This window comes from Ochotona princeps, chromosome 3 (assembly GCF_030435755.1).
Source record: "Ochotona princeps isolate mOchPri1 chromosome 3, mOchPri1.hap1, whole genome shotgun sequence".
Classification (NCBI taxonomy): domain Eukaryota; kingdom Metazoa; phylum Chordata; class Mammalia; order Lagomorpha; family Ochotonidae; genus Ochotona; species Ochotona princeps.
Genome location: NC_080834.1, coordinates 31,280,884 through 31,423,580, shown reverse-complemented (window position 1 = coordinate 31,423,580; position 142,697 = coordinate 31,280,884). Strand labels below are relative to the sequence as shown.

The 142,697-nt window shown below is 51.3% G+C and overlaps 1 protein-coding gene across 2 annotated transcripts; it reads right to left on the bottom strand.

Annotated features, from left to right (window-relative positions):
• Positions 1-30,548: 30,548 nt before the first annotated feature.
• Positions 30,549-117,194, bottom strand: CLDN14 (claudin 14). 2 transcript variants are annotated; one of them, XM_058661644.1, is made up of 3 exons: positions 116,891-117,194; positions 62,682-62,819; positions 30,549-31,459 (listed from the first exon to the last, which is right to left on the bottom strand). In XM_058661644.1, the coding sequence occupies exon 3, from the start codon at positions 31,366-31,368 to the stop codon at positions 30,658-30,660; it is 711 nt and encodes a 236-aa protein (XP_058517627.1). In that variant the 5' UTR covers positions 31,369-31,459; positions 62,682-62,819; positions 116,891-117,194; the 3' UTR covers positions 30,549-30,657. The 2 variants fall into 2 exon arrangements, with proteins under 2 accessions (XP_058517627.1, XP_058517628.1); XM_058661645.1 differs by lacking the exon at positions 116,891-117,194 and adding an exon at positions 102,232-102,312.
• Positions 117,195-142,697: the final 25,503 nt, after the last annotated feature.

Below are 142,697 nucleotides of genomic sequence, written 5' to 3'. Positions count from 1 at the left end.
TGAACCAGTGGATACGACCTCTCTGTTAGTCTCTGCTACCCCCCAAAATAAAAATATTTTTAAAAGCAACAACAACAACAAAAAAGCAGGCTGGAGGTGGAAAGTACCTGTAACCTTACCCTTAGAAACGACCCCGTTAAGGAATGGGTAATGTGTGGCTGGGCCATGACACTGAGCAGCATGTGAGTGAATCAGGACTGGAGACAGGATTTGTGGGGGCTTGTGGGTGCTCACTGCTGTGGAACAACAATCTCCATTGCCACATGCAAGAGCTGTGGCTGGGAACAGGCCTGGTTTGGGAGCTAAGGGGACATCCCAGCTGGGCTGGGGTTACCACTGGTGAGTGTGAGCATGGGGGCAGTGGTCTTGGCTGGACATGGCTGCAGTGTCCCTCAGCATGGGTGGGGACTAGGTCTGGGGAGCACCAGACTGGGCTAGACTCCAGCACCAGTGGTAGGCATGAGAGCCAGTGTGGGTGTAGAATGGGCTGGGCTAGGTCTCAGCTCCTGCTGAACCATGTGAAAGCTGTCTGGTGTGGATCAGGGATCTGTTAGCTGTAACACCCAACAGTGGGAACCAGAATGGGTGTGGGCTGGTTGGGTAAGGCCACTGTTCCTGCCAGGGCAAGAGGTGGACAAAGTCAACCTGGGCCCGCAACACACCAGTGTGTGCAACATCTGCCACTGGGAGGAGACCTGGTAGAGGAGCTTAGGAAACTCCTTTGCCAGAACGCAGTCCTTGCACATGAGTGCAAGAACCAGGGCAAGGAACAGTCTAGACCAGGCCACATTACAATACCCACCAGCATACATGTGGGTCAGGTCTGGGGGCTGGGCCAGGCTGGGCCAGTTGATAACATCCACTGGCAAATTTGAGAACCAGGATGGGGTGCAGAAGGGGCTGCACTGGACCGTAACACTAGCCAATTCATATTAGGGCTAGGACTAGGGGCTGTCTGGGCCAGGTCAGGCTGTATCACCCACCAGCATGAGCTGGACTTGGGGGCAGGCTGGACTGAGCCAGGCTGCAGCACCTGCTGGTGGATGCCGAAGTGAGGTGAGCTGTGACATGAGGAGTTGGGTGCTGGATCTGTGAGCCCCAGGGGTGGGGAGTCTGGCAGGGCCCCGGTCACCTGGCCCGGGTTTTTGGTCCATCTGCTAGAACCAGTCCTCCTCAGTGAAAAAGATGGAGTAGTGGACAGCTGGCCCAGATCCACACGGAGGATATGGCAGCTATTGAGCCCTGCAGGGGACATCTACCATCCCAGAGGAAGGAGGACGGAACAAATTGGACAACTACTCCAGCCAAACGATGACAGCAATAACTGGGTGAATGGAGACTCTGAGGTCGACTGTGTCAGCCAGTGGACATCAAAAGGGTTCCCTCATCTTTAGATTGGCAAGAATGACAGCATTCCAGAACCACCTGGGCAGAACCCTTGGATTGTGTGCCACACTGGGACCCTAGGTTGATATTGGGTGACCATTCCCCATCCCTGAGCACTGCTGGTTGGGAGACTGGGTGTGACTTCCCCCATCCCTGCTGCCTCTGCCCTCCCCCGAGACAGGAAGGAGAATCAGAAAAATTGGAAACAATGATCACACCCACTTTTCCCTGACCGTTGATCCATCCCACTCTGATCAACTATATTAACATTAACTAAAATTAAAAAGTAAAATAATAAAATTAAAAATACCCTGTTAATGCACCTAATTTCCTTTTTAGCATTTTTATAGGCTTTTTTTTCTCTCAGAGAATTGAAAATTTCAAATATAATTTATGGTTAAATAAGTGACATTTGAGCTTGTTTTTGTCAAGGAGCTGCGTTTCTGTCTTTGCTCTCCCTGAGTCTGAGGGTGGCCAAGTGAGAGCACACAGAGGTGGGGCTCGAGGCTGGCACACGTGGAACCTTCCAGCTCAGGACACAGTGGCTGGTGTCACTGAGGGTCGGCAGTGTCCCATGGTAGCAGGGCTGACCCCCCATTGAGAGGCTGGCACCACTGCCTACCCTCCAGGGCAGTCTCCATGGTTGTGATCCATGGTGCACCATGGTCATCTCTGACCATGACACCGTGATGCCGGTGTGCCAGGGAGGGCTGAGCAGATCAGAGGGTGAGGAGGTTGAGGGTCTGCCGTCAAGTCCACTCCGGCTGACGGGTGGAAGAATGTACTCTGCGGTGACGGTTGGCAGAAATGGATCAGCAACAGTTCAACACATTGCTTAGCCCTCAACCTGCAAACCCAGAGAGTGCCCCTCAGACAAGAGGAGGGCAAAGTAGGGCTAACTGAACTGGCAAGGCCGTGCATCGAGAGCCAGAGGTGTTAACACCTGCAGTGATGCGGCACATTCGGAGTGGGAAGGCTTTGAAGTGGCATTTGTCTCAACCACAGTTCTCAAATGGCTATGCGCTGGAATTCCTGCAGGAGCTGCCGAAGGCCCCCGTGCCGTGTGGGTCTGGCCTACTTGGCCTGGGTGTAGTTTCTGAAGTTCTCCGTAGCCACTGCTGAGAGAGCGTAAGAGAAAAACTATCTTTTATTTGAAAGAGTGACAGGGAGCGAAATATTCCATCTGCTGGTTCACTTCCCAAATGGTCACAAAATCTGTGGCTAAGTGAGGCTCGGTCCAAGAACCAGAAACTATCCAGGTGTCCCAGGTACTGGAGCCACCAGCTGCCACCTTTCCAGATGTGTGTGTGTGTGAAGCTGGATCAGAAGCCGGTGTGCTGACATGGGAGGCAGGCGTCCCAAACGGGCTTGACCACTGTGCAGTGCATTGCCTGAACGCCTTGCCTGGCTGTGCTCCTTCACTGACTCGTCAGAAGCCTGCTGCCCACTGCCCACCCCCAGGATGATATGCAGGAACCTGTCAACTCTTTTTTTTTTTTTTTAAAGATTTATTTTATTTTCATTACAAAGTCAGATATACAGAGAGGAGGAGAGAGGGTGGGGAGCGGGGTGCTAAAGCTGCTCCTGGGATTGGTAGGGGCCGTTGCAAGATGGCGGCTGGCCCAGGGCCAGGAGGTGGAGTTGGTCTCACCAGCAGGTAAACAGGAAGCCACAGGGATAGGCTAATGCCCTCGCTGTGATTATTGGCCTATTACATAGCGTCAAGTGGACCCATGGGGAGAAGTGATTGGTGGAGAATGATATGAAAGTAGCCGGTAAAAGAGGTGGGGACGGACGGACGATGACGGACAATGACAAGAACGACGGGATGACAGATGGACAGACAGACGGCGGATGGAGGAAGACAGGACGAGGGAGAAGAAGGCGGGCGGGAGGAAGGGTGCCGGAGAGAAGAAGCGGGAGGAAAGCTTAGACCAACGGGGACTGGAGCAGCGGAGATAAGGAGTTAAACGCAGCCGCTTTTGGCAGTGAAGGGTCTGGTTGCAGTTCCGGCTTTTCCCACACCCTCAGAGTATGCCTCGACATTTTAGTGTCGCTGCTGGGTGGCGGCAAGAGAGGAAGATCTTCCGTCCGATGATTCACTCCCCGAGTGGGCACAATGGCCAGTGCTGCACCAATCCGAAGCCAGGAGCCAGGAACTTCTAGGTCTCCCATACGGGTGCAGGGTCCCAAGGCTTTGGGCCGTCCTCGACTGTTTTCCCAGGCCACAAGCAGGGAGCTGGATGAAAAGTGGAGCCGCTGGGACTAGAACCGGTATCCATATGGGTCCCCAGCATGTTCAAAGCAAGTACTCTAGTCGCTAGGCCACGGTGCTGGGCCTGAACCTGTCAACTCTTGCAAACATAGGCCTGCTCATTACAGCACTGGCCTGGGGTACAGACAGAGGGTCATGAGTTCCCCACAAGTGGCTGCTTCCTGGCTGCACCCCAGGATGGGTGGGCAGCATGAAGGGTCACCAATCTGCCTCTGGATAGCGATAACAGGAGTGTTGGCAGTGGGAATGACTTGCGCCCCTGGGCGTGGACCATCATCCTCAGACACAAATAGCGAAAACGCCAGGGGATGCCACCTGAACCTCATGGTCTAAAACCACCTGCTTCCATCTGGGTCGTTTACTGGGGTGGCTTTTGCTAACAAGCCTCGCCTGAAGCCCTGGCAGCGTCACCGTGTGGGACATCATCTGTGTTTGGATCTGCCCTTGTATGTGTGTGTGTAGCCACACTCCCAGAGTGACAAGTCTCCAGCAGCCTGCTGTTCAGGACTGGCAGAGTAGGGGGCTCTGAGAGGCTGCTTGGACACCTGACATGTCCTGTGGAAGCTGGGCCTGTCCCTCACCCGGATGTTGGCAGGATGGAAGCTGGCGGCATTGGCCGGCCAGCAGTGAGGGAGGGACAGCAGAGGGTCAAGTCCTGGTCACAGCCTGGGGTATGGGCAGTGGTTGGGCTAGGATGCACGGTACCTTCTGGAGGCCAGAGGGAGGAGCTCTGCTCCCCCAGGTCACCACCCCCAGCAGAGGGAGAAAGGATGTGCCTTGGGGGCCAGGGACCCCTGTGGCCACTTGGGGTTAGACTTTGTTCCCACGTGTGTGCCCATGCCCTAGGCCCTTATTATCACTGACGTGGCACATGGGGAAGATGGAGGACGGGCTGGTCCATCTCTCGGCTCAGTCCGGTGACCCTCAGTGCACCCACGCCACCTCGTGTTACTGGACAGTCTCGGCTCCCTCTTGCATAGCTGACTTCGCTGGTCTGTATTTCTGTATCTCCACCTCAGGAGGTCTCTACAGCTCTAAAACCTCGGCCTTGGCCTTTTCCTTCTGGAGGGGAGCAGGGAAGGAAACGCGTCAGCCAGCCGTGCTTGCAGGATTGAGACGTGAAATCAGAACAGCTGGAAAGTGAAGTTCAGCCCTCTTGTGTGTCCAAGTGCAGATCCCTGGCGGCCACTGGAGGTCACTGTGCTCCCAGTGCAAGCGAGGCCTCCAGGCTGGCTTCAGCCGCAGGTGGCTCAGCAGGTAGGCCATGAAGCATCAAGATCATTCCAGAATGCTCATCTCTTCCCTCACTGTTTCCTGTTTTCATGCCACCTTCATTCACGCAATGTCATCAAATCATGCGAGTACCTAAGGCCACAAGACGAGCCAAACAGAGCCCACTCTGTCCCGTGGAACAGCTGTGCTGGTTGGGGAGCCAGCAAAGGACCAAGACGATACACAATAGCAGGCTACCTGGGCTGGCAGGGAGGAGAGTGTACTGCAGTGGGGACAGTCAGACCTGGCAGCCTGGATTCCCCTGGTGGGGAGGAGGAGGAGGGAAGGCATGCTTGCCTTCTCAGGCCTCAGGGCAGGCTCAGTGAGCTGAGGTCCCCTTGACCCGAGCCTCCCTCAGTGAGAGGGAGCCTGTAGGGGCCTGCCCAGCATCCTCACATTCACCCCAGGGTCAGCTGACAGTGCCTGTGCACTCTCTGTCATGTGACTGGGTGACAGCTGTTGTTAGGTCACCGGGGCAGGGAGAGCACCCCGAGGCACTGCAATAGGAGTGCGGGTCAGCCCTCTCACTCCAAACCGCGTGTCTCTGTTCCCACCTTGGAGCAGACTCAGGACGGGGGTCCATCAACTTGGTTGTCAGAAGTGGTGGTCGGGCAGGACCCCGCTTCAGCATGTCACCTGTACCTGCTGCCCCACCTTGGATGGAGAGAATGAAGAACCTCAGTATCAAATCCCAAGCATTTGTTCATGGCTCATTGCTACTAAGAAACTGTATGAGCTTACAGGCCAAAAGGTCTGTGTGACCTTTAGCACTGATGGGTCCCAATTCTTCTGAATCAAGGCCCACCTAAGTCTGGTTATCTCACAGGTGGCTCCAAGTAACTAAGTGGGTGCTTCCCTTAGTTGCTGCAGGCGTGGGCTGTCCAGCCGAGATGGGTAGGGAGTGTGTGGTATTTCCCCTCACCTTGCAGACTATTGTGAACTACCCCTTTTTTTTTTTTTTTATAATCCATTTTATTGTATTGTTGTTGACAATCTTTACATAGTTAACTATAGTTGAAGGAAAATCAAGAAAGAGAAGAGAAAAAAAAAAAAAGGTTCAGGGGGATAGGGAGGTGGGCAATGCTATTATGTCCATATTGTTTCCATCATGTATCTGAGGTAAAAGGGGATATTGAGGGAGAAGCCCCACCCGGTTTCCCGCCCACCCCAAGTCCCGGATGTGGGGCATGCTCTGAGATATGTGCTCAAGTGGAGTTAATAGTTCTCCAGTTATGAGTCACTGCCAGTTTCGCTCGATGAGGTGGTCCACTGATTGATATGGTCCATCATGAAGTCTCCATTTGTCCCATATTTCGCTGCCAACATGTAGCTGAGATGAATGATTGTCCTATTCTGTCTTCTGTCTTTTCTTGGTTAGAATTCTGAGTCCAGCAGTTCAAGTGGGGAGATCTCCAAAGATACTTTGAGGTATTCCCAGACCAGATTCTTGTATGTTCTAGCAAGCACAGGGCCCGGCACAGTCCATCACCCTGATCAGCTGGTGGTTGCAATTGCTGTGTTGGTTCTGTTTTCAGTCCCGAGTTGCACTGGAACCAATGGGTGTTGCAGTCCAGTCTGGTTCGGCCCTTACATCAACCAGTGGGAGCTGTAGCCTAGTTGGGGCGACCCACAATAACCCCCACCAGACCGCCCCCTACCCTGGTTTGCCAGTATGTGTAGCAGAAGACCAATCTATCCCCCATCCCATTTGGCTCTGGTACTTGTCAATGGGTATTAAAGCTTGGTTTTATCTAACCAACTCAACCATCCAGCCCTCACAGATATTGTTGAGTACCTCTCTATCTAGCCATCCCAGCCCCCGTCCTAGTTTTCATGCCCTCCCACGGGAATAGTGACCCAAGAAGGGGGAACCCACTTTTTCCCTCCCAGGTCTCTCTGTCCCGGTTTATGCACTCTTTAGGTGGTCCTGTGATTTGACTCGACAGAATTAGTCCCCAGTGCCAGCTTCTGCCAGCTGATGCTGTGGCCCTGATCTTGTCCACATGCAGCGCACAGGTGTTGTAGCCTTGCTTAGTCGTGTCTGTCTCTATCCCAGCCAACACTCTCCAGTGGGAGTGGTTGTCCAGCGAGGGGACCAGCCCCTTAACCCCCCGCCAGCTCTGCCCCTCCCTTCCTGGATCTTACGTGTTGAACTACCCCTTTTCAACCTATAGTGGCCTGTCCCTATAAAAACCCTATGAATGAGCTGTTTGAGCCACACTCCCAGTAACGGGTGTCGGTCAGCCAGCTGCCCGCTCTCAACCAACAACCCAGGCTCAAATGTGCTGAGCTTCAATAAACCATCCTTGTGTACTTGGATCAACTTTAGACTCCTGGTGATTTCTGGGGATCTCAAAATCTGGGCACAACAGGAACAGTTTCCTGGGTCTGGGTCCCCACACAGGGCCCTGCTTTCTTCCCGTTGAAGCCTCAGTAGTTACGCTTGCATGGACTAAACACTCAGCCCTAATAATGGGAGGACTGCACTCTGTTCTCTCTTTTTAAAGGTTTCAGTTTGTTGGAGAGGCAGATCTCATACCTGCTGGTTCACTCCCCCAGGTATCTGTAATACCTGGAACTGCACCAAGAACCTAGAAGTCAAGGCAGTCCCCTGTATGAGTGGCAGGGGCCCACGTGTGAGCCATCACTGCCGCCTCCCGGGTGTGCAGTGGCAAGAAGACGAACTGGAAGCAGAGACTCCAGAAGGCAGGCACTCCAGATGTGGGCGTCCCTAACAGGCTTAGCTGCTGCCCCAAATGCCCCTCCACTGTTTTCTTCTCAGTACCCAGGAAGGACTTAGTGCCCCCTAAGTAAGAGCGCTGCCTGTTGAGGGGGTGTTGAGTGTAGTGGCAAGCTCAGCAGTAGCTCCAGGTCTCTCCGCCCCCACCTTCTGCCCCCAGCCCCACGTCAGGGCCCATGGCAGGGCTGAGGAGCAGCAGGTGCTGGGGTGGCGTGAGTGCTGGCTGCAGCCCCGTCCCCAGGGGTCTCCCTGTCTCCTCTGGCCCACCAGACACAGGGACTGGAGGCATCAGTGGGTCCCGTCCTGACTGTGCTCAGACACACAGACAAAATAAAAGCAGCTCAGAGCCATGCACGTGCTGTCTCCTCCTCAGGTTCTGTGAACCAGGGACAAGGCTCTGGCCCTCCGGGTGTTCGAAAGGACCTGGGGAGACATGTGTGCCTCTCCCGCTTGGGCTACAGGCTGTTTTCTCACTGGAGACGCTTGGTGTTTCCTGAAGCAGTGTCTGACCAGGGCATGTGAGTACTTCAGAGCAGCAGAGCCAGTGGGCCCAGGTAGGGGTGTGTGTGTGTGTGTGTGTGTGTACAGAGACTGGCTGCAAGGAACTGGCCTGTGCATCGCAAGAGCCCAGGTGTGCCGTGTGAGCGGGCAGGCTGCTAGCTCAGGAGGGCAAACGAGCCTACTGCATTAGTGGCATTCCCCCTTGTATGGTGGAGGCTGGCCTTTAACTGATGGGGTGAGGCCCACCCATGCTGTGCCCACTCACACTCCTCCAAGGTCACTGACTTAAATGTGAATTTTACCCAAAAACACCCTCTAAGCTGATACACACAATTAACCTTCTCCACTCCCAACTGTACCAGCTACTGGTCCTGAGAATATACAAAGTCTGGCAGGTAGACTGACACAGCCTTGGGCCTCGGCTCCTACTTCATGGCTGTTTGGGCCTCCCCGCTCCAGCTGCAGTTTGCTTGCCACTACACAAACTGGGACTAACCTCGAAAAGTACAAATTGGGAACCGCCGAGACAGCATTAAACAGCTGCTTTGCTGTGGGTACTGAGTTCAGCGTGAGCCCGGGTCGCATGTAGCCTGCCAGGAAGATGGTGTGAATTCACTCCCAGAGTCTGACCATCCACAGGCCAAAGCACACCTGGGATTGCCGGCTGCGCCAGGGAGGCCTGGACAGATGCCCACCCTCAGACAGCCGCCGGAGGGAACCGCTGCGGACACCTTCTGATTCCCAGATCTCAGAAGGCCATCACAGCTCCACATTCAGCTTTGCAAGAAGGAAGGCACAGACTTGAGTTGGTGTGCCTGTGCACCCCAGAGTGCCACTGAGCCCCAGTGCGGTGGTGTGGAACGTGTCTCGCAGTTCCCAGACCATCTGCATGGCTTCTCGCACTCATGCTGGGATCCCCAGCCCGCCGCGGGTGGAACCTGCTGTGTGTACTTGGAGTGACCACTGGCATTCTGGTGCAGATGGAAGCCCCAGTCTTGCAGGGCCTCACTGGCAGCGTCTAGCCAGGACGGTTGCATGGGAGGCAGAACTGGTCTGCTTGCTCCACCCTGCGTGGGCTCGGAAGCAGCCTTGGAACTCCTTGCACAACCCTAGACCTGAGCTGTTTCTGTTTCCTGTGCAGGAACAGGGGCACTGCAACATCTCATGTCCAGAGAAGCCACAGGGTGGGGACAACAGGCATCAGCCGGCACTGTCCCAAGCCCACGGCAACGTCAGTTCCCTGGGCCACAGTGGCCTTTGTGCCTGCACGCCCAGCAATGTCCCAGCACAGGGTCTTTGCATGGAACAGATCGCCTCCTGTGCTCAGACACCCCTTTGCTAGTCCTTCTGCTGTTGGGCTCCTTCCTAGCCCTTGGCCTTTGGCTTCTCCTGAAGTCTCCCCACCCCCCAGATGAGACACCCACTCCATCCTTGTTCCTTCGTGGCACTGGCCACCACTAGCAGGTACAAAGGCTTTTTTGTTTGTTTGTTTTAAAAGGCATTGTTACAGAGAGAGACAGAGAGAGAGAGAGAGAGAGAGAGAGAGAGAGAGAGAGAGAGAGAAAGATATCTTCCATCCACTGGTTCACTCCCCAAATGGCTGTGGTGGCCAAAGCTGAGTTGATCCAAAGCCAGAAGCCAGGAGCTTCTTCCAGGTCTCCAACGTGGGTGAATAGGCCCAAGGATAAGGATTGTTGTTGACTGCTTTCCCAGGCCACGAGCAGGGAGCTGGATGGGAAGTGGAGCAGCTGGAGCTGGAACTAGCGTCCATACTGGTTGCTGGTGCCACCGGTTGAACCTATTAAACCATGGTGTCTGACTTCAAAATTCCATTTTGTGTGTACATTTTGTCGACTGGCTTTCGGAGGACGAGTGTTTGTTAGGAAATAGACTCAGTACACTGCCTGGTGCCTGTCAAAAGGAGTCACAGCCCGTGGAAAGAATGAATGATGCATGAAGGGAAGACATGTGCTGTGCTCCCTGTGACAGCTGGGGACTGATGGCAGGTGGCTGAGGACACGCATCCTGTCGTGATGGTCAGGAGCAGCTGTCTCACACTGTGCTGCACCCAGAGGTTTCATCAGAGTCAGGGGACTTCTCTCCAAAAGCTACTGCGAACTAGCTGCTTACCACAGAGTCACTCGCTGTTCCTCCCACCTGTCCTCCACCTGTCCCTGCAATCCCCCAAGCTGTAGAGCTGGGGTGTTGCCACACGACCCCTGCAGGGCTGGAATGGTGATCAGCGGGAGCAGCAGGCAGCCAGCCTGCTTAGGGCAGGTCTGCCTGGGCAGTGGCCTGAGGTGCAGGTGGTGAGGACACAGAACCCAGGGGTGACACACCTGGGATGCGCTTACAGACCTTGGGGCATGGGAACTGCAGGGGCAGCTAGGAGATTGGCGAGGAAGACACAGGGCCTTCAGGTTTGATCATTCTAGATAGACGCCTGTGGGTCTGCCTGCAGACCCCATCTGCCACCCTTGGCATCCAAAAGGGCCTGGCTGCCTCCCTCTGCTCCGGCCCCACCCTTGTCACAGAGCAGGACATCGGGCATTGGAGGCAGCAGGTAGTGCGAGTTGGTGGGGATGTCAGAGCTGGCCTGGGAAGTCTCTCTGATTCAGAAGAGAAAATTGGAGCCCAAGTGACTTAGTGTTCACTGGAGCCAGCACCCAACCCCAGACTCTGCCAGAAGAGAGAAAGAGAGAGAGGGATAGCAAGCGCTGGGTCCCCCAGCATCCTGTTTTCCTGCTGGGCCCATGTCTTGTGTGAGAGACTCCGCCTGTTCTCCTACTGCAAACCTATACCTCCATGAGAGGCAACTTTCTCAACTCCCTGGTGAGCTCATGGCCCACCCTTGCTGCCCCCTGACCCTGTGGCTCCTTGGAGAACTCCCTTCTCCCCTTCTGCAGGTTGAGGACTTGGGGTGAGAGGACCCTGTTGCTGGCATGGGCTTGGGCCTGGAGCTCTCATAGCTCTGCCGGTGCCCTACTTGCCTTGGAGAGAACAGTTAAATCTTAGCCAATGTCTTTCCCAGTTGCACCTGTCCTAGCCCTTTGAGAGGTGTTGGGGCCAGAGACAGGCTGGCCTAGCAGCCCTTCCCAGATTCAGAGCCAGAACGAGTGATGGAAAAACAGAGTTCTGCTGTCTCTTGATCCTCCCTGACTTCCACATCCCTCGAGTCAGTGTATCCCCGCGTGGCCTGAGCCGGAGCCAGGCACACTCAGTATGGCTGGGGGTGGCCTGCTGCATGACCCCCCAGCCATGAACTGGTGTGGTCCCTGCACAGCACCAGACATGTCCCTGGGAAGCAGGAGAATGCAGGAGCAGGCTTACCGTGGTGCAAGATTGTACGAGACCCTGAAGTGGGGTTTGGGTGCACTGGGGACATTAACTGCCCAAGAAGTGGCTTTGAAACAGTCGGGCAGCTGCTTGGAGAATGCCACTTGGCTTTCAACCTCACTTCTGACATACAGATTGAAGATTGAATCTTAAAAAGAAGCTACATGGGCCAGCACGGTGGCAGCGTGAGGTTCCCAATCCGACAGCACCCAACAGCCAGTGTACCTTGTGCCTCTCTGTTCTCCTTCATGTCTGGGACCACCCCCTCCCCGCCGGCTACTCTCATGTGTTACTTCTTAGAGATGAATTAGAAATAAATAATTGTTTCTCAAGTTCCTTGCCTCCCCAGAGTCAAAACTTTGATAGATGGTGTTGGGTTTATAGGTCGGTCTCAGGCAACATATCAAGTGTGCTGAGTCACCCCAGTGGAACACAGGAGGTCACTCTCCACTTCCTCCAGGCTTTGTTCATTTCTCTCGGGAGAGTCCAAAAGCTCCCGTATGCATCCTGCTCATTTCTTAAGTTTATTCCTTGAGCCTTTGGAAAAGTGAATAGCGTTTACAGGTTTACAGAGAAGCTGAGCAAAGCTCCCAGGCCTTCCTCACGGACCGCCTCTCAGTCCCACTGTCCTCTTCATTGTTTACTTTTAAGATTTAGTTATTTGTGGCCGGCATCATGGCACAGCATGCTAATCCTCTGACTGCAGCACCGGCATCCCATATGGATGCCAGTTTGATTCCTGGCTGACCCACTTCCCATCTGGCTCTCTGCTCATGGCCTGGGAGAGCAGTGAAAGATGGCCCAGGTGCTTGTGTTCCTGCACCCACATGGGAGACCTGGACAAGCTCCTGACTCTCCGCTTTGGACCAGCCCAACGCCAACCATGTGGCTGCCTGAGGAAGTGAACCAGTGGGTGCAAGGTTTTCTCTGTCTCTGTGTCTTTCCTTCTCTCTCTAACTCAATAAATCTTTTTAAAATTTATTTATCTGATAAAGGAAAGAGAGTGTGTGCTCTTATCCACTGGATTGTTCCCCAAGTGCCTGCCACACGATGGCCAGGGCCAGCCAGACTGAAGCTGGCTCCCCATGGGATGGCAGGGCCAGCCCAGCGGAGCTATCACTGCTGCCTCCCACGGTGAGCAGTCATAGGTGATGTGAGTCAGGAGCCGGAACCCAGGAATCCACCTTACAGTGTCGCATACAATAGCTTCCCCGTCCTACAGTGGAGCCCCCTATATGCTGTCTATTCACCTCCCCACCTCTGGGATCCTGGGAACCCCCCCAAGATCCCCCCGCATTTCTTTCCTGTTCCCAGGATGACGCAGAGGCGAACTCACACAGCATGTGGCCTTAAAAGCTGCCTGATCTCACCGTCGGGGTGCAGTTGCTCCCCGGGTCTTCATGGCTTGCCAGCTCACCTCTTCCTCTTCTTCTTTCTCCTCCTCCTCCTTCCCTACATGGCTGCAGAAGCCAGGAGCCTGGAGCTTCTTCTGGGTCTCCCACGTAGGTGCAGGGTCCAAGCATTTGGGCCATCTTCCATTAGCTTCCCAGACATATTAGCAGGGAGCTGGATTGGAAGTGGAGCAACCAGGACTAGAACCAGCACCCATATGGGATGCTGGCCCTGCATGCAACAGCTTAACCCACTGTACCCTAATTCCAGCCCCATCAGTTTCCAGAGACACTTTATGGCAGCGTAAGCAATAAGAGTTCTCCCCTGACCTCTTTGTTATGTTCCTCCAATTAGAAAAGGCGGTGGAAGTTTATCAAGTGTGATGACTCTATTGCTACCCCCTCTAACTGGCTGAAATCTGCCTGTGATAAATCGTGAGTGATGCTGTCTTTAACTTGATGCAGACTCTTGATCACTGTGGCTGGCCCTGCTGACACCGTCTGTGGTGCGTTAGTTCGGGTCCACCCAGTAAAACTGAAGTCCTTTTAGGTGCAACTTGATGGACTTGAAGGATGGACAGGGGACTTTACAGAGAACAGAGCTGGTGACTTCAGGAAGCTGCCTCCTCCTGGAAAGCCGGAGAGCTGAGAGGGAAACCCAGAAGCTCGAGGCCCACAGAGTGAGGGCCAAGCTCTCGGAGGACACTGCTGGCCATTGCTGGGGTCTGCTGAGCTGTGACACAGCTGGTATGCGGCGTGCTGTGGATGGCATCCAGGTTGACTATAGCCACTGAGGCTCAGTGTCTGCCTCCTGCTGGAAGCAGGGCCAGCCACCAGCGCCCAGTCCCAGGGTCTAGCTGAGCCCAAGGGGTTGTTTGAAACCAACAGATGCCAAGTCAATGCAAGCATCAGGAAGCTCTACTGCTTTCTCCTTGTTCCTGTGTTCTTCAGGCAGCATAGCAAGTGGCTGCTCTGTGGACCAGCGCTGTGGCACAGTAGGCTAGTGCTCCGCCTATGGTGCTGGCATCCCATATGGAGATGGGTTCAAGTCCAAGCTGCTCCAGTTTTGATCAAACTCCTGCTAATGCACCTGGGAAAGCAGTGGAGGATGGCTCTCTAGTTCTTCAGTCCATGCACCTGGAAGAAACTCATGGCTCCTGGCTGTGGATCAGGTGAGCTCTGGTCAACTATTTGGAGAGTGAGCCAGCGGATGGAAAATCTCTCTCCTTCGCTCTGTCATTCTGCCTTTCCAATAAAAATAAATCTTTTCAGAACAAAAGAAAGTATCTGCCTGCTGCAGGTGGTCGACAGCTTTCCAGTTGTTCCTGGACCTGCAGTCCCCGCCTTCTCATCTCACGCACCATGCGAGAAAGCCGCAGGTTTCTGGAGCTTTAAGAAGCAGTTATCTAGCGCCTGTCCTGGTCGGTTCCCAGGCTCTCAGCATCCTCAGCCACCTGCCTTGCCAGCTTTAAGAAGCAGTTATCTAGCGCCTGTCCTGGTCGGTTCCCAGGCTCTCAGCATCCTCAGCCACCTGCCTTGCCAGCTTTAAGAAGCAGTTATCTAGCGCCTGTCCTGGTCGGTTCCCAGGCTCTCAGCATCCTCAGCCACCTGCCTTGCCAGCTTTAAGAAGCAGTTATCTAGCGCCTGTCCTGGTCGGTTCCCAGGCTCTCAGCATCCTCAGCCACCTGCCTTGCCAGCTTTAAGAAGCAGTTATCTAGCGCCTGTCCTGGTCGGTTCCCAGGCTCTCAGCATCCTCAGCCACCTGCCTTGCCAGCTTTAAGAAGCAGTTATCTAGCGCCTGTCCTGGTCGGTTCCCAGGCTCTCAGCATCCTCAGCCACCTGCCTTGCCAGCTTTAAGAAGCAGTTATCTAGCGCCTGTCCTGGTCGGTTCCCAGGCTCTCAGCATCCTCAGCCACCTGCCTTGCCAGCGTTCTCCTGTGTTTTTCAAAAGGAACGAAATCTTGAGCTCATTCTTCCATCGCTCTCCTCCTTCTGCTTTTTTTCAAGGTTCTATTAATTTTTTGAAGTCCTCCCTCCCCCTCCAGAAAACTTGACTCACTTTTATAACCCACACAGCGTTTAAGGATATGATTTTTCCTCTGCTCTGATTCAATCCCATGGGCTTTCGCTATAAAATCTCCTCATTTCTTGTAATTTCCTAGATAGGCTGCAGTTATGGTTTGATTTCCTCTTTAAAGCTAGGAAAAATAAGACTTTTTTTTAGATTTCCTATAGGTTGAGTATCCATCTTGTTTTGCCTCAACTTTATTATTTTGAGTCTTCTTGCTAGTTGAGAAGGAGGATTCTGTTTCATGCCGGGGAGGTTATGGGGTTTCCTTTGAGATCCGATCCGTCGGAGTTACGGGAAGTCCTTCCCTGTTCCTCCAAGGCGGTTACTGTGTTCTCGTTCTTTTCAGGACACAGAATTGCACATCAGTGTCAAGGTGAGCCTTGTTTTCCCTGTCATTTGGAGTCTCGATATTTGTTTTATTTTTCTGGCTTGATGATAGGGACTGAAAGTGACTTAAATACCTTTCTCTTAGTGTTTTTCTGTCATTTTCCCCCAGGTGGTAAGCAGTAGCTTGTCACTGTGGGTTATAAAATTTTCTGGAAATTCCACTTTCTCTAGCAAGAACATTGTATACTGTTCTGTTGTTTCTTTTAATCTTTTTATCATTATTATTTTATTTAGTTCAGTTGGAGGGATCCCCAAAGAAACTTCGTCCGAAGTGATGCCAGACCTGATTCTTGTGTGTGCATGCCAGTACAGGGTCTGGCAGTCTGTTGCCCTAATCAGCTTATGCATATGCTGATGGTTGCAATTGCTGGGTCAGTTCTGTTTCCAGCCGTGTCTTCTACACGAACCAATGGGTATTGGAGGCCATCCCAATCCTGCTCAGCACACACTTGGCCATGTAAACCAATGGGAGCTGCATCCTAGTTGGGGTGACTCCCAATAACCCCCACAGGCCCACCCCCTGCCCTGGTTCCCATGCTTGCCAGTATGTACAGCAGACTGGTCCAGTCTCTTTTTAATTTCTTGTACCATTGAATTCACCTGTCATTTTGCTAATAATTGGATTTTCAGTTTTTCTAATTTTAGTATATGTGCTGCCGAAGCGAGCATAATTTTCAGTTTTTCTGAGTCACTGTGTTACTCTACCAGCCCACATTTAGTGAGATTTTGTTTTGGTAATCTAATATGAAAAATTTCGCATTTTGTTGTTTGACTGTAAAATAATTGGTTGCTTTTAAGAAGACTTAGCTATATTTGAAAGGTAGAGTTATAGAGGGAGGATGAGAGAAAAATAGCGATCTTCCATTCACTGATTCACTATTTAATTGGCCACAAATGCCAGGCTGGGCCAAACTGAAGCCAAGAGCCAGGAACTTCATCTGGGTCTCCGACATGAGTCTCAGGGGTCCAAGCACGGGGGCCGTTTTCTTCTGCTTTCCCATTTGCATTAGCAGGAAGATGAATGGAAAACAACACAGTCAGGGCTCAAACTGGCCTCCTGAGAAGGGATGCTGTCGGTGCAAGAAGTAGCTTAACATTCTCTGCCGCAACATGAGCCCCAAGATACTTTAATTGTAATCCACACTTGATCTTAGCCACACTTGATTAATCCACACTTGATCTTAGCCAAAAGGCTGAGAAGTGATACTTTGATTAATCCAAAAGAAAACTGCGCATTGCTTAAGCATTCACTCCCTCGTGTTCTCCTCCCAGCTCCTGACCAACACTAATCTGACCAAGCAAATACAGCAAGGGACACACAGCACCTGGGCAGTGTCCGGGTGACAGATGAGCTCACATATGCGTGCACCATGGCCAGGACTTGAGGATGTCGTGTTTAATCATTATTCATTTGAGAGTGGGAGAGCGAGCGAGCAAGGCAATGAGAGGGCAAGAAACTGGAGAGAGCTGGCATCTGCTGGCTCCCTTCCCAAATGCCCACCATGGCCAGGGGTGGGCTGGCCTGAAGCTGGTGGCTGGAGCTCAGTGTAGGTCTCCCATGTGGCTGACAGGAGCACAGCACTTGAGCCCTCACGGCTGCCCCCCAAGGTCCACATTGGCAGGAAGTAGGAGTCAGGAGCCAGAGGCAGGAATTAAAACTCAGGCACTCAGTAAGTTGTAGATGCCTTAACTGCTAAGTGCCAGCCCTTTCTGAAGCAATCTGGCTGAATGCCATCCTGCAAGATGTGGCCTGTGTGTCTTGCTGCTCTCTCTCAGTGTAGTGGAGCAGTGAACACATGGCAGTAGGTTTCAGACTACGGGAAGCAATCATTCTGTTCCATTGCCAAGGGTGAATATGGTGAGAGTGTGCCCACCGTGTGTTCTCTGTGTGGTGCTGGGAGGTGGGGTAACTGCTGACAGTCGCCCAGTGGGGTGGCAGGAACCGATGCACAAACAAGTGCTCGAACAGAATGCTGGTGGCAAATGGCAACTTCATCAGCTGGGTCACAATGCCAAGTCCCCATTATACATCTAAAAATTAGTGGCCTGGTGCGGTAGCTCAGCGGCTGAAGTCCTTGCTTTGCATGCTTCGGGATCCCATATGGCACTGGTTCTAATCCCAGTGGTCCTACTTTCTATCTAGCTCCCTGCTTGTGCTTGGGAAAGCGGTCGAGAATGGCCCAAGGCTTTGGGACCCTGCACCTGCGTGGGAGACCTGGAGGAGGCTCCAGGCTCCTAACTTCGGATCCATGCAGCTCCAGCCATTGCGGCCACTTAAGGAGTGATTCATTGGATGGAAGATCTTCCTCTCTGTCTCTCCTCCTCTTTGCACATCTGACTTTGAAATAAAAATAAATAAATCTTTAAAAAATTAGTATCAACATTGTATGTTTTTCTATACTGTTATATTTAACTTAGTTTTTGGTTGTTTTTAGGAATTTCTATGTAGATTGTAGGCAGGGTGTAGAAGGATTTGCTTTTCCATCCATTTGATAATATCTGTCTTTGGCTTGCTGGATTTGGAATCTTTCCATTTAATGTGATTATTGACATGATTAGGTTGGATCAGGAGACAGCAAAGTTCTTCAGTACGTGAGGCAGGGATGGGGGGAAGACTCAGATGCCCAGGGCTTGGGTATCACATCCGAGTCTTCCATGGGTGGCAAGGACCCAAGTCCTCCGTGGCACATTAGCAGGGAGCTGGATTGGAAGTGGAGCAGCCAGACCTGGACTGGCACTCCAACATGAGATGCAGGTATCCAAGAGGTGGCTCCACCTGCTGTGCCACGACCCTGGCCCAGTGCCAGGGTGTCTTCCAGCTCCTTGCTAATGTGAATGTTGGCAGGCAGCAGCTGATGGCTCAGGGATACCTGGACTGAGTTCTTGTTCACTGATGTGGGGCTCGCGCAGTTCTGGACATTGTAGATAACTGAGAAATGAGCCAGCGGGTGGGAACTCTCTCTCCTTGCCTGTCTGCCTATGTGTCTCTCTCTTCCTCTACAAAAGCCAAAACATTTTAAACAGGGGCCAGCGTAGGCATAATAGGCTAAACCTTAGCTTGCTGGCACTGGCATTCCTGGGGATACCAGTTCATGATCTGGTTGTTACACTTCCAATCCAGCTCCATGTGTATGGCCTGGGAAAGCAGCAGAGGATGGGCCAAGTCCTTGGGACCCGTGTGGGAGACCTGGAAGACGCTCCTAGTTCCTGGCTTTGCATTGGCTCAGCTCCAGCTGTTGTGGCCATTTAGAGTGAACCAGCAGATGGAAGATCTCTCTCTGTCTCTCCTCTCTGTAACTACCTTTCAAATTGAAATAAACCTGAAAATTTTAAATAAAAAGAAATAACATTTTAAAAAGATTCTGCAGAAAAAAAAAATCTATGAAGGCACAATTTGCAGAACTTCAGGAGAGAGCCCCAAATTAGATGTCTATACACTTCTCTCAATAATGGATAGAAAAGTAAGATGAACGGAAAAGATGTGAACACTACAGAACAGAATATGTGACTAAGGAGGCAGTTTGGAGAAGGTCACAGGGACCGGGACCCTGCTTTGTGGGCAAGACTGGCTTACACAGGAGCGGGAAGGAAGGAAGCGGGGAAAATGGGCGTGGGTGGGGGGAAGCCTGAGGCTGGGAGGGGACATGGAGGAAGCGCATTTTCTTGTGATATGAGCAGAAGGGCTTTGCTGTCGTGTAGAAAGGCCACATGGTGTCCATGCTCTGGAGAACCTAGAATCAGACTTGAGAGCTTCTCCCAAAAGACCCTGATTTACCAGGACCCTAAACCCGTCAGGCCTGTTGGAGGAATTGGCTGGCTCTGTGGTCCGTTTTTGCCTCTCCTGGTAAGATAAGGTTTAGCCTCCATTTATAAACAGGGATGGCTGCTTGGTCAGGGTATAAAAGGCGTCAATTTCAGTGGTTTTATAAGCCATGTCTCTCCACATGCTGTGATCCTTAGAAAGTCTGTGTAAACGGATTTTTAAATTAAGCAAAGTCGAAGACCAGTGTAGTGGCACTGCTTTGTTCAAATTCCAGCTGCTCCATTTCCTACCCGGCTCTCTACTGTGGCTTGGGAAAGCAGTGGAAGATGGCCCAAAGCCTTGGGAGCCTGCACCCACATGGGAGACCTGGAAGAAGCTCTTGGCTTCCAGCTTCAGACCAGCCCAGATCTGGCTAATGCTGTCATTTGGGGAGTGAACTACCAGACAGAACATCTCTCTCTCTCTCCTCTCTTTTTCTCTCTGCAACTCTGACTTTCAAGTAAAACAAATAATTTCCAATAAATAAATATAGTTGGATATGAACTGCACTCAGGGGAGCTGCGTGTCTAAAGCAATGCATTCAGCAGCAGTATTCTGTGGTAAATCACTCAGCTGTGCCTGCAACCGTGAGTATCACTTAGCAGCGATGATGTGCAAGCTGTTTGCGTTTCGCTGTGATGATCCTTGTGAATCCAAGGAAATTGCTATTTCTATAATGACTAATGGCACTAGGCCTTGCTGGGCTTCTTGTAGCACAAGACAGGTCAAAGGCAACCAGCTGGCTGACAATAAGGGAACCTTCTGAATTTCGAGCCTTTCCCTGCCAAGGTTGACATCTGGAAGCTAAGACCATACACCTTCTGGGTCAACATGTACTAGTGTCCCCAGTTGGCCATTCGAGGGGCCTGTGGCTGTGACTCCACGCCCTGTAAGAACTCACTTGGGAACAGCCCCAGTGGCCGGAGGAGGCCGTGTTGGGGTGTGAGTTCCTTTTCCTCCTGTGGAGAGTGTGGTGGCATCTTTCATGGGGTGAGGTTTTCCTCCGTGGAGGGCCTGGGTTTGCTGCCGGTGCTTTGCCTCTGAGTAATTGTGTCTCCGTGATCTTAGCCTATCCTGTGGCTTACTCCTTGTGCTTGTGCTTTGATCCTAGGAAGTGCCTCACGTGGCTTGTCATCTCATTCGGGAGGAAGACCTGCCGCCTGTTGGAGAGTGTCAGACCCTTGCAGTTCAAATTGTCACCAGGTATTGCAGAAACCTGGTCAGCCTGGCTGGACCCAGTGTGACAAGGGCAGTGGGAGTCAGCAGGTGACAGGGACAGCATGGTCCATTTTCTAGCAAACAGGTTGAGCTGGAAGTGTGGACCTGGACGAGTGCTTGCGGATTGAACACACCTGTGTGATTCCTGCCGCCCCTGCCCGGGTCCACAGAGGGAAACTTGCCAGCACCCAGATGCCCCAAGCCACAGCCCCATGCTCCCTCCAATCACCAGAAAAACGGCCCCAGTGCCTACCCCCCTTCCACAGCGTGCACTGTGGGCTCCACCTTTTTGTCCACACTTGATACTGTCAATCTTCGACATTTCCATCATTCTAGTGGCTCTGTGGTGCTATCTTGTTTTGGTTTTCATCAGAATAAGATTCGATTTGGGAAAGATAAAGGCAGGTGATGTTCTCATGCCTGGGCAGTTTTTGTGCGTGTGTGTGTGGGGTGGGGTGTAAGATTTATTTTATTTGGCAGCATATAGTAACAGAGAGAGAGAGAGAGAGAGAGAGAGAGAGAGAGAGAGAGATCTTCTACCCACTGGTTCACTCCCCAGATGGCTGCAAGGGCGGGGGTTGGGACAGACCAAAGCCAGGAGCTGAAGCCCCAGCTGGGTCTCCACATGGGTACAGGAGCCCAAGCAGTTGGGCCATCTTCCACTGTTTTCCCAGGTGTACTAGCAGGAAGCTGCATTGCAAGTGGAGCAGCCAGGACACAAACTGGTGCCTTGTATCAGGGTGCAATGGAGCAATTCATAAGTATTATGGAGGTGGGTGCTGAGTGTCATAGCAGAAGCATCTATGGAGTTATATGTGGGAAGAGGATACCCTGGAATGCCACCTGTGTGTGTGGTCAGGAGGGACTGGGAGTCATGTCCCCGCCAGGGCCAAGAATTCACAAGTGAGGCCCGGGTTTCATGTTTTCACCATGTCTTCACCAGGCACCCCCTTCTCCAGCTCCTGATTAGCAGGATCGCAGTGAGCTCCTCTAAAGGCCGCCATCTCCTTTTCCAGGTACCCATTAAAACCACAGGACAGAAGCTCGCCTTCGTTTTCCTGGCTGGTAAGTGCCACTCGCTTATGCTAGAGGGGGGAAACCTATGCAAATGCTCATTTTGGAAAATCTCTCCCTCTGAACCTTCCAAGGAGGCAGCCGAGGCTTGCAGCGGGATGGAAGGGCCTGGAAGCTACTCATTTCCCCGGCAAAGCTGGGAAGGTGGCAGTTCCAGCACAAGGCACTTGGCAGAAAGGAATCACCAAGCCTGTCTAGAGGCAGGGGCCTCGCTGCCAGGGCCCTTGGGGTGACCTCCGCTGGCCTTGGCCAGGCAGGAAAGGGGCTGCTTACTCCTGCTGTCCCTTGCGACAGACGCCTGAGAAAGCCATGGTAGTGTTCTGAAAGGATTCATTCACCAGAAGTCTCTGTGCTTTCCTTTAGACAGTCGGCCAACATTGGGTTTGGTGCTTTTTTTTTTCATTCCAAAAGGGACTTAAAATGAGCAGAACCTCTGATTTCAATATTCCCCCTTCTCTCTCTCTCTTTCTCTCTCTCTCGTGCACACACACACACACACACACACACACACTCGTGACTTGGAGAAGCAGGTAAGGCTCCTAGGGGAGATGTGGGGTAGCTTTGTCCGCAGCATTCCCGGCTTGATTAGTGTGTTCAGGGTGCTGTCCCGTCCTCCAGGATCTCAGCTTTCTGCCTCTCCCCACAGGGATGGGTCAGCTCGGGGCACTGCTGGTTCTAAGCTCATCTGTCTCAGACTGGTGCTCCTGGTGGAAGAAATGTGCTATCAGCTTCCATTGGTGCTTTCTCTCACTCTCAAAAATTTATTTAGTTTTATTGCAAAGCAGTTACAGAGAGAGAAGGTGAGAGAGATCTTCCATCTGTTGGTTCACTTTTCAAATGGTCACAATGGCCAGAGGTGGGCTAGTTAAAAGCCAGATCCCCTACACGGGTGCAAAGGCCCAAGTACTTGGGCCATCCTCTGCTGCTTTCCCACGTCATTAGCATGGAGCCTATCGGAAGTGGGGCTGCCTGGTCTGTGAAACTTGAGACAGCCAGTGGCATGTGGCCTGGCACTATGACTGGGTGTTTTTGGGGTGCACATCCTTGGCTCCATCTGCATTTCTTCCAGTCAAGTACTGATGACAATTATAGTTTTGAATATGCTGTGCTTCCTTAATTTTTTTTTAAAGATTTACTTTATTTTTATTTGAAAGTCAAAGTCACAGACAGAAGGAGAGACAGAAAAATTTGTCATCCATTGGATCTCTCCCCAAAAGGCCATAATGGCTAGAGTTAAGCCAATCTGAAGCTAGGAACCTCTCCAGGTCTCCCACCTGGATGCAGGGTCCCAAGGACTTGAGCCATCCTCTGCTGCTTTCCCAGGCCACAATCAGGGAGCTGGACTGGAAGTGGGGCAGTTGGGACATTGACCAGTGCCCATATGGGATTCTGGTGCCACAGGTAGAGGCATAGCCTGTTATATCATGGTGCCAGCCCCGTGAATGTTCTTTTCAAAATAGTAGCAGAGATTGGACAGAAAAAGAGAATCAAGATGGTGGAATATGGTAAGGACACACTCAAACAGATGGAGAAACATTCACCAGTGTGAAGCAGAGAGGACACATTTCAGGTAATAGGAGAGGACAGAACAACAGCAGAGGAGCACCTGGAGAATGACAGACACAGAAAAGCAGCAGACACAACGGTGTGGCATTGCAGTGACTGATATCCAATTAGCATTCAGTGAGCAGCCATCTGAACTCCACCAGCAACAAGGTGGGGAGAGGTATTCACTGGGAGCTCAGGAGATGAACTCAGACAAAAACTGCCTGTCCTGCTGGTCAGTTTGATTTGACCAGGATCAGAGACAGATGGGCTGTGAAGCAACAGGGTAGATTTCACAGCCCAGTCCACCCTCTACAGCTGAATGGGGCACCATTTTGCATAGGGAGGCAAAAGCTACGGACGGTACTGTGCAAGCACTAAGCTGAGAGTGAACTCATTTCTGGCTCAGTGAACTGCAACAACATGGCATCCTACCAGTTCCATCCAAGATAGGTCTGAATAGCCCTCAGACCTGATGGCCAGCAGATCAAGAACTCTAGTAGCGGCACATCAGGCACCATTTTGTACAGTGTAGAAAAAGGTATTAAGACTACAACGACAGGTCCAGCGCTGTGGCCTAGTGGCTAAAGTCCTTGCCATGAACACACTGGGATGCCATATGGGCGCTGGTTCTAATCCCAGCAGCCCCGCTTCCCATCCAGCTCTCTGCTAATGACCTGGGAAAGCAGTCGAGGACAGCCCAAAACCTTGGGACTCTGCACCCGTGTGGGAGACCTGGAAGAAGCTCCTGGCACCTGGGTTCAGATCCGCTCAGCTCCGGCCATTGTGGCCGCTTGCGGAGTGAATCATTGGATGGAAGATCTTCCTCTCTCTCTTTCTCTCTGTATATCTGATTTTACAATAGAAATAAAATAAATCTTACAAAAAAAAAAAAAGATTACAGGGACAACAGTGAACTGTGCATGTGCTGAGCTTGGAGCGAACTCACTGAGCTCCGTGCATCACACAGAAAAAAATACTGACTTTGGCATCATATGGGTCAAGATAGGTCCACAAGGCCTCAGACCTGACAGTCAGCAAGAACTCAAATAAAGGCACAGTGTGGAGCCATTGTTTACAGTGTGGAGAAACTTTAACACTGCAGGGACAACAGTGAGCTGCGCATGTGCTGAGCTGGGAGCAAATTCACTGAGCTCAGTGCACTGCACTGGTCTCACAGGAAAACAATACTGACTACTGCATTGTATGGGTCCATGTGGCCCTCAGACCTAACGGCCAACAGGTCCCAGCGAGACTAGCACCACCAACAATCTAGTTATATAGGACACCTTGTGTCTCCCTAATCCTGGAAATTGCTCTAACAGGAAGCAGGAGAAAGACTGTACAGACAACAGTGCAACCTCAGTACGGTATCACAGGAGGTGGAGACTGGTAAGCCAGGAGCTGGGGCTACAGAGACCATGGTGGAAATCTAACGTAAGAACCCAGACCTGGAACTTGCTGGAGGGAGTGGCACAAGTGACTGCAAACAAAGAGCTGTGTACCAACCACAATAAGTAAAATCTAATTGTAGACCTGTGGGTGACAGAGCTTAGAAACCTGCCCCAAGGAGAAGAATCTGATAACCAGAAGTACAATCACCAAGAACAAAAGAGTAGACAAAGGCACAATGAATATTATTGAAGACTCTCCTGCAAAGGAGCAAAAGCCTTTGCCAACCTCAGAGTTAACTGAGGAAGACATCGAGAAAATGGAGGATACAGAATTCAAAACACTTGTTAAAAACTTCTTATCAACAATAAGAAGCATATAAAGCATGCATTCAAGGAATTTAAGAAATATGTTACACAGGAAATGAATCAAATGAAAGCTGATGTATAAGAAGTTAAGAATACAGTGGAGCAAATTAAAAGTACAGTGGAGAGTCTCCAAAATAGAATGAAGGAGGCAGAAGAAAGAATCTCAAAATTGGAAGATATTTCCTGTCACCAGAGGGAAACAAGAGCTAGAAATAGAGCTGGGTCAAGTTAAAAAAAAAAGTATTCAAGAACTGAAAGACATTCTTAAAAGGCCAAATGTAAGAGTTATGGGAGTCCCAAAAGGTGCAGAAAGAGAAATTGGGATTAAAGGTGTATTCAATGAAATAATAAGGGAAAATTTCTCTAATCTAGAGAAAGAATTGGGAAACAACATCCAGGAGGGGCACAGAACTCCCAATAAGGTTGACCAAAAAGCAATCTTCACCATAACACATGATAATCCAGCTCTCTTCAATTGAACATAAGGAAAAGATCCTTAAATATGCATGTGAAAAAAAATCAATTGATATATAAAGAAATACCAATTAAATTCACAGGAGACCTCTCACAGGAAACCCTACAGGCAAGAGGAGAATGGAGTGACATATTCCAGATTCTAAAAGCAAGGAATTGTCGGCCCAGGATAACATACCCAGCAAAACTTTCCTATGCCTTTGAAAATAAAATAAAATTCTTCCACAGTAAAGAAAAGTCGAAAGAATATGCCTCTTCCAAACCTGCCCTGCAAAAGATACAGATGTCCTCTTGACAGAGAAGAGGAATAGCACCCACCAAAACTAAAGGCAAACGTGAAGAACATCCCAGTAAAATAACAACAGAAGACTAAATCAATGAACAACCCATTGCTAAAATGACAGGACCAAATTATCACCCATACATATTAACCCTGAATGTAAATAGCTTAAACTCATCCATCAAACGTCATAGATTAGTACACTGGATTAAAAAAAAACATTTATTTGTTTATTTGTTTCCTACAAAAGACATATTTCACCAACAAAGATAAGCGGTAACTGTATCTCATGGATTTGAAATTTTTTTAAATTTAGTTTCACCTCTTGAAAACACTTTCTTCTCATTAAATTCTTCAATGACTCACAGCTCATACAGTAACAAAATTTTCTTCAAGAAGCTTTTTGATTTTCATTTCTTCAGTGACACATTAATCATTCAGAGCATGTTATTTAACTTCATGGCATTTTTAATGTCTTCTTGTTGATTTTGGTTTGTGGCTTTTCATTTAAGGAGATGTACAGTAACTGTGTAATGAAGACTATCACATCCAGTAGCATGTTATTTAACTTCGTGGTGTTGAAAATTTCTATTTTTCTTCCTGTTGTTGACTTTGTATTTTGGCTTTTTGTTTAAGGGATGTATAGTAACTGTGTGATGGAGACTATCGTATCCAGATGTGAGGATACAATACAGTACGCAGCTCTGCTTCCAGATCAAAAATTAAACTGTTCACTCTATCTTGACAGTAGGATGCTGGACTCTCTGCCATTGTCCCTGCCAGTAATGATGGACATATGACTGTGTATGAAGAACTATACTATAGTAATAATATAGGGAACCTCAGTGTGGGGCAGAAGGGGACTTGGGGAGGGGGTAAGGGAAATCCCAGGGCTTATGGAACTGTATCATACAATGATAATAATAATAAGGCCCAGTGCGGTGGCCTAGCAGCTAAAGTCCTCCTATATGGGCACCGGTTCTAATCCCAGCAGCCCTGCTTCTTATCCCGCTCCCTGCTTGTGGCCTGGGAAAGGAGTCGAGAATGGCTTAAAACCCTGGGACCCTGCACCCGTGTGGGAGATCTGGAGGAAGTTCCTGGTACCTGGATCCGTGCAGCACTGGCCCGTTGTGGTCACTTGGGGAGTGAACCGTCAGACGGATGATCTTCCTCTCTGTCTCTCCTTCTCTCTCCATATATGATTTTGCAATAACAATAAATGAATCTTTAAAAAATGATAATGATAATAAAAATATATTTTTTTAAAGATTTATTTTATTGTCATTACAAAGTCAGATATACTGAGAGGAGGAGAGTTAGAGAGGAAGTGGAGCTGCCGGGATTAGAACCAGCGGCCATATGGCATCAAGGCGAGGACCTTAGCCACTAGGCCACGCCGCCAAGCCCAATAATAAAAAAATATTAAAAAATACTAGCAGAGATTGGTTGGAATACAGGTTCCTGTCCATGCAAGAAAGAACTGAGGCATGAGACAGACAAGCAATGTAGCAAGGTCTGATGGGCCTTGTCAGAATGGACAGGCACCTCTCCAGATGGGATGTGGACAGGGTGAGCAAGGCTTCAAGTTATAATAGACAAAATGCACCGAATGGGCTGGGTGGGCACCTCGGCACAGAGCTGGGAGCTGAGCAAGCTGAGGGCAGTTCACAGGGAGCAGGTGGCAGCTCAGGCAAGGGCTGAGAATACACACACACACAGGCTCATTTCTGGCTTGCTACCTAACACAAGTATTTCTATTCCAGGCCATGATAAGAGTAAAATCCTCTGGGAGATTGCAGAGGCCTTGCAAGTCAGAAGACTCAACCCACAGTGCATTTAGGATGTGAAGCCCAACATGCAGAGAGGTCAGGTGCAATGAGCACCTGTGTCAGGAACAGGCTTCCCAGAGGCTCACACGGCAAATCTGCTTTAACAAGTGGACAGTTCCAGTACAGGTGTACTGCTGGGCTGTAAAGCCACAAGGGCCTGGAAGCTGCAGGTGAGCAGGGAGTCCCCAGGGACCGGAGACTGGCCCAGCAGCCCTTCCCAGACTAGGACCTTCATCCATGCAGGGGAAGGGGAAGCTGGCTTTAGGCTTTCCTGCTTCTGAGGCCAGCTCGCTTGGATCCTAAGCAACCAAGACATGTCACCTTTCTTAGCCTCAAGGGTCCTGTCCGCGACATTCATGCCTGTGACAACAGCTTCCCTGCAAACAACAGGGTTTGACTCAGGGTTCCTTTGCCTTCTGAAATCGGAGGTTACATGCTGTACCTCCCCAAGATGACTCTATGAAAGTAACCTTGGTGAAGAACTCCTAGTCCTGGAGGAGATTTGGGCAGAAACAGGCATCGACTTGATGGCCTTGTTTGTCATGTGACAAAAGCCAGGCTCCAAGGACTCCAGGAATGAGGAAGCAGGCAAGAGGAAAAGCGGGCAGTGCACTCCTACAAACTGTAGCCCAAGGGAGGGAAGCCTGGCCTCACTGGCCTCACCTTCCTGTGCTCTCTGGCCAGCAGGTAGGAGCGAGGCACCAGAGTGCCCCTTCCTGGGCTCACTGGCTGGGGGGTCACTCCCTGTTTCCAATGGGGATTCAGATTGCACCTCTGGCTGTGACATCATCTTTCATTCAACCCAGTAAGGATTCCTGTGGAGTGATGATTCTAGAAAGAATCAACCCATTTAGATGCACACTGTTATACATGTGAGTGGATCGCAGGTCACGCTCCCACTTGACTAACATGCCTGCCCCTGCCCACCTGTCTGGGTGGGAATCCTGGACTGCTAACCTACTAGCTCTGTGATCCAGGCAAGGAACATTATCTTTCTTGTGCTTTAATTGTCCCCTCTATGGAATGGGGTTAAGAATAGTATTTGTTTCACTGGGCTGCCATTGACCTCAGTGGATTAAATTAGTAGATGAAAAGTATGCCTGGAATATAGTTAGTTCTCAGTAAATTGTAATATTGGTTGTATCAGGGAACTTTAAAATGTTTATGGAGAATGCATACCATCTTCCAATTCCATTTTCATAACCAATTTGAAGTGCCTTTCATTTTACTACTGACAGAATTCAGAGATTTTGAAAAAGTTATTATTTCTTAAAAGAAACCTTCCATCACTCCCAAGACGGCTGTAACAACCAAGGCTGGGCCAGGTTGAAGCCAGGAGCCAGGAACTCCATCTAGGCCTCTGGCCATCTTTCGCTGCTTTCCCAGGGGCAATAGCAGAGAGCTGGGCAGGAAGCAGAGCAGCTGGGACTTGGATCAGTGCTCTCATGCGGGATGCTGGCATGGCCAGAAGTTGCTTCACCTGCTGCCCCACAATGCTGGGCTCCTTAAGTTTATTTTCATTTATTTGAAAGGTCCCCTCCCCAAATGTCCACAACAGGAGAGGCTGGGCTGGGTCCAAGCCAGGAGGCCACTGTCACTTACTGCCTCCTGGGGTGTGCATTCGCAGGAAACTGGAATTTGAATCAGGACCGGGATTTGACTTCTGGCCCTGGAAAAGGAGAGTGTGTGTGTCCTAAGGGACCTGTTACCTGCTGTGCTCAATGCCCATCCCAAAAGGGTTACTTTTCTTTCCTCTGGAATCAGTCCATTATCTGCAACAAGTTGGCTGTACAGAGTCTAGATTGTGACTGTTTTGACTTCTTTGTGGTCAAGTGCAGGCTGATAGGTGTAGTACCTGCTCCGTCTTGGGACCCACAGTTCTGCATGGGACAGGAAGGGCATGCACATGTTTGTGTATGCGTGTGTGTGATTGTTCCCTAACTCCCCTGCTTTCCCATCCTGCTGGAAGACTTCAGTGAGATGTCCTGGGCAGGGGAGGGTGGAGGAGCGATCAGAGAAGCCTGGAGGATTCAGCTGTGGGGGCTGTGGACTCCTGGTCCTGGGGAGAGCGTCTGCGAGCAGAGAAGCAGGTGGCTGCTGGACTCCCCATGAGAGTGGCAGCAGGCTCGGCTCCCTGACAGAGGCTGTGGCCTCAGGGCAGCTGCAGGAACAGCCGGTCCTGGCTAGTCCCCGCTTCCTTGGCCACCCCAGGAAGGAAGCCATCCAAGACCCTCCTGGGTGCCTGGGGGAAAGCTTTGCTCCCCCAGCTGGCATCTTAGCAGCAACCAGAGAGCCGGGTGCCCAGGCGTGCTTCGCTTTGTCCTTCTGCCTTTTGCTCATAAGTAGATGACCTTGTCCTTGTCTTGTGGTTGGTGACAACGACCTTGTCCCAAGGAGGCACCTTCCTCCCTCCCTGTGCTTAGAGACCCTGTGTGTGTATGTGTGAGTGTGTATGCACATGTGGGTGTATAAGTAAGTATGTATGCATGTGTGTGTGCACACACATGCATAGCTCATGGACCAACATAAACCCATTCTTCCCTCAGTCCCATCATCATGCCTCAGCAGTGGTCACTCCCAGGGCCAGCTCTCAGTGGTGCTTGTGGTCAGCACGCATGGCCGTGACCCTGAGCCCCACCACAGGCTCCAACTCTGAGTACCAGCACCTTAGCAGAAGGTTCCAGGAACTGAAACTAATTCTATCTGCTTTCCAATAGAACCAGTCTTGCATCCCAAACAAAACCCCTGAGTCAGACTCCCAGATTTTATTGCGCTGTTATGTAAACCACCCACATAAATACACTGAATAAATACAAAACCAGAAGGGAACATTTTTGGAAATCTTTGGTCTGCGGAGTCCCCTCCTCCCCTTCCCTGTGTCCCAGCACACTGCCACCTGGCTCACACCACTTCTTCGCATTCAGAAGCAGCTGTGCTGAGACCACTCACCCATCAGGGTCTTTGCTGGCCAGCGGCCCTGGGTGAGAGCCGAGTGGGGAGACCCCTCGAGGTGGTGCCACCTGCACCTGCTTGCATCAGCCGAGTGTCACTCCTGAGGGTCAGTGTGGCAGGCAGTGACCCTGACCCTAGGCCTGACAGGTTCTGATTGTGACGATCAGCACCTTGGTAGAACAGTCTGGAAGCATAAACACTGTCCACTGCCCACACAGGCAGTCCTGCAGCCCTACTCTATAGGCATTCCCCCCAACCCCCAGCTTCTTGCTAGGAGACGCGCATAAGGTTATGCAGCCTGCACCTGCCTGGGGAACTCCCACGTGGTTGTGCAGCCTGCACCTGCTGGGTAAGGCCCCTGGACTCACACATAGTCGTTCAGTCTGTACCCGCTGTGCGTCGTTGAGGTCACCGAAGGGGCACGGTTGTCTTTGTAGGCAGCCGGAGGCCGATAGGTGGGCGCAGACACCGTGGTGGGCCTGGGCTGAGCCTGGGAGAGCCGGTAGGGAGCCTCGTCCTGGCAGGAGAGGCAGAGCAGGGTGCCTCCGATGAGCGACAGGGACGACGAGATGAAACCCAGGTAGAGCGCCTGACCGAGCTCAAACTTCATGCTGCTAGGCAGCAGCGGGTTGTAGAAGTTCTGCACCACGTCGTTGGTGGTCCAGGACACGGCCACCATGCACAGCAAGCCGGAGAACAGGAACAGGACGCCGCCCAGCACGGCCATGACCGCCTTTGCAGGCGTGCCCTTGGCGCAGCGCGTGCACTTCATGCCCACGACAGCGCAGGCGCAAGCCATACCCGCCAGCAGGCAGGAGATGACCATGAGCGCGCGCGCCGCCTGCAGGTCACGCGGTAGCGCCAGCAGCGAGCGGTAGATCTGGCACTGGTAGATGCCGGTGCTGTGCCACACGCACTCCATCCACAGCCCCTTCAGGTAGGACACGGCCGTCAGGATGTTGGTGCCCACGTGCGCCGTGCGCCGCCAGTGCGGGAGGATGGTGGTGATGAGTGTGCCCAGCAGGCCCAGGAGGCTGAGCAGGAAGCCCAGGAGCTGCACAGCCGTGCTAGCCATGGCCGAGGCCGTGGCGCCCTCGGGGTCCCGCCGGCGAGCAGCCCAGGGACCCTCAGGTGGCGGCGGGCAGCTTCAAGAGCCGGTAGGCGCTCTAATGAAGTCAGGGAGGGAGGCGGGGAGAGAAAGGAGAGCAGTTAAAGATTACCTCAATGCTTTTGCTTCCAAGGCAGCAGGTGTGACAATTAGCATTTTCTAGAAAATAGCTCCTGGGGGTTCACAGGCTGCAAGCACAGGGCAGATGGGGAAGGGAGGGGACCATGTCAGGAGCCCTACTTTGTGCTGCCTGCAGAGCTTGGAGCAGAGGTGAGGTGGTGGTGGCAGGTGGAGCTCCATGCCCATGCTGACGGGTTACCCAGATTACCCTAAAGCAGCGCCACCTGTGACCTCAGTGCTAGGCTTGACCTGGCTAGAGCTGTTTGTTCTAGGTTTTATTTCTCTTTTCATTGCTGTCTACTGGACCAGAGTTCGTGTATGGATATGTGTGTGTGTGTGTGTGTGAGAGAGAGAGAGATCATAAACAGATTTGGAGGACTCCAGGCACCTCCCCAGAGGTGTCCCAGAGCATCGGTTTGGGTCACCAAGGTGCCTAACCTTCCTGCTTGGCTGGGAGGTGGTCTTGGGACAGTCCTTAGCGGCTCTGGACTACAGCTCCCTGACCTAAGGCTTCTGAGCTCAGCCCTGCTGCCCAGTGCCTGTGGGCAGAGGCTGCACAGGCTGTTCCTGGCTCTATGTTCTGCGCCTTCTCATAGCTCTTAGCTGGTCAAGGTCAACCATTGGTTGCTGATTCTGAAGAATGGTGGCAGAGTGGAGCGGGGTCTGCTGCACCCTGCAGGGGCAAGTCGGCCACAAATTCCTTGAAGTCTCAGTATCTATGGAGAGCACGGACGGCTGCTAATTTTAGAAACCATTAGGGTGCTATTTTTAAACCCGTGCCACAAGCATCTGCTCGTTTATGAGGGTGGTGTTCATGTTCTGGTGGGACTAACTGCCTTCCCAGTAGGCGCTGGTTCACGTTGGGGCCATTCCATGGACGAACAGCTCTAAGTGAAGCATGCCCCTGGAGATGGCATAGAACACCTCTCTGACACTGTGGCAGTGTGTGTCCTGCAGGCAGGAGCTGATCCATGCCCGGCCTTCCGCAGGGAGCAGCAAACACAGCACAGAGTCCCTGTGTGACAGCCTGTGTCAAGTTCCAGAAAGACCCTGGCAGGCTGGGTGGGTGGGCCTGGAGCTAAGGAAATGATACATCCTGAAGTTGGTGCTGGAGCTCGTCCTTGGCCTGGCTCTATGTCAAGGCAGGGGTTCTACAGAGAAGCCCCGTTGGCCACACTGCATTGCAAGTCATCCTGTGTTGGGACATGTGTGCATGGCAAGAATGTTTGGGAAGAGCTGGCACCCAGAGGACTTCTGGTAGTTTATCACATGTGCCGATTGTGGCACTCCCAGGGAAGGGATCTTGGTGACATCTCCGAAAGTTACTTGGCCTGACCTCCCACCCCATTTTCCAAAGAAGAAATTGAGGTTAAAAACCACTGTGGTCAAATCACTCGACTTGGAGTCCCTTTCAAGTTTAAAGGAAACAATAGTGAAGTGGGAAAAGAGAGCATTGGAGTTTTAGGGGATTGGGGTCCTGCTGATGAGCACCGGCACCAAGGAGCCAGGGTTTGCCTTGTTCTCCCAAGAAGACTTCTACGTATTCTCTTCTTCTGGTGTCCGACAGCTACATGGCTTTGTTGGCTTTTTCAACATTTATTTATTTTTATTTGAAAGAGAGAGAAGAACAGACAGACATAGAAAGAGAAGTCTTTCATCTGCTGGTTCACTCCCCGAACAGCTGCAGCCACCAGAGCTGAGCTAATCCAAAGCCAGGAGTTTTGTTAGGGTCGCCCACACAGGTGCCGAGACCCAAGGCCTCAGGCCATCCTCTGCTGCTTTCCCAGAGAGCTGAATTGGAAGTGGAGCAGCTGGGACATGAACCAGTGACCCTATGGGATGCTGGCACTGCAGGCAGAGGATTAGCCTGACATACCACTGTGCTAAGAAACCCTCCCCCTTTTAAGGAAAGAGTAAAGTCCCTATGGCACCCAGTGGGGTTCTCTCCTCTTTCTGACCTGCCAGCCTGCCCGGACCCCAGTGCGGTCGACTGAAGTTCACCACCACAGGAAGCATCATTTCCACAGCAGTGGCCAGTGTGACAGCTCAGCCAGGACTGGGGCAGATGCACTGTCAGATGATGCTCCTACTATCTGTAAAACTAATTTATTTGAAAGGCAGAGAGTGAGCGTGAGAGAGTGAGAGAGAGAGAGAGAGAGAGAGAGAGAGAGAGAGAGAGAGAGAGAGATTGAGATTTGCCATCCCGCTGGTTCACTCCTCAAATGTTCACACAGCCAGGATGGGGCTAGACCAAAGCCAGGAAATGAGGCACTCAGGCCACACAGGGCTGTCGTGTGCGTGGCAGGGACCCAGCCGTGAAGCTGTCACCTGCTGTCTCCCAGGGAGCCCAGTAGCAGGAAGCCGTGGTTAGAAGTAGAGCCAGGACTTGCACCCCGACACTGCTGTCTGTGCTGTGTGCAGGTGCCCTGTGCTGGGTCTTGTTGCTAGGACAATGGCAGGCATTGTATTATCTAAAAAGCGTACACTTCTAACAACGTGGATATTTTTACAGCACAGTGTTTGATGCTTCTGGTAGAAAATATGCTGCCAAACTCAGACAGCTTTACAAAATCCTTCAGATACTCGGTATGTGCTCGAGTAGATGAGGGTAAGCTGAAATGTTCACTGTGGAATGAATGTGGATGTCACTGTGGCTGGAAACACAGATGAGAGCAGTGAATTGATTCCCAGTGTGCCATCGTGGGGCGCCCTGGATCTAATAGACATACCAACACTTTTGTCTTTTTTTGATAGCTGGCACTGTAATTATTGGTGGGATTTTGGTTTTCTTTTTTTAAAGATTTAGTTTTTATTTGATTGCAAAGTCAGATGCACAGAGAGAAGGAGAGACACAGGAAGATCTTCCATTCTGTCCTTTGATTCGCTTCCTAATTGGCCACAATGGCGGGAGCTAAGCTGATCTGAAGCCAGGAGCCTCTTCTGGGTCTCCCATGCGGGTTCAGAATCCCAAGGCCTTGGGCTGTCCTTGATTACTTTCCCAGGCCACAAGCAGGGAGCTGAGTGGGAAGTGGGGCCGCCGGAGTTAGAACTGGTGCCCATATGGGATCCCGGTGTGTGTAAGGTGAGAATTTTAGCTTCTAGGCTATTGCGCTGGGCCTGAAATTTTGGTTTCCTTGTAAGACCCTGGTGAAATCTTGAAAGTGTACATGTGTACCTGTGTGTACTAGTTTTTAAAATCATATGTGCAGATATAATAGACCCCGTCTTACGGTGTTAGAAAGGAAGTGAATTTGGACCCTCCACAACCTTCTTGTTTAGGGTGAAGCCAAGGACTGCTTTTCTGGTCCCAATTTCCAACCTGAGTCAACCATAACTAAGATGAAATCTAACATCACAGCAGGAAGCTAAGAGGTTCTGCAAATGTGATCTCAAACAAAGGCTTCGGGTAAACACAAGCCGCCTGGGGGGCTGGCACTATGGCCCATAGCCTAGGCTTCTGCCTGCTGTGCTGGTATCTCATGTGGGCACAGGTTAGAGTCCTGGATGCTCCACTTCCCATTCAGCTCCCTGCTTACGGCTTAGGAAAGCAGCAGAGGATGGCTCAAATGTTTGAAGCCCTGTTACAGCCATTTGGGTGAGTGAACTAACCTCTAGTCTCTCTTTCTCTCCAATTCTACCTTTCAAATAAAAATAAACCAAATCTTTTAAAAAAGGTCACTCCTAATAGGTTGTGCTTCGTGCCATTAACAGCAAAGAGACAGCAAAAATAAGATCTATTTTAAATTCTCAAGCTTCATTTTTTTTCTTCTTTTGCCCTAAATTAAAAAACTGAGTACACAAATGGTATAAATTCTAATGTGGAGAATGAAAGTATAGATGCAAACACATTTTTTTTTCTCTCCTATTATCAAATAGAACCTCATCTGAGAAGCACGGGTTCACTGGGATGGTGAGTTGGATTTCTTGCCTGGCACCTGCTTCTGTGGACCTGCTTAGGAGCCCAGCTAACAAATGCTAACAATTGTATATATGATTAAAGCTAAAATTCGCTCATCATTAGGAGCTGGCCCATGAAAAGCAGCTTAGAAGTGGTTTATTCTGGTTGTGTTCTACAGAATTTCCACGTCACACACACACGTACTGCGGGAACTGGAACATGAAGGAGCAAGTGAAGCAACAGAGCTTTTCCGCGTGGCCTGAGACAGTCCGAGTGCCGCCTGCTTGTACACATCGCGCACAGGCTCAGGGGGTCAGTTCGCTGCCAGGAGGCCAGCAGACTGTCCAGGTTCTCTTCACTGTTCAGCTGCCTTTGCCAAAGTGCAGAAAACACAGGAATCAACTCAGCAGTGAATGTCTGAAGCCCAACCCAGTCCAACTCCGATCAAGATCTTTCTTGTCTGTTACCACGAACATCCCAGTTACTTCCATCTGTCTTAAGAAATTATTTGCAAAGTGAAGACATTTAATGACACCTTATTAATTTCCTCAAAAGCAGGAAAAAATATGTATCATTCAGCATACAATAGCGTACAATTCCAAAGTTCCCATATAACTTAAAAAAAGATTTATTTATTTGTTTTTATCAGAAAGGCAGATGTACAGAGAGGAGGAGGAGAGAGAGAAATATCTTCTGTCCAATGGCTCACTCCCCAAGTGGCTGCAACGGCTGGAGCTGAGCCTATCTGAAGCCAGGAGCCCGGAGCCTCTTCCAGGTCTCCCATGCAGGTATAGGGTCCCAAAGTTTTGGGCCTTCCTTGACTGCTTTCCCAGGCCACAGGCAGGGAGCTGGATGGGAAGCAGGGCCGCCGGGATTAGAACTGGTGCCCATATAGAATCCCAGCACATGCAAGATGAGGACTTTAGCCACTGGGCTACCACATCAGGTCCCCATATAACTTCCTTAAATGGCCCACTCCTTAAATGTACATTTGGTCATCCTTAACTTGGAACATGTACCAAAGTTTTCATGTAAGTGGAGGTCTACACAAGTTACTCTCTAAGTTCACTCTCCGCTGTCCCTGGGCATATTGTCCCATCCGTGACTACTGTGCGCGCGTGTGTATGTGTGTGAGAGTGTGTGCTCACCTAAGCCCTGGTACTGTTCAGGCTTCTGCAGACCTGGCGCTGGGAGGATTTTGATTCCCACACCCTCCAGGTGCCTTGGAGGTCTGACACTTGGCTATGCGTCACCTCATTCCTACAAGATCATCCCTTGTGGATAGACATCACTGTTGCTTGGGCAGGTGATGGCAGCTCTGGGCAGGAGCGAGCCATGCTTGGGGCATGTGAGAAGCTGCTTTGCCCAGAGCCACCTTTGCAGCACCCGGGCAGCTGGGGCACGCAGGCTTTGGTTCAGTGTGGGACTGCCCTGTAGACAGAGCAATTTCCTGCTGATTGGAGACGGGCCGCCACTTTCTCTCTCTCTCTCTTTCTCTCTCTCTCTCTCTCTCTCTCTCTCTCACACACACACACACACACACACACACACACACACACACACGACTGTGCCTGGATGCTCCCACTGCAGTGTTGGGGCCTTATGGAAGTCAATTCACTCCCTGTAGTTTTACTGAGGAAAAATGAAGAGTCACCTGTGAATCGGCGCGACCTCTGGCCCTTGAAAGAGTGGCCACTCCGTGGAGGGTCAGCGACTGAAGCTAAGGGTACACACTCCCTTTATGCCAGCCACGCCACTGCTTTACAGTTGGAAGGTTCGTGGGTTCCCAAGAAGTTTAAAGCAGAGTTGAAATCACACATTAGCAAAGCTACGCAGTGGGAGAGAAGATGGTGACTTGGTGCCCTGTCACAAGGAGATAGCCTGCTGTTAAGTGTTCAGTTAGTTATTAAGGGGGACACTTAGTTCCTTAATCATGGACGCCGTGGCTTGCTGCTGGAGACATGGCCACGCTTGGAGGTGCTACCTTAGCACATCCTCCTGTACACATGTGAGTTGAGAGAAAGTGATCCGGTCATCTTGGAATACCAACTTCGCGTCCGTGTGGGCTGGCCCGACCTGCAGACTTTTGGTTCTGCCAGGAAATTTCCTCCCCTATTCTTCGAACTTTCTTGGGCTTAGTTTTCAGAGTGGCAGGCGTGTGTATTTCAAGCTTATGAGGACATTCTACGCCGGCCCATGTGGTCTTTGATACCAGTCTTTCCATGAGAGGTGGGCACAAGGTCATTACAAGACTGGAAATCATTAGACCATGATAATGCTTGCTATTGCCATGTGTGAAAACCAACGGAAACGCTTGCCCAAATGGTATAGAAATGGCGACTCACAGATTAAACTCACTCCTCGAACTGTTTTGGGGTGAAGCTTATAGGAATATAGATGAAAACCACAGTATGCGATTAAATGCTTTCAACTCATGGCAACTAAACAAGTTGATTTATTGGAAACGACAAACTTCAGTCACCATGACCACAAAAAACCTGACCCCTTCCCCAGGAGGCACACTCTGAGCTCAGCTCACCAGGTTTCATTAGAATCCATTAAAAATGCAGTAGATCTGTGTTTCAGAATGAAATCATCTTGTTTCGTTTAATAAAACACATGATTGCCTTTTAATAGCTGCTTTATGTCTAATCAGACAGTTGGGAAAGTTTGTTGGGTTGCGATTTTTCATCTCTCAAGGAACAGAAGGCCAAAACCCGCCAAATAAGGCAAAAAATACACAAGGAAAATAGTAGAAAAGTGAAAACTCTTATATGTATAGGTGCACTGAGGGCAGTGTTGTGTGAGCAGCCTCACCTATGGATTGAACAGTGTCCCCCAAAAGAGAAAAGCTGGACACCTACCCCCCCCCAGCTCCTGTTCGTGTCCTGGCTGCCCTTCTTCCCACCCGGCTCCCTACTGATGTCCATGGCAAGGCAACAGAAGATGGCCCAAGTAGTTGGGTCCCTGTCTCCCCTAGGGGAGACAAGGATAAGGTTCTAGGCTCATGACTTTGGCCTGGACCAGCCATAGCCACTGTGACCATTTGGACCGTGAAACAGAGGATGGAAGATCGCTCTGTTTGTCATTCTGCCTTTTAAACGGATATATTTTTTTTTTTAAAGTATGGGGGCAGACATTAAGAGAACGGGAGGGATGGGAGGGAGTCAGGCACAAGCTAAGGGGTGCCAAGGATTGTTAGTCCCGCCGGGAGCTAGAGAAGCAGCTGGGATGGAATGCCCCTCGCTGCCCTCAGAAGGAGCCAGCCTTCTAGGCCCCAGGAGTCAGAATGAGTTTCCATTGGGCATCCAGCTTGGCTGCGGCCCCAAGAAAAGAATGAACACTGACTGACTGTGGGGCGGGGGGGGGGGGCTCTAAAAAAATCCACTCCCTTTTGACTGTGGGAGGGGAGGCTTGAAAAGAGCATGATCTGGGGGTGAAAGTCAAGCAGCACCCCAAGTGTGTGGAGAGGTGGGTGGCGGAGGGGCAGAATCCAAAGAGAAAAAGGAATAATCCAGAAGGCCTTTTGGGGGCTCTGAAAATGCAAGAGCAAAGCCCACTCCAGGGGGTGACCAGTTCAGCGGTCAAGTGACTCCGCTGCTATGGCCTCCAGGGTTTTAGGGGGGAGGTCTCAGGTTTGCCACTTGTTTGCCTGCCACTAATTGTGCTGCACCCAAGCCTGGATGGCTGGCCGACCTTTTCATGCTGGGTGCCTGGTTTTCTTACACCCACAAGTCTTGGTTTTGTAGACCATTGCAACCCAAGTTTGGGGTGCAGGCCAAACTTAAATAAAGTCACTCAAAAGGCTGCCTGGTTTTGACTTGAAAACCTAGCCCAGCTCTGTGGGGGCCTCCCACTGGCTGGGATGCACTTCCAACCAGAGAAAGTGTCCCAGACCCCAGGAATAGGTTACTGTCACAGCTGGGCTGGAATAAGACAGCTCTTCTGTGACTTTTCTGAGCTTCTGACATTTACTTATTTAAGCATTGAACTGGAAATATATTGCAGTGGTTAAAGCCATGGCGTCAAATGAGAACAAGACTAAGATTTACCAATGCTAAGTAAAACACCGTGTGGCATGAGGTTTAAGGCTCATGCCCTGTGCGGGCAGTGTTTGGAGCTCAGGTGCTCCAAAGCTGGTATTAATGGGGAGAGAAAAAACACGCTTGGCCAAACTTACCAAATGTTGACTGTCTGATGTGCGGGTGCCTCCATGGGCAGGTAATTAATTCTTTAAGAAGTTATCAATGTGCACATTGTTGTTCTCATTTACAGACAGGGAAACTGAGGCAGAGAGGACTCTCCCGGGCTGAATCAGGGAGACCAGGTAGGAGGCTATGGCAGCCATCTGGGTGAGGTGCTGGGAGACAGGGCCTTGAGGGGATACTGAGAGCAAGCTCAGCTTCTGGAAGGGGAGGCTGCAAGGAGGCACTGTGGGCTGTGAGGACACGTGTCAAGCATGGCTCTAAGGTTCCTTTCTCAGGCAACTGGAAGAGAGGAGCATGGATTCCATGAGGGGGTGAAGAGGGTGGAGGTGGTGAGTGGTGGGAGGCGAGCTTGGGTGAGCCTGTGTTCGGAGGGTGTGGTGGTGAGCTGTATGTGTCGGTGTGGCAGGGCCGCAGGGACCCCAGAGAGTTCCTCACATGTGACCCTGTGGCCGGGTGAGGGTATTTTGGATGAAATGATCATGTAAATCCGTAGACTTCGAGTCAGGCAGAGGGCTCTCGCTACTCAAGGGGGCAGGGCAGGAGGAGCCTTGTCCAAGCAGTTGAAAGTCTGAATAAAGCAAAAAGTGTGTGTGTGTGTGTGTGTGTGTGTGTGTGCGTGCGTGTGTGTACGCACCTGTATGAGCTCCATCCACCTGTTCACTCGACTGCCTGTGATGCCCAGGGCTGGGTGAGGCTGCAGCCAGCAGCCAGGAGCTTTGTCCTCGTCTACACCACATGGGTGGCTGGAACCCAGCTACTTGAGTGTGCAGCTGCCACCTTGCAGTGTCTGTGTGAGCAGGAAGCCGGATTTGGAGCTGAATCCTGGCACAGCTACAAGGGACATGGGCAGTTCAGCTGATCAGTTTGAGTGCCCAGCCTGAACCAGCACCACTGTCAGGAGGAGCTGCAGGACAGCCTCCCATGAGCACCACGGAGGCTGCTTGGCTCAAGCCACAGTCACAGAGGCCGGGAAGGTCAAGGCTGTGGCAATGGTTGGTGGTGTGGATGCTTCCTTGGTGCTCATGGGCCCTCTCCCCTGTGTGCAGGTCCAGGAACCCATCTTGCTTCTTTCCATCGCGAGAGCCCCGATGCTCTTGACTGCATCCAACCTGAATCACCTCCCAAAGGCCCCTGCTCCAAATACGATCATGTTGTGGGAGAGGCTTCACAGGAGGCACTGAAACTAAACAGCCAACAAAGAAAGACTTCTAGAAGGTTCCAGAACTTTCTAGACAGAGTCTCAGCAGCTGTCCTGGTCCCTGTGGCACATTGCTTTTCCCCATGGAGAGCCAGCTCTGGCTCTCCAGCCTGCCAACCCACCTTAAAGATCCAGGTCTTGGGGACAAGCACTGTGATGTAGCAGGTAAAACCACTGCCTGCGATGCCAGCATCCCATATGAGCTACATCCAAGCATTATGGTTTCTGCAGGAGACACACACTCACATGCCACACCAGGGCCAGCGGGGATTTAGTTCCAGATGCACCTGGATGCGGTTCCTAGCTTCTGGCCTCATCTTGGCCCAGCCCTGGCCAATGAGGCCTTTTGGGGGAGTAAACCAGCAGATGGAAGATCTCTCTCTCTCCTTTCTCTGAGCTCTGCTTTTCAATCCTTAAAAATTAATTAAGAATTTCAAGCTAACTGCTGTGGTGTATTCAGCTCAGTGTGGTCCCTTTGCCTAACTCTACAGGTGACTCGTCCATGAACTTGGCTCTTCCTGCATATGGTCACGCTCTGAAGGCAGACATGAGAAACCACAGTCTTGCGGGTTTATTTTGCTCTCGCTGGAGCGCAGCTGTGAGGCCTGTGAACCTGCCAAGGAGGAACCTTGGAAAACAAAGCGGTCGCTGGTCTCCTGTGCTTCGGCGCCATTGGCAGCCACAACAGAGCTGCAAGCCTCCATGGCCTGGCGGGCACTCCCCAGCCCAGCAGCACACAGCCACCTCCAGACTCCACTCCCAGCCGTCTCCCTCCGTTGCAGGGACCCCAGCCTCCCTACAGTGGAGTGGGCGAGGCCAGTGAAGGTGGCCCAGGGCGTGTCCTGGGAGACTGTTGGCTGCCTGGTTGCCACTGCAGTGCAATGGAGGACTGTTGGCTTTCTTGGACACCCAAGTGGACACATGACCTGAGGTTTAGAAGAGTTTAGTGGGGGCACAGCCCATTGTGAGTTTAGGAGCATCTATAGTCAACTGTATTGATTTTTCTTTAAAAAACAAGTAGAATGGGTTTGGCACTGTGGTGCAGTGGGTTAAGCTTGTGTCTGTGACACAGTAGTCATTCAGTAGCATGCTATTTCACTTCATAGTGTTGCTAATTTCTTTTTTTTTTCTTCCTATTGTTGATTTTGTATTGTGGCTTTTTGTTTAAGGGGATGTATAATAACTGTGTAGTGGAGACTATCATATCCAGATGTGAGGATACAATGCAGTATGCATCTCTACTTCCAGATCAAAGATGGACTCCCAATGAAACTGTTTACTATATCTTGACAATAGGATGCTGGACTCTCTGCCATTGTCCATGCCTGCAATGATGGACATATGACTGTGTATGAAGAACTATACTATAGTAATGATATAGGGGAACTCAGCGGGGTGAGGGGGAGGCGTAAGGGAGGGTTATGGGAAATTCCATGGCCTATGGAACTGTATCATAAATGATAGTAATAAAAAGAAGTAAAACAAAAAGTAAAAAAAAAAAAAAGCTTGTACGTGGTGTCAGTACACCATATGGGCGCTGGTTCTTGTCCTGGCTGCTCCACTTCCGATCCAGCTCCCTGCTAATGCCTCTGGGAAAGCAGCAGAGGATAACCCTGTCCTTGGGCCCCTGCACCCACCGGGGAGACCTGGAAATAACTCCTAACTTCAGATCAGGTCAGCTCTGGCTGTTGCAGCTATTTGGGGAGTAAACCAGTGTATGGAAGATATCTCTCTCTCTCTCTCTCTCTCTCTCTGCCTCTCCTTATCTCTTTCTGCCTTTCAAATGTAAATAAATAAATCTTAACAAAAACAGGTAGCAGACAGAGAAAATATTCATGGCAACATTTTCACAGTCACAAAGGAAACATCTGGGTTTCTTTTGTTCAGTTGCCCTGGAGATGCCTTTAGAAGTGTGGACCCATTCTACGGATGGCTCTGTCCAACCCAGGGAGCTTGAGTTGGAAAGTGGACAGAGCTGGATGAAGATGCCGGCTGGTGCTGCTTTCCAGTCTGACTAACCCACACCCACGACTCCACACGACCAGCCACTTGACAGAGTTGTCCAAAGATGCTTAATTACCATCCGCAGAAGTCTGACGGCCCGGCAGAGCCAGACACAGGCAAGGATAACAGGTGTGTCCCCTCCCCTGGGTCAGGGTCCGGTGTCCCTGGATTCGACTGGTGTCCCTGCAGTGGAAGACGACTTACCCACCGGGCATGGCGGTGGAAATAGGGAAGTCACGTCCCAGGAAACAGCTGGCTTCTTTTGGAGTTCCCTAGAGGGTTAGGAGATTGTGTGGGAAGCCAGGAGAGCATGTGAGGATGCTGAGGGCATCAGGTGTGCTGGGCACGCCTCCTGCCCCTCCATGTGTGCTGCTGGTGAATGTGGAATGCAAATTTCCTAGTCCACATCTAGAACCCTTCTTTGCTCAGTTCCACAGGGGAGTTTTCAAGGTTAGGGACTCAGGTTCCCATGTGTCTGCGTAGCACCTGTTTATCTGCCAGGCCCTGGCTACAGGGGGCAGGTGCTGGACCCCATGATTAAGATGCCTGTGTCGTGGGACCAGCACAATGGCTCTATTGGCTAATCCTCTGCTTTCAAGCACTGGCATGCCATCTGGGTGCTGGTTCATGTCCCGGCTGTTCCACTTCCAATCTAGCTTCATGCTGATGTGCCTTAAAAAGTAATGGAACATGGGCCTGGCGGCGTGGCCTAGTGGCTAAAGTCCTCGCCTTGAATGCGCCTTGATCCCATATGGGCGCCGGTTCTAATCCCGGCAGCTCCACTTCCCATCCAGCTCTCTGCTTGTGGCCTGGGAAAGCAGTCGAGGACGGCCCAATGCATTGGGACACTGCACCCACGAGGGAGACCTGGAAGAGGTTCCTGGTTCCCGGCTTCGGATCGGCACGCAACGGCCCGTTGCGGCTCACTTGGGGAGTGAATCATCAGACGAAAGATCTTCCTCTCTGTCTCTCCTCCTCTCTCTGTATATCTGACTTTGCAATAAAAATAAATCTTTAAAAAAAAAAAGTAATGGAACATGGCCCAAGTGTTTAATCCCCTGTGCCCACGTGGGAGACCCGGATGGGCTTCAGCCTGGCTCTGTCCTGGCTGTCGTGGCCATTCGAGGAGTGAACCAGAGCATGAAAGACACCCCCACCCTTTGTGTGTGTCTGTCCTTTCCCCTTTTTTCCATAAATGAATTAAATAAGTGAATAAATCTTTTTTTAATAGACAGGAATTGAAGTGAAATTGTGAAAGGAATAAACTGATATGGACATAGAATACTTGCTTCTGCTAATCGTATTTTGGGAGTCCTGGGTCTGTGATGGATACCAGCACGTGTAGTAAAATGTATCATGTTGTTTATCATTTTCTGCTAGAAACTTTTCAGCTGGTATTTTTGCCTTCGGGACTATTTGGCTCTGATGAATGCATTTGATTGGCAAATGGCTTTGCTCTGCTGTGTTCACTCTTGGGAAATTCCACAGAGAGCAAATGTAAACTCCAACTTGAGAACATTATGAACATGTGGGCATCCTGCCTTCAACCAGGAAGAGGTGGCTGTGGGCATCCTGTTCAACCTTTGCTAGTCTTGCTTTTCTCGGGGAGAAGTTGGCCCCAGTTCCTGGGCCTGTGAAGGGTGGGTGCAGCCTTTCCCGGGGCTAAGGGCAAGGCCACGAGGACATCACAGTTCAGCCTAAGAACAAATATATTGATTTGGTTTCCAGTTGTCAGTCACCAAAGGCCAGCCTGGGCGAGGGAGAGGGCCTATCTTATGGCATGGAAGTCCCAGACCCTCATGGACCAGGAGGGAGAGGGGGAAGGGACATCAGCCTGAATGCTCAAGGCCTGGGCCCCAGCGTGCTTTTGGGAGGGAGTGAGCCCGTGGGGATGGCGCCCTGTGGGAAGCCCTCAGGTGGCAAGAGCCTGCCTGAAGGAGGTGGATGTCATGTTCTAGAAGCCCACTTCTGAGCCCAGTCCCTCTCTCTGTTTCCTGGCTCACACATTATCCTTTCTCCGCACCTGCCTGCTACTCACTGCTTTCACCACCTCACCGAAACAGTGGGGTCATCCTTATATTGGACTTGAACATCCAGAATTATGAGCTAAACAAGCATCTTCGCTTTACCAAGTCAATGACCTCGGGTGTTCATTTCAGTTCCCAGAGGCTGCCCAATACAGGGGTTTCGTGCGTTTCCCTAACACCTGCAAACTCATTGCACTGGGTGAGGGCTCTCTCTGCATTACAGGATGATGGAAATCCATGGGCTTTTCAGAATAGATGGATAGGAAGGCAGATGATTGTGTGGGTGGCCGGATGGATTGGCAGATGGAGAGAATGAAGGAAGGAAAATGGGTAGATGGGTGGGTCCTGATCTTCACTGGTCACTCCCCAAGTGGCTGCAACGGCTGGAACTGAGCCAATCTGAAGCCAGGAACTTTTACTGGGTCTCCCACGCGGGTGCAGGGTTCCAAGGCTTTGGGCCATGCTTGACTGCTTTCTCAGGCCACAAGCAGGGAGCTGGAAGGGAAGCAGGGCAGCTGGGACATGAACTGGCTGCCTGTATGGGATTCTGGTGCATGCAGGATGAGGATTTAGCCACCGGGCCATCGTGCCACGCCCTTGTCTCGCTTCTGAAGCTGATCCTTCGGGTACCTCGCGATGCCCTCACATCCTGAGACAAGGGACCACAAAAGCAAACCAAGTGGCTGCCCAGAGCACACACAGTGACTGCAGAGGACTCTTCATTTCCCTCAAAGTGGAAAGGCATTTATTTCCCCATGTCTCAAAATGGCCCTTCATAAATAACTAGGGCTCCCTAAAGCCCTGTGCTGTGGCACAGCAGGTTAAGCTGCTGCCTACAAGGCTGGCATGCCATATGGGATGCCAGTTCCAGTCCTGGCTGCTCAACTCCCTGCCACCCATGTGTGAGAACCAGGTGGAGCTCTCGGCTCCTGACCCAGGCCTGGACCAGCACCAGCTGTTGCAGGCGTTTGGGAAGTGAAGCAGTAGATGGAAGATGGATCTCTCTCTTTCTCTGTCACTCTGCCTTTCAAACTGCAAATAAAAAAATTTTTTTTTAAAATATGGCTCTGTAATTTATTTAGAGAGTTTTGTTTGGTAAGGAAATCTCCCGAGGAGAGAAAGGGTTGACAGTAAATGTCTTTACTAGGAAAGGCTGGGGGAACTAGAGGAGACAGAAGCCCGTTTCTACTCTAACTCTCGAAGGCTGGGCTTGTTGCAGCTCAGGCTGCAGCTTCTCTGGGTGTCGTGTTGACTGATGTTGGTCAGATGGCACGGTGGGGAATGTTCCTGAAATTCAAACCCCACAACGTCCCCTCTGAGTGCCTGGTGCCCATAGCGTGGCTGGCAGCAGTCTACGCAGTGGTGGCATGGGGACACTGCCCTGGGTTTGCTAATTGCCATGTTGTGTCCTGGATGAGACACACCCCTAGGGACCACCTGACAGGAAGCGACATCTGAAAAACGATGTCTGAACATAGAGAGAGGATGGTAGGCGTGAGGATGGGGTGCGGCAGGCTGGGCAGCTGCGTGGGAGGCCCACAACCTGTGCTGGAATGGCTGGTTCAAATCTTGCCTCCTTTTCTGATCTAACTGATCTGACAAATGCACCTGGTGGGCGGCAGATGGTGGCCCGGGCACGTGGGGACCTGCCACTCCTGTTGTCCACTCCGGAGGGCTGCTGGCTCCTGGGTTCAGTCCACCTCAGCCCTGGCTGTTGTTGGTGTTTGGGAAGTAAAGCAGCAGAAGGAAGATCTCTGTCTGTTTCTCCATAAGTAATATGAAACTAAATTTAAAATATGTAAGGAGACAAAAAAATTGAAAACGGGGACTTAAGCAACTTTCGGCTTACTCAAGTTTACAGCAGCTTTATTCCTGATAACCCAAAGTGGAAGTGACCCAAATGTGCATAGGTCAATGCTTAGGTAAACAACACTGGGTCAATGTGCACACACACACTCGTGAGCACACACACACACACACACACACACGGTAGAGCATTCCGGAACCCTGGAAATGCCTTTTTGCATGAAGTGAGCCCATCACAAAAAGGTTGCACTGATGTGAGCTCATTCACAGGGACCCAGAGCAGAATTGGGGTGCAGGGACCTGAGGGAGCGGGATGGGGAATCAGAGATTACTGGGTTTGAGGTCTCTGGAAGCCTGGCACAGTTCTGGGGGTGTGTGACAATGAAGAGGGCAGATACACTTCATGCCAAGAAATGTAAAACTCGCAAAACTCGGGGCTTCCTGCAGCAGCATCGGTTTCTCGGGGACACGCTGTGGTGGGGGAGGGGGAATGCCTCAACTCTGGGGTGCGGGGACACCAGGTTGCACAGGACAAGCTGTGCCCATGAGGGCCTGGCTGGTAATAGGTTGGGTGGGCTGGGGAAGACTGCCCAGTCATCGACCTGCCATTTTGGGCAAAGCCAAACCCATCTTGGATGCTGCCTGGTTGCTGCCCTGCTCACACGCAGGTCCATCACCACAGCTGCCTGCCACACCTCCTGAGCTCCTCGACCCTGCCCTTTCCCCAGCCCAGCGTATGTCTGTCTAATCTGCCCTTGGCTCTGTTGACGTGGGTGGCAACTGCTGTCCTCTCTGGGCATCCCACCTACCATCACACTGGTCACCAGCCCCAAGACCATCCCTGCCCCGGTGGCCAGCCCTGCCGAGAGCGGCCAGAAAGAGTGGTTGCTAGGAGTACTGGGATCTGCTTGGACACAAGCGGCCAGCAGGCTCCCCAGAGTGGACAGGCATGGTATTGGAGGGTCTCCATGTGCAGTCCCCTCTAGGCGCCATCTCAGCTCAGGAAACAGGACAACTTTCCTCGCCTGGAATACCTTCCCAGGCTTTCCAGCTGCCACACATTGGAAAGTACAAGGCTGAGGAGGGCCCTGGAGGGGATTCCTTGGACATTCTGTCACACGTGTGGGGAATCGGGGCCCTGTCCCGCCCCATGCACACTCAGGAACTCACACACAGGTGTGAGTACAGGAGCACATGTGGGCATACATACACGTAGGCACCCAGGTGTGCATGTGGGCGTCCCGAGACGGCTCTTGGCAGTAGCCAAGCCCCAGGAGTATCTGTAGGGAGATAAAACGGGCACAGCTTCCAAGGCCAGCAACAACCTTCCTTTGCATTTTGGATAAATCGTGAGACCACAGGTGCTTCACCATTTTCAGTGCAAAGTGTTGGTTGGTGCCTTCCCCAAGCCCTTATCTGGGAGTGCCCTCGGTCACATGATCATGTGAGGGTCCCAGGTCCCTCGTGAGCCTCACTCACTGTCTTTTCTTTCTCTCTCTCTCTTTCTCTTTCTTTCTTTCTTTCTTGCTTGCTTTTATTTGAAATGCAGAATTATAGAGAGTGGGAGAAACAGGGAGAAAGAGAGACAGAGAGAGAGGGAGAGATTTTCCACTCATTGGTTCACTCCCCAAATGACTGCAGTGGCTGAAGCTAGGCCATTCTGAAGCCAGGAGCTTCTGCCCGGTCTCTCACAGGGGTGCAGGGGCACAGGGGCACAGGGGCACAAGCCATCCTCCTCTGCCATTCCAGGCCACAAGCAGGGAGCTGGATTGGAAGTGGAGCAGCTGGGACTTGAACCATATGGGATGCTGGTGCAGCTGGTGGAAGCTTGGTTTGCTGTGCTATGATGCTGGCTCCATCTCTGCTCTTTGCTCCAACCCTCACTCATTATCTTCAGCTCTGCTGGAGTAGAAGTCCCCTTCTCAGCCAGAAGCCCTTTCCAGAAAGAAGCGGTGGGGGACGACCAAGCGCATTGCAGTGAGGTGATGGGAGCGCGAAGGGGAGCCTTAACCCGATCCTGCTAATTTCCCCAGTGCTGTGGGCCTTTTCATGTTGGCCTCATGGAAGTTCACATTTGCTGGGTGTATTTGTATTTGCTACAGGACGCCACTGTGTTCCCTTGGCCTCATAATAAAAAGCAGCTGCCCGAAACCCTTTTTGGAACAAGAAGGGGCAGAAACAAATAAGCAAATGATCATAAAAGATCAGAGAAAGGAACAGGGCTGCTCTGGGAAGCGGGTGTGAGCAAGCTCAGAGAACACGCTGTGGGCCCATGTGGGCAGGGGGCTGGCGACTTTGGAAAGTCACGTGGGGCTCTGCTAAGGATATGCCGACATCCTGCCACCCAATGTGGCGTGTGTATGTGCAGGAGTTGGGTGACGCTGGGCTCTCCTCCTGGACGTGGGATTTCACTCCTGGAGTGGACACAGCAGTAGGCAGTGCTGCCGAGGGGATGCTGGTGTGGACTGCAAAGTGCCTCTGCCAGCACTTGATTCCAGAACCTTGGATTTCCCAACCTTGGTAGGAAGTCGAGTCCTCGTGGAGGTGACTGAGTGAGATGAGGTCCCTATGTGTGAGGAGCGACCCATGGCTGTGGGTTCTGAGAGAGGAGGGGACACATGGGGAGGGGGAAGTCCTGAGAAAACCGAGGTGGAGGCTGTGATGGTGCAGTCATGGGGCAGGGAGCCCCAAGGAGAGAGAGGCGGCGAGAGCTCCTCAGAACTTTCCAGAGAGCACTGCCCTATGGACAACTTGATTTTCAACTTGGGGCCTAGTGGGGTGCTCCCAGGAAGTTACATCTTGTAGGCAGCAGGGGGCGTCTTTGAGCAAGAACCTGCTTGGTCCCATTCTCTACCTGGGAGTTAAGTCCCAGGAGAGGCCTGGAACCCACTGTTTCCCTGCCTTTGGGGAGACCGTGGGGCTTGAGGGAGGAGGAGGAAGCCTGCAAGAGGGGTTTCCATTTTTGTCCTGGGCGCCTTCAGGGATCAGCTCCGCAGAGGGGGTGTGGGTGTGGGGGTCCTCACTGGGACTGCCCTGGGGCCAGCTCTGTGAGCGGAGAGGATATGGAGGGCAGGCAGGACCGGGTTCCTGTTCTCAGCACTGTGCTCTTGTCAGCTGGGCACGGGCCAGTGGGGAGTGCCAACATTCCTGGAGCTCTGGTTACCACATAAAGACCCAGGCCTAGCAGTTGGATCTTTGAGGGTCTTATGATCGGAGAATTCAGGATATGCCATGAACATCTCCACTCCAATAGGGGAGCTTGGTTCTTCCAGTCCTGGGGCCTGGGGAGTGGGAGAGGGCCGGGTCACACACACACGCCCCAGTCTCCCCCAGACTAACATCTTTGAGGGAGAGCCTGCTAGGGTTTGATAGAGTTTGTGCCCCAAGTTCAGGCAAGAGTTTAGTCCTCAAAGTCTAAGGTTGCTTTGAAAAAGAGTCATTAGTCTGGCACCTTGGTATAGCAAGCTAAGCCTCAGTTTATACCGCCAGCATCCCATATAGCTGCCAGTTCAAATCCTGATTGTTCCATTTCCTGTCCAGCTCGCTGGTAATGGTCTGGGAAAGCAGCAGAGGATGGCGCAAGTCCCTAGGCCCCTGCACTCATGTGGGAGACCTGGAACAAGTTCCTGGTTCTTGGTTTCAGATAAGCTCAGCTCCAGTTATTGTGGCCATTTGGGAAGTGAAATAGCAGATGGAAGACTCTCTGTGTCTTTCTCCTTTCTATCACTGCCTTTCATATAAAAATAAGTTTTTAAAATAAAAAAAGATTCATTAGAAAGAAAAAAATGACACACAGAGAGAAAGAGAGAGACAGATCTTCCACTAGTGGTTCACCCCCAATGGCCACAGCAGCCAAGGTTGGCCCAGGCAGAAGCCTGGAACTCCACCCAGGCCTCCCATATGGCTGTCAGGAGCTCAGATCCTTGAAGCATCATGTGTAATCTCCCAGGCACATTAGTGGGAAGGTGGATTGGAAGCAGAGCAGCGAGGACTTGAAGCACTATGCCGCTATGTGATGCCAGTGCCAAATACAGAGGCTTAACCAGCTGCACTGAGACACTGCCTGTCTGGAACTCCTGTGTTAGAAGGGTGGGAAAGTAAGCTGACTGTGGTGGCTGGGGGCAGGGTCTGTGGGAAGTGACTGGATTGGACTATGCGGCCCTGGGATTGAATCCTGGCTGCTTTAGAGGGAAGGACTACACAGGCTCTTGACATGCCCCGTCTCTGCCACGGGATGCCGTGTGCCACTTCGGGACCATGCTACCCACAGGGACCCCACGTCCTGAAGGGGAACTGGAAAGGGACCAAGTCGGCTAAGCTGGCCTCACTGAGCTTGGTTGCACGGTCTGGGTGAAGAACGCCACCATGGACCTGCTGGGAATTCCTGGTCCCCTTCACCTGGCGCAGAGTGGCTGGATGGAAGAACTGTCCACCTCTCCCTCGCCCACGGCCCCTCCCCTTCGTCGTTCTGCCTGCCAAAGGAACAAATACACAATCCTTAACAGAAAGAAAGAAAAGTTTGAAAGACAGTGTTGTACGAAAATGGGGGCTTCAGAAGGAAGCCTTTCTCCTGGGACAGGTTCCTTGAGTGTGTGACTAGGCAGGGGGTTTAGGGTGCAGGAGGCTCCCCTTGGTTTCAGCCCCTCCCCGCCCTGGCCCTGGCAGCCACAGGTGGGCCGCGAGCCCAGGGGCCTGCGCGAGCCGGGAAGGTAGCCAGCTTCAAAGCTTTCACCAGGCCATGGTCAAAGCCGACCCTAAGCCCAAGAGAGGCGGAAGGGGGCTGTGCCACCACTCCCTAGCTCATGGCCACTTAGCTGAGACCTTGTTTCCCTGCGCAGGCGACCTTGTTTCCCTGCGCAGGCCGCCTTGTGACCCCCCCAGTGGCCTTGAGACGCCTGCAGGACTCCCAAAAGGGGTGGTTCTTATGGTGTGGAGGGGGAGGCTTTCATGAGGCTGGGGTCAAGTTCCTTTGCTGTTCCCAGCAGCAGAGATGACAAAGAGTGAAATGTGACCCCAATAGTGCCTTCGCTCTGACTTGGACGGTCTGTATGGAATTCTACAGGATGTCTTTTATCTGAGATTGGCTCTTAGCCATTGGGTGGACAGAGGAGGTGGCCGGTTGGTTAGGCAGAGGTGTCCTATCTCAGGCTGGACACAGGCACTGACGGGCAGCAGAGCTGGCCTGAGGAGCTGAGCGCTGTCATAGGTGGCGTGGACATGAACATGGCTGAGACTGCAGCCCCAGGGGGAGCTGCCATAGCACACGAAGGAGAGACCACGGCACAGACAGAGGGACAGCTGGCTGCCCTCGCCCTGCGCAAAGGTGACAGCTGAGATTCAGCCCCAGGGCTCGGCTGGGCAAATCAGGGTCCCCACCCTGGGGCCCCGGGGCCTGTTTTTTTGTGGCTCATTTTGCAGGGGCCCCCTTCTTTTGTTTAAAGACTTATTTGTTTATTTGAAGGTCAGAGTTAGGGAGAGAAAAATAAAGACCTACCCACTGGTTCTGAACCCAGATGGCTATAGTGGCCAGGGCTGGGCCAGGCTGAAGCCAGGAGCCAGGGGCTAGGACCCAAGAGCTTCTTCTAGGTCTCCCACAGGAGTGCAGGGGCCCATGCACTTGGGCCGTCCTCCACTGCTTTTCCAGGTACATTAGCAGGGAGCTGGATCTGAAGTGGAGCAGCCAGGACTTGAACTGGTGCCCAAATGGGAAGCTAGCAATGCAGGTGGGAGCCTGCCACACCACAGTGCCGGGCCTGGGGCACTTCTAACCTGACTCCCAGATGAGGTGTGTGTTTGCTTCTTTTTCTCTGGGTTGCACACAAGTATCCCTCATGCGACAGATGCACAGGTCTGGGGAAGTGTCACTGTGGGTAGAGAGTGGGGGTGTGAATGAGAAGCTGCTGGCATACCTCAGAATGGGGAGGCCGGTGACCCCACCACTCACTAGGGCCTTGCCTTTTGAGGCCTTGTGGGAAGGGGGCACCTGCAGCCCCCTGCCGCTGAGTTTCTAGGGGAAGCCAGGACTAGGCGGGCTCTCTCCTGCTTCAAGCAAGCAAGGCCCACTTCCAGCCATGGCGCGCCTGTGCATTCCAGAGTGGAACAAACCCTTTCATTTCTGCAGGAGGCTGAGGGCCCTGGCCACAGATGGGGCTCCTGCGATAGCAGTCCAGGAGGGGAGAGGAAACGGAGGTATGGACACAGCGCTGGCAGTAGGGGAGCTCCCGAGGCCCTGGGCTCCCCCGTGCGGTGGGTGCTGTTGCAGAGGGGATGGGTGCCTGTTGGGTCTCTGGGTTTCAAGCCCAGCCCCGGGCACTCTCTGTGGCTGCCCCATCAGTCTTTGCCCGCTTGAGGCCTGTCCTCAGCCTGTGGCTGCTGGAACGAACCACCAGTCACAGCGGGTCAGGGTCCACCTGATTTGGGGATGGTCTCATCATGGTCTACCAATATGCAATGACTTGTTGCCCCAAAGGGGCGCTTTCTGAGGCCCCAGGAAGGACAAGAGTTTTGAGGTAGCAGGAGAAGGTACCATTTCAATCCTCCACTAGCACTGGGTCACCCCTGGAAGTGCCACCTTATCTGACTGCGTCTGTCCTGGCGGCCACTTCTCCTTCCAGAAGAGGTCCCTCTCTCAGTGGCGTGTTCCCATTAAGAAATCCATTAAAGGGATTGGAGCTGTGGTGCAGCGGGCTAAGCCACCACCTGCAGTATTGGCATCCAATATGGGAGTCTGTTCAGGTCCTGGTGGATGCCCTTCTAAACCAGGTCCCTGCTAATGCACCTCTGCTGGGGAGGCAGCAGAGGATGAGCCAAGCCCTTGGCCCTGGCACCCGTGTGGGAGACCCGGAAGAAGTTCCTGGCTCCAGCCACATTTCAGGAGTGAAACAAAGTACGGAAGAGTTCTCTGTTTTCTCTAACCCAGCATTCAAAGGAATACATAAATCTTTTCTCTCTCTTCCTTCCTTCCATTCTTCCTTCAGTCTTACTTCTTTTTCTCTCTTTCTTTTCTTCTTTCTTTTTTTAAGGAAATTCATTAGCCCAGTACCTGTTTAACCATGTATACTATTGCCGACACCCTCATGCTCCCGGCCCCTGGACACCCAGCATCCCCTGGTCCTGTGTGATTTCTCGATTCTCTTCCCCCTACAGTTCCTCTGCCCCAGCTCGTTGCTCTCCTGCCTTCCCCCGGCAGCTTCTGTGCTGTGTCTCCTGCGCTGGCAGCTACAGGTCTCCCTCCCTGCCTGTCTTCTCGCCTAGCAGTCCTGCGGCCTTCCCAGGCAGCCGAAGCTGGACTGATGCCCGCCCTTTGTCAGCAGGGCTGAGCGAGCCAGCCCGGGCACAGTTCTACGGTGAGCCCTGGCTCCCAGCTTGCACGGGCGGGCCCCCGAGTCACAGCCGCGCCCCTGAGTCTAGCTTCCTGCTAATGCACGCCTTGCAAGGTCACAGATGATGGCTCGAAGCACTTGGTCCCTGCCCCCCAAGTGAGAGGATCACACTGAGCTGCAGGCTCCCTGGTGTGGGCCTGGTGCAGCCTCAGCGGCGATTGGGTGAGCATTTGGTGGGGGGCGGGCAGAGGGGAATGGAGTCACTGCTCTTTCAGACAGTAAATAGATAAGAAGAAAGCCCAGGCTTGCCACAGTGTGGGTCGGCTTTTTGGGTGAGGTTCTGACAGAAACTGACTTACAAGGGCTGGAGTCCAGGGACACTAGTGGGAAAAAAAGCAGTTGCAGTCAGTGAAGAGTTGCAATGTCATGGTCAGTCCGTAAAGCTGCACTTGACTGTACTGTGAGCTAGGTGACACCTGTCAGCTAGCTGAGCCAGAACTTCATTCAGGAGCTGGGGCGGAGAATCTGCTTTTGTGTCAGCCCCGACTCCCATCCATCCAGGTGATTCCCATGCACGGTCAAGGTGAGAATCAGTGGTCGGCACTGGTAGGCCACAGGCATGCTGGAGACAAGTCCAAGGGCTCCGGCAGCCCGGACAGCCAGCTGGGCAGGGGGTACGCTGTTTCCTGGAGATGGGTTCCCTCCACTGTGGCTGTTCTCACAGAGTTAGGGACTGGGGCTGTGGAGGAGGGGATCTGGGTGTCTGAGTGAGCCGGACGCCTGACCAGCCACTCAGCTCATCCCCCGTGCAGGTTGCCCACCCCCAACCCGAGGTGGCAGATTAGGGCACGCAGTGCATCTATGAGGTTTGCTTTGCTTTTGAAAAACCAGCCCGGGGGGAACTCAGGATAGGTTTGCACAGCACTGCTTGCCTTGGCCCAGGCGCAAGGTTCCTGCTTTCCAGCCCGTTTAGTGCAAGTCAAGACGCAGCCCTGTCTTCAGGAGCCCCAGCACCAGGGCCAGCAGTGGCCGAGGGGGACAGTCGCAAAGACACAGGAGAGCTAGGCAGGGCTGGACTGGGTGGCCCCACATTCACTGGCTTAGCCCGCAGCACTACCCTGCAGGCAGCTGGGCCTGAAGCCATCTGAGCCCAGGCCAGGGACTGGTCCAGCTTGGCCCTGCTCAGCCCCCAGGAAGGAGCTGACAGGGTTCTTTCTGCCCCTGCTTGGCAAATGCACTTCCGGAGTGTTGGTGGTCAGCTTTCAGTCATGGTCATTGCACCCCCTCCCGTTCACTCTGCAACAAGCATTGTTAGGTCTGGTTTGGAGGTGCCCGTCGACAACGGGGGGGCAGCCTCCCAGTGGTGCCGCTCCCCCGAGGGGCAGTGTTTCCACAGCACCTTTGTCCCTTTTCTCACGGAAGGGCAAGTACCCCTTACACACCACTGTGCGTGAGTAGGCCCACGGAAGGGCAAGTACCCCTTACACACCACTGTGCGTGAGTAGGCCCACGCTAACACTGCCCCCGCATCTCCCAGACAGACCTTTTGTAAAGTTTCTGTGATGTCTTGTCTTCAGTCACAATTAAAATTGCCAAGCTGAATCAATTAAACACAAAGACTGTGCTCATTGGGCCAGTGTTACAGTGTGCATGTTAGGCCACTGCCTGCAGTGCAAGTCCTGGCTACTTCACTTCTGATGCGGCTCCCAGCGAGTGCTCCTGGGAAGGCAGGGGAGGACGGCCCAAGTGCGTGGACCCCATTCTGCCCCCCGCCTCCCACATGGTGGGCCCGGCTGGTGGTCTGGCTTCCGGCTTCCACCTGGGCCAGCCATGGCCATAAGGGCCACTCTGGGGGTGAACCAGCAGATGCAAGACTTCTGTCTGTCCCTGTCAACACTTGCTTTCAAATAAAATAAAATGAATCTTAAAAACCAAAATCTGCCTAGATCTTTCGGATGTGGTCCCTCTCGGCAAACCCCAGGAGGGTCGTGCTCAAGAAGTGGCGTTGGGTGGGCGCTACCAGCACAGACTGGGGCCCTGAGATTGGTGGGACACTCGGGGCTGGGACAGCGAGACTGAGCTAGAACTAGTGGGCTTAGGGGAGCAGACCTAGGTGTGCCCAGGGCTCCTGTGTGAAGAACCCCTTCTGTGGGACATGGATGCATCCCCATGGGGTCACCACTGTCCCTGCTAGCCTCTCAGGCTCTCTGCAGCAGCCTGGTCTTTGGATTGGAAGCGATCCCTCCAGTTGTCCGCCTAGCCCCTGGCCCTGGAAAGGGGCTGTTTGTCACAGGCATGGGAAGAGCAAAGCGAGCCTCCTTTAAGGCTTCACTAAGTTGCGGGCCTGTAGGAAGCTCATTTATCAATTGGATCCATAGGACGCGGGGCCAGTGCTGAGGCCCAACAGGTGAAACTGCCTCTTGCAACATCCGCGTCCCATGGTGAGTGTCTGCTCTGCAATGCCCACCCCTGCTGATGTGCTGCGGAAGCAGTGGATGGTGATACAAGGGACTAGAACCCAGACGGAGTGCTAGTCCAGACCCTAGCTCTTGCAGATGTGTGGGGAGTAAGCCCACGGATGGAGGAGTTCTCTGCTTCTGTCCCTGCATCTCTGTTACTCTGCCTGTTAGATAGATAGATAGATAGATAGATAGATAGATAGATAGATAGATAGTAGATCAATCCATCGATCTCTTTTGGAAAAACAATCCAATAATGGGGCAGGCATTGTGGCATAGTGCATAAAGCCACTGCTTGCAATGCTGGCATCCTATAATGGCCTCCAATTCACATCCCGGCTGCTCTGCTTTCAGTCTGGGTCCTTATTAATGTCTTGGCAAAAAGCAGTGGAAAATGATCCAAGTGTTTGGGCCCTGCCACCCACATGAGTGGCTGCTGCAGCCATCTGAGGAGTGACCCAGCGGATAAAAATTTTTTTTTCTCTCTCTCTTTCTGTAACTTTGACTTTCAAAATAATCAATCCATCAATCTTTATTAATAAACTCCGAGGACTCCCAAATGGGCCACTGCTTAAGCACAGCCGCTGTAGATGGTGTGTGAGCTAGAATGTGAGGCCTTTATGGCGCTGTCCATCTGTTGGAGAACACAAGAGCGGCCGTGAACTGTCATGTCAGTTGTCGGGTACGGGTCACCCCCTTACGTATGATAACTGTACCACCCACGCTGGTCGGCTCTTGTGTGATTTTCCTGGCTTTGCATATTGGAGAACAGAAGATTCGACCAGTGCAATCACTCGGCCAAGGTTCCACAGACAGCAGGAGGCAGGGCTCCACGTGGCTGAAGCCCTTCTCCAAGCTGGCTCTGCTGAAACACTGCCCTTGTGCCGCCGTAGTCTGATGTGGCCTGGCATGATCCTGCTGGGCTGGCTGGATGGTTGGGTGCCGTTCCGCCGTCCCTGTGGCATGCCTGGCTCAGGCCTGGAATTAACAGAGTCCCCTCTTTGCCAAGAAAAGGGTTTTCCAGGGAAATGAGATCTGAGGTTCTTTTTTCCCCTTCAAGGCATGGACATTGGTTGAGAGGGTTATGGTACGTTACCGATCTATTGCTGTGACATCTTGTAAATGTTACAGCTACCGTGTTACACTTTGTCAGAATGCCAGATCTTACACTTCAAATAACACTGTGAGTGGAGCAATCAGTGCGGATTCCACGTCAGTGGATCCAGAGGGCTTTCTTTTGGTCTCATTTTCCCCTGAGTATCACAGCTTCAAACAATCCCCTCTGCTTGGGTGGCACGTGTCCTTTATGCTCACAACCATGACAGAAGTAAGAAAGAAGAGCTGGACGCTGTAGGACACAGCACGCTTGCCCCACCCTTACGATGGCCCTGTGACAGCGACGTGTCCTGCCTGAGTGCAGGTGCGAGTCCTCAACCCCAGCTGCGTGGGCGATGGCTTGGGAAGCTCTTTACCGTTGTAACAGTCATAGCTCTGTTGAGTGCGCCTGGGGAAGTGATAGCCAACCTTACAGGTGAGCCCAACACACCACCAGCTTTAAGCTTTCTGGCTTCAGGCAGTCGTGGGACTTCTAAGTTCATGCAATACAGACTGGCTGATCTGCATGCAAGATGACATTAGAAAGCAGGAAGGTCTGTACCCTGCGTGATGAACAAGGGTCATGCAACTCAAACATAGGCAACTAATGCACTACATGCAATATAGCAGTAAGTTCTAGATTAAAAGTGTTCAGTTAGCATCGCTGAATGAGTGGCTACCTACAGTGTCACTGGGAAAATTGATACTTTGATGTCATCAACATGTCATCAACTGTAAGATGAGGTATTATGAATTCAGAAAAATTGAATTGAACTGTGACCTTCCAGATCAAATTAGCTGTGCCCCAATTTCAAGAATGTTAAAGATAGGAATTTTGTGAATGATCAGACGCAGTATTTCAAAATTGAAATAGTTTCCCACCTTTTCTGCTACAACTGTTATGCCACAGATTTCCACTAGGTGCCGCTGTGCTCTGCTCCGTTAAATTCCCAAAGTATTTTCCGAGCAGTATCACCCATCAAAATAGCAGCCCTCTTTGAAAGACAGGATTCAGCAGTTTCCTATTTTGTCGAATTGGACCCATTCAAAGCGTCTCTAGTGGTGTAGGATGTGAAGAGTGAAACGGAAAGGGTTAGTGGCTTGAAAGGGACCTGCCACTCCTTCCACCTGTACCCTCAGGGGTCAGTCCTCCGCTCAGCTCATGCCTGGTGTGCGACGGGTTAACAAAAGACCCAGTGACAGTGAAAGGGGAGCTGGTGCTGGACCTAAGGCAGCAGATCTACTGGAAGGAAAGTCCGTAAGAAGTCCCAGTGCCCCAGTGCCCGTGAGTGCCACACGACCAGCAGGGAGGAAGGTCCAGCAGAGAGGACTCTGGGCTTAAAGCCAAGCCCAAGGTCAACCCTGGGCTTTGATCTGGTGTCTCCATGGCTGGAAAGCTGCAAGATTTTCTCTGTTGACTAGGGACTCACTCTTGCAGCAAAATGACCAAAACAAAGGTTGCTTGGAAGCTTCCAGAATGGTGCTTGGAACAGCACTTCTCAGACCATTACCCATTCCCCCGATCTCTTCAGCAGGAATCTACAGTGTTTCAAAAGCTTTATAGCAAACTCACAAAGTGATGCTCTGTGAAGTTTAATAAAAAGAAAATTGGAATTTCACTTTGTATGTCGTTATAGTTCATTTTTCTAGTAATTCTAGTAAGTAGTAGAATTAAGTACTTAAACTAAGCACTAAACTACTACAGAGTAGAATTTAAAAGCTTTTTCATCTACGTATTTTTCACCTTATTTGATAAGTGGGGGTGGGGGAGAGAGAGAGAGATTATATATGTGGATATACTTCAGACACCTGCAGCAGCCAGGGCTGGGTCAACCTGAAGCCTGAAGTGCTGGAGTGTAGAGCCCCGTCATGGTCTCCCATGGGGATGGCAGGGACCCAAGTTCTTGGGCCAACTTTCACCACTTCCCAAGGTATGCTGGAAGGTGGGTCAGTAATAGAGAAGAAGGGACTTGAATCAGGCAAGAACCCCTGTGGTATGAAGGGCACCCCAAGCTGTGACTTAAGCACTGTGACAAATGTCCGGACTGTGTGTGTGTGTCTTAAGTGTACTTTCACCCACGATAGTTTTATAAGCCCCTACAGGGAGCCTGCCCTGTGGAAGGTCCCCCAGAAAGATGATCCTGTGCACCCCCTAAGGAAAATTCTAGAAGTCTGAAAGTGCAGGGCCAGTTGGCTCGTGAAGGCTGGGATGGTAGATTCATTGTAGAGGCCAAAAGAAATCCTAAGAGTGGCACGCCTCCATCCGCCTTCTTTGTGCCCAGCATGTCCCCACTCAGCACACACACCAGCAGCCTAAAAGTGACTTTGGGACAATAGGAACTTAGGGGGTGATAGTGACAAAAACATGCAAGACCGTTCAGCACTGCCCAAGTCTCTGACTCACGGTTGGCTCTCTGTACCCATGGTTGCACCCACTGTCGATTCTACTAACCTCAGATCAAAAGTATTAGAAAGACCATGGCATGGACACTGGACATGCACGGACTTGCCTCTCACCAGGATTCCCTGACACAACAGCACAGAAGCTGCTCACGCTGTATCTGCACTGCAGTAGGTGGGGCCAGTCACCTGGAGATGATGGGATCAGGTGGGCTCCACGTGGGGACCATACTGTGTGGTTGGAGCGTGTGTGGCCCTGGCACCATTCCCCCCCCCCAACAGCAAGGGACAACTGCATTAGCCTCCAAGCAGAAGCAGGACAGTGGAGTCACACACTCCTCTTGGGGCTTGCTCCGGCCAAGGTCAGCCGGCTGGGGCTCAAGGTTCTGGATTTTCAGTCATGGACCACCGTGAGCTACCTGCTCTGCAGGAAGCACTTGTTGCATCAGCTCACCTGCTGGTGTTTTAGGGCAAGCAGCTTGGTCGTCTCTATCCAATGGGGGGCTCCGCAGTTTCTGTTAGTTTCACGCTATAGTTGTACTCTTCGAGTGAGCAAAGACACATGTAATACATGAGCCAGTTCTCTTTGCTTTCCCAGAAATGGACAGCCTACGTGTTCTTTTTTTTTTTTTTTTTTTTTTTTTTGAGCTTGGCTAGCTTGTGGAACATCTATAAGACAACAGAGTGGCATGTCCTGTTCAAACGTCACGTGCTTCCTGAGTTCCGAATAGGAAGACAGCTCCAACATGCAACGCTGAGTGAGGGAAGTCGTCGGAGTGCAATGGCCTGATTCCACAAACACGTGCCTTGTGAGCCTGTTGGCAACACTGTGAACACTTGGGCACAGGGCTCTGCAACAGCCAGGCAAAGGAATTTCATTTTGATGTATTAATCTAATTTCCTCGAAGATTTACTTATATATCTGAAAGACAGGGTTCCAGAGGCAAGAGATTCGTTGATTTGTTCCCCAAACGGCTGCAATGGCCAGGCCTGGGCAAGGCCAAGCCAGGAGCCAGGGACTCTATCTGGGTCTGCCGCATGATGCAGAGACCCAAGCATGTAGGTCCCTTTCTGCTGCATTTCCAGGTGCATTGGCAGCAGACTGGATTGGAGATTGGGCAGCCAGGACTTGAAACTGCAACCCCTATGGGATGCTGGCAGTGCAGGCAGCAGCTTAACTGGCTGTGCCACAGCATCAGTCTTACGGGTTTTATCTTTAACATCATTCTATGTGTTTTTAAAGTAAGATATGTACTCATTTGATATGTACCAAGGTGCTTTTACAGGAAGCAACAGAGAGCATCCAGCCAATGACGTCACCTGAAGCAAGGGCTACATAAAACAGCGGTGCCCTGAAGCCCGATAGACATCAGCACAGTTAAAAAAAAAAAAAAGCACCATTTCCTGTTTGGTCTCACCATGCCTGATAGGTGGGGCAGGGGAAGGAGGTCTGGGGTCAGGGGAGGGATGGAAGTGCTAGCACTGCAAGATTGGGACAGATGACCCAGAAGACGTGACAGGTGCTGTAGGAAGCCAGGACTAAGCAGAAAGACCCAAAGAACACCTGAACATGTCTGTGCCTTGGCAGATCCGACAGGGACTTCCTGGGGCACAGGAGCAGTGGCCACCCAGCATCCTGGGAAAGAAACCACTTGTTGCCCAACACAGCATCACCCAGGACAGAAGAAAGATGGGAGGATGATAGTTCTTCTTCTCTGGAACTCCCCTTGGGGGGCTACTGTGTGGGAGACGGAAGGGCCTGGGATGCTGCCCTAGCTAACAGGTGCCCCTCCTCATCATGGGCTTTGTCTCCCCGGGGGGAAGAGGAGGTTGCACATGGGAGGGCAGAAACACTTTCCCTGTGTGGGTGAGACTGTCCTCAGGGGCCCTTCTCGTGTTGATTCAGAGTGCCGGGCTCTCCTCTAAGTAAATATTAAACATCTTCACAGTGGTTTGAACAGGGCCCGTCTCCACCTTGCCCTGGATGTCGCTGTTGTGCCGCACCTGGACTTACCCTGGTTGAGCAGGGCAGGAAATGGTGCCCCAGGTGAGGACTGCCCACTGGCACTTCCAGTGTGCCATCTTGGGAAGTGGTGGGCACAAGGGGGCTTTGGCTTGAAGTGGGGGAAGACCACAGGGGCAGGAGTGGAGAAGAGATGGAATTTTTTTACCCCCTCATCCCCAGAGCAGGGTAGCCACATGGAAGCCCCTGCCAAGGAACTCCCATGAAGAAGGTCACTGTGGTGCCAGGAGGACTCCTAACATCCAGAGGTCGCCGTGCTCAGCAGCCTCAGAGGGCCAGGAACCATTGCTTTTGTAGATCGACACAATGGAAGCCAGAAGTCATCTCACTAACCACATGCGCAGCCTGCGAGCCTCCAGAGAACTTGCAGGCCTGGGATCCCGCTGGGTACACACACGAGCCCTTGAGTATCTGCGCATGCCGGGCCCTTTGCGCCTGCTAGGGGAGATCCCAGCCTTGCCACACACCAGCGATGCCCAGCTGCAGTCTTAGCCTCCACTGACCCATCAAGAAGCCACCCTGGGCCAATCAAGAGCTTTCTGGAGACTGGAAATACTGGAAAAGCAGTCGGCTGCCTGCAACTCAGGCTTGGCTGGGCTTTTCTTTGGGCCAGTGCAGCCCTAACTAGAAACTGGAGTAAGAATTAGAATGATACATGTTTACAGATTTGAACTAATGAATCCCTCTGAGTCCTCCTGCAGGCGGAGGCATGCGACCCACCTCATACATCAGGGACACAGCAGGCCATGTGGCAGGGCTGGGCTGGGTGGTCGCTGGTGTCAGTGGAAGAGCGCAGACCACGGCTTCAACAGTTGTTGACTTCTTGGCCCGGGTCCAGGTCTCTGAGCTCTGCAGGCCCTAGGCAGGGGACACAGGAGGAATTGAAGTGGACCAGACCATAAAGCATGGGCAACAGTTGCCCTCAGCCTGGGCGGGAGGGATCCTGCCTGCGTCTGCTTCTCTTTAAGACACAGGCTTGCGGAAGAGGAAACCCCTTTAAGGGCAGGAGCGCTTTGCCCAGCTTTAATTGCCATTTGAAACGCAACAGTCCACAAAGAAAGCCCCTACGTGGCTGCCAAGGTTTCATCTTTGTCTGCAGCCATATCGTCCAATGTTGACCTGGAAAAATATTTGTCTTAAGCAACACCCACCCAGGGTGCAGGGGAAACTCGGGGACAGGTTGGGGGAGGGGGAGAGGTACTCACAGTCACTGAGCAAAATCCTCCAGTCAGGGGCTGACCTAGTTATCAACTATGCTTTTAACTCTGTTTAACCAGAGATAACTCAATTTTCTTCTGATTCACTCCTCTACTGGTTGGGGGTGGGGGGGAAGACTGGGAGTGTTCTCTTCAGTTGCAAGGTAAGAGATGTGGCAGAAATACAGGGGGAAGTGGCTGGGTGGGGACCATCCTCGTTCAGCAGGGAAGACGCACACGCAGGCAAGCAGATCACAGAGAAACCGGGGCTGCGTTCCCATAGAAAACAGCCAGTGTTTCTAGGTGGATGAACGGAGTCAAGCATGCTGCCCTCAGGGGTGTGCCCAGAGCAAATTGCCAGCAGAGCCTGGGACCCCAGCATTGCCGATTCAGTGGACTCCACAGCAGGCCTGGACTTAATCTTGATCCCATCTTGCCTAGTGTCATGGACAAGCTTTTCAGCTACGGATGTTCAAGTTCTTGACTTCAGTGTAGTATTCAATAGTCATTGGAATGGTTGTCCACAGTTTCCCCATACAAGTCATCAGTGGAGGGACACAATCTAATTTCTATCTTACAATTACGGCCTGATTTCCTTGCATCTCTATGGGTTTCCTGTTAGAGCCCAAACTCCGAGAGCCCTCCGTGACGCAGGGAAGACATCTGGGAGCCACGTGTGGCTTTTCCTTTGCTCCCGCACATGGTAATTTTTTTGCAGCTACTACAGGAAGCTCGTCAGATGCAGGGGTACCAGACGCCACACCGAGACCTGAGTTGATGTTCCCTGACGTTATCGGCGGGTCCAGATGCCAACATCTGCTCACAGAGTGGTTGCCCAGAGAAGTGCAGCCCAGTCCTAAGCTTGGCTGGTCTGTTCCGAAGTGAGAGCCTCATATTGAAATCATTTCCCTCCGCCAAAGGGTCTAGCAGGGGTTCAGTTGTAATCTATTTTATGGAGCTGGAATTGCTTCAGATGACATGGAGGAGATTGAAAAGGGTGTGTACTGAGGCTGTTCCAGCCCAGCAGGCTGGGAGAACCACGAGCAGCTCATAGGACAGTTCTCCAGGAAGTGCTGGCCGCTCCTGACTCGGCCCTGGTGCTCCCGTGGGAGTGGAGTACGGAGGTCAGGTGTGAGCGTGGGGCAGCCGAGGGCTCTGCATGGGTGGCTCGGTCAGGGGGCATTGCTGAAGGAACAGTGGGAAACCACCAGCTCCCCTCCCTCACACTGGTAGAGTGGCCCATTTGTCTGTCAGCTGACCAAAGAGTGATGGTCATGGTGCTGTCACAAGGGCTTCTCCTGAGACCATTGGAAGTGTGCGTGGAACTTTTATTAGGCAAAGGAGAGAGAATCTTCCCATCAATACTTTATTATTATTATTATTATTTTTTAATTTGCAAGGCAGGGAAAAATGTAGGTAGAAGAATGGAAGTCCATTGCTGGCTCACCTCTCAACTTCCCTGAGCTTGGACCAAAGCCAGGAGCTGCACGCTCCATCCAGGTCTGATCTGTGTCTGTACCCAATATACAGTCGAGGGCAGGAAAGTCGGGGCACATTCCTCAGGCAGAAAAGGAAAAGAGCGAGATACAGTGAAGCAAGCCCACGGTGGATGCTGGTGGTCCCACTGGTGAGTGAGTGCAGCCCTGTTTTGCCCAGGCTGCTCTGACTTCCTCCCTGCTTACAGGGTCCCAGGTTTGCTCAGGAAGGTCCCCCATTTCCATGCAGGAGGGGTGAGTGTGTGTGTGTGTGTGTGTCAGGAGACACCTGAGACGAGGTGAAGCCACGGCTGTCCTGTGCCTCTGCAGCGACTGGTCACGTGCGTGCTGCCTGCAGGGGCATAGAGATTTGAGGGGATGTGCAGGGGACTGATGAGCAAAGCTCCTTTGCTCTCAAAAAATAAACAAATAAAAGAGGAGTGATCCCTCTTCTTCCTCTTTTTCCTCTTCTGGAGGCCCAAGAGTTTGGGTGTGACCACAGGCAATGTGGCCACTCTTGTGCCAGAGGAGCTGCTTTGGGGACCAAGCCTGACTCTGAGGATGTTGGTAGAAAGATGGAACAGCCAGGGTCCTTGAAGATGCCGTCAGCCCTCCCTGTCTCAGGACCCCTACTCTAGCACAATGCATTTCCCTTTTTGTGAAGCACTTGGCGTGGGAATATCTGTTCCCTACAGCTCCATGTACCCCCACTCACACACACTCTCTAGGAGCCTGGTTTGACTGTGGGGCCTCGCATTTCTCAGGCAAGTTGGAGAGAATGTGCCTTGGGAGCCAGGGTATACTCCAGGGTGGATAGGGGCCATGAGCTTTCAAGGCTGGTGGGGGGGACAGAGCAAGGCATGGAGAGGCTAAGAGGTAGATGCGCTCACTGCCCACAGCTCCGTGGACAAGAGGGACTGTGCGCTCGGAGTGAGCAGACACCATGAGTGTGGTCCTGACTCTGGCCTGGAAGTGGGTGCCTCTAATTCTTGGCATGCGGGAGCTGCTGTGGGGAGGCCGCTGCAGTTGGAGGTTACTTTGGAAGGATGTGTCTTTACCAGGCAGCAGGAAGGACCAGTGGCTCTGTGTGTGTGTGTGTGTGTGTCTCCGCTACACCACAAGCCAGCAGTAGCCCAAGGAAGAGATCACTCTAGGGGTTCCCAGGAGCCGCCAGCAGGCAGCTGTGGTTCCCATTGGTCTCTGACTGAGTCTGCTTGAATTAAAGTTCCTTGACTCCAAACTGCTATTGCTTTTAAATATTTTAACCCAAGCTAATCTGTTGCAGGGTCCCTGGAGGGCAGAAAGAGACATGGCTATTGCTCTTATTCTGGTTGCTTGGGAGTATGTGCTTAGTGAGGGTGGGAAGAGGAAGAGGCAGAGGACCAGAGAGGAGTGAGGGGAAGGAGTGGGAAAGAGAGAGGGAGGGGTTCCTTGGGGCTGGGCTCGAGGGGGGCTTGCCTCATGTAGAGGTCTGAGCTCCACTGAGACCTGTCCCCCTCACTGGTCCCACCTCCTCCTGGAATCACACACAGGGCCCACGTGTTGGAGCAAACACTACCTCCCTTGTCCAGTGCAGACCCTGAGAGAGTGAGACACCCAGCCCTGCAGACTCTGAGGTGGTCCAGGGTGCCATGAAGGCCACCATTGCTTTACTCTACTCCACACCCATTGGGACCACTCGTCCAAAAAAAAAAAAAAAAGGAATGAGACAAATCCCTCCCCTACCCACAGAAAACAGCAAGTGTTATGGAGAAGGGGAGCACGTTTTTTGGGGTGCAGAATGGTGCAGCCCCGGTGGGAGCCAGTGTGGCCTCGAGCCATCTGGGGTCATGGAATGTCGCTCCTAGACTGGAGTGTGAGCTAGTGTGAGCTCCAGTGCCCATGGCGGCACTGTTCACGGGGCTCGGAATGGGGAGGTAGCCCACGGACCTCGCGCCGATGAGGATCCAAGTCAGTGTGGCTCAGTCATGGCACACGGTATCTCTGGGGAAGAGCCAAGGTTCCAACACAAAGCCACCATTTGGACAAACCCTGGCGGCGTGACGCTAAACAAAACAAGCCAGACCCTGGACACGTGAGTGACCCCAGTTTCAGGGGACACCCGGAATAGGCAAACTCAGGGATATGAGAAGCAGAATGTTGGGCACCAGGGATAGCAGCGAGGACTTCGTGAGCTGCAGTCTGGGATGCTGACAGAGAGCCACAATGGTCCCCTAGCCGTGGAAGGGCACTTAGGGGTGCCTGGCTGCATGCGTGAAGGTGGGCAACATGAAAGTTCATGTCTGTTCCACCACAGTCCAAGTGTTTCTAATGATTGGAAAGCTATCCTAAGAACAGTGTGCGTGCTCAGCTACTCAAAATACAATAGCTGTTAGCCCAGGAGAGACCGTGTGTGTGTGTGTGTGTGTGTGTGTGTGAGAGAGAGAGAGAGAGAGAGAGAGAGACAGAGGGGGAGAGAGAGAGAGAGAGAGAGAGAGATGGATGCCGAGCTTCAATGGTAGTCCTTGCTTACGTCCACCTGGGAGTCCAGCTACTTTGAGAGTGTCTGCCTTCACTCAGGATCAGCCAGAGTTGGGGAGTTCCATCCCCCCTCACCGACTTTCACCTGCTCCTGAGGGCCTGGAGAGCTACTTGTGTGAAAACCACCCTGCTGACATGTGAGCTTTATATTTATCATTTATTGTAAACTTGTTCTGCTTCTTGCCTGGCTTCAACATTTATGTTTGTTTGAGGACACAGCCTTCCCTCTTCCTCTTCTTACAAACATCTGGAACAGTTTAATCAGAGAACATCTCGACCCAGCCCTCTGGAGTTTCCGCTTGATTTTGGGGTATTCACCAAAATATACAAAGATGATAAAAATTGACCCTATAATGTAAAATCTTGCTAACAAAAGCCCACATTTGTTTCAAACATTGAGGGTTCCGTTAAATTTGAGTTCTAGTTTATGCTAATTGGAAAAAACCCCATGTTGAGAATGCATACCACGTGCTATACAACCACTGGATTCAAGTCAGCTATTGACACTTCTGTTTAATTCTTAGTTGGACATGCAGGATGGAGGAGACGCGAGAGTGAAGATCCCACTGCCCAAGTGTTGAGAATGACTTTTCAGTGTTATTATATACACAGAAAAAAATAAGGGACGAATAATATTTTATGACACGCAGGGAATAATATGCAATGGCGTGAGGTTTCGCTGGGATTCAGCCGCATTCACTTACTCATGTGCCCGAAGGGGTCAGCACCAGGTTGTCCCTGGTCCTGCCACACAGATCCCACAAGCCGTGGACACTCAAGTCCCTGTGTCAAATGTCATGGCGTTTGCACAGAATCTACACGTATTCTCCCGTCTCCTTCAGTTCGTCTCTGGGATACATATAAGAGCAGACACAATGGAAATGCTGTGGAAATAGATACTAAAACGGAGTCGCTTAGGGAAAAACTACAAGGACAAAAATCTCTTGGGTTAGGATGCAATTTTTTTGCTCTAATTGCTGTGTCCCCACAGTTGGCTGAGTCTGTGAATGCAGAACATGTAGATATGATAATCTGATTAACGTCCTCAATGATAAAGCCTCAATGATTGATTGATTGGCCTTGTCCAGGAGAGGAGGGTCATATCCATGAGATGCCTGAGCATTAAGACCCCAGGACCCCTGGTCATTTCCGTGCCTGTGTCTTGGCAACTTTGCTATAGAGTCACACATCCTAGAACGTGGTCCCTGAGTAGGGCAGGACCAGCCCCCAGTGGGGCTCTGGGAAGTGGGTGGGCCTGTTTTTGTTCCTGCAATGATGAGGACCACCAGGGACCAAGAATGTGACACCTCATGCAGCTGGAGACAGTGTGGCACAGTAGGGAAAGGTGCACCCAACTGGCAGAGGTGTGTGACCTGGGAAACAGGAAGGGGACAATGACTGGGGTGGATGTTGTACACCTGCTTGGCTGGGTTGTGGTGGGATGTGGCTCTTGCAAGTTCCCATGCTGGAGATGTAATCCTCGCAGGCAAATGCTAATTGCGTGTGGAGGCAGGCCCCAGGAGGACATGGGACTCAATGGGGCTGTGTGTAGGGTCCCCATGGTGGCCTGCGTGGCTTCACAGGAAATACCCAGACTTGCTGTGTTCTACCGTGTGATCTGTCACCTGAAGACACAGCAGGACACCCTCTCTGGGTGTTGGCATGTGGCCTTTGGACTTCCCAGCATCTATAACGGAGATGCGCATTTTTCTTTTCATGGAATGACCTAGTCTCAGGTATTCTGTTGTAGCTACACAAAACAGGCCAAGGCTGCCATGGTGCCCAGATATTTGGCCAACTTTATTCTGCAAATCTCTTGTGCGAGTGTCCTTTGGGAAGAAATGTATGTTTAAGGCAGTAGAGATTGAGCAAAGCATGTGGCCTCATTCATCAGGAGCAGATCCAAACAGAATCAATTCTGCCATCCTCGAGCAGCAAAGAACTCCTGTGGCAGGCAAACACAATCTTCTGTGCACTGGTCTGCTCTCTCCAGGCACCTGCAACGACCAGAGATTGAGCCAGATCAAAGCCAGGAAGCTGGAACTCTGGATCTCCCACAGGGAGGCTCTGTGGGAATCCCAAATTCAGGCTCTGTGATATGAGATTGGAGCATCCCACACTATGTCTTAACTGTGTGGCCAGGGGTCTGCCCAGCTTGTGTGGCTTCCTGTCACAGAGCGCCTGGTGTCTGAATGTTCTCCCTGTAAACACGTAGGTCACAGAATGTGAAAACATTCTCCCTTCTTGTGTTTCCATCTTATTCTTTGGCACCACAAACTGCTCTTGTCCATCCTAGGTTTCTGTCTTGCCCACCAGGGAAAGCACCTGCCATGGACCATGGCAATCTCTCCTGCCACTTCCAATTTTCCAGCTGGTTCACTGTGCGTGGGATTGTGCAGGGATGCGAGAGCCTAGACTCTAGCCATAGCCATTGGAGATGGGGCCTTAGTTTTCTAGGATCCCTGGGACCTGAGAGTCACATATACCAGATTGACTTCCAACACCACAAATGGAGTCTCTCCCCATTCCAGAGCCCCAAATGAAGGAGTTGGTGGGGCTCCCTCTGCAGGCTTTGGGGGGATCCTGCTAGGCTTTGTCTGGTCTTTGCGGGTGCATGGAGCTGCCTGTGGCCCCGGGAGCTCTTGGACTTGGGGCTGCAGCACTTGGGCCTCTGCCTCGTCTTCATGTTCTACCCATCAGCATGGCTCAGTGTGCACATGTCCCTCTCCTTACAGTGACACTGGCGATGGCTTAGGGCTTCCTGTCACCTGGCTTGATCTCATCTCCTGCTGGCCACATACCAGCAAAGACTTTACTTCCCAACAGTCTCCTAGCCACACATGTGGAGGCCACAGGCACAGCCGTGGGACTGGTGGGGTGAGGGGAACCTATTCATCCAAAACAGCTGGAGATGGTCCACTCCCCCACAGCATGTTGGCAGCCATGGTGACCCCAAATAAGCAAGAGGTCATCTCTTTCCAAGGCTGAGCAACGGTGCCCTGTGTCGGCAAGTGGGAGCAAGCCAGTGGTTAGTGCAGAGCTCCTAGACGTTAGTGTGGTGAGCCCCGTGCCCCCACAGCTCCACCCACCTTTCAACTCTCCCAGGCAAAGGACTGGCTTCTCTGCCTTGGCCCAGTGACTTCCGTGGTTTCCTCCCGAGGCTGGGTGCTGGGACCCGAGCAGCCGCCTACTTCCCGAGTGGAATGCCAGACATGGAAGCAAAGGGCTTGTGTGGAGGGGTGTGGGGAACCAGGCTCTCTCCAAAAATGGTCAATTTGGAAAGGAAGGACAGCAGGGGCTGGCACTGTGGCATAGTAGGCTAAGCCTCTTCCTGCGGTGCCAGTATCCCATATGGGTGCTGACTCGAGTTCCAGCTGCTCTACTTCTGAGCCAGCTCCCTGCTACGACCTGAGAAAGTGGCAGAGGATGGCCCAACTACTTGGGCTCCAGTGGTCCTCCTTCCTTGGGGCTCACTGACAGAAGGGGGTTAAGTGGCAGGCTGAGTCTCCATATAGCTCAGAAACAGCGACAGACATACCAGCCTGTAACTGGAGCCATGGAGCCCACTGCGTCAGAACATTCCCATGGCTAAAACACAGACTGTCTCAGCATTCCAAGAACATTCTGAAACTCAGCCCTGTAGACGGCTTGGCCTTTTTCCCCCAAGGAGATAGCATTGCAGGCATGGGAGGCACATCTGTGTGGGCAGGTGGTCAGCGGACCCCGCTGCTGGGGTGGGGGAGGCGGAGGCTGCTTGACCCTGTTGGGTGGGGGGTTGTCCGGGCCAGCTGACAGCGGCAGGGGTTGCAGGATGGGAGTTCAGGAATGCTTCTCTTGTTCCTGCTCCTTGCCCCTGACTTTGCCCAGGAACACAGCAGCACCGACACAGATTCCCAGCTGGAAAATCCCATCGGGGGACCGGGGTGTCTGGTAACAAGAGGGCTGGGGCTGATGGCGTGGCCTCTGGCTGCAGAACTTTTGAGTACCTGCAGTTGTCAGCTACAAAGTGCCTGCCATTTGTGAAGTCTGTCCCTGCCTGGTCTTGAAGCACAGGGGCCCATGCCTCCAAGCCAAAATCTTTTGGATTCCTCTTTGTGGACTTGTCTGATAGCCAGAGATGAGAGTGGGTTTCCTGGCACCTGTGCTGACGTCAGATTGACCCCCTTCTCATGGACAAGGTCATTCAAGCGGTCACATCCTGCCTGCAGCCAGTCCGGAGCTTCTTTCCCCAACTCTAGGCCCCATTTTATAATAATTATCATTAACAGCAATTACTGTTATTAACAATAACAAAAATAATACATGGTAAGGGGCTGGTGTTAAGTTACCGGTTGCAACACCGGTGTGCCCTATTGCAGCTCTGACTCCTGTCCTGGCTGCTCCACTCCAAGCCAGCTCCCTGCTAATGCACCTGGAATGGTAGTGGAAGCTGGCCTCAAGTGCTTAGGTCCCTGCACCCACATGGGAGACCCAAATGGGGCTCCAGGCGACTCCCGGATGTGGTAAAAATTCCACACTATGGCCAATGGTGGGTTCAGGGCTTGTCCTGCAATAAAGCAAGCAAGAACCACATGGAAGCGATGCCAGCCCATACAGTGCACCCTGCTTTAGCACCAATGCCCCTTGTCATCCTTACGCGTGCACTTGGGGTGGCCCTGAGGAGAGCAGGGGTAGCTTCGTTGGGGGTGGGCTACAGACCCTCCTGCCTGAATCCTCACTGGGCCTGATAACGGCGCAGCCCTGGGTCCCCTAGGCCATTTCCAACTTGCAGCTGGCTCCAGGGCCCAGGGTTTCTGGAGCTACACTGGGGGGCAGCAACAGGAGCCCTGCATCACACGCAGTGCCTTTCCCGGGGGACACGACGCAGATGGCTGAAGGGGTGGGATGAGGGACATGGGGAAACCATGAGCCCGGCTGCCCCGGCGCTTGACATTCACATTAAAAACCAGAGATTTTAAGCTCAGAGGATGATCCTGTCATTTCCTCCCTCTCCCCTCTTCCCCCCGAACCTCGGCTCTGGCCGACTCCAGGTGAGCCCCAGAGCTGGGCTGCTTCCATGGCAAGATGCCTTCTTTTCATTGCTTTGTCATCCCTATCCCTGAGGCCAGGCTGGCCATGCACAGAGCCTTGCGCCCAGGGCCCGGGGGTGAGAGTCCGCGACCCTCAGACCCTCTGCATTCGCCGTGCCTGTGTCACTTTCCAGAGGACGTGGAGGGACTCAGAAAGAGTGAAGGGGGAGAGACGGACCTGCAGGGCTGGCCAGGTGCTCCTGATTGGCTCCAGAGGCCCTACTGAGACAAACAACCCCCCACAGCACTGACCATTGCTCCTCCCTGACTCTGCCACTGCCCCTTGTGGCAGGAGGGGGCCACAGGCCCAATGCTGCCCACACCCCTTGCCCCACAAGCTAAAGGGCCACTGTCCTGCGTGTCTGTTTCCTCCTGAGTCTCTTCATGCCAAGGCAACAGACAGAGTCAAACCAGAGCTGAATTTCCTGCACATCTGCTCTGGCTGGCCCGGGTTACAGGGGGCGGGGGGAAAGCACTCTGTTTCTTCTTGAATCTTCCACGTGAACACAGATAAATAGCATGTGTGGTTATGACAGAGACTATTTCTCAGATAAATTGCTTTAAAGGCTCCATGTTTGCCCAAACTTAAGCAAAGGACTGTACCCTGTAGTTAGTCTGTAATTTATATATATACATTAAAAAAATCTGTGGAGTTTCCCGTTGAGATGCAGAGTGGATGAGGATACCCAGCAGTAAACGGGATGCCCCCCGCCCTTGTGGCTGCCTGTCCTGGCAGGCTGCAGACCAGGCGGTGGAGGGGGTGGTGCCCAGGACAACAGGTCCCTGCATGACTGAGCTGCTGTGGCAGCATCACGCTGCCTCTTTACCTGCACCTGTTCCCGGGTACCAGGCCCAAGCTCCGTATAGGGAGACAGTGGTCTCCCTCCAGGGCCATGAGCATCCATGAGGAGCCCACTTAGAGCTCTACCCTCTCAGTAGCACAGGCCGCTGGCCACCGTGAGCTCCCTCAGCAGGGACACAGGGGAGTCAGCAACAAATGAGGCTTCTCCCTTCAAGCAAGGTGTGGGTACATCCCTCTGCCCCATGTGATCCCCCTGAGAACCCCATGACATGCACCACCGTAGTTTCGCTCAGACCACCCACTCACAGCCAATCTACCTCAAACCCCGGCCCTTTCCCCGTCATCACACTGGACCGATCCTGCAAGCTCGAGCTACGTGGGATGCAGAGATCTGACCCCCAGGACGGGACAGTGCCCAGGGCAGGGTGTGCTGGCTGCTGACCCCGGCCAGGGTGAGGAGTGGGATTCGTGGCTCCTGTGAGTATCCAGTGGAGCCTGGAGGGCAGAAAAGGATCGAGGCTGACTAGGAGCACCAAGAGAGGGCTCCTGGGTCCAGAGGACAGTGCCAACCATTGGGGGCACAGGCCATGGGTTCAGAGCATAGCGTGGAGCCCCCAGCCAAGGTGGAGGAAGGCATGGAGATAAGGGAGGCAGGACAGTGGCAGAGTTTTGGAAACTTGGCACACACTTCAAATGGCAATGCCCTGAGCTGTTGAAAGGCAGGTGGGAGGGGTGGCTGGTGGCCTGGCGCCCACCTGTGAAGAGCACCCATGGATGCCCGGCACAGATGCCCCGAGTGTAAGATGAAGGCTCACCCACCCAGGTGCCCTAGGGGTGGCAGGACCCCTACCTGCTGCCTCCCAGGAAGTTGGAATCCAACACAGACAGAGATGTGGGTGCCCCAAGTGTCACCTTATCTGCTACAATGGTCAGAACTGAGCTGATCTGAAATCAGGAGCTTCTTCCAGTTCTCCCATACTGGTGCAGGGGCCCAAGTGCTTGGGCCATCCTCTGCTGCTTTCCCAGTCTGTAAGCAGGGAGCTGAATCGGAAGTGGAGCAGCTGGGACATGAGCCGGCGTCCCATATGGGTGTCACAGTGGAGGCATAATGTGATATGCCACCCACCGGCCCTGGCGCTGTGTTTTTCCAGCGTGATGCCCACCACTTTGCGCGAGCCTCCAAAGCACAGCCACGGTGTGACCAGCAGGAGGCAGCACTCTGAGGGACACCTCGGATGTTCACTGTGGATGTTCACTGTGGCCCCTCCTGACTCTGCTTTCCCGCCCTTGTGGTCAGGGCTGCCTCTTCACGTGGGCACCCGTTGTGCTTTCCCTGCCTTCCCAGAAGGCTAGGTTTCAGACATGGGTCAGGAAGCCTTGCTGGAAAGGGCCAGAGAACCCTCACTGTCAGCACTGCTGGCTCTATGGTCTCCACAGTACCTGCTCAGTTTTGCTGTTGAAGCCCCAAAGTAGACATAGTCCATTCGTGAGTGAATGGACGTGACTGTGTGCCAATAAAACTTGACCAAAACAAGTGGTGGTCCAGGGCTCTAGCGTCTGACACATGCGTTTTACAGCCTGGGAGCAGCTGGGTACAGCACGCAGCTCCTCTCCCCAGGTCCTTTTTTCCTTGCCAAGCTGAGTCTCCAAGAGCAGTGTGGATCTTACTGACCCAAGAGACATAAACATTCAGTGGAAGTGCCCAGGAGGCTGATGTTTTCGCCAAGGGAAAGAAACTTAAAAAAGAGATGAAGGACTTTCTTCTTATTTTTTTAGGTGTGTTCGTTCACGTCAACGTTCAATCCCACTAGTCAACAACGGGTACTTCACATCCAAGCACGTGGGCCTGCGCAATGACACGCAAGACAAATGCTGCTCCTGTGCTGTTATAATTAATCTTCCTCCAGGCCTGCCCATCACCTGCTAAGTAGCACAATCCATTTCCCAGACTGCCCCAAGACGACAGCTCTGTGAGGCTGCAAGAAATCTCCACAGCACAAATGTACCTCTCGTCTCTGCCAGGGTTCTCACATGGCTACCTTCCAGGACTGCCACACGGCTGGGCAAACACCTTGGCTCCGAGCACCATGCGGCACGGCATCTTCCGAGTTTTGGTCTTGCTCAAGCCTATGGTCACTGTCACTTTCAGCTACAGGTTCAGGCCTCCCACCCCGCATAAAGAAGGGAAATAAACGAGTGCCCTACTAGGGGAAACTTGGGGACCCAGGAAAAGCAGGCCCTGTATGAATAATCCAATCCTAGGCTGCTGAATTGTCCTTCCTCTTGATGATCAACTGCATATACTCAGACCACCCTGTCAGCACGTCAGATTTAAAATATTACACGTGGAATCATGAAAAATGGCCAACATCTCACCACCATCTCATGATTAATGCGTGGCTCCAGAGAGATTGATAGGTTTGTTTGATTTGGTGTTAGGAGTGACTGATGGCTGTTTTAAACAATACTTAGCTTTCAAGTTCCTCCTCCATGAGATAATTTTCATGGGCTGTGTGTAGCTGCGTTCAGAATAATTGGACTTTATTGCCTTTCCTCCAAGCGTGAATGGAGGGTCCCTGGAGGAGCCGGGCTGCTTCGGACGCTGTGGCTTTAATATTTCCATGTAGATCAGCTGCCATATTCACAGAGAGGGCTCCACCAGATGGCCAGCCTGCCTTGGAGTGACAGTTCCCATTTCTTGTCGATTACTCAGCTATGGAAAATAATGTGACGTGCTTTCCCCATTCAGAGTAATATGTGGTACCTGTGCTAAAGATAAATGGCTTATCAAGCAGTGACTTCTTAGCTTTGCAGGGGGATTGGAACATGCACACAGACACACAGACACAGACACACATATACAGACACACAGACACACACACACGCAGGCACACACCAGGCCTTGAGAGTTTGGCAGGAAAACAGAGTCAGCACTGTTAAGACATTCGCCTGCATGTTTAATTTAATTTCCTCATTTTTGTGTGTTATTGCTTCTTCTAAAATCTCAGTGCCTTAAAACATTTAAGTCTGGTTTCTGGAAGAGTCCCCCAGCTTTGGTTATGTCATCCAGATGTCGCCTGTCCGAGCCTGAGGCTGACTCAGAGTGGAGGTGGCCAACATGAATGAATGAAAAGCAAGTCCAGTTTTGTTTCCGGAGCAGACCCAAGCTCAGCGACTTCTGGTTCAGCACTGACTTTGAACTTTCACTTTTAAAATTGTTGGTCACTGGACTGGCTCCCTGGCGTGGTCGGTAAAGCAAACTCCTGCAATGCCAGGATTCCATATGGGCATCGGTTCGAGTCTCAGCCGCTTCATTTCCAATGCAGCTCTCTAAAAAATGTGCCTGGAAAAGCAGTCAAGGATGGTCCACATGCTCGGGCCCCCTGCACCGCATGGCAGACCCAGAAGAAGCTCCTGGTTTCAGACTGGCCAGGCTCATGCCCTCTGTGGCCATCTGGGGAGTAAGTCAGCAAATGGGAGACCTCTCCCCACCCCCATCTCCTGCCCTCTCTAATTTTGACTTTCAAATAAATAAATCTTTTTGAAAAACATTGATCACTATTTGTCAACGTTTGGTACTGCCATGTCAACACTCTGGAATCGTCTTGTTTTCCACATCTCCACAGGCTCTCAGCCTTGGAGGTAAATGTTTTTCAGCTATGGCCTTCCTTTCATGATGGTTAGGGAGGAACAAGGAAGAAAGCCACCATTGTCAAGAGCTCATGAACAATTACAGCTAGCGCTGATTCAGCTCTCACATGTGCCCGGCATGTGTGGGAAGACGATTCTGTGCTGTTAGAGATTAAAGTCACTGCAGCCCGCGATGGCAGCTTGGGATGGCAGAATTTGCCAGCTGGGGAAAGAGAGACTGCTCAGACTCCGCAGCAGGGAACAGGACTTCAACCTACGTATCGGACTCCAAAGCTTTCCCTTGTGCGTTGGGACAGCCAGAGCCAGGAAGGTCTTTCTAGAATGTACCATCTGTCCCTTCTCTGCAAGAAGGCAACACAATCACTTGCAAGTCTCTGCTTTTCCCAAGGGGCTGTAGGTTTCTCTCCACCCCACTCTTACCCCAGAACTTCCCACCCATCCCTCGAGGGGTGTCAATTCCTTGTCCTGGTGATTCACTCTGAGCTCCAGTTTGGCTGCTGGCAAATTGCTGCCAGTAGAAGAATCTGCAGAATAGAGGCAGCTGCAGATTCTGGAAGTGGTGGAAAGTTCTGGAAATAGTGGAAGATTCTAGAAATAGCTTCCTCTTTCTCTTCCCCATCTCTACCACAGACTTTCTTGCAGTGTGGGTCTATAGCCATGCTCCTCCATCTGCCGAGTCCTAGGAAAATGCTGAGGGTGTCTAGCAATATGACTGTCAACAAACAAGGCCACCTGTCCTGGAGGTCCCTTCAACCTCGGAGGGTAACTCAAGTTCTCTGTGTCCCTGCAGGCGGCAGTTCTGGCTAGAACTCCTTCTCTCAGGAGTTGCACACAATCTGAGCAGAAAACCACAGACAAGATGCAATCACTGCGCTTTTCATGCGCAGAATGAAACTTACATCTCGCGAAACTTCCATGCACCTGTGAAAATAGTTTCCGGCTTTTAGAGCACTTGCGGCTTCCCCTCACCGCTGCCTCCCCTGCAAGTGAACACAGCAAAGCCTTACCCCCCACCCGGCTCTTCCTCAGTGTACCCTGGGCACTTGGCTGCAGCTCTCTGCTCTGGCACCTAAACCCACCGACGCACGGGTCCCTGGTGTAAAAAGCTGCAGTGCTTGAGTGTCCGTGGACCCCACACACATCCTCTCACACACTTCTCTCTAGACAATCACAGCACCTGATGTCCTGCAAAGCTGCATCAAAGGTGCTTAAACAAGGGTCCTTCAAAGAGGTTGTGGAAAATGGGATGACCAGATCAGCCCATCTTGGTGCAAAAGTGTTTTATATTATGAATATCTTCAAAAAGTCACTGAAAAGAATGTGTTATGAAGCAGCTATGCACAGGTTTAAAAATAAGTGCATCTTTTAATTCTATTTTTCCATAACCTTTTGGAAGTATCCTCACATTGTACTATTAGGCAATAATGACAAAACAAATGTCTGCACATATCTGGCACAAATTCATTTTTTCTTCTAGATATTTTGTCTTTTTAAACAATTTATAGAGAGAGCTTCCAACTTCTGGTTCACTCCCTAAATGGCCATAACAGTCAGAGACAATGCCAGGCTGAAGCCAGTGTCTGAAACTCCGTCTGGGTTTCCCATGTGAGTGGCAGGGTCCTGAGCACTTGAACCTTCTGATGCTTTTGCAGGAGCGTGAACAGGGGCTGGGCAGGAGCTGGAGGAGCCAGCATCAAAGCCAGCGCTCATTAAATGCTGGTGCTTCAGCCAGCAGCTCAAACCTTTGCACCACAGGGCCAGTTCCTGCCCAGATATTTTCACTCTGGGGTTGATTGACTGCACAAATGTGGGATACATATACATGAAGAGCTGACTGCATGCCACTCTTCTCCTTAGGGGCCCATGTGGGGTTCCAAGGAAGAGAGAATCACCAGGGAGATGCTCTTTGGTCACATTTGCCCTCAACTCTGATTTGTGTTTATTTATCCAAAAAAAAAAAAAAAAAAAAAAAACCCCGACCACCATCTGACCTACAAAACATTTTTGAATCATCTTTTTCTTATCCCTTGTTTCTGTGTCTAGTCTAATAAAACCAGCACTGCCCATTTTATGCAGAAAACAACTACTGCTGTGTGGCTGTGATATGAGGGAGCCAGCATTCTTCTTCCAGTCTCTGGTCCCCTCTCCCGGCCGCTGGGCAGGCGAGCCATGGGGCAGTGTGAGTTTTGATCCAGTCTCTGGTCCCCTCTCCCGGCCGCTGGGCAGGCGAGCCATGGGGCAGTGTGAGTTTTGATCCAGTCTCTGGTCCCCTCTCCTGGCCACTGGGCAGGACAGCCACGATGGGGCAGTGTGGGTTTTGATAGGACGAGGATGAGGTTAGCTTTGTTTATATTTCACCCTGAGCTGCCATGAAAGATGAAGTCTCTTCATCAGACTCCTGGTTCAAAGGCAGGCTTGAGGGGGCTGTGGAATCTTTTCTTAATTTTAACCGAACAAATCCTAGCAGGTGCAGTCTGGTTGATTTTTAACAGGGGTGGGAGCCCGGCGGGAAGCTGGGGATGGAGGTTCCCTTTTGGACCATGCCTATCTGCCAAGTACCCTGCCCTGTGACATCAGCCCAGGCTACTCAGCAGCCAGGCCACCTTCTCTCGGCCATCTTTGCACAGCAGTGGCCTGCCCCAGGCAGGTCGGACGGTCTTTACCTAGCACCTGCTGCATGTCCAACACATCACTGGGTACCGGATAGACTAGAAATCACACGGGAGGTCCCAGCGGGTGGGGAGACCTGACATAAAAACAAACAGGTACAGGAGGCTGGTGCTGTGGCATAGCAGGTAATGCTGCCATTTGCAGCATCAGCATCCCATATAGGCACTGGTTTGAGTCCCGGCTGCTCCACTTCCCATTTAGCCTGAGAAAGCAGCAGAGGTTAGCACAAATGCTTGGGCCCCTTGAGACCTAGCAAAAGCTCCTGGCTCCTGGCTTCAGACCAGCTCTGTTTCTGATCATTGTGGCCACTTGGGGGGAATGAACCAGTGAGTGAATCAACATCCAAGACAGATTGCTGACTCAGAACCACGACGCAAGCAGATTGCATTCAAGTTAAGTGAGACCGATTGTGTTCAGCAAGCTAACACGAAAAGTGTGTGTATATATTTCGGGGAGTACAGAGAGGTTAAACATTCCGCATCGGAAAACCTGAATTTGCTGTAGAATCCGGAGATGTTAGATTTAGGATATCCTCTGATGAAGGGTGCCCAGCTGGTTAGGTACAAGGAAACATAAAAACCAAAACAAAGTCACCACCACTAACCCTTCCACTATTTGGAACATGGTTTGTTTTGCAGGTCTCTGAACACAGACAATGCCAGTCTCTAGAAAGGGCTGGAAGGAATGAGGGCAGGGCTGGGGGGTTTGGAGGGGGCGTTGGTCCTTTTTCTGCCATCTTTCAGTTTTTAATCAACAAGATTGTCTCTTGTCCATAATTAAAGCATGCTTTTGAAGTATCACTGTTAATTTTTTGGCTTTGATGCTATGTGGCCCTTGAGGCTGTGATGCAATGTCCCCTGAGGTCTGGGTTTGCTTCAAAGTCAAATCCGTTCAGAATTAGTGACCCACACGGCTTCAGGTTCCCTTGATCTAGGCCCCTTATTGAGCAAACAAAGAAATGTGGAGGTTGTTTTGTGCATGGGCACCAGAGAAAGATACAAGATAACGCAGACAGCAGGCACTGTGGCCTTGACGCTTTGCAGGTAACCATGACAGAGTCCTTGGAATAACCCCCATGGAGCAAAGTCTGCATGGCCAACCACACACTCCTCTTCACAGGCTGAGCCCTCCTGCACACAGCCAGGTTACACTGTGCACTAAGGCACCTCCACCTTGAAGCCGCGCTCCTGTGGTACCCTGGGGCTCCCCTTCAGAGAGCCCAAATTTCCAACACCCTCAGGAAATGCTCAGACTTGCTCCCAGGAAATGGACATCCAGGGGCATTGAGCCTAGTGGTTAGGACACCTGCATGCTGCATCCTCGCGCCTGGGTTCATTTCCAAGCTCCAGCTTCTAATCTAAGGCTTGCAGTGCTCAGAGGCCCTTGGATGCTGCCAGGCATCTGCTTGTTTCTCTTCTAGAAGCAACCACACAATGCCCATGTTTTTCGCTGCGATGTGCTTGTTCAAGCACGCACATGTGTGTTCTCTGGTCCTGAGCTGTGCTTTGCCCACATCTGCACGCAGAAGTCAAGATTTCGCGCAGCGCTCTTTCTCCCTGCATCTTCAGTCACATACCTTTTTCCCATTATCGTGTAGTCTTTACAAGGTCATTTTGAAAAAAATAATAATAAGTGGTTTTCCACTGGATCCCTGTATTAAACCACTGCCCCCCTTTTTAAAGACAAAGTATACTGCTTCCTCTCCTCCCTTTCCTCCAACGTAAATCATACTTCTGAAACTGCTGTTACATGGAAAGAACCTGCTGCCCTTCCTGGCTTGTGAAAGTTGAATTATGCCCACTTCAGGGAGGAAGGTGACCATCTGTCCCACTGCTAAGGCTAGGGCAGACCCATCTAGTGCTGGTGTGAAAGTTGCTTGGTAGGACTGAAACGGGCAGGTGCTGGGGCACGGCCTGAGCTGATACTACCTCATCCTTGCTCCGTGAGTGAGCAGAGCTGGGCAGCATTGCTAATGTGGTGGCCCTGGTGTGGGGTGTCAGGGGGCCCAGGGAAGGCCTGCTCGGCACAGAACAGGTGTGTGTTTGGCCTGCAGGAACGGCCACCATGGCCCAGGCTGTGGCCAGGCAGGGAAAATCTGGGAGGGTCTCAGCCATGCTGAGGATGCACCCCTGTAAACCTGCAGCCCGTGTCTGCCAGACTGCCCTGAAGTTCACTGTTGGCTCCGGTTACCACCCTGCTGGTCACTCCCACAGCCAACTTCGTGCTGTAGGCAGGTGCTACCCCATCCACCCCGAGGACCCCTAGAAAGCTGGGGCCATGTCACTCAGCATGAAGTTTTAAAATTTGCTCCTCACTGCTGTGAATTGCATGGTCACTGGACGTGGAAACGGCGCAACAGTTCTAAGCTAGGAGCACCATCAAGTGTGTGGCACATTTGGCCCAGTAGGCTTTCAGGGGACAAGGTGGAGAGTGGTCAGAGTGTTAGACAAGCCTGCTGTGCTCTTCAGAATCCTAGCTCTGCCCTGAAGCAGCTGGAAGGGATATGCTGGCAAGCTCAGGAAACCTGCGGGTTTGCTGCCAGCACGGAGGGAGGAGGTGGACTGGCTCAGGCGGCCCCTGGCTCAGGCTTACCTCCAGCCCTGTTTAGATCTGGTCTCCAATGGCAGCTGCATGCCCCTCAGGACCTGGGAGGGTAGGCGAGTGGACAGGGGACGATGGGCGAGATGGAGGATGACCTGCATGGTGGTCCACAACCCCTCCTTGTGCCAGGTGGGATGTGGAGATCAGCTCACCTGCACGCTGGGAGCCTCGCTTTGCCCCTTGTGGTACAAAAGAGCTTCGATAGTGTCCCGGAATCGTCTCTGAAGAGGTGTTAGCTTGGGGTCAGCACTGTGATGTAGCAAGTTAAGCCTCTGATTGTTGGACCAACATCTTGCAGGGGTGTCAGTTCAAGTCCCAGCTGCTCCACTTCCCATGCAGTTCCTTGCTAATGGCCTGGGAAAATGGTGGAGGATGGCTCAAGTCCTTGGGCCCCTGTACCCACATGAGAGATCTGGAAGAAGCTCCTGGCTCCTGGCTTTGGATCAGTTCAACTCTGGCTTTGCTGTCATTTGGAAAAGATCTATCTCCCTGCCTTTCCTTCTCTCTATAACTTCGCCTTTCAAATAAAAATAAGTTAGGGCCCAGCGCAGTGGCCTAGCAGCTAAAGTCCTCACCTTGAATGCGCCAGGATCCCACATGGTCACTGGTTCTAATCCCAGCAGTTCCACTTCTGATCTGGCTCCCTGCTTGTGGCCTGGGAATGCAGTTGAGGACGGCCCAATGCTTTGGGACCCTGCACCTGCATGGGAGATCTGGAGGAAGTTCCTGGCTCCTGGCTTCAGATTGGCAAAGCACTGGCTGTTGCGGTCACTTTGGGAATGAATCATCGGGCGGAAGATCTTCCTCTCTGTCTCTCCTCCTATCTGTATATCTGACTTTTCAATAAAAATAAATGAGTCTTTTAAAAAATAAGTTAATCCTTAAGAGAAGATAAAAGAGGCAGTGGTTCATTACCTTGTTTGAGATCATTGGTTTCAGGACTGGGGGACATTATTTCTACATTTGTACAGTAGTGCCTATTTCCCAAAAATGAGCTGTTCACCTTGTTTCTCATTGGTGCGTTGGATCACTCAGTTTTACAGTGCATGGTCAGCTACGCGGACCACACACACTTCCTCGGCAGTACATTTCTTCTCACACTGCCACCTGCCAACCTTTTACGGGTGAGACATTTTCTTTTTCCTTTCCACTTCCCTCAAACGTTTCTTAGGAGAGGACGAGGTGCAAGCGACGGCGCCCAGGGCCAGGGCTCGGCAGAGACTCACTAGGTTACAAGGCAGTCCTGTTGCTGAGTTGAACCAAATCTCCTGGCAGAGAAATGCGAGAGGTGGGGCTTTCCCTACATCAGCGGATTGTGTGCCTGAGAGTTGGGGTGGTGGAAGACGGAAGAAGGGGGGCGGAAACGGGTCCAGACCCAACACAAGATGACAGAAGGTTCAACTCGTTCACTGTGGCTCAGATGTTGCCTGAGAAAAACGCACTGAGACACTTTTGTTGTAGCTGGGAAAATGGGAATGCCAGTGAAGGGTGGATAGTGACAGAGTGACCAAGGAGTGACGAGGTTTGCGGGCAGGTGGTCTGGGAGGTAATCAATGAGAGTGCTGACTATTTTCAGATGACAGAAAACACAAGACAAAAGATGTTTGGTTTGTGAGCTGCTGTGTGATTGTGTAGTGTGTGTCTTATAGGAAAGCAGGTTGGGGGTTGGGAAGCAACGGCAGCAGGCAGACACTGGGTTAGGAGAGGGAGAGTCTGCGGGGGCTCGTGGTCTCAGACAAGGGCAGGAGAGCTGGCTTGGCTGAGTGGGAGCAGAATGGCCGAGGTGTGCATGGAGGGTGGCATGGGGCCAGACTGCATGGCCACGGCGTTGTCATGGAGGCAGCGGACAGCTGCAGAGTGGTGCAGCTTGGTGTCTCTCAGGAGGTGGTGAGAACAACCTGAGTGCTGCCGCTCAGTTGAGACCCTCCCCTGTACCAGGTGTGACCACGACCACGGACACAGGTCGCACATGCTGCTCACCAGGAGCGGACAGGCTCTGCTCGGGGGTTGGACGTTGATGCTGAGGACAGAAGGGAGACCACCAGTGCGTCTTGGGTTTCTGGTTCCAGGGAGGGGCGGTTCCAAGTGTAGCAGAAAGAGATGAGAGCAAGGGACTTGGAGAACGCACAGGTCAGTTTGTGATTTCCGCCTTCCGCAGGACAGCCCATTCCAGATGGGTCCTGCTGAGACCTCATTGTGCAGGAAGTGCTACACATTAAGATGAGTTGAGATGACTTGCAATAAAATTATAGCACACAATGCTTGAAATGCTGCACTTGCCAACACGCAAGGGCCAAATTACCAGAGTGAAATCACAATACCCAACCCCTAGCTGTGAAAGAAGCCGACTCACTGACAAGCAGCAGCTTCACTCCGAGCTTCCCAGCACATGGAACAAACAGGCAAAGCTGAATTTTAGACTGCGCATGGTCACACATTTTTGAGGAGGTATGCAGGCTTTCCTGGAGAATAAATCTGGGTCTTCGTTTTCTACATGAGAGCATTTTTGTCACCATCTAGCTTCTCTGGGCGCCCAGGGAGCAGTACAGTGGATCACTAATGATTTTACACAAAATACAAACAAGCTTCTGCACAAAATGGAAGAAACCCCCAAGTGTCTAGTGGCAAGGGCTGAGGTTAGGGCACAGGAGGGGTACTCGGGCCAGTGTCATACTCTGGCTTAAACAGCACCTTGAGATGCTCATCTCACTTCTCTCTCTCTCTCTCTCTCTCTATCTCTCTCTCTCTCTCTCCTGCTCTCTTGTTCTTACTTGTTGCAGATTCTTAACACTTGCAAATAAACCTCTCAGCTCCCTCCTCACTGACCATAAAATTCCAATTTCAAATTGGAAAGAACCAACTTCCCCAGCAGAGTTGGTTGCAAGAACCAACTTTCCCAGCAGAGGTTCCAGATCTGGGTAAAACAAAGACTCAAGGACTGCTCTGACGGTGCCTTCTGATTGGCTGGCACTCCTGAAACAGACAGCCAGGCCACCCCTTTTACCCCATAACCCAGCTGTGGGGGACCCTGTGCCACACTGGCAGCCTCAGTTATCCTAAACCAGTCAGCATCCACGAATGAGAGAAACCCTGGTTGGCTGAACACTCACCCATCCTGGGCGGCTTCACCAGGCCCATGACCACTCAGGGGCCCGTGGCTGGGGCACAGCGGCGTACATGTGACCCTCCTTGACCAGGCCCCATCTCGACGACAAGCCCGGATTATTTGTAGGCTGCAGGACTTGGGGTGCCTGGAGCCCGCGCTGGCCCTGTGGCTGTGCCCAGCCAGGCAGCCACGGGATAAATAATTGAAACTCGGAGTGGAATTACCACCGTGGATCCCAGTTCCCCCCCACAACAGGGCCTGCACCTGTCTTTCTGCAGTCTTTTCAGAAAGAACACCCAGGCCGCTCAGTAGGTGTAAAATGCATTGCGTTCCAACTCAGGGCACACGCGCAAAGTTAACTCCAAGTTGGGATGTGTGCAGAAAACAGAACTCATCAGCACAGTCTGGGGAGGAGGGGCTGGACAAACTCTAGCAGTTTCCAACAGGTGCTTCCTCTGGGAGTGGGCACCCAGCTGTTGGGTGGAGGGAGGGAGGGAGCTCTGGCTGAGCAGCAACCAGCACACACATAGATTTCATGTATGCTAGAATCGTCTGCAACCAAGTAAGCTTCTCTTATAGTATGACTTTCTGCAGTTTCTGAAATGTTCCCACTGGTATGAGCTCAGGATGGCAGAGATCAGTGATGCAGAGGGGGACATACCCCAGTGAGCCTTTCTGTCAGCCAGTCTAGCACACACCTGAGCTTGTAGTTGACTTAACCCATCGTTTCATCACCATACTAGGAACTGATTGTGACACTTGGCATGCTCAATACACTGAGGTGGGACCTGGGGTGCTCCACTTCGTGTAGTTGTCACAGTAGCATCCCAACATGGAGCGTCCTCCTGTGCCCACGTGACAGAAGGGTACATGGAGGCAGCCACTATCCATGAGGCTAAAACATGGCCCAGTGGGGGGCAGGAGGGAAGTTGCTGTGTGGCCACCTGTGTCTTGTATCAGAACGCTAGTTTAAGTCTCAGCCCTTGCGCTTCTGGTCCAGCTTCCAGCTCATGGGCAGCCTGGGAGACAGCTGGCGAACGTCAAGTGCTTGGGACACCACCACCTCCTGGGGAGACCTGGATGGACTTCTTGGATTCTGGCTTCAGCCTGGCTCCGTTTGGGCTGTTGTGGGATTTTGGGGGAGTGATCAAATAGAGGGAAGGTCTCTTACTGTCTATAGCTGCCTTTAAAATAAGAAATAAACTTACAAAGAAAAATTTAAAAGTTATTCTGAAGTGGTCCAGCTGGCTTGCACTTGGGCATATGACTATAGGACAGCCTCCCCCGACCTCTCCCCTGCTCCAGGGACTCATCTGGTGGAGGGGAGGAATTTGGGTCACTCTAACGTTCTTGTGCCACAACCAAGGGGTTTTGCCACTTGCTCTGGTTGCAGTGCCAGTAGCTGGTGTCAGTTTGGAGAGCCAGCGCGTGACACTTGAGAGGCCAGGACTCACGCAGGCCCTGGCTCCCTCCACTCCTGGTGTACATTACAATGGTACTGCCTGCCACAGGGAAGGGGCAGGGTCACATTGCTCAGATCCTGTCCCCCCAACTTCCTCTTCCCAAGCAAACTTCCCAAGGTTTTATGGCTGACTTGAGTTCAGGAGAACAGAGCAACTGGAGATCTGGGACATCCGGACCTTATGTGCAGGGCTGTGGGATCCTGGGCAACTGTCCCCTTCGCTTGAGGATGAGAAAGGGTGGGAGCTTGGATTGAGGAAGGGTGACTAGGGGAATCTGGGCCTCTTCGCAGGGACCCTAAGTAGCCTACCTCCTACCCAGCTTGCCTGCAAGCACCCAGTGAGCCCGAAACAAATTTCTGTTGGTTATAAGCAAAGCTGTTGTGTATTTGGGAGTGAATGCTCAGGCATCCCTCCAGCCTGCCTGAATGCACTTCAGCTTTGGAAGTGGCTGGACAATTGGGGGGCTGTCTACATTTGCAAAAATTTGGATTATTCAAGCTTTATTTTTTTCCTTCTTGCAATATTCACAGAAACAAGGGCACACAATTTCTTTCAAAAGACTTTCTCATGGGGAAGTTGCACCTTGTCAAGTCTGGGTCTCTGTTTTTCTGATTACAGAGAGCACTTGATTGCTTTTGGAATTTCAGAGCATTAAGGCAAAGTTTGATGCTGCTGGAAGAACTTTAGGATCTGTCTGCCCAGCTAAGCTGAGACGCTGGGTAGAGATGAGTGGGAGAGAAGCACTTCCAGCTGTTCTGGGACCCCAGGCTACACTGAGAATACATTGTCTGAAGCCGTCCCGCCAGCTGTAAGAGTCAGGGCCCATGGGGACAGCCTACATGGAGTCCCCTGGACAGCACCTCATAGGACCCGGGTTAGAACCGGGGCTTAGGGAGAGTTTGGGGAGAGCAATAATCTTCCTGAAGCCGTCCACCTGCAGCTCCCCTGGAGTGTGTGCCTGGGTTGGCCTTGACCTTGCCACTCGCCTGCCTTTTCACTCCATGCAGCTACTTCCGACTTGCACGCTGATATCTTCTCATCCCACTGCTAAGGAGCCCTGGTTACACAAGCCCATTCCCAGCATGTGTCCAAGTCGGACTCAGCTCTGCCGGGAATGTGCGAGAAAGCCAGCGCACTGATGATCGCCCCAGCAGCAGGACAGGTGCCTGGCTAAATTTTTTGAGAACTTGGGGCTTCGAATGGCTGAGCTTGCTTGGAGTGGTTGGTTTCATTTCTTTCTTTCCTCCTCCTTTCCTCCTTCCTTTACTTTACTTTTTTTTCCTTTTCTTTCCTCACTACCAGAAACTAGTGCTTCTAACCTATTGTACTGTCTGTTGGGGACAACTTCAGGAATCTGATTGGCCTTAGTGCAGGTGCATTTTTGAAGATTTATTTATTTTTATTGGAAAGTCAGATATACAGGGAAGAGGAGAGACAGAGAGGAAGATCTTCCGCCCGATGATTCACTCCCCAAGTGGCCACAATGGCCGGAACTGTGCTGATCCAAAACCAAGAACCAGGAACCTCTTCCAGGTCTCCCATGTGGGTGCAGGGTCCCAAGGCTTTGGTCCTCTTCTGCTTTTCCAGCCACAAGCAGGGAGCTGGATGGGAAGTGGAGCTGCCGGGATTAGAACCGGTGCTGAGACAGGATGCTGGTGCCATAGGCAGAGGATCATCCTGCTGCTTCACCTTGCTAGCACCGACACTTATCATCATCATCATCATTTCCTGTACCATGTGAGTGCTGGTCTTCACATCCCCCAAAACTGTCAAACACACTTGGATTAACCAGTGTACTGTAGTGAGCCCAGACACCCATCGCCAATTTTCAATCATGCATGACTTAGAGCCAATCTGTCTACATTTATTTCTAACCTTGTTGGAGTTAGGAATCTTCCTAAGCACCCGCCTCCCAATCCTTTTGCTAACAGAAGGAGTATACCTCATAGCTAGCACAGGACACTGTCCATTGTTGTGGTCTGGGGGTGCTTCTCCCGCTTCTCCCAGAGAACATGTTTGGCATTGCCTCGGCATGTCATGACCAGGTTTGGGGTGGTGTGGTCAGCAGGATGAGCACCTCACACTGCACTGGGCACCTGCCTTGACACACAGACCCATGATGAGTGTCTCACACTGCATTGGACACTGGGCTTAACACACAGATCCACAGTGAGCACCTCATACTGCACCGGGCAGCTGAACACACTGACCCACAGTGAGCACCCCACACTGTATCAGGCAGCCTGACACACAGACCCACGGTGAGCACCTCACACTGCACTGGACACCTGCCCCGACACACAGACCCATTGGTTCTGGCCGTGGGAGTTTAGCCTCATAGTTGGCACCCAGACTCGGCGCCTGCTCTCGGCATCAGCTTCCTACTAATGCCCAGGATGCAGCAGTGAGAAATCAAGGGACCACATTCCTGCCTCTCTCGTGGGAGACCTGATTGCTTTCCCAGGTCCTGGCCTTGTTCAGACCTAGCCCCCTGACTCTTCTGGGCATTTGGAAACTGAACTAGCAGACCAGCAGATGGGCATGTTTCTCTCTCTCTCTCTGTCTCTCTCTCTCTCTTTTCTCTGTCTCTTTGCTTCTCAAATAAGTAAACCAACCCAATCTCCCAATGGCCATGGTGCCCAGGATGGTGAAAATGTGTCCTCTGTAACCCTTAGCTTAAGGGTTATACCTGTTTCCAAATTAAAAATGTCTCTGAATATCACAGTGTCAGTGGTGCATGGTACATTTCTGGAGCACACATTGGAATTATCTGTGGAGAACGGGTCAACAGTGGGAATCTCTGGGAAGGAAAAGGATTCCTGTTGATACCAACCTGTTTATTTGTCCCAGTGAGTGCATGCATTGCCTACAAAAATAGTATGTTTGTATAACATGGAGGGTGTGGATGCTCTCAATGGACCAGAAGACAAAATTCTTTATACCTAAGCGAGCAGGGGACTGTCCCAAAGGGCTTCGGTTGGCTCTGTGAGCTGTCGGACCCGGGGCCATTATCGGAATCAGAAGCAGGTGCAGGGCAGCCGCTGTCCTGGTGTGATGGGGCACGTGTGGGAGAGTGCAGTGAAGTGACAGCATAGGGAGTGGGGTGAGTGTCAAGCCCCTGATGCTAATGAGTTTCAACTGTAGGGTCCTCTGGGCCCAGGCCTTGGTGTGGCTGTCAGGGCGGCCTGGGAGCCGGCTGCAAGGTGGCAAGGCCCTGGGCTGAGTCCCACCCAGCCTGGGCCTGGTGCTCATGAGACGGTGATGCTGAGTGGCTTGTTGCGATGGCAGGGAGCAGAGTCCATGGCTACTTTCCAACAGAGCAACCGGCCTCAGAAACACCTCCTCCTTAAAATCCCCTTGGCAGGCCAGTGCGACGGTGCAACTGGTTAATCCTCTACCTCCAAGTGCTGGGATCCCATATGGGTGCCGGTTCGTGTCCCAGCTGCTCCACTTCCCATCCAGCTCCCTGCTTATGGCCTGGCAAAGCACGGTAAGTGATCAACTCCTTTGGTCTCTGCATCCGCATGAGAGACCTGGAAGAAGCTCCTGGCTCCTGGACTTGGATCAGTTCAGCTCTGGCTTTTGCAGTCATCAGGGGAGTGAACCAGTGGATGGAAGGTCTATTTCTCTGCCTTTCCTTCTCTCTATAGATCTGCTTCCCAGTAAAGATAAGTGGATGTTTAAAAATAACAAGAACAACAACAAATGGTGGCTTCCCACTACCCTTGGGAGGAGTGGGGGACAGCTGCCCTGGGCAAGTCGGTGGGCCTTGCCTGGTTTGTGTTCCTGTCCCACTGTTTGCTCCCCCTTTTCCTCCACACTTCCCTGCCTGCACCATCCACCTCCTGGGCCCTTTTCTCAGTCCCTCGTAATTGCCATGCCCAGTCCACCCCAGGACTTTAGCTTTTGCTGTTCCTTCTACCAGGCGTGTTCTGCCTTCCCCTCTTTACTGGGTTAATGTTTCTTCACCCCTCCTCCCCTCCCCTTCCCTTCCCCTTCCCTTCCCTTCCCTTCCCTCCCCTTTCCTCTCCTTCTCTCCTCTCCCTCTCCTCCCCTCCTCTCCCCTCCCCTCTCCTCCCCTTCGCTCTCCTCTCCTCTCCTCTCCTCTCCTCTCCTCTCCTCTCCTCTCCTCTCCTCTCCTCTCTTTTCCTCTCCCGTGTAGGTAAAGCAGTCCCAGCCCCTCCCTTCCTCCTAGCCCTGTACAGGTGCACCTCCATACACTCTGGGCAATGCCATGGCCAGCACTGGCCTCCTAGCAGGACTGCACCCAGAAGAACAGGATCCAACTCCCAGTGCAGGGGACAGCATCTGGCTTGCAACTGTGGCTCCCTGGTTCCAGCTAACTGAGTGCCCCCTGAAGGGGGGCAGCCACCAACCGCTCATCAAGACATTCAGATTGGGAGATGTGGGTTGGGTAGCCTCTGTGGCCTCTCTCAGTGACAGCCCAGTGTGGCCAGGCTGACCATGACCGGAGGCCAAGTCTGGCTGCCTCCCCCTCAGGAAGGTGCCCTCCCCCGCTGAGGGGCTGGGCTGGCAGTGTGGGGAGGCCAGGGCAGGAGTGTCTGAGACTTACATGGACACCAGACTCTACTGGCCGCCCCTCCTCTGGGCTCCCACTGATGCTCTGGGCATATTCCAGTGCCAAGCAATTCAAGCGATGGCCTTCCTGTGTGTCAGGGGTCCGGCTAGGGTGGGAGGCCCTGAGAGCAAGACCTGTGGGTTTTACCCGTGTGCGGCTCCTCAGACCATGCACAAGGTTTGGGAGGTTCCAGGAATGTCTGTAAGGAGGGCTTCCTGCTTTGCCTGGGCCTGCCATGTCCTGAGGGTCCCTTCCTGTTGGGATTCCTCACAAGGGTCTGTCTTGCCATGATTGCTGTCAGCATGAGCAGAAATGGAGACCAAGAGAAAGAGCTATTGGCTTCAAGTTGGACTTTGCTATTTTTTCAGGTGCTCACACACATGTGTGTGCACACACACAGGCATAATACACACACATACACACATCTGTGTACACACACATATAGAGGCACATGCTTTCTAACACACATACACTCATGTACACACATATACACGATGTATGCACCTGCATTATACACATACACACAGATGCACATGCGCACTCACACACACACTCAAACACACATGCATATCAACACAGTACACACATATGCACAGAATGCACACATATATCCTCATCCATGCATATACACATATGCACACATGTACACACTACACATACATATATAATACATGTCCATAATGTACACACATAGATGTGCATGCACATTCACATATACACATGCATACATGCACGCTCACACACATATACACATGAACACAATACACGTCCAGGCACCCAATGCATACACACATGCATATATATATATACACATATGCACACACATACAGATGAACATGTACACATAGACACACTATATACACACACATATACCCACACATATGCACCCGTGCAACCCCCAGCTGTAGAGAACTCTGTTGAAGCCTGGATAGGCAGGCATGTCAGAAAATGCTACAAATGAAAGACCAATTTGGTGCTGAAAAGCAATCTGATGCGGGGCCATGCCGGAGCTGCAAACCCACTGGCAGGTGCATGCCCCTGCTGGGCAGATCTCAGAGGTCTAGGGGTGGGGAGAGAGGTTTTCCCTTCACTCACTCCTTCCAGAGAGGCAGAGGAAGGCAGCAGGGACAGGACTTGCCCAGGTCGGACAGCCACAGGCAGAGGAGGAGGACATGTGGCATGGGGATGTCACCCAGGCCAGGCAGACCCTGAGCAAGGGCGGACTTGAATGGAGAACTTGCTCTCCTCCCCCCAGGTCTTCACTCAAGTGTCACCTCCTTAGGACCCCTCCCCAGCCCCCTTCTATTTGCAACTGTCCCACTGCAACCTTCCTGGGATGCAGTGTGTGTGTGTGTTGATGGAGGTAGTTGAGGTGAGGCCATGCTGGAGGGGGTGGGCCCTCCTGCAGACTCCTCCAACGTGGCTGTCACTGTGGGGGTGCAAGGAGCACCTGTGTAGAGATGGAGATAAACAGGTACAGGGGTGATGCCGCACACACTGACGCTACTGTGTGGCAAGGATGATGGGCAGCCGCCAGAGCTGAGAGGCCTGGAGAGAACGAATTCTCTCCCTTTAGGCCTCTCTCGTGGGCAGAGACGAAACCCTAGCAAGCTCCCAGCTGACTCACTGTGGGCAGAGACGAAACCCTGGAGAGAGCTCCCAGCTGACTCACTGTGGGCAGAGACGAAACCCTGGAGAGAGCTCCCAGCTGACTCACTGTGGGCAGAGATGAAACCCTAGCAAGCTCCCAGCTGACTCACTGTTGCCTTCTTCACTCTGCTCATGCGATCAGAACCCTGCCTCCCCTAGCACTCAGCACTATTATCTCTTTATTTACTCAATTTATTTTACAAAGTTAGCCTTGTTTATTTTAGTTTATATTTCATTTTCATTTCAATTGAATACAAAGAGAAAGGGACTCAGAGAGCGACATATGGCAATCTTCCATCCACTGGCTCATTCCCTAAATGCCCATGCTAGCCAGGACCAGGTCAGGATGAAGCCAAGAGCATGTTCAATCCAGTCTCCCAAAAGGATAGCAATTAGCCCATCACATTTCAACAGTGTGTTTATTTGAAGACAGAGTTTCTGAGAGAGAGAAAGAAAGAATCTCTCATTTGCTAGTTTACTCCCCAGATGCCTGAAACAGCCAGGGCTGGGCCGGGCCAGAGCCAGGAGCCTGGAACTCCAGCCACGTCTCTCCTGTGGGTGACAGGGGTTCGAATACCTGGACCATCTACTGCTCTTTTCCGGGGAGATGAATTGGAAGTGGAGCTGCTGGGATTTGAACTGGCATTCCTATAAGAGTGATTTAACCTGTTATGCCACAACACTGGCTCTGGACCCCAGTGCTTGAGCTGTGACCCACTGCCTCCCAGGGTGCATAATAGCAGAGAACTGTTGGGGTGCGACTGGGAAGCACTTCAGTTGGGATGTGGGCATCCCGAGCAGCTACATGTGCCTGCCTGGCTCATCCATCTCCCTCTTCAGCATCACTTCGCTCCTGGCAGGGTGTTTGGGACAGGGCAGAGGTACAGCTAAGGTAACTGGCCGTAAGAGTAAAGGAAGTTGGCTTTCTGATTGGTGCAGGACCTAACTTGAGCAGTGTTAGGGGTGCAGTGGGGTCCTGCTAGCCAGCCCTACCAGAGCAGTCCCTGCCCGCCACTGCCTGACGACCCTTCAGAGGCTCCCAGTGCCACCCCAGACCCATCAGACCAGGAGGGGACAATGTGGCACATGGGAACAAAAGCAGGGGGGTACGTGGTTTCCACGGTTAGAAACTGCTGTGGGCATAGACAGCACCTCAGTTCACCCGTCAGTCCTGGTCCCCTTGATACTCCCCTTGTTTCCAGTTGCAGACAAGCCAACCTTCTCGGTTAATCATTTTTGCAAAGACTGTCAGGACCAGGAGGACGTAGTGCAAGAGGCTGTCTCATGTGAGATTTCCCCAATAAAAAAAATGGGTGTCGTGATGAAGGCCCTGCACTCGTCAGTCCTCCACCCTGAAACATTTGCAAGTGATTACGCTCTTCGCAGCTGGCGCACAGTCTCGAAGAATGCTGGGAAGTAAGCAGCTTGCTAGCAGGAGCCAAGGCATGGAAACGAGAAGGGTCCTTCAGAAAACATGTTCAGGAAAAAAACCCTCTCAGCAATGGAAAAAGATCTGAAGACCAGGAGTTGCCTTTTTGGGTGGCAAAAATACCCAGAGCTATAAGAATAAGAAGGTTCTAGCAATCCCAAGCATGCACACAATAAGAGATCCATGCAAACATGCCAAGCACTTTCTAAAGTCCTTATCCTAAGATGCCCGTGTGAAAGGAAGCAGGTGGCTGTGCCCAGTGGGTGAATATGAGGGGCCTTTGGGGAGGGGTCTAGGTTATAGCCAGGACCAATCCTATCCTATAGGATGTGAAACCCTACAAGGTTCCCCCATGGCATGACTGGGAGTTTCACCCTGAAGATCATAGACAAGGCATGACTAATGGCTGCCCCGGAGCCAAAATCCCAACACTGTTTTTGACCGAACTAGCATTTGTACTGACCTATCAAGTCAATTAGATCTGAAGCCTTATTACAAAGCAAGATGAAAACAGAAGAACACTCTCTTCCTGCACTGGAGGCCTCTGGGTTCTCCACAGTGACTGGAACACCAGGCCCCCTCCGGAAGGCTTCCCAGCCCAGCTCTGCAGCCTGGTGTGTCCAGCACAAGGAGGTTTTGCTCATCTCTCCTTTCCTCTTGCCCTCAGCTTGGACACCTCTTGCTCTGAATTTCTGCTTCTGGTATTTTCTGGTATTTTCCGGCTATATTTTTGGGCAGGTGGCTGGCCCTGCCTGGGACTCAGAGGTCTGGGGTCCCCTCCCCACCTCTGCAATCTTAAGCAGATGGCTTGGTCTTCTCATCGCCTTGGGCTGTGTGAGATGCAACCAGCGCCCATGGCATGGGCTGGATGGACAGTGCCCATCCAACGAGAGTGATGGTAGGAGGCTGTCCGCTGGTGACTGAGATGCTGCATCAGAAAGAATCTGGTTTGTGAGCACCCCGTGCAGAGAGACAGCCTCCCTCCAGCCTGCCAAAGGAACTGGCAACACCTATGTAGTCTTCTAGACTCCTTAGAGCAGCCACCGAGGGGCTTAGAGGAAGGTGAAGGTACGAGTCTGAGACTCCACCCAGTAGGGGCCACTTCTGTTCATCCATGCCTTCAATAACCCCGTCACTCCATGCTGCAGCCCCCAGTGCCCAGCACACCGGCAATCCAGTCCCAGCCTCCAAGCCAGGGCCTGCTCCTGCATTCTGTGCACCTGCCACACAAGGTGGTGGCATTCCCCACAGGAAGGGGTGGTGATAGAAGTAGCCACACAGAGAAGGTTCATACTGGGGGGACAATGCAGATCCCATGAGTGACGATCCCACAGCGGGAAACAGTGAGGTCCAGAGAGGGTCTGAAACTTGCCCCAAATCACACAGCTGCCGTCTAAAATCAGGGCCCAGACCCTGGCTGTTGAACCTCCACGTTACCGTGTGTGGTCAGCCACGTGAGGTCACTCCCACTGCCCCACAGGAGGTCGATCATCCTCAAGGGACACTTTGTGCACACATGGTGATCACATCCTACAAGGAGAGGCCTGGAAGAAGTTCATAAGCAGGGATGCACCTCGGTCTGCATGACCCTCCATCGCCCCAAAGGCTGTCCCACAAGCCACAGGTGCAACCTGCCAAGCTTGGGGCTAGTCCTAAATATGTTTCTGCAACTATTGGGCATCTCTGACACATCTCAGCCATCTGAAAGCAGGGGCCACTATGTCTGATGCCCGCTGGAAGCCTGCAGCGTTATCTGTATAGGGCACCTGTGACTGTGTCTGGCTGCTGTCTAGAACAGTTTGCAGGAGCTGCTGAGTCTCCTATCCGGAATGTGTTAACTAGCAGGGGGTCGAAGATAACTGCCAACAAGGTCAGGCGTTCAAGCCTCTTTGGCTCAGCCAGAAAGCTCTGGAAAATAGCAGAGGTCTCCATGGGGGCTGAGCTTGGTTCCCCACAGCCCCATATAGGGAGCAAGCCCTTTTCCACTTCAAACCCTAATTTATCATCGATTGCGTCTCATTAGGTTCTAAGAAAACAAGTGGCACGTTTGAAGGTCGGAAGTTTCCCCCCAGTGTGCCTGGGTTTCCAATGTTTTGTGAAGCCAGAGCGCAGGAGCCCCACTGGAGTGCGCTGGCACGACGGACGCACAGTGCGGCTGTCTGGGAAGCCAGCTCATTAGGACCTTGTGAGTGGCAGGTTCTTCGCCTTTCCCAAGTGGAGGCTGCTCACGGGCGAGGGAGGCAGGGGCGTCAGCCAAGACCGCCAGGTCCCACCTGCCGGAAGCATCCGAGCCTGCCGAGGTGGACATGCACAACCAACACCACCCGCCTCAGCAGTCCCCTGGGGATGGTCCGCAGGTGTGTGCCCATCCTAGGCACACAGCACGAAGAATTCGAATCAGATGCGCTTTGCTCATTTCTCACCTTGCCTGTCCGGTTCTATCCCCAAAGAGGTCACTCTGCAATCATCAGTTACATTGGCCCTGCATGCAGGGCCAGGGTGCTGGCAGCTGGTGGGGAATGCCGCACCGGTCACTTCCTGAAGATGAGTGTGGGCCCTTTTCCCCAGCTTTGCATGCACTTAGAACGGCATCTTAGGACACTCTCTTACCCATAGTTGTGTTTGTGAAGAAGGCTTAGGGCCTGGAAAAGCAGTGGAGGATGGTCCAAAGCCTTGGGACCCTACGCCCACATAGGAGTCCTGGAAGAAGCTCCTGGTTTCCCCTCTGCTCAGCTTCTGTCAGTTGCGGCCACTTGGGGAGAGAACCAGTGGATGGAGGATCTTTCTCTCTGCCTCTATTTCTCTCTGTAAAACTGCCTTTCCAAAAAAAAAAAAAAAAAAAAAAAAAAGATCTTGACGAAGAAAAATAAGGCCCAGGAAGGAGAATTCCATTCCCTGTGGATTTGTACTGCTTTTTGTGAAGTCGCTTAACCCTGTGCCAACCCTCTTAACGAAAAGTGCAGTCCTGATTACAGCCTCGCTAGTTACAGGTTCCACCACGGTGGGGTGGAGGTCTTTGGGAGTAAATCGCCTTGAACTGCTTCCTTAGCAGGTAAGCTGAAACTCCTTCTTGCTCCCCCTACCCAGCCCCTGGTAAATGCCATTCTCTCTGTATACATACATCTACAGTTTGACTATTTGATTCCATTATTTTTAGACCAGGTGATCTTTATTTCTTGAAAGCATTTTGCCATATTCACTTCATATGCTGATAATCTGTGTGTGTGTGTGTGTGTGTGTGTGTGTGTGTGTGTAACTGTTTGGAAGGCAAGCATGGATATACCAAGCTCACATTACTTGCAATTCATGCCAAAGTTTGTAGAATGAGGTAAGAGAGCTATGTTATTACATAAGGGATATCACTTGATAACATTTATAAATATCCATATACTAAGTAATAAGGTGTCCACACATATTTTGCCACATGTGTTAGCTTCCACATATGAGAGGGACCGTGGTACGCCTATAAGTGGAAGCATGTACTGTTTTTGAGTGACCAGCTTATTTCATTTTGCATAGTGTCCTCTGGGCCTTTCCACAGTGTCCCAGATGGACTGCAGGATTTCCTTCCTTCTTAAGGCTGGAAAACAGTCCATTGCACGTAAGGATTGCATTTTTCTTGTTCCGTTCATTTGTCAAACATTTTGGCTCGTCTCATCTGGCTAATGTGAGTAATGTTGCAGTGAACACGAGAGAGGGGAAAGTATATGCTGATTTCAATTCTGAACACTCTTTAACCCTCTCCAGGTCTCAGCCAAAGCTTTGAGGTCCACACTCCTCATTGCAGCTGCCTCTCTCTGTTGCTTTCCTTTCTCCCATAGTCCTCCAGGGTCAGAAGGAGCAGGCATCCCTCCCTTCTTCCTTTCAAGTCCAAAACTCTTTGGTTCAATCCTGCAAGCCTGGCTGTTGGTGCCAGCAACGATACAGAAGAACTGAAGACATCATTTCTCTCAAAAAGATCTGATTTCCAAATTTATTGTTTTGCAGAAAATCTCTATTCTGCATATTCAAGTAGAACAGTACTATGATTTTTTTCATTTTCTTTGCATTCCTTCTACAATGCGGTTGATCCTCTAAGTCTGGGGGCCCTGCACCCGAGGATTCAACCAGTCACAGATCAACAAGATTTGGAAGGATGAGCACAGCTGAGGCTCTGCTTGGTCCCCTGCATCCTGTATCAGAGTGTCTGTGTTTGAATCCCAGCTCTGCTTCCGATTCTAGTTTCTTGCCAGTGCACGTTAGACGACATAGTGCCAGCTCATGTGCTTGGGTCTGTGCCAACCATGTGGGAGACCCAGATTGAGTTCTGGGATCCTGCCTTTGCCCTGGCCCAGCCCTGGTTGTTGTGAATATTTGAAAAGCAACCCACTGGATAAAAGATCTTTCTTCTCTTTGGCTCTTTTTACCATTTAAATAAAGTGAAAATAGTAACTGACTCTTTAAAAGAAAATATTTGGGGAAATTGTGTTTGTCGTGAACAGTACTGATTTTCCCTTGACGTTTTCCCCTAAACCGTAGAGTAGGACGACCAATTCTATAACATCTATGTGGTATTAGGTTTTCCAACTGGCCAAGAGATGATTTCAAGTGCATGAGAAGGTGTTGTAAATTTCCTGCTAACATGACTCATTAAAAATATGTATTTATTTGTTTTTATTTGAAAGGCACAGTTACACAGAGATAAGAAAAGACAGAGATCTTCCATCCATGAGTTAATTCCCCAAATGGCTACAAAAGCCAGAACTAGGCCAATCCAAACTTGGAAGCCAGGAGCTTCTTCTGGGTCTCCCACGTGGGTGCAGGGTCCCAAGGCTTTGGGCAGTCCTCTGCTGCCTTCCCAGGTCATAAGTAGGAAACTGGATTGGAAGTGGAGCCCCCAGGGCTCGAACCAGTGCCCATATGGGATACTGGCACCACAGACCGAGTCTTAGCTTGCCAGCAAAGCCCAGGGTGGAGGGGAGGAGCAGGCCTTATCCTGGTTGCTGAGGGGTGAGGTGCACCTGGTCAGTGTATTCACAGTGGTGATGTCATCCTGAGGACAGAGGATGAGCGGCTTGGGAAGGGGCAGAAATCCAGGCTGGTGACATTCTGCACGGTCTGTGAGCCTGCCCGCAGATACTCCTCAGCAGAGCTTCAGCACCGGGAGCGACCAAAAGACAGGAAGCTGGTGGCAGCAGACATGACGTGAGGTGGGAAGAGGAGCGGGCACCCTGTGGGGCACACCCCCTGCTTCTTACCTCTGCCCGCGCTCCTGCGGAGCATTCCTGAGCAAAAGACCCCAGCTTCCTCCTGGAAGTCACGCCCCGGCAGAGTGGAGAGACTCCAACCCGTGCCTCACCTCGCAGTCACATCTCAGCCTTTTGGCTTGAAGAAATGATTGCTCTCTCCTTTCTGTCCAGACCCTTCCACGGCTCTCCGCCGCGCCCGCCCTCTTCCCACGCGCAGACTCTGTCCTCCCCTCACTCGCCTGGAGAACAGCCGAGGGTCATCTGGGAAGGAGGTTTGGCACAGTCACTGCTTGTCAAACGCTGTGGTTTTGTGGTGAACCCAGCAGCCTGGGAATTCTAATAAGGCTGGCTTCATGGGTAATTTAGGATGAGTTATTTGTTCTGTTCCTCGTTTGGCTGCTCTGCAAAATGGGGTAGATAATAATACAGCCCAATTCCGAAGCCATAACAAGATGATGGAAATGAGAGTGGTCACCTCCAGCTGACCATGAACTTGGGTGCTGCAGAAATGCAGAACGAAATATTATCATTCTTCAGGGGAATCAGGTTTCTTGAAGGGTTCTGCGACTTAGTCACTCATTAAAAAAATAAAGAGAAAAAAGGGCGATTGCAGCCAGGGGTGCATGGGTCACATTCAAGAACAGGACCACACGTTGGAAAAGCGGGTCACAATGGGATCTGAAGGGTTTCCTAGGCCATGTTGTAGGTGCTATGGCACACATCATGGCCAGCCTATGCCCAGGGTGTAGTGGGCTTTCAGCCCTAAATCATATATTAAGGCATGATCTGGTTTGTAGACCTATTGACCTGATTCCATACTCTATAGCACTCTCCTAATAACCAAACTGAAAAAAAAAAAAAAACAGAACTATTTTTTTTAAACTCACAAGTGCATGTGCTGTAAACATGGGTCTGAGGTTAGAATATTGAGTTCCCTGAATATCAACAATCTGTCTTTCCCCATTAATCAGCTGCTTACGATCCCGGCCCTCTTGTGGGCCATGGGGCCGTCACTGATGATTCTCTGTCAAGCAGACATGGAATTGTGCAGACATGTGCTTAAAGAGGAATTTTCCCCTCTTGTTGATTTTATGTAGGAAATTATTTAGAAAATGTTGGTTCACGCAGAGAAGTTCAAGGACTGTGGGGAAGGGGGTTGGGACCAGGGACGTTGGAGATGCGGGGGGCTCGGTGAACCCTTTTACAGACAGGGCTCAGCAAGGAGAGGCTCTTCAGTTTGTGGGGCTCTGCTCCCCAGTCCGCCCATGCATTTCTAGCAGTGAAACTAACAACCCTCAAGCCGCTGCCTGTCTCCCCCAGGCGCCGTCACCCCACATTTGAATTAGCTTGTGAAGAGAGGGGATGAATGCTCAGATTCCCCAAACAGGAAAGAACACTGGTGACCCCACAGTTCCTGCCTGCCCTTCCCCCAACCCCAAGCGCCCCGTCTCTGTTCTGCGTGGTTGTAGGGCATGTCCGAGGCAAAGGCGACGGACTCAGAATGTGGCCTCCTTTGAAAGCTGAGCCTGACAGACACCCAGGAGGGAAAGCAGGTTGGCATTTACGCCCTCCATGGTCAGTTGGGGATGGGCCCATGGCAGCCTGCAGATCCCAGAACCCACGCATGAGCTGGTTCCTGATAGGAAATGGGGTAGTGTTTGCTCGGAGCTCCTACATGTCCTCCTGGGCACTTCGAATCCTCTCTGGACGACTCGTAATTCCTATTCCAATGTGATAATGTGACATCAGTTACATCATCAGTTGTTCCACTGTATAGTTCAGGGAAAAATGACAAGAAACAAAGACTGCGCATGTTTTGTACAAACAGGATTTTTTAAAAAAAATCATCGTAGCCAGCAATTGATGGGATCGGAGGCTGCATATTGTAGATATTTTTCGTGACAGAAGTCCACTATCGATCGGGAGTACGTGCCAAGCGGCAGGTGTTTGGCACAGGTGTTAAGACTCCGTGAAGATGCTCACATCTCGCCCTAGAGTAGCAGCTGCTGGCTTCTGACTCCAGCTTCCAGAAACCCTGGGGAGGGGCCACCCTGGAGACAGCAGTGACAGCCCAAGGGGAGACCTGGACTAAACTCCCCACTTCTGACTAGGCACCAACTGCCACGACATTTGCAAAGTGACATGGAATCTCTCTCATAAATCAATGATTTTTCAAAGCTAGTAAGTCAGAGCCAACACAATGGCTCAACTGGATAATCCTCAGCCTGCAAATGTTGGCATGCTATGTGGATGCCAGTTCATGGCCCAGCTGCTCCCCCTCTGATTCAGCTCCCTGCTTATGGCCCGTGAAAGCAGTAGAGGACGGCCCAAAGCCTTGGGACCCTGCACCAACGTGGGAGACCTGGAAGAGGCTCCTGGCTCCTGGCTTCAGATCAGCTTAGGTCTGAGTGTTGTGGTCATTTGGGGAGTGACTCAGCAGATGGAAAACCTTTCTGTTGCTCCTTCTTTCCCTCTGTAACTCTAGCTTTCAAGTGAAACAGGAAAGCAAGCTAAAAGATGCAATAAACCACATAGTTTAAAAGGGATACGCTCTGAGAAAGATTCCTGTTCTGCTACGTTAGGGGCAGTCACCAGGTTCTCTCCTTGAACTTGCCTACAACGAAGCAGACCACAGAGAACTGCCGGCCACAACAAGAAGAATTGAGTGCTTCCCTTCGAATCAAGCTCCTCCTAGACACACACACAGCTGCAGGGAAAAGCCTTGGTAAGTCTCACCAAGGTTGAAATTAAGGTTCTAAATCATTATAAGTAAGTTAATCCAATTAGTTTACTAAATGAGCTATGAGACAAAATTCAATCTAGACACTAACCTTCAGTATAAAATCTAAACTTCTGCCGGACATGATTCTCCTTTCCTGTAGTCTTGTCTCACAGCATGCCCACCCGAGCTCATCAAGTTGTAAATGCATTCTATCAGGAGCAGAGTTAAAAAGGTAAGTATGTTTTGGTGCCACAAAAAAATTTGAGTACTATTCATAGTAGAATTCTTCAAAGAGTTTATGGGAAATGCATGTTTTAAAGAAGCTAGGTACAGGGCCCGGCGGCGTGGCCTAGCGGCTAAAGTCCTCGCCTTGAAAGCCCCGGGATCCCATATGGGTGCCGGTTCTAATCCCGGCAGCTCCACTTCCCATCCAGCTCCCTGCTTGGGGCCTGGGAAAGCAATTGAGGACGGCCCAATGCATTGGGACCCTGCACCCGTGTGGGAGACCCGGAAGAGGTTCCTGGTTCCCGGCTTCGAATCGGCGCGCATCGGCCCGTTGCGGCTCACTTGGGGAGTGAAACATCGGACGGAAGATCTTCCTCTCTGTCTCTCCTCCTCTGTGTATATCTGGCTGTAATAAAATGAATAAATCTTTAAAAAAAAAAAAAGAAGCTAGGTACAGATTTCAAAATTTTTTTGCACTTAAAAATATATTTTGAATTTACAAGTTGAAGGAGTTCTGAATGGATGCTGAGGTGAGGCAAGTTGTGCCAGCCCGAGGTCAGTAGGTGCTGGATTCGTGAACCGGCAGGGCTCAGATTTCCTGGCCCAGGTCTTGGGGCCCATCTGTAAGGGGGTGCCAGGTTCGTGAGTCTTGCGAGTGGGGCATCTGGTAGGGCTTGGGTCATCTGGCTCCTGTTTGGCCCACCTGCAAGGTGGGTGCTGGGTCCTTGAGCCCCGGGCGTGAGGAATCCAGCAGGCCTCAGGTTGCCTGGCCCAGATCTTGAGGCCTGCCTTGCAAGAGGGGTGCTGGTTTAGTAAGCACTGGGGGCAGGGGATCCGGCAGAAAGTGGGTCACCTATTCTGGGTCCTGGGGCCTACCTGTGAGTGAAAAGGGGGGAACAGTGAACACAGACCCTGACACACATGGAGAATATGGCAGCCCACTTGGTACCGCAGCAGAGGAAGGAGAACAGAGCAAATTGGACAAATACCCCAGCAAACAATGACAGCAAAAATCCAGTGAATGAAGACTTGAGGCTGACTATGTCAGCCAATGGGCATTGGAAGGTTGCCTCACCCTTGGATTGGGGAAATCAACAGCATTTCAGAACTATCCTAACTACTTGGTCAGAACCCTTGGAACATGCACCACATTGGGCCTTGGGATGATATTGGGTGGCAGTTCCCCATCCCTGGGTACTGGGACATTTGGGGAGGCTGAGTGTGGCTTCCCTCTTTATCTCTCCCCTTACCACAGAGACAAGAAGAAATAGAAAATTTGGAAGCAAACAAATAGAAATAGATAATGCAACCACCACTTAAACATTCACAGGTATGCCCATGCCATCTGCAGTTCCTTGGTAACCTCCTGGGTGCTGTTCAGAAGAGCTCAGCCCAGAGAGGTCCATCTTAACTCCTAGGATCCTAAGACAACAAATGGGTACAGTCTCAAGCCACACTTACACAAGGGCAGGTAGTCCTTTGTTTCTGCAGTCTAGGGAACTGATAGAGTTGCTTTGATTGACACAACTTATGAGAGACTGGTACCTTGCTGCATTTTCTGCTGCTGCAGTAGCATTTCACAGACCAGGTAGTTTATTTTCATTTTAGTTCATGGTTCTGCAGACTGACATGTCTTTGACAGGGCAGTGCCAGTTCTGCTTGGTACCTGGGGGTGTGATCACATGGCAGAGGGCATCCCATGGGGAGACAGAGCAGGTGTATCACTACCCTCATGACCACGAGTAGCGCCAATGACCTCCTAGAGGTCTCACCCCCAGTACCAGCAGTGAAGGACTTTGGGAATCAGATTTCCACATATGAATTTTTGGGGGACCCAGTCAAGTCCACACACCTGATTTTTTTGCTCCTTCCAGATACATGAGGATTAGAACGGAGGTTGGCTGTGGCCAGCAGGTGCATAAAAGAAGGTGTGGGATGGATTTGAGGTGCAGGGAGGGAAGTAGTTCTGTTTGCGACATATTTGAGAACATGTGTAAGGCCACCATTCCCTCCCCTGGCTTGGATGGATGAGTCTAGTTTTGAGGACAAGGTTGCTATCCTGCAATTCTACCACTGCCCTTGGGTTTCCATTTCTTCCCACATCTCTTATTTTTGGAGATATATATATATATATATATATATATATATATATATATATATGCTTACATATATACCCTGCATATATATATATATATATATATATATATATATATATACATATATATATGTATATATATGTGGAGAGAGAGAGAGAGAGAGAGAGAGAGAGAGGGACTGTCCATCTGCTGGTTCATTTTCCAAATGGCCGAAATGGTTGGGGTAGAGCAGCCAGGGCCAAGAACTGAAACCAGGAGCCAGGTGCTTCTTCTGGGACTCCCATGTGGGTGCAAGGTTCCAAGGCTTTGGGCCATCCTTCATTGCTTTTCCAGGCCACAGCAGGAAGCGGGATCAGAAGTGGAGCAGACAGGACTTAAACCATGGGTATGTAAGATGCCAGCATTGCAAGCCAAACCAACAGCTTGGGTAGCCCTGGCCAGCTGTCTGTTTGCCAGTTTCCACAGTGCTAACACCAGCATCAATGCTGATGTCTAGCTACCAGCTTAACATCACTGAACACAGGGTTGTGGAGATGTGCACTGCCAGCACTCCACGTAGCATGTGCATACCCCCATGAGACCTGCTTACGGGCAAGGTTCCTGGGCCTTCAGAAAGCACCACACACACCAATAGATCATCTCCTGGCTTCAGCCTAGCTCATTCCGGGACATTGCAAGCATTTGGAAAGTGAGCCAGTGGATGGAAGATCTCTCTCTCCTTCTCTCTCTGTAATTCTGCCTCTCAAATTCATTCTCTCTCTCTCTCTCTCTCTCTCTCTGTGTGTGTGTGTGTTTTAATTGGAAACTTAGATCTTTGACTTCGGGGCACTTAATGAAACCCAATCAATGCAAGTCATAAACAAAATCCAATCACCTCTCTCTCCTGGTCTCTCTTGGAGCTTTTTGGGATGATGTTTCAGTGAACCTGGAGGCTTGCTGTGAATGCTTTAGAAACCCAGTTTCTGGGCAGTGGGGACACTGCAGCTCCTGCGTCTAAGCCCCGCGCAGTTCTGGTTTACCAGCTCCCCAGTTTATGGGCTGCCCCCAGTGATTCCTGGGGCCTGGGCTTGATCCTGTCTCAGTGGGGGCGCAGCAGACCCCCATCTGCAGATGCGCTCTCTGACTCATGCAACCACACAGCCAAGTGCCAGAGGAAGGTGGCCGGTGTTTAAGTTTCATCTTCCTTTTGAGTGCTTTCTCAAGGCCAAGGGATGCTCCTGGAGGCTGGACCGCAGCGTAAATCAGGGGGCTGGGCGCCACAGAGGAGTGACTACGGAAGACATCCATCCTTCTGCCTGGGGCCAGGAGGAGGAGCTGCTCCCAGCCACTGGGAGAGGGTTGGGATGAAAAGAAAGGAGTTAGAGCACACTTCTTCCACATGCTTGATCCATAGCCATGAGGCTCAGCAACCATAGAGATCTGAAAGTCGCCAGCAAAGTCTGCCCAGTGTCCAGGATTTAGCAGCCATGAGGGAACGTGCGCACCCATGTGGACGCACCCAGGGAAGGTTACTGCCTGGAAACAAACCTAGCCCATCTTTGTTCCTGCGTTTGGAGTTTGTCAATCCACCCTGGGAAGGGAGAGTTGACATCCTGAGGCCATAACTCTCCAAGGCACACCGCTTCAATTAAGAGATAGGGAAACCCGGAGGGGGAGGGGGTTGAGCTGGGAGAGGAGCAACCTTAGATTAATGGCTCTGGAAGAAGGCTGCTTGCAAAGTTGGCAGGAGGCTGATTTACGCTCATCCCTGCGTTGCTCCAGGTTTAACTCACTGGCATTCTTTGTTGGGGTGGTGGTGGGGGCCACAATTACATGATCACTTTCACTTAGGGAACTGGAGGAGACCCGTCTGCTTCTCTGCCGGAGCCTTAATAACTTGACTCTTTCTGTTCAGGCTCTTGGTTAGAGTGATCTTGTACCCTGAGCATTGTTGCCTCTCCCAGGTACCCTCTGGCTGTTTACAGTGTGCACTGTGTACCTGCCTTGGTTCCTGAGATTGCCCAGGCTCCATCCAGCTCAAACCCCAGCTGTGTTTCACTCTGAATGATTTGAGCAGTGTGGGCTCCAACATTTAATTTAGGGAAGGGATTGGGAGAGGTACGGGTGAACTGAGTCATTCATTGGTTCCACATGAAGGACCCTTACTTAGATCTACTGTGTTAGGTGGGGGAGAGCTGGAAATAAAGCAGGATCTTGCCTCTCCTCCTTCACTCACTGGAAGAAAGTCAAGAAGGGCCTGGGAGGGAAGACCCTGGGTAGTGCCCCAAGACCAGTGAACCCCTTGGACTCCACACTACATGATACCCTGAAGGTTACCAAGGAACTGCAGTTGGCATGGGGCTGCAGGGGTACGATGGAGTGGTAAGGTGGATGCAGCGTCCAGCACAGATTCCCTGCTCAAAGCTCCCGTCCACAAAGGTCCCACTGCCCCCTCCCATCACCCTGGTGAACCAGGATGTTCTTGCGGCTGCCCCAGCTGATGAGTGAGCAAGACAGAGATGCAAGTCCCAGCCTCTGACCCCCCAGTGGAGGACCCCTCAGCAGCAACCTTTGTTCTGGACCTCTCCGGAGGTCCCCAGAGCCCCTGGCCTGGAGGGTGAATTGAGGCTTGGGAGGGTGGATGAGGTTGAACAGAGTCACCCATGGTGTTGGCTGATAATGGAGCAAAAATAGAAAAACCCAAGTCAAGAAACAGTGAGGAGAAAGTCCTTTTACAAAAACTCTCCTCTCTCAGTGTAACTCTCCATTTCAAATCATAATAAACAAATCTTTGCTTTTTTGAGTTGCCCTTTTGTGAGTTGGCATGAGTTGATTTGGTCAAGTTTCATCCATGAACCCTACAGAACCCTACAGATCTGAGGAACTTGGTAACTCGCAGAGTCCAGATCTTGTCCCCCTACTTTCCCATCCCTGGTCACAAGGGAAGAAAGGTAATTTACAATGGAGAGGGATCCACAGGCTCCATTACCGCGGTAAGAGCATGGAAACCTAGCACCACCCAATGCAGTGTCAAGTGCACATTGGCAGTGGAGGCTTCTCAGCACACTGTTGACCTTAAACACAACCAATTCTCTTTTCCTAAGATTTATTTATTTTTTATTGGAAACTCAGACTTACTGAGAGGAGGAGAGACAGATCTTCCATCTGCTGGTTCACTCCCAAATTGGCCACAATGGCCAGAGCTGAGCCAATCCGAAACCAGGAGCCAGGAACCAGGAGTTTCATCTGGGTCTCCCACATGGGTGTAGGATCCCAAGGTATTGGGTCATCCTGCACTGCTTTCTCAGGCCGCAGGCAGGGAGCTGGAAGGGAAGTAAAGCAGCTGGGATATGAACTGGTACCCATATGGGATCCCAGTGTATTCAAGGTGAATGTATAGAAAGAGAGAGAGGGAGAAACAGATTTTCCATCTGCTAGTTCACTCCCCAAATGCCTGTAATGGCCAGGTCTTGGCCAGCAAAAGCCAGGCACCAAGTGTTTCATCTGGGTCTCTCATGTGAGTGGCAAGGGATCTAACACTTCAGTCATTTTTGTTACTTTTTTCAGACACATTAGCAGGGAGCAGCCTGGACACAAATATGTGACCACATGGGATTCCAACATTGCAGAAGGCAGCTTTATCTACTATGTTAAAATGACAGCCCCAGGTTTGACACTTTTCACAACAGAAGGCCTGGGCATTTGTTGAGTGGATAAGACAACTACTTATGATGTCCACAAGCTACATCAGAGCATTGAGTCCCAGCTCAACGCCCTATTCAGGCTTCCTGCTAATGCACACACTGCACAGCAGGTGATGGCTCAAGTGCTGGAGTCCTGCTACACACAGGAGACCTGGACTGGGTTCCCAGCTCCCAGATTCTGCCTTTCCTGGTTCCAGCTGTTGTGAGCTTTTAGGCAGTGAGCCAACAGCTGGCAGTTCTCTGTCTGAACTCTGTGTGTGTGTGTGTGTGTGTGTGTGATCTGCTTCTGAAACAAATTCTTTAAAATGTTGAAAAATCTGCAAAGTCAAAAAGAAAGGGATGCTAGAAGAACAAATCTTATAATGAAATTTTCTAGAACATGCACCTACTCTCAGTCAAGTATTCTATTGGTTCTGTGTAGAGAGCAAGCTGCATGTTCCTGGAGATTTTGGAAAACAAGGCTATGGTTGGCTCAGATGTGGATTCAGGTTGGAAAAAAGTCACTGAGAAAATACAACAGCATAGCATATGTGCCTGTAACACCTTGCCACGTGTGTTACACCCGATGGCCATGTGATGTGTGGTTTAAGGCCTGATAGGGATACAATGTAAGGGCTTGGAAAATCTTCCCCTGCATGTCTTAAGCTAAGGGGCTGTGAAAATTTGCTAACTATTATCTCTGTATGATATTCTTTGTCTTAGACGTGGTCAGTGGTGTTCAGAGTGGCATAAAACAGCCCAAGAATATGTCCTTCACAGTTTAGAAACAAGTAGTGCAAGGGTTCTTCGAAAGGTTTGCGCTGAAAGGAACAGAAACCTAACTTGATCATGATGCAGAAGAATTTAGAATCCATGGACTGTGGTGGCATTTTAGCAGAACCTTGGAAGTTTAGAACTCTTTGCACCTCGGTAAATATGGCTTTCAGGTCCATTCGGCATCCCTTTCTGAAGCCCCTCCCCATAACCACTCCTCTCCCTCACATCTGAGGCCGTGGACCCCCAGGTATCAGAGGAGGTCTGGGGCTGGCTGCCTTCCAGTGGAAGGCGGGGGGAGATGCAGTGAAGGAATGAACTCCAGGCGCACCTCCAGGGCTAGGAAGCTTCAGGTTCTTGGAATGCAAGGCCTTGGAGCCGGGAAGCATCCTATTGTCTGCAGGTGCCCTGAGTGATGGAGACAGACCCTGCCAGACTGCATCCCACACAGTGGAAATTCCAGGAGAATGCTGGCACTGTGAGTGACATTTTCTTGGAATGTCACCAGGGGAGAGGCCCTGTACTATCTCCACCCCTTCCTGGCTAAGGTATGAAGGGTCAAGGCCAACACATAGAACATTTAAATTATCATTGGAAACAGGGTTAAGACTTCACTGGGAAGAGCCTGCAAAGGGAGAGCCAGGCCAACTCATCGCAAGCTGGGTCCTTGCAGGCTCTTCCTCCTGCCAATCCCAGCCTGCCCCGACACCCAGCAGACCCAACTTTCCAAGCATGCGTTTTGTGATTCTGCCATTTATAGTATGTGGGGGCCCTTTCTATGATCTGGAGCCTATGCCATCCAGTGGCTATCCTAGCCTTTTATTGCCCTCACCCAGTGGGGTTGCAGGGTTAATGCCAGCCCTGATGCAAGCTGACTCTGTGCAAGGGGCCTTGGGTGGGTCAAATGTGAACAAACAGCATTTGGTTCTCAGCAGCAGGGAATGCCTGAGGGTGTACCATACTGCCCCCAGACCCATGGGAAATGTGGCCTTTGCTGATGGCACCAAGCCCCCGAACTCCACACTCCTCAGCCAAGTCTCTGTAGCCACATGAACTTGGCGAGGAGGACTCAGCCGTTCTGGCCTTCTGTGTGCTTGGCCAACCAATCTGTTCTCACCTTAGTACTCATACCTGGAACCTACTGGCAGATCTCACCAGCCTAGGATGTTTAAGCCCAGCTAAATTCTTTCTCTCTTCTTAAAAACTGATTTATTTATTTTTATTTGAAAGACATATTTACAAAGAGGAGGAGGAGAAAGGAGAGAGAGAAAAAGCATCCATTGCTGGTTCACTCCCCAGAAAGGCCACAACAATTGGAGCTAGGTTGGTCCCAAACCCAGAGCTGGGAGCTTCCTCCAAGACTCCAAAGTGGGTTTAGGGACCCAAGCACTTGGGCCATACTCTGGTGGTTTTCCATGTGTATTAGCAGAAAGCTGAATAGGAAGCGGAACAACCAGAACTTGAACCAATGCCCATATGGAATGCTAACATCACTGGCAGAGGCTTAACCTACCATGCACTATGGTGCTGGCCCCTGAATTCCTTTTTCTATACCCAAAGAGGGTGGCAAATTGAAAAAATTTAAAAATGATGTATTTAAAAGGCAGGTATCAGAGAGAGGGGGAAAGTCAGAGAGAAAGAGGCTGTCCATACAAGGGCAGGGGCTGATTCAAGCCGAAGCGAGGATCCCGGAACTCCATCCAGGTCTCCCACCTGGGTGCAGAGACCCAAGCACTTGTGCCATTCTCTGGTGCTTTTCCAGGAGCATCAGCAGGAAGCTGGATTAGAAGCAATGCAGCCAGTTCTGTTTAATCAAACTGGCTGTCCAAAAAGGGATGCCAAGGTGACAGGCCAGGACTCACCCTGCTCTGTGCAGCCCTGACCTGTGATTGTTTTTGATAACAGATGACGGGTCGAGATTGTAGATTCTAGGATCTGGATATTGAATCAAACTCTTTGTACTGCACGTAGCTGCTTGGGTTGGCAAGCCTCTGTTTCCAGGTGGTGGGGGGCATGTGCTGATTCCTTCCTGCAGGGGGAGTGGTCGAGGCGGTGCATGCGCTCAGTGCTGGGTACCCCTGTTGTGAACTGTGGATGGCTTGAGCGTGTGCCCCTAGGGATCTGTGTGGGAGACTTGATCCTCTGTGAGGATCCTCCCATGCTAAAGGTGGGAGCTTCTTCCAGAGGAGGGGCTAGCAGGATGTGGGGAGGTTGCTGGAGGTGTTGCTGTTGGAGGAGTTAAGGCTGAACTTGTGTAGGTTCTCACAGCAGTGAATTGTTACAAAAGCACAGACTAGAGGCTGGCATCCCACATAGGTGCCGGTTCAAGTCCCAGCAGTTCCACTTCCAGTCCAGGTCCCTATTAAAGCACCTGAGAAAACAGCAGAAGATGCCCTAAGTCGTTGGGCCCCTGCATACATGTGGGAGACTTGAAAGAAGCCCTGGCCTCACCCTGGCCCAACCCTGGCTATTAAGGCCAACTGAGCAGGGAAGCAGCAGATGGACAATCTCTCTCTTTCTCTCTCTGTAACTCACCCTTTCACATAAACAAAATAAATCTTCAGAAGTGCCACTTGGAACTCCTACATCTCTTACCAAAAACAGAGAAAGAAAGAATTAGGAACCTCTGGTATCTTGCCGTAGAAATGAAGAACAGACTGGTACCCACCATGAGTGACAGCTGTCATTGCTTCCAGTCTTGTTTTCCTTGCTCCATTGCCAAGATGAAGATGTCATTGCCAAGGCATAGTCACAGCCTATTTCAAAACAGTGTCTACCATGCAAGGATAAAAACTTGGGAGATAAGAACAGGCGAGTCAATTGCAGCAGCAGCCGTTGACACTGTAGTAATTGCTACTCGAAAAGAATATAGATAAGGGTGTGAATTACCTTGGCCCACTGAAATTTGGATGTTATGTAGTAGAGTGCAACCACATAGCTTTGAAGTTCTACAGTCAACACAGAAGATTTGTGCTGTGAACTCTTTCCTCTCTACAAATCATACCACAAAAATTATCACCACCTCTACTACTGCCATAGTGGTAAAAGCTGTAGAAACAAAGATGAAATACATGGCTAAAATGATAACACTATGGGGCCAGCCACTGCCTATGGTATTGGCATCCCATGTGGGCTATGGTTCAAGACCTGGATACTCCACTTCCCATCCAGCTACCTGCCTGTGGCCTGGGAAGGCAGCAGAGGATGGCACAAGTGCTTGGTCCTCTGCACTCAAGTGAGAGACCTGGAAGAAGCTCCTGGCTCCTGACTTTGGAGCAGCCTGGCTCTGGTTATTGACACCATTTAGCAAGTAAATCAGCAGATGGAGGGTCTCTCTGTCTCTGTGTAACTCTGCCTTTCAAATAAATAAATAAATCTTTTTTTAAAAGAGCGAAACTATAACATTTTGGCTTCTGCATTTCACTTTATATAAAGAACGCTCTATAAATCCACATCAATCACTATAACAGTATGAACTTAACAAAGTCATGATTTATAAAGTCAAGGTGCGAAAGTCAGTTATATTTTGATATGCAACAGTTGTGAGTTTAAAAAATCAAAGCATATGCAATTGTACTCAAAGCTTCAAATACTTAGGAACAAATTTAATGAACTATGTGTAAAACTCCTGCAGAAGAAATACAAAGTAATTCTCAGAATAATGAAGGAGGCCCAAAGAAGTGGGAGGACATACAATATCCATCAGTTGGAAGGCTCAATACCATTAATTATTTTTCCCAAGACTATTTCTTGATGCTGCAAAATTGACATAAAATTCCACCTGTTATTGTGAAGAAATAAGTGAGCTGATTCTAGAATTATGTGGAAACGGTAGGTATTGTGCCTAGGAGTTCAGATGCCCATACCATGTTGGGATTCTCTATCAGGCCCTGACTCCAGCTCCCTGCTCACGCACATCCAGGGAGGCAGTGGAAAGGGCCGAGGTGATTGGGTTCCTGCCACATGTATGTGAGACCTGCACTGTGTACTCTGTTTCTGACGTCAGCCCCCTAGCATTTGCAGGCATTTAGGGAATGAATCAGAGGACAGGAGCTCTTTCTGTTTCCCTTGCCTCTCAAATAAGTTAATAAATAAAACATAAGTAGAAACACAAGTGATTTTGAATATCCCAATGACTTTGAAAAGGGAAGGCAAATTTGCAAGATTTACACGGCATGATTTCAAGATGTAGTCTCAAGGAGAATCAAGATCGCAGAATAGGGTAAGGACACATTTAAATAGACAGAGATACATTTAATCAGGATGAAGCAGAGAGGACACATTCCACAAAATAGGAGAGGACAGATAACAGCAGAGGGGCACATGGAGACTGACAGACACAGGAAAGCAACGAAAACAATGATGTGGTGTTGCAGTGACTGGTACTCCAGCAGCATTCAGCTAATGGCAATCTGAACTCCACCAGTAGCCAGAACGCCACCAGCAACCAGGTGGGAAGGGACTTTCACTGGGAGCTTAGGAGGTGAACCCAGACAAAGAACTGTCCATCCTGTTGGTCTGTTTGATTTGACCAGGAGCAGAGACAGAGCGGCAGATCCCAGATGGGCAGTGCGAGAACAGGGTGGATTTCACAGCACAGTCAGCTCCCTAGAGCAAAATTGGGCGCCATTTTGCTTAAGAAGGCAAAGGCAAGGAAAAGAACTGAGCTGGGAGTGAACTCATTTCTGACTCAGTGAACTGCAGCAACACAGTATTCTATAGGTTCCACCCAAGACAGGTCTGGGTAGCCCTCAGACCAGATGACCAGCAGATCGAGAACTGTAGTAGGGGCACGTCAGGTGCCATTTTGGGCACTGTGGCAAAAGTTTAGGACTGCAGGGACAACAGTGAGCTGCGCATGTGCTGAGCTCGTGAGAACTCACTGAGTTCCGTGGACTGCACTGGTCCCACGGGAAAATAATACTGACTGTGGCATCGTATGGTCTAAATAGGTCTGTGTGGGACCCAGACCTAACTACCAACAGGTTCCAGCAAGATAACCACCACCAACAACCTAGCTATATAGGACACCTGGGTGTCTCCCTAATCCTGGGACATGCTCCAGCCTGAAGGGGAAAAAGGTTGCAGAGACAAGAGTGCAACCTCAGCGTGATAGCACAGGAGGTAGAGACTGGCAAGCCAGGAGCTGGGACTACAGAGACCAAGGTGGAAATCTAACATAAGAACCCAGACCTGAAACTTGCTGGAGGGAGTGGCACAATTGGCTGCAAACAAAGAGCTGTGTACCAAGCACAATAAGTAAAATTGAACTGTAGACCTGTGGGTGACACAGCTTAGAAACTTGCCCCAAGGAGAAGAATCTGATAACTAGAAGTACAAGGACCAAGAGCAAAAGAAGAGACAAAAGCAAAATGAATATTACTGAAGACTCCTCTGCAAAGGAGCAAAAGCCTATGCCAACCTCAGAGTTCACTGAGGAAGACATCAAGAAAACAGGAGACACAGAATTCAGAAAACTCATTATAAAGCCTCTTATCCACAACAATGAGAAGCACATACAAGAGTTCAAAGAATTTAACGAATATGTTACACAAGAGATAGCAACAATAAAGCAAATCAAGGCTGATACATCAGAAATTAAGAACACAGTAGAGCAAATTAAAAGTATAATGGAGAGTCTCCAAAATACAATGAAGGAGGCAGTATGCTAAGCAACAGAAGCCAAACCAGATGAAGGCAGTTTGATGCTTTGCATAGGAAATCTGAATAAAGCAAGCACTAATCTATATGCACAAATTTGCTAATAGGTCATTAAATGATAGTGAGAGTGGTGGAAGGGAGATGGACAGTAGGAGAACAGAAAGAACTTTCTGGTGTGATTAAAAATATTCTATATCTTGTTACGAGTGGTGGGTACCAAGGTCTTTATTACCCTTCAGGTTCGTTCAGCTGAATACCTAATAGTTCTATGATGGTTTCATTTGTGCTCGTTACGCCTGAAGAATTTAGAAATAAGAAAGAAACCATTTTGAGGGGAAGACCTGTTTAACGGGTGCAACGCCCTCCTGTGTGATCCGTCTCGCTTTTCTCCACAATGCTTCTGCCAAGACTACAAGATGCATGAGTCATGTCACATCCCCTCTCGGCGCACAGCCCTATTTGAAATTCCTAGAATTCTGCTCATAAGAAATTGTTTTGAGTCATACACACAGATAGAACACTCCATACCATCTATGTTGGCATAGTTTTTAACAAAAATGAGACCATCTTTTGCTTGACCTCAACGACAAAGATTTGATTATTTCACATTCCTCTTTGATTTCCTAGGGACGCAGACAATACAAGTCTTTTAAGCTACTGACCCAGTTCTCCATGCTTCCTTCCCCTCCTTCCCATACCCTGTCCCATCTCCAATTACTCTAGATACAGTTCCCAGAAATAAAGCCACATTTGGCACAAAAAATCTATCTGAAAGGTAGAAGTCATTGAGAATAAAAAGGGGTTGTGTCATCATACTAACATCTCACACAATTCTCCTTGTCACATTCTCTTCCCACTGAGTGAAACTGCTACCTTTGCAATGAATCCAGATTCATCATCTGCCATCACTCAGTAGGGTCCGCTCAGTCTACTCCCACCTCTACCCTGGCTTTCTCAGTTCTAACTGGTTCTGACGCTTATCGCTGCCCAACTGTGATGGTCAGCCAAGAATAACCAGACACACGCACTGAGCCTTTCCCGCATGTCCATGTAGAACCTTGCAGTTCACTTAGTAACTTTCCATCTCCATAGTTATGCCATAAGGTGGGACTGTCATTGTCTCCATTCTGGAGATGAGAAGGCTAAAACACTGGAAGGCAAAGTCACTTATCACTAGGGAGGGACCGGGCTTGGGTCTGTGTCCAGCATCCACAAACTTCGCCATGATCTCGTGCAGCAGCTTTAATTTCTTTAGAAAAAAAAAAAAGGCAGATAGGGACCGGAGCAATGGCTCAACTGGCTAATCCTCCACCTACAAGCACCACATACCATTTGGACACTGGTTTGTGTCCCAACTACTTCTGGGATTGTGGCAGAGGATGGCCCAACTCCTTGGAACCTTGCACCCATGTGGGAGACCCAGAAGAGGCTGCTGTCTCCTGGTTTCGGATTGGCTCAGCTCCATCTGTTATGGCCATTTGGGGGAGTGAAGCAGAAGATGTCTTTCTGTCTGTAAAATCTGCCTTTCTGATAAAACATAAATATATCTTAAAAAAAAAAAACAGATGGAGTCAAAAACGGGGGTGGGACGCCTATTGCCACCTGCGCAGCCTGTCCATGGAGGCAGTAATGGGAATCAGTCCCTTGTCACAGGATCACAGCAGCGCTCATAGCTTAGCCACTCTCATCCACGTCCCTTCTAGGTTCATAGGCACTTACAGGCTTGAGTTTTATAATCCAACAGCAGCGGGCTACACCCCCATGGAATTGCCACCAGCCTCCGCACAGAGGCCGCCCTCACCCTGGCACATACGTAAGAAAATAGCCTGCCTGTCTGGTGGGCTAGGCTCCACGAGCCTGCTGGGAATCCCTTCACAGAATACAGAATGAGACCCCAGAGGCAGGAGGGCCCCTTGAGACCAACACACAGTCCAGCCACTGCAGCCTCCTTCCTTCAGTCTTCATGTCAGTCTACGTGAAGGCCATGTCTATCCAACCCCAAATTTCCCATTTCATGTTTCCAGTGATTAAAACATGCAGCAAGTGCCCTGTCTTACCAAAGAGAGGCAGGAAGCCAAGCCACCCTCTGCACCCATCTTCTCCAGCACTGGGTGTTAGGCGCTTGGACCCCTTGATTTAGCGTGCTGGTGAATCACGCGTTCATCACCCGCTCTGCTCAAGACCCAAGGTGGTCTCTCTCCCAACTTAGCTTCCTCCCTTTACCTGCTGCTCATCTACTCCCAACTCACCTGCTTGCACCTGTGCCTCTCAGCCTGCAGAGGCTGCAGAGACTCACGCCTCAAGGTAGAGGGAAGCAGAGACATATCCCATAGCAATCAGTGTCACTCACCGTGCTGGTGTGTCCATGGTCAAGTCACAGCTGTGTCTGGGGCAGCACCCCTTGGGCATCCATCCTCCTCAGCATCTCGCCAGGGCCTTTGGTTTCCGACTTTGCCCTGAATTAGCTGTGATCTCTTGGCCTCACTCTCTCTCCTCCACTGTCACTCAGATCCATCTGGCTTTCAGCTGGGCTTCCCAAGGCTCGCTCCTGTCTGGGTGTCTTCAGGTTCGTCCCTTGCCCAGGCTCCCGGCACACCAGGGCTCAGCTATCAACGTTGCCCTTTCAGTGCCTGCTATTCTGGCTCTGCTAAAAGGGGCCACTTTCTCTGAGGCCCAGCTCACCGAGTCCCTGTTCTCTGAACAAAAGGCCAATCAGAACCGAAGAGGTTTTTTTTTTTTTTTTTTTTTTTTACTGACACTCCTCTCAGCTCAGATGACCTGCTGACTGAGGCCTCATTGTTGCTACTCACTGTGGGTGCCTCTCAGGGGTTGCCTTCAGAGACAGGCTTGGTATGAGGCAGCAGGGACAGGTCTGGGCCCGGTGGGGAGCAAGGTGGCAGAACGGCCAGCTGAGGATCAGACTGGAGGAAGTGGGAGGTGGGAGAAAGTGGCCAGTGGCTGCAGCCCAGTGGGGTGAGGGGTCATGCCAGGAAGAGGAAGCTAGCAACATAGACCTCTTAAAGGAGAGAGAGGTAGGAGCAGGGGATGGAAAGATCAGATGTGTTTGGGCTGGCGCCGTAGGGTAGCACCCTAAGCTTTCACCTGTGGCACTGGCATCCCAGTGGGTGCTCCACATCTGATCTAGCTCTCTGCTTATGGCCTGGGAAAACAAGCGTTTTTGACCCACAGCCACATGGGATACCAGAGGAAGCTCCTGGCTGCTTGTTGTGGGCTAAGGAGTTGATTAGCATTCGTTAAGCTGAGCACCTACAGGAAATGGGCTTGAGGCTAAAAGCACCTGGTCTAATCAGACTCATTGGCATCCTATTTGGTTAAAGGGCTTGGGGGAAAGAGTATAAAAGGAGTAATAAAGGGAGGCTTCGGAGAGACTTCCACCATCACTGGTCTGCTGTCGGTGTTTCATCCCCAGACCTTCTCCGTGTCCACGTTACTGGCTCTGCTGGCCAGAGCAGCTCATGGCTTTGGATTGACTCAGCTCCGGCCATGGTAGCCATCTAGGGAGTCAACTAGCAAATGGAAGATTCTCTCTCTCTTTCTGTCTCTCCTCTCTGTAACTCTGCCTCTCAAACTAAAAAGAAAATAAATTGTTAAAGAAAATGATCAGGTGTGTTAGAATGGCTTTGTTTTGGGGAAAAGGTGAAAGTGAAAAGGATTTCTCCCCTCCAGGTGAGCATTCCCTGCCCTCCACACAGAGACCTGGATTGAGTTCCTGGTTCACGGCTTTGGCCATGGCCCCAGCCCCAACCACTGTGGTCATTTAGGAAGTAAATCAAGGAACAGGATTCTCTCTCGCTCTCTCTCTCTCTCGCTTGCTCTCTCGCTCTCTGTATGTGTGTCTCAAATAAAGAAATACGTAACAAGACGGTTAATATCAAGAGCATGGAAAATACCAGGTTTTGGCAAGTGTGTGGGTAACTGGAAGCTGTGTGCGCTGCTGGTAGTGTTGTGCCAGATTTTGAAATCCCCAGATAATCATCAAGTCTGAAGTCGGAGCTAAGGCATAAAGGCGGTTTATTCAGGTTAACTAAGGTCTCCCAGCCACCTCCCCCAGCCCTGCATGGCTGGGCGGGGGAGGGGCAGCCGCAGGGAGGACAAAAAGCCCGCGAGCCAGAAAGAGAGAGAGAGCCTGTGCGCCCCCCCCCCCCCCCCCAGTTCTTATACATTTCAGGCTACTAATTATATAGTCGTGATTTAACAGGCTTCTGTTGGTGGGTCTGAAGCAAGCAACTTTCAAAAAGTACAAATCGATGAGCTAGAGGGCGGTGAATCTTATCAAACACCAGGTACCTCCTTCCTGAGGAGTGGTCTGCCTACATGACCGACCAGGTGTCCTGCCAGGTGTCATGTAGACTATCAGGCCTGGAGTTCACACAGCCCCCAGCCAAACCATTAAGACAGAATCACAAAAGGCAGAAAACATCCAGGTTCTTCAGTAGGAATGCCCGATGGTGCAGCTGCTGTGCAAAGCAGCATGGCGGTCCCGCGGGTGGTCATGGATTCATCATCTCACTGGCAATAACATCCCCAAGCATGCGCCAGGGAGGACGGAAAGTTAGCTCAAACAGAAATATGTATGCTTGGCTCACAGCAAGCAAAAGATAGAAGGAAAGGACACCACAGGATAGTGCGCGAAGCCTCCACCTGTGGTGCTGGCATCCCATATGAGTGCTGTTTCAAGTTCCAGCTGTTCCACTTCCAATCCAACTCATGCTTATGGCCTGGAAAAGCAGCAGAGGATGGCCTGTTGCTTGGGACGCTATACTCATGTAAGAGACCTGGAAGAAACCCCTGGTTCCTGGCTTCAGATCAGCTCAGCTCCAGCCACTGTGGCCATTTGAGTGTCGGGAGCACTGCACGTGTGCCCTAAGATGGCGCTGAGACCTCTCCTCCCTCTGGAGTGTGGTGGTACACAGGTTTCAGGAAGTGCCTTCTGATTGGCCCGTAGCTGCATGCTTAGCGCGTGTGCTACGCGTGATCAGAGCCATGATTGGCGTGCCTGCCGCGTGCATCGGTGACCTTTAAGCTGATTGGACTAGGATTGTATTTAGCGGTGGGGGTTTCAGGAAGAACGGGGCCAGCACAGGGAGATGGAGGACAGAGTACGACTGGGATGGACGGACGGACGGACAGAAGACTAGGGGTGACGAGGAGGTTGGGGAAATGAAGTGGAGACAAACGGGAGGAAAAGGGAGAAGTCGAGTCGACTGGCTGGGAAACGGACTGGTTGGAAGAATAAAGTGCCTCAAGATCTAGAACCTGGAGTGTCGGGTGAATTCTTCTGCGGGACGGAAGACCCCGACATTTGAGGAGTGATAGAGAGGAGGAGGAGGGGAGAGAGAGAGAATATAGACACACACGCGCACGTACGCACATGCAGAATAAGATATTCCATCCGCTGGTTGACTTCCCAAATGGCAGCAGCTGCTGAGACCGAGCTAGGCTGAAGGCAGGGGCCAGGAGCTTCATCCACGCCTCCCCCATAAAGGGCAGAGCCCAGCACTTGGGCTGCCTTCTGCTGCCTGCTCATGTGTGTTAGCAGGCTGAGAAGCAGAGCAGCTGGCACTTGAGCTGCCTGTGCCACAACACCAGCCCCACATATCAAGTGTCTTTTGCTCTAAGAATAAACAGATTGGAGGACATCATGTTGAAGGAGATAAGCCAGACATAGAAAGACAAATATATCGTCTCCTACATGTGGGAATTAAAATTAAAATTTAGGAAAGCACAATACAACCAAAGAAAAGTCACGGGTATTTGTTTTGCTGTAGATTATGTTTTATCAAACTTTTTCCCAAATTTTGTTTTAAAAACTGATCAAATCAGTTTTTGTTTTGTGCCTGGGGCATAGCTGATACAGTTGGCACCTACATTTCCAGAAGCCTGTCTGGGCACCGGTTCGAGTCCTGGTTGTTTCACTTCTGCTAATGTGCCTGGGAGAGCAGTGAAGAATGGTCCAAGTGCTTGGGCGGCTCCTACAGCCCGAACGAGACCCAGAAGTTCCTGGCTTCTGCCTCATTCAGTCTTAACCACATTGCCATCTGGGGGGTGGACCAGCAGCTGCAAGACAAGTCTCTCTCTCTCTTTCTCTCTCTCTCTCTCTCTCTCTCTCTCTCTCTCTCTCTAACTCTCACTTTCAAATAAATACAATCTTTTTAAGGATTTGGGCCAAACTGAGTTTAAATGATTTTGTGACTATCTTTTCACTTGATTGTAGGTTGTAGTCTTGGCCTATGTTCCTGTTGGACTGTGGATTTTACAGTTTTTATTTGTTGAACTCTGAGTCACTAAGCCTTGGACTATCAGGCAAAGTGAAAATAGGTTATGCATCTCAAAAAGAAAAGTTGCAGAAAGAATAAGCAAAACACTAGAGCAGACAGCTGGTGAGAAGCAGAGACCAAAGCCCTGAAGAACCAGGGCCGGGGACATCCTGAACCTGCCGTACGAGGCCACGTCCCTCAGTCTATATTCTCAAAGCCAGCACCACGTCCCCACATGGTGTGTGCATGACTGACCTTTGTGGGGACAGCATGGAGAAGGCGCTTGAGAACACACACACGCACTTGCCCCTCACTGGGTCGCAATTCGCTGCTGCACCCGGTGTCCAGCTGTGCTGAGTCAGATCCACATCATGGCAGTAGGGTGACTGTCCCCAGGTCCCCAAGAACACAAACACAGTGGCCACACCCACCGGCGTGGAAGTCAGAGAAGAAGGCTGTTCCCTCTAGTTCTCATGGCTGGGATGGGACAGCCACCCTCAGGGTCTGTGTTTAGGGTGCACATTATGGCAGAAGGGGCTGACATAGCCCCCCAAAAAAGTAAACGCCAACAGCAGAGATTCTGGGCATCTGGGAAGGAAGTGGGAGGGGAAGGAATCTGTTGGTGTTAGAAAAGTGGCCGTGGGCGTGGCCTGGGAAGCTGCAGGCTGGACCCCGGATCTGGGGCTTCAGCTAGATTGACATTGGCCTCCACGCTACATTTCCTTACTGCCACATGACCTCAGAAAACTGGCCATGGCTCTGTTTTCTTTGTCCCAGTCTGCTTTCTGCTGCTGCCACTGAACCCCACAACAGGGGTCACGCACAAAGAAAGGAGCTTGGTGTTGGCTCACAGTGGCCAAAGCCTGAGAGCACCAACCAAGGTGAGCCGGTCTCTGCTGGGGACTCTTCCGAGGCTGGAGGTGTGCTGCGCGTCGCATGGTGGGAGAGTAGCACACTCCCGAGGAGGGATCGTACTCTGTTCAGCCTCAGTCCATCCCTGGCTCAACCCGAGGATGAGGGCAGGGTCTGCGTGACCTAGTCACCTCTTCCAGGTGCCACTTGTTCATAGTGCCCTTCAAACCATGGCAGTCTGTGGCAGATGCAGTGCTAGCCTGCAAGTATAATGCTAAGCAGGCTGTCACAGGATAAAATGGCTCACAGCCCAAGGGCAGACACTCCAGTCACTTGATTATGTACATCAATGCAAAGTGAGGAGAGAGCTGTGGAATCTGTTGATACCATTAGAACCAAGCGCCCAAAGGCATGCTAGAAGGGCCACGGCCCTGCACCTAGGGCTGCACACTCACACATCTGTCTGTCCTCCTGCCCTGAGCCCTCACCACTGACCAGGTGATTCCTAGGCTCAGTTTAATTAAGGATCGAACCAGCAGGCTCAGTAGGCAGCCACTGTCTGCTGCCCACACGACCTTGCTCTCCGGAGGACACACAGGAGCGAATTCACCTGGCTCAAGCATTGACCTGTTGGGTGGCTGTGGGTTTTACCTGCGCCTCTTGAGGAGAGCACACGTGGGGTCAGGATGCAAGGCTGGGTTGAGACCTCATGAGCATCAGGTCCCAGGTGAGTGTTAAATTTCTGGTAAATATTGACATCATCATGAATACTAACTTCACCTTGTGAATATTCAAAATTTCACAAATATCAAGTCCTCATGGAATATTGACACACTCATGAATATTGAGTTCCTGGTGACTATCGACATGCTTGTGAATATTGAGTTCCTCAGGTTTAACTCCTGGACTTGGTTGGACAAACCTGGTATTTACTTTCTCGATGACTAGAAAGTCTCACGGAAGAAATGCTTCCAGATGTGGCTTCAGCTACCCTCCAAATTCATTTTCCCTATCCTTGTAAGTAAAAGAGCCAGGACACATTGCAGGTTCTACGGGAGGTGTGATGGTGTGACTACTGAAAAACAAATAACCCTGCAAGGATCATTTTGGGTTAGTATGTTTGTGTCCTTGGTGAGAGATGCGGAAAGGCAGGTGAGCTTTGTCTCATGAAGGCTGGAACTGCTGGTTCATAGGTGAGAACAGAAGACAAGCATCATCGTAAACCAACACATGGAATGCCGTGGGGGAGGCAGAGCACACCTGGGCCCCTCGGAGCTTACATCAGGACTCACCGTGACTGCTAGAATGGGGCCAAGGAAAGTCACAGGAACAAGTTTAAGGCCTGCCATCCATCTACACAGAGGCACAGAGGGTCAGGTACATATGTGACACATCAATCTCAGGCCATGATTGGCAGTGGGAGGGTCTGGGAGGGGTCGTGCGAGTGAGCACACTGAATGCGTGACCAGTTTTCCACAGGATCAAGCATACAACTTTTCCCTGTTTAAATGAGAGGCCTGAGTTTGCAGAGGAAACCCAGCAGGCATTGGAACAGCTAGGGCAAGTTGCCAGCAACAAAATCAGGCATGTTGGGGGGAAACCTAACCAATGGGCTGATGACCTTGGTGGTCAGGAGACAGGATGGAGAACGGATGCCAAGGGAAGAACGGGGTGGGAGTGGGGTTTGGGAACAGAGAATCCAATGCCCAAGGTTAGATCTAATCCCTCGTTTTTGCACAGCCCCCACAGAGACAGTGCTGTGCCAGAACACACACAGACCCCAGCAGGTACAGTTGAGACTCCACCCACTGTTGACCTAGAGCATACTGTGTGCCTCCCACATAGACAGACACCAGTTTCACCTACAGCAATCCGGTTGCCTAGCGGTTCTACCCCCTCTTGCACCATCAGCAGCTCTGAGCCCTCAGGGACCACACATACACTGTATCCTAGCCACGGACACAGTGCATTCCACTGCCTTGAATATTCAATTGGGTAATGGCATAGTAAGACAGGCAACACAGCTTTCCTTGCCTCAACCTCCCACAAGGAGCAGAGTCTTGCCTGAGCTGTTAGTGCTGCCAACGCACCTGTCTTTGACTCCACACGGGTCCTAAACATCTGTGGGCCCCTCACAACCCCAGCTCAGCCCACTCTCCATAGTGTTGGGCTACAAGGATGGATGCAGAGTAATTGGCCAAAGGGGTCTGGGAGAAGCCTTTGGGGTCCTAGTGACTGCCCAGTGACCATGGGGTGGGGGTGACTGGGACCTCTAAAGACATGGTGGAAAGGCCGAGGGCTGCAAGTGTACATGGGGCATGGACCTCCTAGGAGTTGATTCCTATCACCTGCTACCCCTCTACACGCTTCCCATGGCAGCACTTCCTTCATCACTTCTCCACTGAGGAGAACCTGCCTCTGCTACTCCCTGGGCCCAGGGGAGGAGGGGTATCCCCTGCCAGCCCCTCTCCAGACTCTGGAAAGCAGCTGCCTTGTCCTCCCGTGTTACTGGCATCCCTTGGTCACAGGAGCAGCACACAGTCTCTGCCTGCCCTGCCACGGGGCCTCCCTCTGTGTCTCTGTCCCTGCTCCTCTTCTTACAAGGACATCTGTTCATCCTGGACAGGGCCCACTCCAACCAGGTCTGCCCTTAACTTAGCATGATTCCACTTCTGAGGACCCTAATTCCAAATGGAGTCCAATGTTGAGGTTCGGGGGGTACCTCATAACTAATGCCAAGGACGGGCCCGGTGTGATGGCTCAGTGGTTAAGGCCTCTCCTTGCAAGCACCAGGATCCCATATAGGCACTGGTTTGTGTACTGGCTGCTCCACTTCCTACCCAGCTCCCTGCTTGTAGCCGGGGAAAGCAGCAGAAAATGGCCCAAAGCCTTGGGACCCTGCATTTACATGGGGGACCCAGAAGAAGCTTCTGGCTCCTGGCTCCTGGCTCCTGGCTCCTGGCTCCTGGCTCCTGGCTTCAGATCAGCTCAGTTCCAGCTGTTGTGGCCACTTGGGGAGTGAACCGGAGGATGGAAGATCTTCCTCTCTGTCTCTCCTCTTCTTTGTAAATCTGCCTTTCCAATAAAGATAAATAAATCTTAAAAAAAAAAAATGCCAGGACTTGTTGAGTCCATGTGGATAACTCACTTGAATCACCACTACATATCCTGTTTTCTTTGTTATTTCCTTTTATTGTTATTGTTGTTGTTATTATTTTATGATACAGTTCTATTGGCTTTTGGTTTCCCTGACCCCCTCCCCTGATTTCCCCTATATTATTACAGTAGTATCCTGTCTTCTTCCCACTAGACTCCTTTTCTGCTCTAATAAGCTTGGCCTAGGACAGGCAGAGCTTGGCGTTCAAGTACACGAATTTCCCAAGTGAGGATATCTAAGTCTGTAGGATCTGGGGGGCAGGCAGGTTGAGGGTGGCTGTAGTGGGGGAAGAGGAAGACGCTGGAGATCCCTTCCCGGGGCAGGGCCTCTTCAGCACAGCTCCTGGCTCTCTGCCCACTCTTCATGGCTCAGCCCAGATGGGCAAGTTGGCCAGATGCACTGGGTCCCCGGTGGTGAGGGATCCCTCCAGCCCTCCATGGCAATGGTAGGGCCATTTAGGCACGCCGGATTGGGGTCCATCAGCACTGCTGTGATTTGGGCCTTGGAGTCAGAGAGCTTTCCTGCCCAGAGATGTAAGTCATGACCAAGGCTAGCCTCGGGAATCCACAGGCCTTGCTTCTTTCCTTCCATGTCTCATTCAGTCCAGGCTGTGGGCAGGGCTGCACGTTAGCAGCCACCCCCAAAGTCTTCAGCTGGTGCAGGACAGCGGCAGTGAGCACTTGAAGCAGGATGGGAGCATGGCCTTCACACGCCGAAGAATCCACTGGAGGCTGCAATGGAGAATGCTCAGCTTGTCCTTCCCATGAAATGTCAAGGAGGAAATGGACTCCCCATGCACCCCACCCTCCGAGACTGTCACCCCCACCGCCCAAAGGCAGGGCCAACAAGGCCACAAAGGAACAAGGACCCGTGGTGGAAGGGGGCTTAAGCTAAAAATCTTCTACACACCAGATTCTGAAAAGAGAGGAAGTAGCGGGCCGCCCCCGCGGGCACGGTCCCCGCGTCAGGGAGCCCGTGTGTGTACAATGGGCTCTGGCCATTATCTCTCTGCCGCCATGCACAAACACCGCGGGCCCGCCGTGTGCCCGTGGGAAGACCTGGATCAATGCGAGGAACAGAGGAGCGACGCACAGAGGAAAGAAAAGATTTTATCGAGCCTGTGTACTTTCAAGAGACCTTAAAGACCTGCACAAACACACCTGCGTCTTCAGTGCCCGCAGAGCCCAGAGCAAACACGTCCGTCCCTTCAAAGAAATGTGTTGGAGAAAGAGACAATTGCAACCATTGGAGCCGGCCGCCCCGGGGGAATGGCGCGCTGCATCCAGAGGGATACAAGCCCGAATGTAGAAGCCGCCACTGTGGCTCCTCTTCCCAATGAACTTTGTCACTCCCAGGGGGTGGTAGAGTGGGCTGGGCACTTGTCCCCACTTGGGTCTTGCCCAGCTCAAATTCAGGAGCTGGGAGTTTTGTCTGGGTCTCCCACTTGGGTGCAGGGGCCCAGGGATGTGAGCCATTCCCCACTGCTTTCCCAGGTACATTAGCAGAGCGCTGGATCAGAAGCAGAGCAGCTGGGACCCAGGCTGGTGCCCATAGGGGATGCCAGCCCTGCAGGTGGTGCCTTAAAGTGCAATGCCACAAAGCTGGCCAGCCACCCATCTGTTTTTGAAATGCTGTGCTTTGTATTGGGAGCCATACAGCAAGACCACATTCCTTGTTAAATTGTTCAGCAAAGGCTACAATTTGCTTTTGTCCCCTATGACTTTAAAGTAGGCTTGGCAGGCCAGGTTTAGCTGTCGCCTGCAATGCTGGCCTCCCCTAATGGACACTAATTCAAGTCCCAGTTGTTCCACTTCCTATAGAGCAAATACATCTGGGAAAGTAACAGAGGATGCCCAAGTGCTTGGGTGCCTGCCACACACATTAAAATTCCAGATGCAACCCTTGGATTTTGCCTGGTCCACCCCACCCTTTGCGGTCATTTGGTAGTGAACCAGTGGATGGAAGATCTCTCCCCTTGTCTCTCCTTTTTTGCTGTAACTCTAACTTCCAAATAAATAAATCTTTAAAAAAACATAAGTAGGTTTGTCAAAGATATTCGCAAGCAAGTAAGTCTACAAAACACACATCAATGCCCTCGACAAATGGAGAGCTTCCATGCATTGGTCACTGCCCCGATGGCTACAAATGCCAGGGTGTGGCCTGGCCACAGCTGGGGGCTGGCGGCCCCACTGGGGTCCAGGGACCTGAGCTCCCTGCTGCCTTCCCAGGTGTGCATCAGCAGGAAGCAGGGATGGGAAATAGAGCTGGGATCTGAAGTCAGACACTCCGTTAGGGGGTGCAGGCATGCTGAGGCCAACACCTGCTCCTCCAGAAACGGAAGAGAACACAGTTCGCACGTTCGTAGCCGGAGTCCTGCCTGTTGGCTGAGAGAGGGCTGGCTGAACTGGCACCAGTTGGATCCCATTCATCTCAAGACATTTAACTTCAAGTGACTGGTCAGCACTGTTGGGGAGGATTTGCATTTACTTTGATTTCCTGTTCTAGGTTGTTTATAAATTTTCTTCAGCAAGCGCAGTTCTACGATGTCATTCTACATTTAAAAAAAAATGTTATTACAATGAAGGGGAAAAAGAAGGTACGACCTAATAAAACCAAGACTAATTGTATTCTTTTTCTGGACCCAGACTTTCCAGCAATGTAGTTTGGCACCTACCCCCCACAAAGGATAGTGGCATTATTATACCTGCAAGGGGTAAATTCCCAGACCCCCACAGAGGGTGCCTGAAGAGGAGCATGAATGTACTCATTTGTGAAAACAATTGCACCAAAATATGTTTATATTTGAATTTTTTCTTAAAATATCTATTTACTTATTTGAAAAGCAGAGTTGCAGAGAGGGAGAGGAAGATACAGAACTAGAATTCCCATCCACCGGTTCACTTTCTAAATGTAGTTCATAGAGTTGTATGTGAAACCAGGGACCAGGGACTTCTTTTGATCTCCCACGTTGGGTGCAGGGGCCCTAGCACGTGGGTCATGTTCTGCTGGTTTCCCGTGAGCATTAGCAGGGCACTGGATCTAAAGTGGAGCAGCCGGGACTTGAACCAGTGCTGATATAGGATGTGGCTCTGCAGGTGGTGGCTTAGTCTACTACCCCACAGTGCTGGCCCCTAATTCTATTCTCCATGAAGGTTTATAAGCTTTGTAAACTGCTTTTTCCAGTATACATGTGTCTACAGTGGTGTTTATTATAAATTAAATTCAATAAGGGATTACTAATAGAGAGCAGTTATAACAAGATATCCCAATAAAAGAGACAATGTCATTTCACTTGTCCTTCTTTCTTGAGACGTTGAGATGGAGTGTTGTTTGTGCAATGACATGAAGACATGAAGCAAGGTGGATTCTGCCATCAGGACACAGGGTCAGGCTGCTCCGTCAGGGAGGGCCCTGTGTCAGCCACCGTCAGCCCAAAGACCCTGCCACTCCCTGACTCCTGGGCAGGGAACACAAACAGCCCCTGGGGCGCTGGACAATGGGATGTTCCCCAACATCTCAGCATGCTACTTGGAGTCAGGCATGAGCAGAACCTGGCCAGTTCTGAAATGTTCCACTTACTCTTTTTTGCACAGTGGCCAACTGCAGGTCACCAACACCCTCGGTCATCGTAGGGCTGGAAGGACAGAGTGGCCGGCAGTCCAGCCAGGAGGCCACCGCCCTGAAGGAGGCAGCCTTTTCTCTCCTGTGCTTTGGAGTCCCATGACGACATCCCTGCCTGCTTCCCATTCTTAGGCAGCAACCAGTGCCGGAAGCCGTGGCTGGGGGATGCGGCCCAGGGCAGCCTGCCCGCTTTCCCCTTTTGGCCCACGGCCAGCATCTTCTCCTGTTCTCTTCTGGGCACTCCGGGATCCTGAGCCTTGGCAACTTCACAGCAGAATCACTTTGTCTCTGCACCCGAGAAGGTCAGGGGCCACAGCCATTCTCAACGCCCCATCCTACATCTACACTTGCAGCCCCCACTTCAAGACTGAGCTCTCTGGCCTCACACCCATTGGGAGAGGGCCAGGTACCCAAGCAAGCTCGCTTCTCCATGTCTGCCCCTCCCCCAGCCCACCTTGGGGTGTGAGCACTCAAGTCTGTGGTCATGGTGAGGTCCCTCTCTTGCCCCTGGCAGCTGTGTGCTATGGGACTCACCCAGCTTCCTCCTCCACTCCTTGGCCAGCTGGGGGTGATGCTGTCACCTTGAGTAGCAGCAGTGGCATCCAGGAGTCAGTAGGTACCACTGCAGGTGGCAGAAGCCACCCCAGTCCCACATCCCCCTCCCCTCGGGCCTTTCCCCTGAGTGCCCTGGGTCCCAGTGCCGGCAGCACCTGCCTCACACTGAGAGCTTTGTAGGGATGCCCAAGGACACCCAGGGTCTTAGTTAAATTAGGATTGACAACAAGCTTTGTTTCGTGCAGAATTTCCATTTGATGGCTCTGGAAACCCAAATTTAAGGGGTAGACCAAGTTTTGAGAGGATGGGAATCACCAAATGCCCCCCCTCTCCTGTTCAGCAGCTTGGCAGGATATCTTGAACAGAGGCCAAGTGCCCATTGGGTCAAGCGGTTGTTATCAGGGATGGTACTGCCCCCTAGGGGCCACTTTTGGAAATTGGATAAGGTGGGGGTTTTGTTGATTTTAAAGATTGATTTATTTGTAGTTGACAAGCAAATTTACAGAGAGAAAGAGATCTTTCATCCACTGATGCACTCTCCCAATGGCTGTGCCAATCCGAAGCCAGGAGCCGGGAGCCTCATCCAGGTCTCTGGCTTGAGTGCAGGGGCTCAAGAACTCAGGCCATGCTCTGCTGCTTTCCCAGGTGCATTAGCAGGGAGCTGGATTGGAAGTGGAGCAGCCAGGACTTGAACCGGCACCCAAATGGGATGGCAGCACCACAGACAGAGGCTTAATCTACTATCCAATGGCCCCGGCCACAGCCCCAAGCGGGCATTTTCTGCCTGTGGGAACCTCCTGACATTTTCTGAGCAGGAGTAGATAGGGGACGGTAGCTCTGAGCAGAGGGTCAGCCATTGGACATACCCTTCACATTGACCACCTGAGCCTGAAAACCAATTCCCCGTGAACACAACCAAGAGGGTTGTGTGTCAGGTCTTCCACGCTGGTGTCTCCCCTGGGAGGCTGCACCTGTAGTCCCAGTGCTCTTGTATCCCTGGATCGCCCCATCACCTTTGTCTGCCTTGTCTTCTAGGGCAGTGCACCTCACACTCGGGGAGCCACTTTCCTTCTCTTTCGCCTTTGCATCTCACTTGCTGCACGACACACGTTTTCCAGGCATGTCTTATTTTAAACTCTGCACTGTGATCCACATATGCAGAAGGAAGCTGCAATTTTCAGCCAGGTTTCCATTTGGATAATGAGGAGGCTGCTGGGAGGGGACTTTCATCTGGGACCCAGGGGGCTCAGATCGCTGGATAGAAAAGCAATAGGTGATAAATGGGATGATAGATAAATATAGGGTAGAGAGCTATACAGATACATAATAGATGATTTTTATAGATTGATAATGGATGGTGAGTAGTATGTGATAGACGATGGATAGATGAGATAGTAAGATGATATAGGCAGATAGTAGATGATAGATGACTCACGGATATTAGATCATTGATGGATGATGTGGAAAGATAATGTGTAATAGATGCACAACATTGATAGATACAGCTAAGTAATAGATGTTCCATAACTGATGTAGGTTGATGGACAACTTAGGTAATAGAAGTAGGTGATGACAGGTGCATAACTGATGGGTAACAGATGATTAATCAGTGGCGTGATATAACTAGATAACAGGTAGACACGTGATGTATGGCTGATGGACGATAGTCAGCAGATGGGCAGATGGATAGATGACGCTTGTCGGAACCAGTGCACTGCAGCTGCCAGACAGGTCCTGTGGGGACCAAGGGCTTCTCCTTACAAGGATTCCTTTCCTTCTTTCTTTTTAAGATTTATTTTTTTATTTTAAAGGCAGAGAAAAGGAGAGATCTTCCATCTGCTGCTTCACTCCCCCAATGGTTGCACCAACTGGAGCTGAGGCAGTCCAAAACCAGGGGTCAGGAGCCTCCTCCAGGTTTCTCATGTGGGTGCAGGGGCCCAGGGACGGGTCATCCTCCACTGCTTTCCCAGGCCACCAGCAGGTAGCTGGATCAGAAGTGGAGCAGCTGGGACTAGAGCAGGTGCCCATATAGGCTGCCAGTTCTGCAGCTAGCAGATTAGCCTATGAGCCACTGCATCATCCCAGACAGGGAAGCGGAGCAGAGGAAAGGCGGAGGAGAGAGAGGGAGGAGGCCCATTTGTCAACGCCAGGTCATCAGTCCTGCAAATCCTCACTGGATCTAGGGGGTTCCCAGCACTGACAGAGCCAGAGCCCCACGCTCTCCCTCTGCTCCGCGCTCTGGCCACCTTGCTGTTTGCATGAGGGGTGTGAAGTTTCCTAAGCACTGCACTTGAGCAGCCGGACCAGTCTCTTACCACACACAGTTCTGGTTTGCACACAACTTCCCTGAAAAAGACACTGTCAGATAGGTTTGCCATTAGTAACAACATGGAAGGACCCAAGGGCTGATGTATGGGGTGCTTCTGGAGGTTCATGGAAGACTGGGGTAGGTATCTGGGCAAAGCTGTAACTCTGATTAACACTTGTGTGTCCCTGAATGCAGTCCCAGCTCCACTCCTGACTCTAGCTTCCTGCTAAGGCGCACACTGGGAAACAGCGGTGTGGGCTCAAGGAGTGGGGTTCCTTCCAGCCACATGGCAGACCTGGATTGAGTTCCTGGCTCCTGGTTTCAGTTCCCAGGCCGCTGCGCATGTCTGCACAGTGAGCCAGCAGACAACAGCTCCATCTCTCACTGGGATGCATAAATAATCGGTTTCAAGTTTTGGGGAAATTGCAATTAAAAGATAATGTCCATATTCCATGGAACTTTGGAGTTTTTTTTAAAATTATCTTTGACTTCTGCTGGGCTTCTGTCGGAGGATTTATTCTCTGTCAGAAAATATATGCTCCTGCGTGACCTCCTGCTGAAGGGTAACAGATCATTCACTCTGCGCAGACCGCGAGTCGTTCCAACTGCTCAGGAAATAGGAAAATACAGACTAGAATCTGTAATAATTACAGAATCTATTTGCAGAGAGTTCATTTAACCCCAACCAACAGAATAGCACTCCTCATTTCTCACACCCAGCTGACCTGGCCTGGCGCTTGTAGCTCCTTTCCGGGTCAGTCTCCCTTTATTCCCTAGCAACACAACTGGATTTTGTATAGAGCAGCCATGGGCTGAAATGAAAAGATACCATTTTGCTCTGTGTTTTCAGATGCGGGACATCAATAACGTATATATAGAATCCTTTAAGTATACAGATGACCCCTTTCGTCATTTTCCCTTTCTGGAATGCGGGTATGATAGCTGGAGTTTCCACAACCACTTGAAACAATAAGCCTACCTTAACAATGGAAGCTTCCAGATGATCAGGCAGAAGAACTGAGAACACCTGAGTCCTAGGGGAAACTCCAGTACTAACCCTTCACTGGCTACTTCAGACCCCTTCCACAGAACCAGAAACACCCAGCCAATTCAGTCTACTAGTGATAACTACTAATTATCAGACAGGTCCTCCCTGACTCAGGTGGGAAGATCTATTCTCTGAAAGGTAACTCAAATGTGACAAATGTCACAATAGGGAAGAATATTCAAGCTTTGTGGCCTGATCCTGCATTTTATGCCCACAGCCCTCAGTGCCCTACATCCCCCAGAGCCCCACAGCCTCCAGAGCCCCACAGTGCCCAGTGCCCCCACAGCCCCCACAGCCCTCAGTGCCCTACATCCCCCAGAGCCCCACAGCCCCCAGTGCCCCACGGCCCCCAGAGCCTCACAGCCTCCAGAGCCCCACAGTGCCCAGTGCCCCCACAGCCCTCAGTGCCCTACATCCCCCAGAGCCCCCACAACCCCCAGTGCCCCACGGCCCTCAGTGCCCCACAGCATCCTAGAGCCCCACAACCCCCAATGCCCCACAGCCCCCAATGTCCCACAGCCCTCAGTACCCCATAGCCCACAGAACCCCACAGCCCCCATACCGTAGTACCCCACAGCCCCCAGTGCCCCAAGGAACCCAGTGCCCCACAGTGCTCAGTGCCCCCACGGTCCCCAGTGCCCCAGTGCCCCATGGCCCCCAGTGCCCCACAGCCCTCAGAGCCCCACAGCATCCTAGAGCCCCACAGCCCTCAGTGCCCCACAGAGTATGGAGGCCTCTGTCTCTTAAGAACAGAAATATTTGGAGACCAATATTGTGGCATCACAAACCAAGTCTTTGCTTGAGGCACCTGCATCCATTATGGGCACTGGTTTAAGTCTCAGATCCTTATTAATGAGCCTGGGAAAGCAGAAGATAATCCAAAAAGGGTTTTGCACCCATGTGGGAGATTCAGATTGCATTCTTGGCTCCTGGCTTTAGGTTGGTTCAGCTCTGGTCATTTTAGCCACTTAGGGAATAAACCAATGTATTGCGCGCTCTCTCTCTCTCAATCTCTCTCTCTCTCTCTCTCTCTCTCTCTCTCTCTCTCTCTCTCCATCCCCCTGCACACACACACTCTGCATGTGTGGGTATGTGGGTGGGCATCCTGCCAATTTGACTGCTTCTGACCTTCCTCTTTATGGGCAGACCCAAGCAACTGGTTCAAGTGTCAAGGGGGTCCTTCCCAACCATGCATGGGACCATCAGCTATAACGAGCAAAGCTTGTTTTGTAGGTCATTTGGAATTGGAAATTAGAATGGAAAGGAAGAGGAGGAGAGGAAAGAAAGGAGAGCAGGAAGAGCAACTTCTCCAGGAAAACTGAGCAAACTACTAACTGGAGCAGGTAGGCTGTGGCTGTGTGGGTGTCCCTGAGAGGGCCCACCCACTGCATACCACTTCCCAAGTAGACGGACCCAGGCCCCGGGCCACGCCCTCTCCCAGGGAGCTGGCTAGCTCCACTGGCCTCTGTGTGTGTGTGTGTGTGTGTGTGTGTGTGTGTGTGTGTGTGTGTTGGTGTGTGTGTCCTCAGCTTTCTACCAGGAGCCAGGGGCTTTATCCAGCTCAGGTACAGGGGTCACTATTAGGCCATCTTCTGCCCCAGGCCACCTTGCCAAGGGCCTGCTGAATCCAGATGATTCCAGCAGAAATCCAAGCTTCTGTCAATTGGTGCCCGCATAAACAGAGGAACTTCAGACCTCATTATATGCAGTGGATCACAAAGTTCTGGTAATTGCCTACCTGCTTCTGGGCCAGCTGCAGCTCCCCTTGGGGGCTGCCACTCTTGTGAGATGAATGGGCTGTGACACTTTCTGCCTACAGAAAGGCCTTTGTGTTTCTTTTACTGCAGGGAACACCAGCAGGGTACCTGTGAGACCTGCAGGAGGACCTGGGCCCTGAAAGCTGTGCCTGTAGCTGGCCCAGTCCCTGTCACTTGCTATCTGGGGTTTGCAAACTCCTTGCTCCTGTGCAGACACACCTGGCCCCCAGCCCTGTGCCCTCCTTGTCTTCAGTAGTGGACCCCGGCCTCCCTGGCCTGGCTTCATGCTGCCTTTACTGCGTGACCCGTTGCATCTGCCACTTGCCCCCAACTGAGATTCAGGCCTAGGTCCCTGTACCTCAAGTCACAATTGCCTTTCAGCCCTACATCGGTCACTTCTGCTGGCAAATATATCCCCGGGCACTGGCCCGGCGGGGATCCATTCCCTTTACAAGCCAGCGGCCTTTGCAGATTCGCTTTCCCACCAGCCACTCCCACAGCCCTAACTGGAGCCTTCATGTGCTGGTCTGCTTCCTCCAACCCAACAAGAGTAGGAATGGTCAGCTCCGCTGACTGGGTGAGAGCCAAGCTCAATGTCTATTTGTGGGGACAAATGTTACCGATCTCATCTCTCCACCTTATTCCCACACTCACCAAGAATGAAACGGATTGGATATCCTGGTTGTCTCAGTAGTGCCACCTTTCTTTAGGGTCATCCCAACCCAGGACCAGGGCTGGTGAAATTCCACCAGCCTCCTGAGTCCATGGAATAACTCCAGTGTCCCCCTGAGTCCATCGTTCTTAACCTGGAGGCAATTCCCACCAGGTGACATGGGGCAGCATCTTGTACCCTCTTTCATTACACAGCTGTGGGGAGAGAGCTCTGATGTTCAGTGGGTGGAAGCCAGGGATGCCAATATGCATCTTACAAGACACGGGACAGCCACAGCCTCCACCTCCACAAAGGAAAAATGGCCCATCCCAAGAACCTACCTACACATGGCTGGGTGCTTTAAATTACGGATGCACTGGTGTTGTGGCATATTGGATAAAGCCACAACCTGCGATGCCAGCATTCCATATGGGCACTGCTTTGAGTCCCTGATGCTCCACTTCCCATCCAGCTCTCAGCTAATGCACCTGGGAAAACAGTAGAGGATGGCCCAAAACCTTGGGACCCTGCACCTTTGTCGGGGATCCAAAGGAAACTCTTGCCTCCTGGTTTCAGACCTGTCCAGCTCCAGCTGTTGTGGCTACTTGGGGAGTGAAACAGTAGATTTGAGATCTCAGTCTATATCTCTTTTCTCTCTCCCTTTGTAACTCTGCTTCTCAGCTAAATAAATAAATCCTTTTTGAATAAAAATCACAGGAAATGGAATTCTAAGATATAATTATTTTAATGCAAAAGAATTTTGAAATCCAAGTAAGTGAAGGGTTCCTCACCAAAAGTTTATAGAAAATGCATATTGTGGGCCCAGTGCCATGGCCTAGCGGTTTAAGTCCTTGCCTTGAATGCGCCAGGATCCCATATGGGCACCAGTTGTAATCCCGGCAGCCCTGCTTCTCATGCAGCTCCCTGCTTGTGGCCTGAGAAGACAGTTAAGGACGGCCCATAGCCTTGGGACCCTGCACCTGAGTGGGAGACTCAGAAGAGGCTCTGGGCTCCTAGCTTCAGATCGGCTCAGCTGTGGCCATTGTGGCCATTTGGGGAATGAATCATCAGGTGGAAGATCTTCCTCTGTCTCCTCTCTTCTCTGTATTTCTGACTTTGCAATAAAAATGAATAAACCTTTAAAAAGAAAAAAGAAAGAAAGTGTATATTGTGAAAAAGATGCCTGCATCTCTTGGAATTCCCTGAACTTTTTGAGCTCCCTGCATGTTACAAAGTGCATCTCCTTACAGGGGTTGGGAGTGTCCAGGTGGGAACCAAACTTCAATGTATCCAGGGCAGACTATCTTTTTTTTTTTTTCCAAATGACCCTGGGCAGAAAACAAAAACTAAAGCAAATGAACGAACAAACAAACAAAAACAAGCAAGAGAAGAAAAAACAAACCACTCCTCCCCCTATGCGATCGATCGGCCTGATCAAGACTGTGGTCTGACATCTTTCCTGGCTCTTGCTTGCCTAAAGGAGCTACCAAAGCCACCCAGGAGGAGGAGGACCCAGAGGAGACATTCTGGTTTGGAGAGAAACCAAAGACCTGCAACAGGAAGTCAGAGAGGCCCGTGTGTTTCTGGAAGTCAATCCTCCGCCGGTTCTCCCCTTGAGATTCTCAGAAACTTTGTCCATCCTGCTCATGGGAAAGCTCTGGCTGAAGGGCCAATGAGAGACGGGTAAAGAGAACATCTTTGTTTCTAAGCTCACAGAGCAGGGTGGAGAACTTTTTTAATGAAGCCAAACCACACACACCTCTACTGGGGCATGAAAAAAATGTGCACATCAACCAGACAAAACCGTGCACGTGACTGGGCTCCTCACGCACCCTGCACACGGGGCTCGCCAAGCCCAGAGGTGAAGGCTTATTTGCTTAGTGGAAATTCTCAAATAATTGTTCTGCCTGTTGCAGCAGGTCAAAGCTGCAGTTACATTGTGTTAGGCTTTTGTTCAACACAGGATTTCTCTGTGGGACAATATTTGAACAGATGGTGGCAGGGGTTGGGGAGGTGGGTGGCCCCCGTGACAGCAGGATGCCCGAGTGATTTCTAGGCTGAGACCCGGATGTCAGGTCTCCGGCTGTTGGCCAACTCACCTGTAGGACCTGGAGGGCTCGGAGATGTCTCCTTCCACATTGCTTCGTCTAGGTGAGCCTCTGATCCTCGCTTTCCCCATGCAGGGTAATGACTGTGTCAGTTAAGACTCCTTCCAGCGGCAAGTAACAGCAAACCCACCTGAGAGTGGACTTAAGCAATCGGGACCATCAGCTAGTTACGTCACAGCTCGGATAGTTGGAAGTAGAAGAAGCCAGGGCTGCTGTTACACACTTCAAGGATGTCTTCGGGGTTTCTCAAAGTCAGATTTCCAACTCAAACTCATTACTCATGCTCAGATGCTGCTTCCATAGCTGCAAACACAATGTCTTAAGCCAGAAGAGAGGGTGAGCAGCACGCTCCTGTGACCAGAGGCCAAAAGGGCTCCCAGGCCGACAGGGCCAACTTGAGAACCATCTGGCCTTTGCCCAAAGGGGAAGGCCATCTTCCAGCAGAGGCCCCAGCCAGCACCTTCTTATCCTGTGCTGTTTGGGCCAGAGCTAGATCATACCCTCCCCACCAGTCAAGAGCTTTTTTTGTTCGTTTGTTTGTTTTGTTTTTAAAGTTTATTTTCGACGATATTTCCATAGTTGATTAGGGCTGGAAGGATCAAGGGTTAGGGAAAAGTGGGTGTGATCATTGTTCCAAATTTTACGTTTCTTCTTCCTGTGTCTGGAGAAAGGTGGGAGACAATGGGACAAGCCACACCCAGCCTCCCAACCACTCCAGAACCCAGGGATGGAGAATGGCCACTCGATATCAAGCCAGGGTCCCAGTGTGACTCACGCTCTGAGGGTTCTGCCCAGGTGGTTGTGACAGTTCTGAAATGTTGTCGATTTTGCTGATCCAAGGATGAGGGAACCCTTCCAATGTCCATTGGCTGACATAATCAACCTTATAGTCCATTCAACCACATTTTTTCCCATCATCATTTGGCTGTGTTGTTTCCAATTTGTTCTGTTGTCTTTCCTCTGCTATGGTACCAAATGACCTCTGCAGGCCCCAATGGGCTGCCCTATCCTCCACGCGCACGATGGCCTGCTCTGCACTGTTCCTTCTGAGCCACTGAGAAGGACCAGTTCTCACAGGCCGACTGAAGGACCCCAGGCCAGAACTTGTACCTCCAGAGCTCACAGACTTGGCACCCATCACACAGCTGGGTCCAAGAACTCAGACCAGGCAACCTGGGTCCTGCCAGACCACCCATTCCCAGAGCTCACGGACCCAGCACTTACTGTACTCAGACTGGCACAGCTCACCTCACCTTGGCATCCACCAGCAGGTGCTGCAGCCTGGCTCAGTCCAGCCTCCTCCCAGTTCCAGCTTCTGATGGGTGATGCAGCCTAGCCCAGCCCAGCCAGCGCCCAGTCCCGACCCTAATGTGGACTGGCCAAAGTTGCGATCCGGCCTGGTCTATCCTGCACCCCATCCTGGTTCTCAGACCTGCCAGTGGATATTATGAACTGGCCCAGCCTGGTCTGTCCCCAGACCTGACTCACATGTATGCCGGCAGGCACAGTCACCACGCATGGTCAGGGCTGCTCCTTGCCTTGGTTCTTGAACTCACCTGCAGGAACTGCTTCCAGACAAAGGAGTTCTCCAAGCTCCTCTGTCAGGTCTCCTCCCCGTGGCAGATCTCATGCACACCGGTGGGTCCTTGACCAAGGTTGACTTAGTCCACCTCTTGTCCTGGCAGGTACAGTATTGTTGCCCAGCCGGCCCACACCCATTCCAGTTGTCACTCTTGGGAGTTACAGCCCAGCCACACCTCAGACCAAGAGCTTTGCATGGAGGCCTGGGGTGCCCTGTTGGGAATCATTTGTGGGATGGTGGGACCGTACTCTGGCTCACCCAGCAACTGAGTGGTCCCCAGTCCTATCAGTCAGGAAATAAACCTGCATCCGAGCATTAATGTAGCAAGCTTCACAGCTCACCCACAGACCAAGAGCTTTCAGATTATACTTAGAGACAGAACTCACTCATTTCTCCCTTCAGGGAACAATTACATGTGCATGCTCTAGCCTGGAAGCTGGGAATACAAGGACACATCAGAAATGAGTGGGAAAAGGGGTTAAAGATGACTTTATTTTGACGTAAGTGTTTTGTGATCTACCTGTAGTTTAGTTTACAAGATGGGTTTTCCACATAAGCTCTTGGCAGAGTTCTTGGGTAGCCTTCTGCTCCCTCAAAGCTTCCAACCAGATCAGGAAGTCGCTATGCCAACATGCAAAAAAGCAGGACAAGGAGCACCAAGGAGTCAAAATTCTAGAGCTCCCATGGTAAGGGAGCTAAGCCACCCTGGAGGAAGCGGACCTTGTGATAGGGAGGGAACTAGTAGGGGATGGGGAAAGGAGAAAAGAGAGCAGAGAAAATCAGAAGTCCAGTACTCAGGAAGGCCCCTCCGCAGCTCAGAGGCTCAATGGGTAAGCTGTAGAAGGGGTTCAAGCAGGGGAAGGAGGGAACTGGGTAAGTGCTTTTTAAGATGTTCTGGCCTAGCGGGGAGAGATAGTAGTCTGTTGCTTTCATGCAAGATTCATTATTTTCTGTAATTATCATGTAATCAAAGTCAACGTTAATAATGGCCTCAGATGTTAGGGGTAGTGACTCAGAAGACTAACGCTCTGCCCTGTGGTGCCAGCATCCCTTATTGGCACCAGTTTGTGTCCCAGTTGCTCCAAGTCTATACCAAAGTTCTGCTTATGGCCTGGGAAAGCAGCCTGAGTCCTGAGACCCTGCACCCATGTGGAAGGCCCAGAAGAAGTTCCTGACTTTGGGTCAGTTCATCTCTGGCTGCTGTGGCCTTTATCACTTCATGGTTTTACAACGGCAGTTTAAATTTTACTCAGAGCAAGGAGGTTGCATGCTCTCCACATCATTATAGATAAGCATAGTGGATAAGACACTGGCCAAGTTGCCTTCATGGCATATCCCAGGACCTGGATGCAGTGTCTGGCTGTGACTCCTAATTCCAGCTCCCTGATCATGTTACTCCTGGGTTCCTGCCCGCCCCCACGGAGACCTGACAGTCATTCAATCCAGATGAAGTTCACACAGCCTACAGGCACCCAGGAAGTCCTCGGTCACTGTCAGGGTTACTACCTATTGTAGCTTTTAAACAAGACAGTTAAGTTTTGGTCGCTCTTCCTTTGCGAGCTGTGAGCCCTGGGGTGGTCTGTCTTCTTCCGGAACCTGGAGAACAAGTGTTCTCACTAATGAGCAAGTAGGAGCATGGCCTTTTGTGATCCAGCGTCTTGTGATTCAGTGGCCATGATAGAGAACCCACCTGGCTTCAAGTCCTGACATGGGAGCACGTGTCCTGGGAGGTCTGCCGGAAGAGAGATCCCCCATCACCACCACCACCTTGGGGCCATCATGCTGATGATAGGCCACATGGCACATGGGTGCCAAGTCCGTGAGCACCAGGGTTGAGGGGTCTGGCGGAGCCCTGGTCACCTGGCTTGAGTCCTTAGCCTGGGTTGCCTGGCCCAGGTCTTTGGCCCGCCTGTGTGATTGGTGCCAGATCCATGAGCCTCAGGGGTGGTAGGTTCAGCAGGGCCCAGGCTGCCTGGTTAGGGTCCTTGGACCCGCCTGTGAGAACTGGTCCTTCTCAGTGGCTTCAGAAGGAACAGTGCAGAGCAGGCCATCGTGCGCGTGGAGGATAGGGCAGCCCATTGGGGCCTGCAGAGATCATTTGGTACCATAGCAGAGGAAAGACAACAGAACAAATTGGAAACAACATGATGATGGAAAAAATGTGGTTGATTATGTCAGCCAATGGACATTGGAAGGGTTCCCTCATCCTTGGATCAGCAAAATCGACAACATTTCAGAACTGTCACAACCACCTGGGCAGAACCCTCAGAGCGTGAGTCACACTGGGACCCTGGCTTGATATCGAGTGGCCATTCTCCATCCCTGGGTTCTGGAGTGGTTGGGAGGCTGGGTGTGGCTTGTCCCATTGTCTCCCACCTTTCTCCAGACACAGGAAGAAGAAACGTAAAATTTGGAACAATGATCACACCCATTTTTCCCTAACCCTTGATCCTTCCAGCCCTAATCAACTATGGAAATATCATCTAAACTTTAAAAAAAAAATGAAAGAAAGAAAGTTCTTACCATGTCCCACCTTCTCAAAACTTTTCCTTTTAGCTCCATCTGTCCCTAGATTTTATTTATGTGTGACAACTCCCCACAGTTTCCTGATAGGAGGGACCCTTAGGCCAGGGCTTACGTGCTTTCTACATTTAAACCTCTTAGTTTTTGTTAGGGTTTTCAACTCAGAATAAGACAACCGAAGTCCACACCAATCATAGATGGGTTTTTACTAGTAGTTCCACAGACCCAGTGCCCATTGGAAGCCTTCACAGACCGACTTCCTTGCCTTCTCCATCAGTTGAGATGTAGCCAGGGTGCATTTGAGTGTGTTTTGCACTAGCTTGGCACAGGTTGTAACTCTTGGGGACAGGAAAGCATGTGTTAAGTAGATGAAAAGTCATCTGTACAAAATTCCATTTACTCATGTCCTTATTACGTCATAATTTGATGAGGACAAAAGTGCTTCCTTTCCACCACTGATCTTAGCCTACTTGTTCCTTATCAGTGGCTGGATAGTCCTGGGCTGAGGGAACAAGACCCATTGGTTGGGCCTTGTCTGATAAACATGCCCGTGCTTTACTCTAACCTGGGCCCCTGGGCTCTCCCACTGCTATGGGTGCGCCTCCATAGTGCCAGCATCCCAGCCATGTATACTTAGGCACATCTTGGCCGCTTTGCAGCTGAGGAGCTTGGGTAAGACAAGGGTACAGCCGACATGTTTCAGAGGGTCCCCTGCCTGTGGTCAGGGAGGGTGGCCCAGGGCACAGGAGAGGGCTGTGTTTTCAACAGAATGGATTGGGCCAAGTTGGTTCAGGGGCTCCCATCAGAGTGACTGTAGAAAGTTCCAGACACCACTGATTGAAGCAGAAGCCAGACAAAAAAGTGAGGTGCTCTGTAGACTCACAACAAATGGTGGACTGGGGGAAAGAGGGCTTGTCTGAACCCTGCCTTTGCCCTTTAAAGTAAGTGTCCTGTAAATGAGTTCTGTGTGCCTTGCAGACACAGCCAGGTTCCCAGCTGGACACCTCTGGTGGCCAGGCCCCATGGAGCAGGCTCCCAATGAAACCTTCCAGATTGAGCTTTAAAGTGTGTTATTTATGATACCGCCTGGTTCCAGAACACGGGTTGAAGGCTGCTAACCTCAATATACAATCCTGAAAAGCTGAGTCAGCCTCCTGGTTGGCTGCAAACATTCTACCACAAATGGAAAAAAAAAATGTTGCAATTCTCTCTTTTTTTCATTATAAAGAAACTTATTCCAGATGATTTCATAATTTTACAATAGTCAGACATTACTGATAATCAGATACAGTTCAGTGTCTGTCCAGAATGTTCTTTTTGATCTTGGAATTGAACCTAATGCCAAGAGTTTTCATCTCATCACTGGATAGATGTGCTCTGCATGAACAAAGCTGAGCAACCCCAGCCAACCCCAATGGGACTAACTTCTAGGTCACTGTCCTTGCCTGTGGCAACAAGCTTCTCCCAACTCTCCCCTTTGTGCTTATTTTATCTTATTTCTTCCAACCTCAAGGTACAGAACTCTCAAATCTTTTCCTTGAGAGAAATAATTAAGATTCCCATGAGTTCATAATTTATTCAAATTTATTTTTTTAAAGAGTTATTTTATTACAGTCAGATATACAGAGAGGAGGAGAGACAGGAAGATCTTCCATCCGATGATTCACTCCCCAAGTGAGCCGCAACGGCCAGTGCGCGCCGATCCGAAGCCGGGAA

What these genes read in the sequence shown, in the direction of transcription:
- CLDN14 (XM_058661644.1), bottom strand. Translation starts at nt 31,368, where the DNA reads ATGGCTAGCACGGCTGTGCAGCTCCTGGGCTTCCTGCTCAGCCTCCTG.